General features: G+C 37.7%; 1 protein-coding gene across 1 annotated transcript; it reads left to right on the top strand.

Moving 5' to 3' along the window:
- Positions 1-69,659: 69,659 nt before the first annotated feature.
- SLC39A8 (solute carrier family 39 member 8) lies at positions 69,660-131,216 on the top strand. Its single transcript, XM_074228155.1, has 8 exons — positions 69,660-69,890; positions 91,989-92,151; positions 97,479-97,648; positions 101,496-101,618; positions 102,049-102,219; positions 124,620-124,827; positions 125,023-125,207; positions 129,447-131,216. Exons 1-8 carry the CDS (start codon positions 69,672-69,674, stop codon positions 129,594-129,596), a joined length of 1,389 nt encoding a protein of 462 aa, XP_074084256.1. The 5' UTR covers positions 69,660-69,671; the 3' UTR covers positions 129,597-131,216.
- Positions 131,217-144,179: the final 12,963 nt, after the last annotated feature.

Raw genomic sequence — 144,179 nt, 5'->3', positions numbered from 1 at the left:
ATAGAGGTACAAAATAGAATTAGGTAGAAGAGCTAGCTCTCAAATGATGTCATCATTTGATGAATGTCAGACAAGTTTGTTTCCTCCCAAGGAATATTGCTTATGTCTAATATTTCACCATTATAGATGACTTCTTTTGGTTAAACTTTTCTCTTTGCTGAAATGGGCACTTGAGTTTATCAGATTTGTTTCTGTAACAGATTTTGATAATGGAAAATATTGAATACTCAGTTATCTTGGATATGAAATACTGGATACTTGAAAAGGAGTAGAGTAATGCTTAAGAAAGGGGAGGGGAAGATACCAGTCAACTGGAAAATCTTGTTCTAGGCCAGCCCCACACAATGTAGCATATTTTTTTTCTACTTAGGAAGAGGAGCCAAATATTTGTTCCCTGAATCATGAGGGAAAGACCTAGGATGGGGTAAAACCAGAACTGACAAATGAAAACAAAAATCCTTCATTGCTTAATTCTTCTGGGAAGGCAAGGGTATTGCTAGAAGAAGGTGTGCCAGGAATAGGAACAAATGGAACCTCTTGGAAAATACAGAATGGAGGTATATGGCAGAACATTCAACCCCATTCATATCCCCTAAGAGGAGTACAAATTAACCTAAATTTCAGAATTCATCTGCCTTCCCAAAAGCCTGTTAGACAAATTGGCATAAGGTCAGACCCATTCAGAGGAGCTTCCAGGAGGACAAAGACAATTCTATTTTTTTCATTTCTCAGCAAACTACAAATAACTAATTTTCTTTTGGTCAAGTTCAGCCATAATAATTCTTTTCCTTAATTGAGTTTTATTAAGATATTTCTAAAAAGGATTACAAAAAAGAACAAAGCCAAGACTATATATAAAAGTATAAAATTATTATATAATTTTAAAAAGATGTTTTATTAATGGTTTGTTTTTATAGCACAAACATTTATAAATTTCTTGAGAAGTATCACACTTTTCGTAATTCTTGAGAAGTCTCATACAAAGAAAATAAGCTTAAGTAAAATTAACAATACAGCAACAGCATCTGATAATGCATACAACATTTTACATCCTCTATCCAGAAATCTTTTGGCAAATGTTTAACAATTGTTCAAAAAAATGTACTCAGAACACACTTTTAAAGTTTAATTTGCATTATTACTATTTTCTTCATCTCTTTCTTTAGTCTACACAATGAACAACAAAGAAAATAATTCCTGATGTTTGCCAATTTGTGAATTATAAATGCTCACAGTGAAATTTTAGCAATTGATGCTCCCTATTTCAAGTTTGCTTTAGCACATCCCTATCCCCACCTTCTATTTAAAAAACTACAAAAATCTCCCTTCTTCTCACTGCTTAACCCATTAAAAATGTAGGATACAACAGGATAGCTAGGTGGCATAGTAGATAGAACACTGACCCTGGAGTCATGAGGACCTGAGTTCAAATGTGACTTCAGATACTTAATAATAGACACCTAGTTGTGTGACCTTGGGCAAATCACTTAACCCCATTGCCTTGTAAAAAATATTTGTTTGTTTGTGTGTGTGTGTGTGTGTGTGAGAGAGAGAGAGAGAGAGAGAGTGTGTGTGTGTGTGTGTGTGTGTGTCTGTCTGTCTGTCTAGATGGGGCTCATAGACAGGAATATATAACTTTAGAGATTCTTTTCTTTACCCTTCTCCAGGGAAATTTTGCTTCCTTTGTATTATTGTTTGATCATGTCTGTGTGATTTGGGGTTTCCTTGGCAAAGATAATGGTGTAGTTTGTCATTTCCTTCTCCAGTTTATTTTATAGATGAGGAAATTGAGGCAAATAGGGTCACATAGCTAATATACATATTTGAACTCAGGTCTTCCTCACTCCAAGTCCATTGTACTATCCATTGCACCACCTAGCTGCCCCAAGAAAAGCAGGAGGGTCGATCAGAATAGCAGAGGCTATTTGGCTTTCCTCAGAGAGAAATTGTACAGAACCAGAATTATTTCTATCAGTTCCCTGAAATGTTTTTAGTCTGGGGAAGTAATTTCCGTTCAAACTGTGTTCCTGATCACTATCCCTTGAGGTATCTAAGACACGACTCTCGTCCCATTAGATGCTGGTCCCATAATGAAGAAAGATAGCGAATAGCATATAAATCAATGATGTGTGGAAGAAGTGTATAATCCTATCTACTCTAAATTTGGACGGAGAGAAATAACTGCACTCCTAAAAAGTGGCCTCTCAGACCAAGGAAAGAGTACTACTGGTTGTGTTAAATAGAGATAGACTCTCAGGTTGTATTCTTCTCCCCTTGCTGGCAACAATGAGATAAGCCTGATCAATCACTTATATCTTGAAAGAGGCCTTCCTTCTTTATCTAGAAATTCCTTGCCCAAACAGAATATTCTGATATGATGAACTACAGAGAAAATATCCTACTGGAACAAACCTTATTTTTGGTGCCTCCTGAGACCCCGAGGTTAACATATGTTCTCCCAAATTTAATTGCTATCCTGTCCTTATGTCTCAATCTCCAAAGTAAGAAAAATGTTTAAACAGCCTCACCTGATAGGCTAATTGAATTTCCTGTAGTGTGATTTTTGTCTTAAAATCCTCAAAAACCCTATTTAGGGTTGTCTCCTTTTCTTCAAACCTTAGCTATCCTCCTGGCAATTGTCCATCAGCTGTCATAAATTAAAATTCTAATCATAATTCTGCATTTATTGACCTCTAGTCAAATGGATCAGATCTGGAGGAATTACTCTTTGGAAGGATTTTAGGAATTCTGGGTTGAGGACTTTTCTTCAACAGTAGCAAAAGAGTAAACAGAAAAAAGTATACATACATATGAAAATATATACTAGATCATACAGAGTTGAATAAGACTTCTCAAAGTCTGAAAAGATCTGAAGAGAGATGGACACAATGGCTCACCTTAGAAGCCAGAAGACTAACATCTCTATTTTCTCCAGCTCTACCTTCAAACAAGTGCCAAACATTGAGTAATCAATCTTCACCATTGAGGAAAGTCTTGTGTAAATGGTACTTTAAGCCAAGGATTTTTTTTTAAATGGTAACAAATATGTATGGTCAAAGAAAACAGATTCCCTCACTGACTATATACAAAGAACACACACACACACACAGTCATACACACACACACACACACACACACACACACACACACACACACACACAAACAGCTCTTTCTGTACCCTCTGAAATAGCCTATTTCAACATCAGTTCTTTGGAATCATAAATGATCTTTGTATTGATCCTAGTTTTTATAGCAACTTTCAAAATTGTTTGTTTTTACAGTGCTATTACTTAAATTATTATCATGAGAACATTTAATTCATCATTGAAGTCCTCACAATTGTTTATTTTTATAATACTCAAGTTAAAAACATCTTAAAGGTGACCATGGTAGCAATATAAAATGTAAATGTAAATACATAAAAACATTTTTAACATGTTTTTTAAAATTTTGAGTTTCAAGCTTTCCCTCTTACCTCTTCCCCCTTCTTGAGAAGGCAAGTAATTTGTTTTAAGTTACACAGGTGCAATTATGTTAAGCATACTTTCATATTAGTCATATTGTGAAAGAAAGCACAGACCCAAAGACTCCAAGAAAAAATAAAATAAAACAGTGCATGCTTTGATCTGCATTTAGATGCCATAAGTTCTTTTTCTGGGGCGGGGGGTTCATTTTAAATCCTTCATCACTGTATTGCTAAGTCATTCATAGCTGATAACCGTATATTGCAAGTAATCTTGGTTCTGTTCATTTTACTTTGCATCAAATTCATGTAAATCTTACCAGATTTTTCTGAAAACACTCTGTTGATTATTTTTATAGCACAACAGTGCTATAAAACACACCTATTTATTCAGTCATTCCCTAATTGATGGGCATTCCTTAGTTTCCCATTTGTTTCTACCCCCAAAAGAAGTGCTATAAATATTTTTGTATACGGAAGTCCTTTTCTTTTTTTAAAACATATTTTTAGGATACAGACCTAGTAGTGGTTTTGCTGGGTCAAAGGGTACGCATGATTTTATATATTTTTTATTTAATATTTGATTTTATAGTTTACATTTGAACAATGTTCCAAATTGCTCTCCAGAATAGTTGGATCAGTTCACAGCTCCAACATGAGTGCATTAATATCTTAAATTTCCCAAATCCCCTCCAACATTTGTTATTTAAAATTGCCTGGTTTTGTTTCTATTTTGGAACTTTTTAACTATCATTTTCCTACTTATTTTCAATGTTTTATTGATGCTCTTTTTAAAAATTGTTTTTGGGGCGGCTAGGTGATGCAGTGGATAGAGCACTGGCCCTGGAGTCAGGAGTAACTGAGTTCAAATGTGGCCTTAGACACTTGATAATTACCTAGCTGTGTGGCCTTGGGCAAGTCACTTAACCCCATTTGCCTTGCAAAAAAAACTAAAAAAAATTTTTTTCTAAACAAGTAATTCATGACTAAAGTAACTCAGGCAATAAACATGTAGTAGTAATAAGTTAATATATTATTAATATTAATGTTTATTAATATACCAGACATCAGTAAGAGTTAGGAACACCAAGAAAGGGAAAAAAAACCATGATACTTGCTCTCAATAACTTCACATTCTAATGGATTAGCAGATAAGATTCAAACAGCTATATATGCTAGGTATGTATGGGGTACATTGGAAGTAATTTCAGAGAGAATTGGGATTGGGAAAGACTTTTTGCAGAAGGTGGGAGAAAATTCCAGCCACAGGACACAGTTGATATAAAGTCAGAGTTGGAAGGTGAAATATTGTTTTTGAGGAATAACAGGAAGGAAGTCCAATATCTCTGGATTCTATCATGCATGGAGGGGAGTGAAGTGTAAGAAAAAGTATGACAGGGTCAGAATTGTGAAGGGATTTAAAAGTCAAATATTTGAATCTAGAGATAATAGGTTGCCTCTAAAGTTTACTGAGTAGGGGGTTGTGTGTGTGTGTGTGTGTGTGTGTGTGTGTGTGTGTGTGTGTGTGTGTGTTGATTAGAGTTGTGCTATAAGGAAGATCACTGTGCCAGTCAAGGAAAGATAGAAGTGGGGAGAAACTTAAAGCAAGGAGACCAATTGGAGTTCCGAGACTTCACCCATTGTTCCTCAAAGCAAAGGCAATTTCGGAATAGAGAAGGGAGCCTCTCATCATCATCTCATGTGTCTGGATGACTGGGAGAATGGTGATCCCTTTGATAGTAATAGGAAATGCAGAAAGTAGGGGCGGGGGAAAATTTCTGAGGAAATGTCACCCACAAACTCTTTCTCTATCCCAATTCTCATCTAATAAGGAAAGATGATAATTCTAGTTTTACTTCTCAAATTCTTCCTTCTTGATTCAGAGAATATAGATCTAACTCTTCCTAGAGAAGAAATGAAAATCACTGTTAGACTGAGGGAAATTGATCCAGAGCAAAATAGATTTGCCTTTTCTGTGCTTTTCTCTCTCTTAGGTATGACTCCTACTCCTTTACAAGTATACAGGGTCTTCATATTATTTCTACTCTCCCTATGATGGAATCCATCAATTCTTAACTAAAAATCTTACTTTTTGCAAGAAGACTCTTCTGGTCCCCCATGATGCTACTCCCTTTCCTCCGAGATTATCTCTAATTAGACTGCATATACACAGATCTATCTGTATCTGTCTATCTATCTATCTATCTATCTATCTATCTATCTATCTATCTATCTATCTATTTATCTATCTCGTTTTGTACATACTTGTTTTCCCCATTAGAATGTGAGTTCCTTGAGAGTAACCTTGATTTGAGTGAAAATGTCTCCCTTTGAAACAAATATAGTCAAGTCAAGCAAACCTATCATTGCCATGGTTGCTCAGTTTGCATCTCACGTAGTAGGAAACCCTACTTATATCTGCAAACATTTTAATTCAGAAAAGAGCAAGCAATGAAGAGGAATGGTTGGGTATCCCCTAAGAACTACTGTTCCAATGATCTGACCACTTTTCCATGTCTCCCAGTTCTCATTCCCACTGAAAACATCATACCTGAAATAAAGTCAGTGATATTTGTTTGTCCTTCATTTTCTTTTTTATGTATGTATTTATTTATTCTTATTTTGTACAAATAATGTTTTTTATACATTAATAAAACATTCTTGTTTAAGAGTAAACATAATACCCCTCCCCCCAAAATATAGACCTGCATGCATGATAAAGTAAAGGGGAGAGAAAAATTAAAATTAAAACTAAAAAAAAAATAATAGTAATAATATTAGGTTTGGCCAGGTGGCACCGGTGAATGGAGCACCAGCCCTGGAGCCAGGAGCACTCGAGCCCAAATATGGCTTCATATACCCAACAATCACCCAACTGTGTGACCCCATGCAAGCCACCCCATTGCCCTGCAAAAACCAACCCCCCCCAAAATAAAATAGCAATAATAATAATAATAATAATAATAGTAGGGGTGGCCGGGTGGCTGAGAGAGCACTGGCTCTTGAGCCAGGAGCACCTGGGTCCAAATCTGTCTTCAGACACCCAACAATCACCCTGCTATATGACCTCAGGCAGGCCACCCAGCCCCATTTGTCCTGCACCCCCCAAATAATAATAATAATAATAATAATAATAGTAATAATAATAAATGTGCTTCAGTCTGGGTTCCAACACCACCAGCTCTGTCGTGGGTGGATCACATTCTTTAGGATAAATCCATCACAAAAGTTACTTCCATATTTTTCCACCATTGCCATTGCTGATTGCAATGCCCTCCTTTTGTATTTCTCCACTACTGTGTACTATATTTTCTCTCTCCTTTCATTCTGTCTCTGCTGTAGGGTAGCTGAGTGGCACAGCAGATGGATCCCCGGCCCTGTGGCCAAGAGGCTCCGAGCCCACATACCACCCCTTAGGCCCAGCATCCACCCGGCCCTGTGGTCCCAGACAGGCCATCCAATCCCAGCTCCTTACAAGAAGTAAAAAAGAAAATGTGTTATATCTGACCACTCTCCCCCCATGGACCATCCTTTTCTCCATCACTCACATCCTCCCCTTCCCCCTGTCCCCCCCCCCTCCTTCTTACTCCAGATGTCTATACCCCGTTGAGTATATTTGCTGTTTCCTCTCCTAGCCATCTCTGATGAGAGCAAAGGTTCCCTCATTCCCCCTTGCCTCCCCCTTCCATATCATTGCAATAGCTCATTGCAACAAAGAAAAATCTTATTATATGAAATATCTTAGCCTAGTCCTCCTCTCCTTTTTCTTTCTCCCATTATATTTCCCTTTTATCTAGTGACTCCATTTTTACACCACAATATAGCTTCAAATTCAGCTTTCTCCTGTGCTTCATCTATAAAAGCTCCTCCTACCTGCTCTATTAAATGAGAAGGTGCATATGAGTTTTATCAGTGTTACTTTTCTATACAGGAATACATGCAGTTCATCATCATTAAGTCCATCCTATTTTCCCCCTCTCCTCCATTCTCTATGCTTCACCTGAGTCCTGTATTTGAAGATCACACCTTCTATTCAGTTCTGGCCATTCCAACAGGAACATTTGAAATTCCCCTGGTTCATTGAAAGTCAATCTTTTTCCCTGGAAGAGGACATTCAGTTTTGCTAGGTAGTTGATTCTCGGTTGCATTCTAGGCTCTTTTGCCTTCCAGAATATTATATTCCAAGCCCTATGAGCTTTTTTTTAGTATTTTAAATTTATGTTTATTAAAGATATTATTTGAATTTTACATTTTCCCCCCTTCTTGTTTCCCTCCCCACCCCCCCCAGAAAGCACTCTGTCAGTCTTTACTTTGTTTCCATCTTGTGCCTTGATCCAAATTGGGTGTGATGAGAGAGAAATCATATCCTTAAAGAAGAGAAGTCTAAGAGGTAACAAAATCAGACAATAAGATATCTGTTTTTTCTAAATTAAAGGGAATAGTCCTTGCACTTTATTCAAACTCCACAGCTCCTTATCTGGATACAGATGGTACTCTCCTTTGCAGACAGCCCAAAATTGTTCCCGATTGTTGCACTGATGGAATGAGCAAGTCCTTCAAGGTTGAACATCACTCACATGTTGCTGTTAGGGTGTACAGTGTTTTTCTGGTTCTGCTCATCTCACTCAGCATCAATTCATGCAAATCCCTCCAGGCTTCCCTGAAATCCCATCCCTCCTGGTTTCTAATAGAACAATAGTGTTCCATGACATACATATACCACAGTTTGCTAAGCCATTCCCCAATGGAAGGACATTTACTGGATTTCCAATTCTTTGCCACCACAAACAGGGCTGCTATAAATATTTTTGTACAAGTAATGTTTTTACCCTTTTTCCTCATCTCTTCAGGGTATAGACCCAGTAGTGGTATTGCTGGGTCAAAGGGTATGCACATTTTTGTTGCCCTTTGGGCATAGTTCCAAATAGCTCTCCAGAAAGGTTCGATGAGTTCACAGCTCCACCAACAATGTAGTAGTGTCCCAGATTTCCCACAACCCTTCCAACAATGATCATTATCCTTCCTGGTCATATTGGCCAATCTGAGAGGTGTGAGGTGGTACCTCAGAGAAGTTTATTTTGCATTTCTCTAATAATTAATGATTTAGAGCATTTTTTCATATGGCTATGGATTACTTGATCTCCTCATCTGTAAATTGCCTTTGCATATCCTTTGACAATTTTTCAATTGGGGAATGGCTTTTTGTTTTAAAAATATGACTCAGTTCTCTGCATATTTTAGAAATGAGTCCTTTGTCATAATCATTAGTTGTAAAGATTGTTTCCCAATTTACTACATTTCTTTTGATCTTAGTTACATTGGTTTTATCTGTGCAAAAGCTTTTTAATTTAATGTAATAGAAATCATCTAATTGGTTTTTGCCCTATGAGCTTTTAATGTAGTTGCTGCTACGTCCTGTGTGATCCTGACTGCAGCTCCACCATATTTGAATTGTGTCCTCCTGGCTGCTTGTAATATTTTCTCTTTAACTTGGGAGTTCTGGAACTGGGCTATAATATTCCTGGGGGTTGGTTTTTTTTTTTTGGATCTCTTTCTTGGGGAGATCAGTGGATTCTCTCCATTTCTATTTTGCCCTCTGCTTCTAAGATATCAGGGCAATTTTCCTATAGTAATTCTTTAAAAATGATGTCAAGGCTCTTTTCCTGATCATGACTTTCAGGTATTCCAATAATTTTTAAATTATCTTTCCTAAATCTTTTTTCCATATCAGTTGTTTTTTTAATGAGGTATTTCACATTTTCTTCTAATTTTTCATTCTTTTGGTTTTGTGTTCTGATTTCTCATAAAATCAGCAATCTCCCTCAGTTGTATTCTTTGTCTGAAGGATTTGTTTTCCTCAGAGAACTTTTTTTTAAAAGATTTTTTTCAAAGGCAATGGGGTTAAGTGGCTTGCCCAAGGCCACACAGCTTGGTAATTATTAAGTGTCTGAGGCTGGATTTGAACCTAGGTACTCCTGACTCGAAGGCCAGTGCTCTATTCACTGCACCACCTAGCCGTCCCTTCAGAGAGCTTTCTTATCTCCTTTTTCAAACCGGCCAGTTCTGCTTTTTAAAGCATTCTTCTCCTCAAATAACTTTTTTTTTAGTTTAGTTTAGTTTTGTTTTTTTTTTTTTGCAAGGCAATGGGGTTAAGTGGCTTGCCCAAGGCCATACAGCTAGGTAATTATTGTCTGAGGCCGCATATGAACTCAGGTACTCCTGACTCCAGGGTGGGTGCTCTATCCACTGCGCCACCTAGCCGCCCCCTCCATAACTTTTTGAACTGCTTTATCCATTTGACTTATACTGGTTTTTTAGCATGTTATTTTCTTCAGCATTTTTTTGAATCTCCTTGACTAAGCTGCTGACTTCATTTTCATGATTTTCCTGCATATCTCTCATTTTTTCCCCAATTTTTCTTCTATTTCCCTCACTTGATTTTCAAAGTCTTTTTTTGAGCTCTGTCATTGCCTGAGCCCAGTTTTTGTTTTTCTTGGAGTCTTTAGATGCGGAAGCTTGTACTTCCTCATCTTCAGACTGAGTGTTTTGATTCTTCTTGGGATCACAGGCAAAGTATTTCTCAATGGTATTCACCTTTTTTTCTCTGCTTACTCATTTCCCCAGCCTGTGCCTGGTTTTGGGGTGCTTCCTGAGATTTTCAGTGTGTGAGGCTCTGTCTTCCCTCCTGGTCTTGAATGATCACAGGCTCACCCCTCTGCCATGGGGCTGAGGTGGCGGGGCCCTGCTGTTCTATGGGGGGCCTAGTCTGTGACCAGAATCTGAATGTGGTCAGAGCCCAGAGTCCTATTCCAGGGGCAGAGGACAGATCTCTGCAGTCTCTCTCCACTCCCCTCCCTAGGCTCAGCATACTCATGCCCTGGGGGCTCCTGCTTACTGGCTTCTGCTTCCCGTTCCTGGATCTGGGCTGCCACAGCCACACTGTTTGCTGAGTGCCCTGAGGGCTGGGCTTCACATGCTCATTCTGGCAAAGGTACCCCCCCTTCCCCCAAGTTGTGCTTGGTGCTCCCTGGGGTGTAAGTCAGGAAATTCCCCAGATGATGTGAGCTGTGGCTCCCAGTGCCCTGGGGCTGCCTCCAGGAGGCTGAAGTTCCTTGGCTCTGGTGGGCCACCCCTCTGGTGGGCCACCCCTCTGATCCTGTGGAGCCGAGCCTTTCTACTGTTTTCCAGGTTCCCTTGGTTTGAAGAACTGCCTCACTGGGTCCCTCTGTGAATTTTGTCTCTTGAAAATGTAGTTAGAGTCCTTAGCTTACAAGTTTTAAGAGAGAGTGCCTAAGCGATGAACTTCTCTTGTCGCCATCTTGGCTCTGCCCCCCTTGTCCTTCATTTTCAAAGAAGACCATGATATCGGGGAGGTGATGCTATGACACATGAATTGGATTTGAGTAAGGGGGTGCTGTGCTCAGTCACCAGTCTCACTTTCTCCTCTGGAGTCATCTGGGTCCAGTGGCCAAATATGGAGAAGGATGAATAGAGATGGTCTTGGATGTGAGGAAATCAGGGTTAAGTAACTTGTCCAAAGTCACATAGCTAGCAAGGGTCAAATGTCTGAGGCTGGATTTGAACTCAATGGGATTAATAAGAAGGAACTTGAGAAACTAGGTTCAGAGGCCATAGATTTTGCTGCCTGAGATGTGTTACCCCATGAGGCTGCTCTTTGGTATAACTTTAAAGTTAAGACAAATTTTCTGTATTCTCTTTGTGTGATTCAGGGATACTTAGGAATACCTTATAGTGAGGAGAATATTATTTAGGAAGATGCTTTTTTCCCTAGACATCTCTCAATTGGCTTGATTTTTTCCCCAGCATTTGATATGAGGTTGTGTGTGAATGTGTAAGTGGAATAATCCACCTGAAATCACTGGCTTGTTGTTTCATTTTCTATGTACCTCACCTAGCCAGTCTGGACTTTGGGAGTCAGGGTTTGACTTACTTCCTTAACGTAGGGCAGCAGGTGAACCTTAATTGTCTTCTGACTGCACCCTTGCTAGCTTCTATGTAGGTACCATTGGTTTCGAGATCTCGGAAATGTAAATATCTCAAGTGATGTCACAAGAGATTAAATAACATTTCTTTCCCGAACTTTTAGTATTTCTCAGAATTGCAGTCATCAGTCATTCTAAATGTCCAAGGTCACAAAATCAGTCAACCAGCTGACTGTTCCCAGGGCCCTAAGATCTGCTGATCTGAAGACAAATGCAGGTGACCTTCATGTGTCTGTGAGCTGTTTGATGCTCTCTGGGGTGTAGGTCAGGTTCTTCTAAGTACAATATGGGAGCACCTTGGTGGCACGGTGGATTAAGGATTGGTTCTGAAGTCAGGGAGACCTGAGTTCAAATCCAACCTCCAATACTTAATAGCTTTGTGATCCTGGGCAAGTCACTTAACCTTTGTCTGCCTCAGTTTCCTTTCCTGTAAAATGGGGATAATGATAAAATAGTATCTGGTGTTGTTAGTATCATATGAGATCATAGTGGTAAAGTGCTTAGCATTGTGTCAGACAAATTGAGTATTTAATAAATCTTATTCCATCCGTCCATTCAATATTTGACAACTTTTTCTATAGTAGAGTCAAAATAATGACAGTATGCTGGCATGGAAGGAGTAAGTCAGTCAGCAAATAAACCTTTATTAAGTGTTTACTATTCACCAGACACAATGCTAAATTCTGGAAGATTACAACAAGAGAAAATCCTTTCCCTCACAATCTAGTGGGGGGAGACAACTATCAAATATATACAAGGATCTACAGCATATGTGGAGGAAAAATATGAAATGATTAAGAGAAGATAAGTCACTAGAATTAAGAAGGGTTAGGAAAGATTTCTTAGAAGATGAGATTTTGGTTGGGACTTAGAGGAAGTCAGGGATGGCAACAGGGAGGAAGAAGGAGAGCATTTCAAGCATGGGGGACAGCCAGAGGAGTCTCGACTGAGAGATGGAGTCCGGGGAGTCTTGGCCATCAAGAACTTGGTCTACTGCCAGCCTGGGCATGGTCTCTCCACCTCTGGTGCCTTGAGTTTCCTTAATCGTATAACTTCTTATGTGTTATATGTGAGACTTACCAGTCAGTAAGAGGACACATTTATCCACTTAATTCGTTGGCATATTAAGTAAAATGTCAAAAAAGGATTTCTCCTCTCTTTTTCTTCCCCAAGTCTCTGCATAATGTAGTTACCATATCATGACAAATGAGGTAGGGTAAATATGTAAGGCGTGATCATGGCTTCAGTCCTCTTTATAACCTGCACTCTTCCTATTTTTTCAGCCTTCTTTTACTTTACTTTATTTTTAATTTATGGAATAAAACAAGAATTTCCATGGTATAGTCCAATAAAAAAGAATTTTATATGAAACTGCAACTTTTATATTCATTTTAAATATATATTTATAAACTACATAATACAATTATTATATGGATTTCTTTCTTTCCCTTTTTTCTCTTCCCCCTTTGCTCTAGAGACGGCTATCATTAGACACACACACAGACACACATATGAAATCATTCAATATATCTATTCATTCTTTCTCTGGAGATGTCTTCCTCTATGTACTTTGCAGTTAATTTGGGTATTGTTAGGATCAAAATGACTTAGTTGCTTTAGGCTGTTTTAAAAACAATAGTGCTGTTACTATCTACAATATTTTCTTAGCTCTGTTCATTTTACTCTTTCTTATTTCTTGAAAACCTATCTTTGCTTTTCTACGATCATGAAGCTTATTATTTCTTACACTTTACTCTTTTCCTCACACTCTACACACCAGTGACACTAGCATTCTTCTTGTTCCCATTGGCTATTTGCCCTGGTTGCCTCTCCCCATCCTTGGAATGCTCTTCTTCCTCACGTCCACCTCCTGGTTTCCCAGACTTCCTTCAGGTCAAATCCTTCGGTAAGAAATCTTTCCCAATTCCCCTAATATTGTCTCTTTCCTCTGACTGTTAGTACTCTATGTTTTGTTGAATTCCTGGCATGTTGTTTCCCCTATTAGATTGTGAACTCCTTGAGGGCAGTAAATATTTGTTTGTTGGTTTGTTTGCTTTTATGCTAATATTCTTAAATTTTTTTCATTTTCTCTTTTCTCTTTAATCTGTGGAATGAAACAAACACTTCCACAACATAGTATAATAATAATTTTTTAAAAAATGATTACACACGAAACTTAAAATCTATTATGGACAAATTTGCTGTTCCTAAGGACATGTGCAGGGGCTCCTTTTGCCTTTCCTTCATTTAACAGAGTGTTTGGCAGGCAGTCAACACTAAATAAATGATTATTGCTTTATTGATGCAGAGGAAATATGAGCAGCCAGGAAACATGCATGAAGGGGACACCCCAAGGACATGCACGATCAAGGAGATGCATCTCTGCTATTTTCCAGGCTGCTGGCATCACTGCTAATACCACTGAACTGCTCTTAACAGTTTGTTACTGAGCCTTGAGTTGTCTTTTCTGTCTGTGTCTGCTAGTCTCAGTTCTCTTTCTCATTTTCTGGTCTTCAGCAGTTTGAAACTATCTTTTGGGCAAATTATTAGGATGAAGCAACCAGAAAATCTGTCCCTTACTACAGTAGGCTGAGTTCTTTTGAACTACTGTCTAGGCTATAAAGTAATAACATAAATAAATAAAGTAACCACACATTACAAAGATAAACAAACCTGTCAGAGCATCCTCAGATTAGTTATGTTAATTTGACTTTCTATATCTGGGGTTAATTCGAAGTCCATATTCTAAGACAATCACTTGACTTAGGGTTAGAAAATTTCATACAACACCCTTTCAATTTCTTTTTTTTAGTTTTTTGCAAGGCAATAGGGTTAAGTGGCTTGCCCAAGGCCACACAGCTAGGTAATTATTAAGTGTTTGAGACTGGATTTGAACCCAGGTACTCCTGACTCCAGGGCCTGTGCTTTATCCACTGTGCCACCTAGGCGCCCTCCCTTTCAATTTCTGATGAGGATTATGTGGCACCCCTCATCTCCTCCCCTCCCCAAAATCCCAAAGAACCTTACAGAACCTCTGCCTAAAAGACCCCCCTAGAGAATTTGGTTGACCTATTAATCCCAACCAGCTCACAAGAACCTCTGATTACTAAGCAAATGAGACTGAGCTGGAACCTCAGCTGAAGGAAGAAGGCAAGGCCATAGTCCTCATTACCTTGTTCCACATTCATGCTTCTCATATCTATTTTCCAGAAATAAATAATCACACCCCCCCATTTTGGTTTTCTTCTTTTTTTTTTCAACACTCCCTTTTATTTATAACAACTGATGGTTTTATCTCAGTACATCCTTGTACTTATTTTTGGAAAGTATTGAAGATTTTGTTTATTAGTGTCAGAAAAGCAAACATTTTACTTTATATTTTTTTCTATATTCAGTAGGATTTCAATAGGCGCAATCAGGGTTTTTTTAAGTATGATTTTTTTTGGCTTTTTTGAAAGACTATGGGGTTAAGTGACTTGCCTAAGGTCACACAGCTAGGTAATTATTAAGTGTCTAAGGTCATATTTGAACTCAGGTCCTCCTGATTCCAGGACTGGTGCTCTATCCACTGTGCCACCTAGCTTCCCTTAAAGTATAATTTTTAAAGGAGAGTTTCAGCTGAACATGATTAGCCTGAGATTTGTTACTGTTAGATTATATATACTTCAGTTTTTTCACTTTCTTCTTGGTGAAGATGAAACTTCTAAAAATACTATTAATAGAATATTCAATTTGAAGTTTTTTAAAATTAAATTTCCATAGCATAATAGTGAGATATTTACACTGATCCATCCTTATATAATTTCCATCATTCTTCTGTCATTTATATTTAGGTGTGTGACTCAGAACTCCAACTGTGAGCTCACTTTTACCAGGCTCACTTATATGGTCATAGTATTACAGGTTTGGAGCCAGGAGAGACCTCAGAGGCCATTAATCCAATCCCCCCCAGTCTTGAAGATGAAAAGAAACTGAAACCTGAGAGGTTAAAGGTACCAATTTGGGCGCCTCTCCCTAATAAGAGTTTCTATAAACTTTCTTCATCCCCACTCAAGACTCAGGCCCTGGGGATATTCCGAATTTAGCATATTTGTCTTTCACCATTCAGAGTTTTCAGTTTTACTGTGTGAGGCAGACAAATAATAAATGCAAGTAGATGAGGCTTCCTTGCTTTGGAGGGGGGCAGAGAGAGAAAAAGAAAGAAAGAGAGAGAGAGAGAGAGCGAGAGACAGAGACAGACAGAGACAGACGGACAGAGAGACAGATAGAGATAGAGACAGAGACAGACAGAGAAACAGAGAGACAGAGAGAGAGAGAGAGAGAGAGACAGAGACAGAGACAGAGACAGAGACAGAGAGAGACAGAGGGAGAGATGGGGGGTGGCGGTCAGAAAATACATGGAGAGTGAATAACTTCACCTTCACCAGGTCCCAAAGAAGCTCAGGGCAAGTATATCTAGGAAAACAGTAAATTCTGTGTAGCAGAACACTTCTTCAGCATGTTCAGTGGGCCAGAGAAGGCTCTAGCTACTCGCATTATATTCATTCAGAGTAAGGACCTTGACTTCCTATTTACTGGATCCCGGGATCTTGGAAGTACTCTCTCCACCATCAGTAATAATAACTGACATCTAGAGTGTTTACCACATGAGCTAACCACTTTTTCATTATTATCTCATTTGATCCTCAACACCACTCTGGGAGGTAGGCAGCTTTATTATCTCCATTTTATAGATAAGGAAACTCAGAAATGGAGATCAAGGGACTTGCCCAGGGTTACATCAGTAGTGACAGTCTGAAGCTAGATTTAAACTCAAATTTTCCTGTCTCCAAGTCTAGCTAGAATGACTGAAAAATGACTGAAACCACACACACTCACAGAAGCAGACACAAACAGACACACACAAAGAGCTGCCTGTCCTCTTCCCAGGAGGCAAGTCCGTGACCCTGACCCCATTCATGCTAGTGGCACATAAAGGAATGGAGAAAAACATGTCTACTTCGCCCTGGCTCTTAGCAAATAGATGATGAAGCTCCTTTCAAGGGACACAGACCTTCAGAACATCTAGAACGTCTGCCCAGTTGGATAGTAGAAGAGACTTGGGAAGCCCATGGCCCTATTTCCATGGGTCCATCGCTACATGTCTTGGCCCCATCTGAACCAAACCTATAGGGGAACTCAGAGCAGGCTTCCTTTTCTTGTGGAAGTTTGCTTCTATGATAATGAAAGCAATCTCTACCTAGGCCCCTGCAGTCAGTGAAACCTTGCCTTGCTTCCCTAGATTGTCAGCAGGTGGTTATCTGGAGCTGCTTCAGGGACCCAGGGTCTTCCACTGATAAGAGGGGAGCCCCTTAAGAGGACCCAACTCTATTTTCCTATCTGAGCTACTGAACTGTCTTTAAATAGAACTGCATCAGCTTTGAGAATAAAAGTGAATCAAAAATGCTCATCAGTGGTCTCCTATGTCCCTCTCTTGTCTCTTAGTACTCTCCCCCGTGGGTGACCCCCAACCTCCTCCCTTTCCTGGCCCACTGAAGTCCTGTCCTACCATCTCAGGCATGTAGAATACATTTCAGTATAGTACACTCAGAAATTTTATTTTCAAATTATTTTCAAAGGTGACTATAAATTGCTTGTTCAATCTCTCCCAGTGAGGTGTTTAAAAAATAAAGTACTGGGTTTGGAGTCAGGAAGGGCCAGATTCAAATCATTCCATAGACTCCATGAAACAAACCCATTAACCTCACTCAGCATCAGTTTTTCTTATCTGTATATGGGGATAAAATTTGTAACTTTTCACCTTCAAATCTTTCCTCAAACCTTTCCTCCTTCAAATCTTTTACTTACTAGCAGTGTGACCCTGGGCAAATCCCCTCATTTCTCTCAACCTCAGTTTCCTCATTTTATAATGGGGATTATAATACTACCTGCCATCATAGGTAGGATGTTGCAAGGATTAAATGAGCTAACATATGAAAAGTACTTGGAAAACCTTAGAACGCCATAGCAACATATTATTATTATAAAGGATAGTATTTTTATTTATTAAAAAAACTAAATAAAATAAAAACAACTAAATGTTGAGATTCAACAAGTAAACTTTACTATGAAACAGACTTAGTAAAGGACTCCTTTTATTTTTTTGAGAAAAAAGTTTACAATAAATACATTAAGGTAGAAACAAGAAAGATCGAGGGCATCTTTTCCTTTAACTGCTCCCTTTACTCTTTTTTTTTTTTTTACAACTTTTCAGTTTTATTTTCTTGACTAAAATCTTATCTTTTCAGCAGGGTTTTTTTTCCTAAACCCACCTCCTTGACGGAAGACCTTTAAGGTCTGGTGAGATGCCTCCTCTTATGACTGACATTTTAACTTTTTTTGTCTCTATCTGCTAGAATCCATGGGGATCTGGGGACTGAGACATAGAAACCCAAGTGACCCTGGAAGTCAACCATGAATATAATATTGGTTAGTTTTTAACGTGATCATTGGCAGCATCTTGGAATCCTAGGCTGGAGGGTGGAAGAAAGGAACAGGAGGGCGAATAGGTCAAACAATTAGAAGTGTGATGGGAGCAGCTTCAGCAGCATCACCATCTGGGAGAGTGATGGGACCACTCACTTCAGGGTAACTGAGTCACTAGACTTTTTCCTCCTCTCTTTTGCATCAGAACTTTCCCAGAGATAGAAGTATGGGACATCTCCAATAACTTGGGGTTTCTGAAACTGAGAAAGTCATTCCAGTTCCCCAGCAGGCTCTTAATACTAAGGGAGAAGACTTCTTGCTCATAAGTGTGTGTCTGGATACCCCTAAATAGACTTAATACCTTTGCCTCCCTATGCCATCTCCTTCCTCAAGCCTTTCCTGTTTCCCCTAGGTGAAAGTGAACATTTCCCTCTCGAATTTTCTCATAATACTTTGGCTCTCTTGATTGTCACAGTCACATTCTGCATTGTTTTGATCCTACATGAGATTTTAAACTCCTTGAGAGCAGGGACTACATTATTTTTCATTTTTGAATGCTCCGAGGAAACTTTGTTTGTCCAGTCTGGCTTAGTGTCTTTTTTAAAAATAATATTTTATTTTTTCCTTCAATTGTATATAAAAACAATTAGCATGGTATCTTGAATAAATCTTAGATTGTAAATAAATTCTTCATCTCTATTTTGTGACTTGAGAGAATGGGCTGTCTATTCTCAAGTGTGTCTCCTACCAGCCTACCAATTCCTCCCCTTCCCCCCCTTAAAATTATTCCTTCAGATTCTACGGTGAAAGTTAGATCATTTTTCCCTTTCAAAAGAAGGCAATTAAAATTTTCTAAAATTTTATTTATTTATAGATTTGTTTATTATAAATTACTTATTTATAAAATTATTTAATGAACAAAGATGACTTCATCTGATAAATTGATCATTCAATTCATGTGTTCTTTTCAAATAAGTAAATTAAAATTAAGGATAGCTCTTCTAAGTCTAGCCACCTCAACAGGAGCGTGTGCTATGGAAAGGGCCCCTTGATTCCTGGATGTTAGTGGGGCAGAAAATGGGACATCTGAAGAGAGTGTACAAAGGAGGGTGATCACTGAAAGGATGGGTCTTGAAATCAAGAATTTTGGGTCAAAGGCCTCCTTATTCTGACACATAATGACCACTGCAAGTCATTTAATCTACCTCTGACTCAAACAATTTCCTTATTCTGTAAATTGCAGGAGAGATGCAAGTTTGCTTGGTGGAAGGAGTTCCTACACCCCAAATCTATGAAGTAACAGTTGTAGATTTTTTAAAAAGTATAATTAATTTAAAAACTCAATGACCTTGTGCCCTTGGTTACAATTTTAACACTAACAAAAATTTATGAATCCAATACTATGATCATGAACTTTTTTATAATAAAGAGGATTTCTAGTTATTAATATTTCTTGTTGAAAATACACTTATGAGTTATAATTTCTTGGCAAATAATTTACAAACATTTATGATTTATTAAATTCTTTTGCTAAACTAATTATTAACTTGTTAAAAGAACTTGTAAGTATATATGTGGAAAGAAATCTATCTTAATCCTATCTGTGTTATACTTTATCATCTAAAATTATTACATGTAAAAAGATTAGTGGAATAAATATTTTGACTGTCAGCAAGAAGGATAAAGTTCATTAAAATTTAATCAAGATACATTGAAATGGGTGATTTTAAAAAATGTTGCTTTTATAACATTCCAGAATCAAGAGAAAGTAAAGGTAAAATATATAGCATTGAACCTTGCAAACACATACACACATTCACACACACACACACACACACACACACACACATACATGCTCACGAACACAAACCCACAAACTTCACAAACACATACAAACACCATTCAAATACACACCCTTCATTCCTATTCTTCTAGTGAGTCCAAAACTCTGCTAAAGAACTGAACAATTCATCCCTGATATCTCAGTTACAAAATTTTGTAAGATACAATGTGCTATCTCTGACTCTGTTGTCTTCTTTTGCTGTTGAGCTTCTGGTAAGTATTGATAAAGAAGGGGAGTGAACAGGGCCCCAAAATGATTTTGAGGGAATAGAAAAAGCTGTGGTTATAAACTGTTTTGCCTTGTAGGGATGTGGTAGTATCAGGTTTAGATTAAATACTATTGTTTACAGCTGAAATTGATTTTGCTTTTTTACTTTATTTTCCCACTAACATTAATCTGAATAAACTTGTGTTCTTTAGAGCATGAAACTAGGAGTCAGAAATCTCAATTGTTTCATTTAGTTGGTTAATCTCTGTTTCTTGGATCTGTCAAATACAAATTCTCATCATATTGAGAGACATAGCTCAATAGCTCACCTACAATAAGTTAGAGAATGGATTTAATAGTCTGTGAAACTACAAGATTAAGATTTGTTGGAAAATAGCAATGATTGAGATAGCAGGAGGATCATTTGAGACTGGAGATTAAGTTTTCAACAGAATGATCATGAGGATACCAATTGCCTGCCCGGTGCCTCAGTTTTCAGTCTTGTGGGGTGTGAACCAAAATAAAACAAAACAAAACACCAAATTGTAAAACTCAAAATAAATAAAACCCTTTCTAAAATTAAAAAAAAAAACCCACCAAACCAAACATGCAGTATTTTCCCTACCTTAGAGGAATAATCTTAACACCTTAATAATTTAAGACTATACTAAAACTTTTGGTATATCCTGTATAATACAAAAATAACATAATCATAGATTATAGATTTAAAGGTGGATCATAGGATAATCTTACCAAGAAAACCCCAAATAAGGTCATGAAGAGTTGGGTAAGACTGTATTGGCTGAGCAACAGCAACAACAGCAGCAACAACAACATAGGATGAGCATGAGCCAGCCAGGTGCTGCAGCGGAGAGAGCACCAAGAGTCAAGATCAAAGTTCAAATCCAGTCTCAGATAGTATTTGCGTGACTTTGGGCAAGTCACTTAATTCCTGTATGCTTCAGTTCCTCATCTGTAAAAATGAGGACTCATTGGAAAAGAATATGGTAAAGAGAAACCACTCCAGTGTCTTTGCCAAGAAAACCCCATGCTCAAGTTCATAGTGTCACAAAGAATTGGACATGACTAAACAATAATAGCTTAAAATAAAGGATTTAGATAAAGAAAGAATCAGAGAGGTCATCATAATCTAATCCCTTCATTTTAGAGATTAGGAACCTGAGGGTTAAGTGATTTGCTGAGAGTTACAAGAGTAGTCTTTGAGAGACTTGAGATTTGAAACTAAGGTCTCTGATGGCAAATCTAAGCCCCATACAAAATGTGCATATTGTGTTCTGCTGTAAGTACTTATAATAACTTGTACTTAAAATACCTATCTATGTAAAATTATTTATATTAGAACAATCAAAACTTTTTTCCTTTATAGTCCTCTTCTGAGGAAGTATCTTAACAGGAGGGTAATAGTGGGTTCATAAAATTTATGCTTGAGAATTACAAGCTTTGACAGATACTATGAAACTTTGAGCTTAGATCCAGTATATAGGTTGCTCAAGGGTCCAAGTAACTATGTCTATAATCAATTATTCAGAAGACTGACTGTGAGGACCTATTCATTTTTTAAAAAATTAGTTAACTTTAAAATCACCATAAATATCTTTCCCTTCCACTGGCTCTTCATAAGAGAATAATTTTTTTTTAGGTTTTTTTTCTTAGGGTTTTTTTTTTTTTTTGCAAGGCCATGGGGTTAAGTGGTTTGCCCAAGGCCACACAGCTAGGTAATTATTATGTGTCTAAGTCTGGCTTTGAACTCAGGTACTCCTGACTCCAGGGCCGGTGCTCTATCCACTGCACCACCTAGCCGCCCCCCCCATAACAGAATAATTTAAAAATAAAAAACCCTTCACAATTAATATACATAGTTCAGCAAAGCAAATTTCTACATTAGCTATATCCAAATGTTTATATATCATTCTGCATTTTAAGGCTACTTACCTCTTGGGCAAGAGATACCATGTTTCTCCAGTGCTCTGGACTCATGGTTTGTTACTGCATTGATTAGAGTATAAAAGTCTTTCAGAGTTATTTTTCTCTAGAATATTATTATCATTGAAAAAATTGTTCTAGTTCTGCTCAGTTTACTCTGCGTTAGTTCATAGAGGTCTTTCCAGTTTCCCCTCAGTTTATGATGACTATTTCATTGCATTTATATTTAGCCATCCCCTTAATAAGCAGATACTCACTTAGTTTTCAATTTGGGGCAGCTATGAAAAGAATTATGTGGTCAATAATTAAGAATAATTGAGAAAATCATCCAAACTATTCCATTTCTTAGCAAAACAGGCACAATAAATTGGTCACTGGACTCCTCAAATGCCCAAAGACTCTGAGAGCAGAAAGAAAGATTTTTATTATTTAAAAATTAAAAGACATTATTTAAAAACAACCAAATAAGGCCAATTAATTAAAAGCAAATAATCAGGATACAAAAATTAGCTAATTTGATTTCTAATTGGAGGAAAGAGTAGGGAGACAGTGAACAGGTGCAATTACCTGAAATCAGAAAAAGAGGTATCCTGACCACCTGCCCCTCCCCCCACCAATGTCTTCAAACAAGCCAAGGAACATTTAGACAGTATCTGATTGATCAGTTTGGATCAGTTTTCAAATAAGACTATAGTTTGAGATGTAAGATTGTGAGAAAGTTCCTTGCATCAATCTTCATATCTGACTGGGGTTCTGGTCACCATAACCTAGGTCCTTAGTCGAAGGTCTCTCAGCAGGAGGTAAAGGTGATCCAGTTCATCAGGCATGCAGTTTTTGTACATATAGGTCCTTTTCCTCTGTCTTTGATTTCTTTGGTATAGATCATAGTTCCAAAATCATTTTCAGACTAGCCAGGCCATCAACAATGCCTCTTTCCCTTAGTTCTTCCAACAATCATCACTTTCTTCTTTTGTCATCTTTGCCATTATTTTTGCGATCTAAAGAATGAGAGTTGAAATCTCAGAGATGTTTTAATTTGTATTTCTCTAATTAATAATGATTTAGAGCATTTTTCATATCGTTTTTGAAAGCTAGAATTTCTTCTTTTGAAAATGTCCTGTTCATACACTTAGACATTTATCTACTGAAGAATGGCTCAGTCTTAAAAATTTCAATCAGTTCCTTTTACATCTTGGATATGAAACTTTTATCAGAGACATTTGCTGGTGTTCCTAGATACTTGTTTCCCTTTCATTGTTAACTATGTAGAATTTGTGCAAAACTTTTAAATTTGATATAAGCAATATAGTTACTTTTATCTTCTGTGATCCTCTCCGTCACTTGTTTAATTGGAAAGTTTAGTCATATTTATAGTTTTAAAAGTGAATTTCTTCCTTATGTTTCTAATTTGCTAATGACATGACCTTTTGTATCTAAGTCAGCTTTCCAGGGTTGTTCAACCCTTTGGTATCCACCTACAATTCAACTTTCACCTGTGTCTACAAGAAACTTTAGCATGCATGGTGGCCACCCCTTGATAAAACCATCTCGACAAATGGATAACCCACGTGCTGCAAACACCTTGGCGAGTTAGGGTGATATCTACCCCATACAGGTGAAAACTTCCCTTTGATGCGATGCTTGGATGACAACAATTTGTTCCAAGGGTCATGATAGCAGCAAATCTGCCTTAATTAAATACAATTTGCCCAGGAAACAAGGTGACATTGGTCCTCTTCAAAAACAAAAGATAAACAATGCCATTCCGATATAGGGTTTGAGATGCTGATAAATGATTTATTTCTGGTAAACTGCTTTCTGATTTTCCAGGCAATTTTTTTTTTGTCAAATATTGAGTCCTTATATTAGTAACTAAGGTCTTTGGATTTCTCGAATGCTATGTTATTATTTTCATTTGTTACTTTATGTGGTATAATTAATTTGTTCCAATGGCTAACCTCTATTTTTAGGTTTTTGCAAGGCAAATGGGGTTAAGCGGCTTGCCCGAGGCCACACAGCTAGGTAATTATTAAGTGTCTGAGACCGGATTTGAACCCAGGTACTCCTGACTCCAGGGCCGGTGCTTTATCCACTGTGCCACCTAGCCGCCCCTAACCTCTATTTTTAAACCAAAAAGTGTTTGAATGATTACTGTTTTAAGTAAATGTGGTTTAAGATTTGAAATTGATAGACAACCTACCCTCCCATTCTTTTTCATTATTAAGATTCTCAAATTTTGTTTATAGGAATTTTTTTATTTTTTTCCTAGCTCTATAGTAATTTGATTGGTATAGCAATGAATACGTAAATTAATTTATGAAGTGTATATTGTAGATTTTATATTGAATGAGAATTATATTTAATGATTTACTTAGGTCTTTATTTCTGTAAAGATTATTTTACATTTGGATTTATATAGTTTCTGGGTTTTATACCTTCTGATCACAACCATTTTTGAAAAAATCTATTAGGGATTAAAAATATTTGTGCAATAGGAAGAGGTATGTACATACTAATGAAAAGGAGGCATTAAAAATACTGAGAATTGATCGAGACTTTGTAAATTTGGAAAATAATATTTATTCATAATTGGAGTGGGGAATCCATACTAATTTTATGTGAATGAACAAATTACAAATATCATTAACTTCCCAATATATGTCAGTCATTATACTGGGTCTTAAATGGTACAAACTCAAAAGTGAAGGAGACTTGGTTTCAAGGAGTTTCTAGTCTAATAGAGGAATATGAAATATCTTGATCTATATGTAAATATATACACACACACACCTTCATATATGCACACACCAATCTGTGTTTATATATGTATAATATATATTTCCATAAATATTTGTGTATGTGAGAAAGAAAATGAGGGAACAAAGGTGAGATGTGTGTTTATGAACACACACACGTGTATATATATATATATATATATATATATATATGTATGTATATGGTGGAGTCAAAGTATGGTGTGTTTAACTTTGCTTGTATGTAACTTTATCTAGTATGAGTTTGGAAGGTTCCACCACAAGTTGGCCACAATAGAATCTTTGGAATGGAGCTGTCTTTCTATTTGCATAGCTCATGCTTCCTTTGTTCTGTGATTCTGCTTTGCTCTTCTTTGACGAAGGTGTCCCATGCTAGAGGTCCCATGCCAACTTTCCCCATGCCTTACTGACATTCTTCAGAGAGACTTTGAAAGTGTCATTGTACCACTTCTTCTGGCCACCAGGTGAGTGCCTGCCTAGTGTAAATTCTCTGTAAAATAGTCTCTTGGACTATTTAAAAATATGCATTTGGCATTTGGACTACACGGTCAGCCTATCAAAGTTTTGTTCATTCTTTGCTTGGCAGAGTTTGAACGCTTAGCAGTTCAGTTTGAGAAAGGACCTCAATGTCCTTTACCTTATCTTGTCAGTTGATCTGCAGAATCTTCTTATGACAATTCAAGTGGAAGCAATTCAATTTTCTGGCATGGCATTGCTAGCCTGTTCGGGTTACAGTCATTTAGCAATGAGGTCAGCACAATAACTCTGTAGATATTCATTTGGTAGACAACCTAACCAACCAGTTTCCCACAAGTTTCCCACACTTTCTTTCATATCTATCTGACTATCTATCTATCTATCTATCTATCTATCTATCTATCTATCTATCTATTCATCTACCTACCTACCTACCTATCTAGCTATCTTCTTATCCATCTATCTACCTATCTACCTACTTATTAGACTATCTATCTATCTATCTATCTATCCATATGTACAATTATGATGTATTGTATGTATGCATGGATGTTGTTGTCTAGGTCTGTGGATAGGAAATCTCTAGTAGAGATAGGAGACTATTACCAAAGCCCAGGTAAATGATGTTTAAGGCATGGACTAGAGTGGTAGCAGAGAGAATGGAAAGGCAGAGACAATTAGAGACATCAATAAACATCAGCATGTCTTGCTTTCCAGCTGGATGGGTGGGGGGAGAGTCAATGTTGATTCCAAGTTATAATTTGAAAATTAGGAAAATCTAGAGGGGGAATTGATTTTGGGAAATGTGATGACTTCAGAAGGAAAGAAAAAAATTGATCAATAATAAATGTCTAAAAATCCCAATATCTAAAGCATTAATTATTTGGTTTTAAAATAATAATTTCATTGGCTAACTTATATTGCAGCCACATTATTTGGTTTCAAAATGATAATTCCACTGACTAACATAGATGACTTATATTGCAGCCACATGCCCAATACCAAAGCCAACTACAACAGAACTGTGTTAGGAAAGGTGGATATATGGTGGCTTAATGACAATTGAAACAGTTGCTGCTGGGGGCTTGATGTTACCAATATGTCTCAAAATAAAATCCATAAATTACAAGAATAAAGTGAAATGTAAAAGAGAACAAAAGAAAAGAAAACAACAAAATAACTGAACAATTTGTAGAGGAAAAATAGAATCCAGACAAGCACATTCAGGGTCAGTGTAGCAAAGCTCTCACGCTAAATAAGTAGAATCAGCCTCTCCAACCTTTGTACTTTAACCTGGGCCTTCTGGAGATTAGCCCAATGAGTAGAAAAAACAACCTTTTCCCTTCACCCCATTTCCTGTGAATGGTTTCTGACATGTCCTTGCTCATCTCAGGGTTATATTAATGAAACCCTTCTGCTTAGTTACTTTTCAATTTTGGCTATCTTGGCAAGAGCCAACCTTGAGAATCACTCCTGTTTCCTTCAGTATTTCCTTTCTTAACCATTAGCATAATATTGATTTTTCTAACTCTGGATCAGGCAGAAGGCCAAACAGAACCATGTGAGACAGAATTAACTGAGATCCCTCTAAAGTATCCTTAGGAGCTGTATTTAAATGGATTGATTACAGGAAGATCATTATCATAACAGATTTACCCCAGACCCATCTATCCATCAGGGACCAGTCAATTCTGCTGATACCAGGCCAATGGCAGTGGTTGCAGATTTGTTTCCAGAGCCGTTTTTCTAAGTCCTGGAAGTTTCCAAGGACATAATTTAATATTTTTTGTTTCTGTTCAGTTGTGTCCTACTCTTCATGTCTACATGGGCCATACTGTCCATGGGGTTTCCTTGACAAAGCTATTGGAATAGCTTTCCATTTCCTTCTCTAATAGAGTAAACAAATGGAGGTTGAGACTTGAAGCATCATATAGCTAGTAAGTATCTGAAGTCACATTTGAACTCAGGTCTTGACTCCAGGTCTAGCACTCTATTCATTGAAACACGTAGCTGCCTTAGTTTAAAATATTTTAAGATAGAGGGGAAGTTTTTTTTAATATATAGGATCTTAGTTCTAGATTTGATAAAGATCTCTGAGGCCATCTAATCTAATGATTTTATAGTTGAGGAAACTGAGACAAGAAAGAATTTTTAGATGTGTCAGAGTACCTGGAACCTAGATCTTGCTAAATCAGAGTCAGAACCCTTTCTTTTTTTTTTTTCCCCCTTAGTTTTTTTCTTTCCCAAGGCAGTGGGGTTAAGTTGCCCAGGGTCACACAGCTAGGCAAATATTATGTGTCTGAGATCATATTTGAACTCAGGTCCTCCTGACTCCAGGGCTGGTGCTCTATCCACTGCACCCCTAGCTGCCCTTTCTATAGTATCATACTCTTCTAAGTTTATGCTTATTGGATGGAATTCTAGATAGCAATTTTATTTGTGCTAGGGGGAAAAAAGGTTTGATTTTATATATGGAAGAGTTAAATAATTTTCATTGATTACATCTTTTTTTTTTTTAGGTTTTTGCAAGGCAAACGGGGTTAAGTGGCTTGCCCAAGGCTACACAGCTAAGTAATTATTGTGTCTGAGACTGGATTTGAACCCAGGTACTCCTGACTCCAGGGCTGGTGCTTTATCCACTTTGCCACTTAGCCACCCCTGATTACATCTTTTAATAGAGTTTGAGTATGAACCATAGGAAAGCATCTAGGTGGTTCAGTTAATAGAGAGATGACACTGTATTCAAGAACTGACATAGTTTAATATCAAATCCAGCCTCAGATACTTACTACCTGTGTGACCCTGGGCAAATCACTTAACCCTGTTTTGCCCAGTTTCTTCATCTGTAAAATGAGAAGGAAATGGCAAGCCACTCCAGTATCTCTGCCAAGAAAACCCTAAACAGGGTTACGAAGAGTCAAATATGACTAATTGACTACACAACAAACACTAATCACATGAGCAGATATACACTGGCAGCTCAAATCAGTAAATTGGCCCATAAGGTTGAAAGTATAATATATAATAGATTACTATGCAAATATACCATGTATTCCCATTCTTGCTATCTTATGATTCCTTTTCTAAAGCACCCCAAATGACTGAGGACTCTCCAGGTTTTTTGTCAAGATAAAAGGACCCTGAAGTTTATCATTTCTAGCTTTCTGTACCGACCTCTTTGATATACCTTGAGATAAAATGCATTTCCGTTCTAAGGCTAGTTCTTGGTAAATGTGAATCGAATGAAAGCATTGGGAGACTTTCTTTCAAAACATTAGACATTCAAAATGTAAGCCAGAGAATGGACTGACAGAAATGGTTGTGACTTCTAGCAGTTGTGAAATTTAATAAATAAATTCATGGTTAAAAAAAATGTTTCTTTTTTCCCCTTTCTATCCTCTGGGCCAGTGAACTAAGGTAAAAGAACAATCTAATGAACATAATTACTGTTAATTCTTTATTTTCCTTTTTTTAGAGATTCCTCAAGAATTTTAAAACAGACAAGCACTTTCCTAAAGAGAACCAAAAATAGGGAACTACACAAGAAGCCTCAAATCCACAGAGTATTCCTTGCTTTTCACTTTACTCATAATAAATTTAACATTAGTTCCAAAGTTTCCTGTTTGCATTTTTTTTTTTAGTTTTAGCAAGGCAATGGGGTTAAGTGGCTTGCCCAAGGCCACACAGCTAGGTAATTATTAAGTATCTGAGGCTGTATTTGAACTCAGGTGCTCCTGACTCCAGGGCCAGTGCTCTATCCACTGCGCAACCTAGCCTCCCCTTGTCTGCATTTCTTACTGATCTGTTTTCTTCTCTGTATTTTTCTTTTTTTATGATTTTCTTTTTTAAAATTTTTATTTATTTTGATTAATGTAATAAAATAAGCATTTCTATAAGACAGTATAATAAAAAGATGATAGTACCTCAAAATTAAACATATCTATCATTTCTATAACTTGTTATTACTTTTAAATATATATTAAAGCTATCATTATTATTTATAATTATATATTATTCTTTTTCTTTTTAATTTTGGTACACTTTTGGCAGAATAGTTAAAATTTTATTCGATGAATCATGGCACCCACCTTTTGACAGAGAGAAGTGATGGACTCAGGGTGCAGAACAAGATATATATATATATATATATATATATATATATAGAGAGAGAGAGAGAGAGAGAGAGAGAGAGAGAGAGAGAGAGAGAGACATGTTTTGCTTGACTATGTGTATTTGTTACAAGGGTTTTGTGCTTTTTTCTTTTCTTATTCTAGTCTATCGTCCATTAAGTTTCTAAAAAGCTCGTCACCCACCCTGTTCAATAAATTCCTATTAATTCCAGAAACAAGCCAAATGAACAATTATTTATTTAGTTAGTTACTGTATCCTATGGACTCTCTTAGGAATTAAGTATAGAAAAAAGGCAAAACAAAATGAAATCCCTTTTCTCTTGAAGCTAACAGTACAATGGGGGAAATAATTATATATGAACAAGATAGATGAAGAATAAATTTGAAATAATCTTAGAGAGAAAGTGCTAGCACTTACAGGGATCAGGGATTGGAAAAAGACTTTTAACAGGAGGTGGGAGCTTAGCTGAGACTTTAATAAATAAATGAAGTTAGGATATGGAAATGAAGAGATAGAAATTATGAGTTTGGGAGGAAACTACTGAAAATTAAGTGGCTTTTGTGAGGAGCAGTGAAGGGACCAATGTCACTGAATTGCAGGGTATGGGGTAAGATTTGAAAAGATTTGAAAAAAAAAGATTTGAAAAGTAGAAGGGGTCAGGGTCTGAAGAAAGACTTTAAAAGTCAAATAGAGTCTTGTAATCCTGGAGATAATTGGGAGCTTGTTGTTCTTGGCTCTCAAAGAGTACTATGCCATTAGGAAGGTGATACCATGACTTACAAGTGAATTGGATTTAGTGGTGGTAGTGGTGGGGTTATCAGCCTCGCTTTTCCCCCTAGAGCTGTTTGGGTCCAGTGGTCAGATATGGACCAGGATAATTTGAGATGGCCCCAGATGAGGAGCCGCTAGAGTTTATTGAATGAAGGGTTAGTGGGGCTGACGTGATCAGACTTGTGCTTAGAAAGATAACTTTGGTAACTAGACTGGTGGAGTAGAGACTTGAGGCAGAAAGACTAACTAGACAATTGTTTCAATAGTCCAGGTAAGAGGTGATGAGAACCCGCTCAAAGGAAGAGGTCAAATTAGAGGAGATAAAGGGCAGAAGGAAAGTACTATGAATTTAGAATTGACAAGATTGGGCAATCTAGATTAGATCTAGATATGGGGAGTGAGACAGACCAAGGAGTGGAAGATGCCATCTTCATTTCACATCTAGGGACTTGGGAGAACAGAAGTGCTCTCCACAATAATAGAGTAGTCAGGGAGAATGGATGGTTTTGTTTTGTTTTTTTGTGGGGAGAGGGGATAATGAGTTCAATTTTTGATATGTTGAGTTTAAGATGTCCAATAGACATTGGCAGATGTAAGACCAGAGAGGTTAGGGCTGCATAGAGGGATCTAAGAATCATTTGTATAGAGGTGGTCACTGAATAAATGAGAGCTGATGAGACTACCAAACAAATTGGCATGGAGAGAGAGAGAAGAGGGTCCAGGATAAAGCTTTGGGTGACAATTATTTTTAGTAGGCATTAATTCTATTAAGATCCAACAAGGGGGCAGCTAGGTGGCATAGTGGATAAAGCACCGGCCTTGGAATCAGGAGTACCTGGGTTCAAATCCGGTCTCAGACACTTACTAATTACCTAGCTGTGTGGCCTTGGGCAAGCCACTTAACCCCAGTTGCCTTGCAAAAACCTAAAAAAAAAAGATCCAACAAGGAAGTCTGAGAAAGGTTGGAGGAGAAACAGAACACAAGAAGAATTATTAAGGAGAAGGGCAGGGGGTAAAATGTTGGGGTGGGGAGAAGGAAGGGAGGGAAGGAAATAAGTATTTCTAAGGAACTTCCTATGTGCTGTGCTATGTACTTTATAATTATCTTATTTGATCCTCACAATAACCCTGCAAGAAAAGTGTATTTTATAGTTGAGGATACTGAGGCAGACAGAGGTGAAATGACTTCCCCAAGATCACACAGCAAATTAAGTATCTAAAACTTGTGTTGAATTCAGTCTTCTTGACTCAGACCTAGCAGCACTCTATCCACTCTAACACTGGACTACCTCAAGATCACCTAGATGCTGAAAAAACAAGAAGACTGAGAACTAAGAAATGGCTATTAGATCTAGCAATTAATTTTGATCATATATAAAATGCTGTCTGACTTTTAAAGACCTTAACATCTGGATTTCTGCCTACCTTTCCAGTTATCTTACACTTTATTCCATCGCCATAGTAAAGCATATTTCCATATTAGTCCTGTTGTGAAAGAAAACAGACAAAAAAAAAAGCCAAAAATAAAGTGAAAAATTGTATGCTTTGATCTGCTTTCAGACTCCATTGATTCTTTCTCTGGAGGTGGATAGCATTTTTCATCATGAGGACTTTGGAATTGTCTTTGTTTTGTTTTGTTTTGTTTTGTTTTTTGCAAGGCAATGGTAATTAGAAAGTGTCTGAGGTCAGACTTGAACTCAGATACTCCTGACTCTAGGGCCGGTGCTCTATCTACCGTACTACCTAGCTGCCCCTGGAATTGTCTTAGATCATTGTATTACTGAGAATGGCTAAGTCATTCACAGTTGATCATCATACAATTTATTGTTCCTGGATATGATGTTTTCCTAGGTCCACTCACTTCACTTTGCTTCAGTCCATGTTTTTCTGAAGCAATCCTGTTTGTCATTTCTTATAGTTCAATGTTATTCCATCACAATAATATGCCAGAACTTGCTCAGTTATTTACCAACTGATGAGAATCCCCTCAAATTTGAATTCTTTGCCACCACATAAAGAGCCAGTAGAAATATATTGGCACAAACAGATCCTTCCCCTGCCCTTTTTTTTATCTTTTGTAATGTAGACCTAGTAGTGGTATTATTAGGTCAAGGGGTGTGCACAAGTTTTATAGTCCTTTGGATATAGTTCAAATCGTTTTCCAAATTTATTGGGTCACAACTTCACCAACAATGTAGTAGTGTCCCAATATTTTCACCTTCCCCCCAACATTTTTTTTGTCATCTAGGACAGTCTAGGTGTCATCTAGGTGAGGGGGGAGCTCAGAGTTGTTTTAATTTGCATTTATTTAATAGTCATCTTAAAGCATTTTTCATATGACTAATATTAGCTTTAATTTCTTCTGAAAACTGTTCATATCTTTTGACCATTTATCAATTGGAGAATGACTATTATTCTTATAAATTTGATACAGTTCTCCATATATTTGAGAAATGAGGCCTTTATCAGAGACATCTGCTATAAATTTCCCCCCCCAAATTTGTTTTTTTCTTCTAATCTTGGTTGCACTGGTTTTATTTGTATAAAAACTTAAATTTAATATAATCAAAATTATATATCATAATCTTTATCTCTAATTTGGTCATTCTTCCCTAATCCTTTGATCTGATAGGTAAACTGTTAAATGCTCCTCTAATTCGTTTATAGTGCCAACTCTTTATGTCTAAGCCCTGTACCCATTTTGACCTTATCTTGGCATATGGTGAATATTTTCCTTCTTAAAACACTCAGGCTGGAGAAATAATATCTAGGTAAACATTCACACTGGTCAGGCTCAAAATGGATGCAAATGTCTCAGAGGTTTTCCTCTATCTAGTTCTGGTTTTTCTGACTTAGACTGAATATGTCAAACCATCAATTTGAATGTGAAACTGATTTTTCAGACAGTTGCTGTAATCTTTGGTTTGTTCTAATCACTACCTCTGTTTTAAAATTTTAGAGTTCTACTTTTTGGACTTCCTCATACAATCCATTGGGACTCAGATGTTAGAATTCAAATATGATGGCTCTGTTGCCATTGATATGGAAATGTATTTGTATGAGAACATTCATAGATATGCTCATTTTCATCTGATTGTTGTCTTCCTTTCAGGTTAATTATTAAATGTTCTTTGGATGATTGGATTTAATTGGATCTCATGCCAACATGTCTATAAACCTATTCTCCCCTGATGATTCTTTTCTAAAATATTCAAGTCAAATCACCCCGAATTTAATAAGCACTTATTATATTCTAGGCACTATGTTGAGTTTTGGGAATATAATTACCAGCTCTAAAAATACAAGAAGCTTACATTCTAATGAAGACAAACACATAAAAGGGAAGAGGATATGGAAGGAGATAAGCCCACAAAGGCATAATAAAGTCTGAGGAATTAAAATTGTGTTGGAAGAGAAATAACATTGTGGGATTGGACTCTTTCCTCAAAATGGAGGAACTAGTCAATTAGAGAAAGGGACCATAGGGACTTTTCAAGTGAAAAGTCCATGGGTGAAGTGAATTTCCAAGGAAAGGAGGTCACTCTGTTATGATAGAGAAAGACTGGAAAATCAGGAGTAGAGTCCAGTGAAAAATGATTCTGAAAATTGGCTTAGTTGCCCTTGGTTTCTTGGGAAAGGGGTCATATGTTCTACATCATTTCCTGGCTATATCTTTACCATGCTGCCTCCACTCTTACCCCATGTCTCACAGTTTCAGAATCAACAACAGGGTCATTAGATCTTGGTTTCAGGCATGGCCCTCAGCTTCTCATTCTCCTTTTCTATCATCAGAAAGTATGATTATAGTTCATCCCCAAATAGTAAGCTCTAGGATGTTTGATGCCTTGTTTTCAATATACCCAATTCTGGCTTCCTATTGCAGCAGAGACTTCTTTTCACCACCCATTATACATAATGAACAGATTGCAGAATATTTGTTCATGTTCCATATATCTTTCTAATGCATGATCACTTTTCAGATTCAGGCTCTCTTGCCTTCTCCATAGAGGAATTACAGAATCACATATATTCTCTCTCTTTCTCTCTCTCTCTCACCAATTATTTCTGTTTCTATCCTTCCATCCCCCATCCCTATATTCCTCCCTCCTTTCCTCCATCTAGCCATCCACCTATCTAGGTTATGATTTATATTACATATCTGGAGGAAAGGACAGAAGGAGTGGATGTCTACTCCTTTATCCATTTACCATTTTATGATGATAAACAATGTCAATAGCCTTTTATGAACCCATATTAACTCATAGAAGCCATATTTGCATAATATAAACAAAAATTCTAAACCTGTTATATTAGCAAAAGTAAACTTCCTTTCTTGGTAATGGATATCATTTAGATATACTGAGTAATTATGGAAGTTTTCTAATAAAAAGGTTTTTCAGTGGTGTCTACATAATGGGCTGACATTGTTGCAGATTTATCTTTGTAACATAATCTTTGGATAACAGACTTGGTTTTTGGCCCATTGCATTGTGGGCTAATGGGATGGGAGAAGTGAGAACAAAAATGAGAACATGCTGGTATTGCAAGAAAAAAATAAACTAATTTTATTAATTACATATATATATATATATAATATATGTGTATATGATTTTGATCGAGTAAATGTTTAGGGAATGGAGTATTCCAGTTGTTTCTTGTTAACTGAGGGTCAACCCAAACCTTTTTTGTTTTGAACTATTTTCAGTATTCATAATATACAGTATAATAGTGAAATATCAATCACCTCAGTCTCCAGCCATTTAATATAAGTTTGACAATAGAAGAACCATTCTTTGTTGATTCAATGTGCTGCTATTGTGGAAACTTTATGCTGAATGGCAGTGATCATGATGAAGATTTGTAAATTATATTTAATAATTGAGCTGAATGCACTCTGACCCTAGGGAAATGCCCCAAGGTGATGTAAAAAAGCAAACAGACTTACTTTCTAGTATTTGCCCTTTGGCAAGAGGAAGATGATTATTTGCTTTTTTCTTCTAAAAATTGAATACCAAGAAAAAATTTCTTGAAAACTAAGAGTTCTGTTTTGTGGTTTAGTGCATTGAGATGGTAAGGTTTATCTTGATGAGTTCAAACATGGTTTCAGACACTCACTAGTTGTGTGATCTTGAGCAATTCTCTTATCCCTTTTTGCTTCAGTTTTTTATATATAATGTGACCTGGAGAAGGAAATGGAAAACCACTCCAGTATCTGACAAAAAGGAATCCAAATGGAATCACACAGAGTCAGACTGAAACAACTGACCAGCAAACTTGGACTTAATTAAGCCTGAGATTCCTCATCTGTAAAAAGAAAGTGAAAAGTACACACAATCTTGATAGTCTCTTTAAGTTCTAAGTTTCACTGATTCTGTGATTCTTTAGAGATCTTAACTACCATGAAGCCACACTCAAATATTTAAATTGGTCTTTTTTATTGCTGTGTATTATTGTGTCTGCAAAAGCAGGAACAATAAGCAATTGTAAACTGTAGCAACTCTGGGATGGGAGTGCCATTTGACATTCCAAAATGGTATTCATGCTCTTAGGAGAAGAGATCTAGAAATGTAAAGTCCTCCAGAGAAGAGAGGAATGTTGTGGAACTTCCAGTAGTGGAAAAACTAAGAGTTCATCTGTGCTCTATCCTGGCCAGACTACAATGAGGAGTGTTGTGTTCTGTTCTGGATGCCAGTGTAGGAAAGACAATGAGGTGCTGGTAATGTCCAGAGGAAGGTAGCCAGGATGGGGAAGGACCTTGAGGTCATTCCAGATCAAGATCATTTGGCAACACCTGGCTTATCCAGGAGAAGAAAAGACTAAGAGGGAATGTGATAGTGTTTCAAAGGTTGTCATGTGAAAACTGCTCCAGACTTGCTCTGTTTGTTCCCAGTGGTCAGAAGGAAGAGCAAAGGGTAGAAGTTATAAAGGAGAAAATTTAGACTAGATGTTAAAAAAAAGTTTCCTAAAACTTAGAATGAGTCCCTAAACTGGAATGAGCTTCTCCTTGTTTACTGTCCTTGGAAGTCTTCAAGCACACCCACTTGTTGGGTGTCCTATCTCCCTGAGCTGTTGTGGGAATCAACTGAGATAATCTTTATAAAATGCTTAACCCGGTACAGGGCAACATAGAAGACACTCAATAAGTACTTATTTCCCTCCCTCCCTCTTTCCTCCCTCTATCCTCCCTCCTCTCTCCCTTCCCTCCTCCTCTCTCCCTCCCTTCCCTTCCTCCCTCCCTCCTCTGCCACTCTCCCTCCCCCTTCCCTCCATCCCTCTCCCCCTCCCTCCTCCTCATTTTTCTACCACTCTCCCTTCCCTCCCCCTTCCCCATGGCATCACATAGTCTGGCAAAGTTGTACATGTATTTGCGTTTAACATATTCACATATTAGTCATTTTGTGTAAGAGAAATTAAAACTAAGAAAAAGAAAGAAAACCATGAGATAGAAAGGGAAAACATTTAAGAGAAGTTTTAAAAAGTGAACATAGTATGTTATTCAGATTCTATGCTTTTTTTCTCTCAATGTGGATGGCATTGTCCAGAGCAGGTCTCTCGGCCTTATCCTTCCTCTCTGAACTGCTGAGAGGAGCTGCCTCCTTCATAATTGATCAACTAACAATATTGTTAATGTGTGCCACATTCTCTTGGTTCTGTTTTCTTCACTCAGTTTCAGTTCATATTATTCTTTCCATACTTCTCTAAAGTCCTGATTTCTTTCACGTCTCAGATAAAATACAACTTTCTATAGGAAGTCTTTTCCAATTTCTCTCAATCCCAGAGCATTCCTTTTATTGATTTCTCTCAAATTTATCCTGTATTATATAGTTTGTTTGAAGAACAGCTAGTGATGCAGTGAATAGTGTGAAATGGATAAAAGCTCAGGACCTGGAGTCAGAAGGACTTGACTTCAAATGTGATCTCAAGTACTTACTAGTTGAGTTACTTTGCTTGCCTCAGTTTCCTCATCTATAAAACGAGCTTGGAAAAGGAAATGGCAAACCACTCTAGTATCTTAGCCAAGAAAACTTTAATGGATCATGAAGAGTAGGATTCTCCTGAACAAGAAGTTTGTTTTAACATAGTTGATTTTATCAGATTATGAGATCCTCAAGGGCAGGAACTGTCTTTTGCCTTTCTCTGCATCTCTAGGACTTAAGTAGAGTGCTTGGCAAATAGCAGATGGCTAATAAATGTTTATTGATTGACTGATAGCCTTTGACTACTTATCTATCCGGGAATAGTTTTTGCTTTTACATATTTGTTTTAGTTATTTTTTTTTTTTTAGGGTTTTGCAAGGCAAATGGGGTTAAGTGGCTTGCCCAAGGCCACACAGCTAGATAATTATTAAGTGTCTGAGACCAGATTTGAACCCAGGTACTCCTGACTCCAGGGCCGGTGCTTTATCCACTGCGCCACCTAGCTGCCCCCTAGTTACATTGATAGGTTGAAAACCGAACCTTTATCTGATGAGTTTGGTAAAGATTCTCCTTCCTTCCCCCCTCCTTCTTTATTACTTCCTTTATTTTCATAAATGCATTCATTTTGTTCCTAAAGAAACTTTTCAGTTTCAAGTCCCCAAATTGAAATTTGCTTCTTCTGTCTCTTGTTTGGCTAACAAGACTTCTCCTACTCATATGATCTCCTTATCTTCTAATTTTTTATGATATAATCTTTATATTCAGGTCTCATATACAATTGGAATTTACATATGGTATAAGATGCTGATCTAGTCATAATTTCTACCTATTTTTTTCAGTTGTGAATGATATAGTTCTAAAGAGTTGGCATTTTAGCCAACTGCCTTAATTGCTGTATGTGGTATCAAGTTCTGAAAAAAATCTACACTTCATTCCACAGTTTTAATTAAAAAATAGGTCTTGTTAGAACTGGAAGTGATCATAAAGATCAACACACTAAGGTAACTCAGGTAATACAGAACCAGTCTGGAATTTTCAGCCAAGTCTTCTGATAATACAAAGATATGTGTTGGCATCAGGAAGGGTTTATTCAATTGCTAGATCCTGTGGCTTTGGAAAAATCATTCCATCCCTTGGGGGCTCAGTTTCTAAATCTAGGATCCTGTGAACTTACTTTCCCTCTACCTCATTCATAGACAGCTTTTATGAATGGTTAAAGGGGGGAAAATACAAAACATGATGGTCAACTTTTATTGATTAATTCTTCTCCATGACTGGTCCTTGAACATAAGTTATCAATTTGTCACCCAAAGTTTTCATTGCTTGGTAGAATTTATGAGAGCTTATACCTGATTGATCTCAGACAACCTCAGTAGGGAGATTAACATGAAATGAGTTCTGATAAAAATGATTTTTTAAAAATTTATATTAGTACTTGCCCCACAGAAGGTCTGCATAATTATATTGCTTATTCTTATTAAAGTTTAGAAGGAAAAAGAATAGCAATTTATCATTTTTGTCTTAACGGAAATCACACAAAGTTAAATAAATTGATCAAATTTGTGTCAGTGTTGGAATATTTAATTCTATGATCTTCAATGACTCACATTTGCTATGAGCGTCTTTGGTCCAGAAGGGAAGTGAAACTCAGAATTGCTACAATCTTCTAGAGAAATTAGTTTAATGATATTTGATACTAAAGGCATTATAGGAGAAAAGTGAAGGGAAATGGAAATGAATAAGCATTCATATATGGTAATTTATGTGCTGAACATTGTACAAATATTTCATTTGAGTGACCCTTTATAAATCATGAGATCAAAAAAAATTAATCCATCACTTTCTTTTTCTTCTACTCATCATCTCTCTCCCCTTCCACTACTGCAAAAGAAAAACAAAATCCTTGTAACAAATGTGGATGGGGGCGGCTAGGTGGCATAGTGGATAAAGCACGGGCCTTGGAGTCAGGAGGACCTGGGTTCAAATCTGGTCTCAGACACTTAATAATTACCTAGCTGTGTGGCCTTGGGCAAGCCACTTAACCCCATTTGCCTTGCAAAACCCTAAAAAAACCCCCAAATGTGGCTAGCCAAGCAAAAGAAATTCTCACATTTGTTACGTCCAAAATTATCAGCTAAGAGATTAAAAACAATACAGTAAAAAAAGAAAGAAACCAAGCAAATATGTGTTAGGTGCCAGCCTTTGAGTGAGATAAAAAAAATCATTAAAATTTGTTCCTTGCTTTCAAGGGGTATCAAAGCTCCCCAATTTTATATGATAATGGGCACTGGAGAATTACTAAAGTGCTACCAAAGGCGATCAAGAAAGATTTCTTGAAGGAAGGGGACTTTTTTTTTTACCTTTATAGAAATAGGTTAAGAGAAGAAGGGAAAGCATTGTAGACCTAAGAAACAGAGTGAACAAAGGGCCAAAGGGAATGACAGAATTCTTGAAGCTCTTGAATGTTAGCCATAGATTTTCAAACTTTGACTTGCAATAGAAAACTGCTGAAGATTTTGAAGCATAGTATGGATTACTAATATTATATATATTTTTTTACTGAATCAAAGCAAGCTATAAACAAAACAAACCACACATAAACAGTTAGGTGACTTTAGGATAGAGTGCCCAACCTGGTGTCAGAAAGCCTTATGTTCCTGAGTGCAAATTCAGCCTCGGATACTCATTAGCTGTGTGACCCCAGGACAAGTCACTTTTTGCCTGTTGCCTATAAAACAAGTTGGAGAAGGAAATGGAAAACCACTCCAGTATCTTTGCCAACAAAAATTTCTAGTGGGGAGTGGTTGAAATGACTGATTAATAACATGGTATCTATATCTATATCTATTATCTATGTATATATATATATATGCATATTAGGAAATAATGAAAAGAGGGAAAGAATTAAAGAAGGCTTAAAGAAGGTGGGATTTTTATCTGGGACTTAACAGAAAGCTGCTACATGTCAGACCATGTACTAAGCATTTTATAAATATTATTTCATTTGATCTTCAAAAAGCATGTCGATACAGAGAGAGGATGAAACCAAAAGATCAGAAGACAAGGAAAATAAAATAAGGAATTATTCATGAAACTGGATGAGAGAAAGAGACACATAAGTTGAAGGAGTTTGCTTTGGCAATGACTCAGAGTTACCTCTCCTTCTGGAATTGGAAGCAAGGAAGAAAAGAGAAGAGATAAAAGAGAAGTTTTGCGATATGGAGAAGAGGTCTGGACCTCCAAGAGGAGCAGATTTATGATTCTCGGAGGTCATGGCTAGTAATGGACTTGAGGTCTTAAGGATAAAAGAATATTTGGGACAGCCAATCAAGAGTAAATGAAAATAATTCTGTTGAAATAATCAGAGACAAACTGAATTTAGATAACAAGACCTCATAGTGACCCTAATTATGGCAATCTTATAACTTCCTTTAGCTGTGCCTCAGTAGTTGGAACAGAGATTTGTGGTAGTGATGCGGAGGAGGAAGGATAGAAGTGGTAGAAAAACAAAGGGGCAAGGAGTTAAAGGTCAAATTCTTCTTGTAGCTGTAAAATGCTTAAGCAAATTCAATTTAAAGGGGAAGATTCACTTTTTGAAAGGAAGAAGGCAATTTTGGGAGGATAATTTTTTTCAGGGCTAGCCAGTACAATACTTTTTGAACCCTCATGCAGTGGGTTTAACTGCAATCCACTCTTTTAAAGTTATTCCTAAAGATTAAAGGTGAGCATTTGGGGGGATGATATTACACATAAAGAAAGATAACTGGAGATTTGCAAACCTGCTTATTTTTTCCCCTAAAGATTATAAGGGATTATGTCTGTTGAAATTTTCCATTGCCACCCAGTGACACTGGTCCACAGTTTGGAGGAATTTAGGATATATTATTTTTGGCCTGTGGTCTTTTGAGGTGTTCTGTGCATAGCTTTCATTACAATATCTCATTTTTACCTCCATCTTTTTTTCCCTGAAAATGACACCAGATTCTAAGTATGATTTATCTACATAGAGCTTTTCCTTCAACAATGCTCTATTTATATCACAGGATGAAACCAAAGCTATGCAATCCTACTTCCCCATCTGGATAAACTTGGCAAATATCTTTCTTTCCTATGTATACCTGCCCCCAGAGTACCAGACGTAAAAAATAAAATTGGAACAAGTATTATTGACTTCCCTTCTCCTCTTCCCCAACCTTGGTCCATTACTTTGTATTTATTTGCATATTTTTTTGTTCATAATATTCCCTTCAGTAGAATAGAAGCTCTCTGAGGCCAGGGATTATCTCACTGATTTGTCTTTTTATTTCTAGTATTTAACACAGTGGTCTGACAGAGAAGTGACTTGTTAGAAACTGATTCAATTAACTTGAATAGAATAGACGCATTTCATAATAACAACTCAAAGTACATAACACTTTAAAGTTGACAAAACACCTTTCTCACTGTAACCCTATAAGAATGATAGGGGAAGTTTTCTCATTTTTAATTTTTTTTTAGGTGGCACAATGGATAGAGCACCTGTCCTGGAGTCAGGAGGACCTCAGTTCAAATCTGACCTCAGTCTTAACAATTACCTAACTGTGTGGCCTTGGGCAAGCCATTTAACCCCATTTGCAAAACAAAACAAAACAAAACAACAACAACAAAAAAACCCCCCTAAAAACAACCCTAAGAAGGAGGAAACAGAGTCAAGTGAGATGAAATGACTTACCCAAGGTCACGTAGATGGCAAGTATTAAAGATAAGATTTGCATCTAGGTCTTTTGACTCCAAACTCTAGCACATTTTCCACTTTATTATGTATTAACTCTATTAAAACTTTAACTGAGTCTAGCACTATATAGATGAATGTAGAAGAGTATTTGTACAGATTTTATTTATGATCTGCATCACATAGCTTTTCTTAGGTAAGGAGCCTTGAAAATACCAGAGATGACAGTAATAATATGAAAGAAAACAACTTCGAAAGATCTCAGAACTCTGATCAAAGTAGGGAACAACAGTGACTTGAAAAGATGGATGATCCACTGTACCGCCTACCTCTTGGCAGATAGGTGATGCAGAATGAGACATGCAAACAGAGAAGTGGACAATGTGTTGATTTGTTTTGACGAACTATATGTGTTTTGCTGATCCTACATATTGAGAAGTTGGTTAAATGAAACAGAGAAGAACATCAATAAAACATTTTAAAATGCAGAAAAAAGAACAAATAAACAAAGAACTATAAAATAGTAGAGCAGTTTTGTTATCACCTGTTAACAACAAATATAGAAGTTCCTAATTTCCTATATGATTCTCTCTTTGGTTCTTCATATATTAAAATAAGTATGTGTTTATTGATTAATTTCAAAATAAAAATAAAGTGAAAAACCAATGTGGTAGAAAAAAAAAATCAGTGTGGCAGAACAGATCAAGAAGACCTGCATGTCCTGTCTCTGGCCCTTAAGGGTACTTTGACTCTGGGTCATTAAATTAACCTCTCAGCACCCCAGGACACTTGGTCCTGAGGAGTCTCTGTTCCTTGGGAGTCCTCTTTACAATGAAATCACAGGTTTGGGAGATAAAAATGTCAACAGCACAAATAGCAACTTCAAAGAGTCCTAGTTTCCTTGCCTCAGGGGTCTAGATCTGGTTTGGAGAGAGCATAGATACTATAATTTTTTATTAAAGAGACCTAAGAAATTTCATTTGAGGCCAGTGTAGGCCAAGGAAAAATTTTCTTCTCCACTAGCAGCCAAACTATTTTTCTTTCTAATCATATCCTATCTCTAAATTTCTCTATTTCCTTGGAGCTATACACTAGCTAGCTCCTATTGTAGCTTCCATGAGAGAGTCCATGGAGAGATTGGACCATTTTAAGGCTGTAGTTTTCAGGGAAATCAGAGGAAAGAAACATTTCCCACAGAAAAATAGATCCATTAAAAAGCTATAAAACACACTTGGTTGTGAAATACAGAAAATGCCAAACTGAACTTTTATTCAGTCCTCATACTGGTTCTGATAGAAGCAATGAAATTCTTGACCAAATTTATAAAGATGGAATAAACTTTCTGCAATGTTGTCCCACAAACATCTTCCCTTCTTAACTTAGGTAGTCAACCCTTCGCTCTCCTTGCATCCCTACTCATGACTTTTACTCTATGCTTTTGACAAAGTTTACCCATGCACCAAGGGAGAATAGAGTGAAGTCATCGAAATGTCTTAGGTACTCAATTTATGTAAGATTCCAACAGTTGTCGAAATGTGCAATCGACTTTTTTTTATTATACTATCTTTTGAAAATGCTTATTTTATTTCCTAAATTAAAAAAATAAAGATTTGAAGAAGGAAATGGTGAACCATTCAGATATCTTTGCCAAGAAAACCCCCAAAAGGGGTCACAAAGAGTCACTGAACAATACAAATAGCCTATATTATTGTCCAGTAGCAACTAGGGTCCAGTAAGAAGCAAATGATTGTGCCTAATATCAGCTTCTCTTGAACCCTTTTGGTGTTTGCCAGAAGATCTACTCAGTCTGATCTTATAGACAAAAATCTCCAGAAACATGGGCCTTGAAGCATCATAGAAAACTAAGGGAAAGACTCCCAGACAACCTACTTTGTATTTTCCAAGGCTATAGACTTTCTGGAACTCCCCCCACCCTTGAAAGATGAAGACTTATGGGTGACTTGGTAAATGGGAACCATTAGGATATCCAGTTGAGCAATATGGATTCTCCAAAATTTAGAGACCGATAAATCTTAGGGACTCTTTCTTAGATAGTGATGAAGTATTTTATTCAGGAATGTACCTGGAATCTTCTGGATTTTCCCATCTCCATGTATCCCCACCCCCCCCCCCAAAAAAAAACTTGACTAAGTTTGCTGGACCTTAGATTTCCTTAGGACTGATATTTCACCTGAGTGTGGAAATCCCTCATGTGAATTGCCATCTGTTCTAGGACCTCTGCCACTGTGGCTTCATCTAGCCTAGTCATGTATACAAGAGTTATCAAACTTGCTGCCTTCAGGAGGCAGGCAAAACTCCCCAGTGTAGTCTGAATCAGATTAATATGGAACTGAGAAATAGTTAGTAAATATAAATAAGAATACAATACAATATTGCTAATGTTGATTCTTGGTTTCCTAAGTCAACATTTAGACTTTGGGGATCTGCTTTTATTTGAGCTTGATACCACTGGTATATACCAATACCAACAAGGAGGCCTCATTCAGATCTCTAACCCACTATAATGTATGGAGGAGAGTTAAGATAGCTCTGGAGAAAGAGAACTCCTTCCAAGATAAAAGTGTTCAGGAAAGTTTGACTTTAAGTTTGGGAAAAAATTTCTCTTAGGGGAAAAAAGAAACCTTAGTGATCAAAGAAATAGGACTATTGAATTGGTACTCCTAGAATTCAGGATTTGCTTTGAGAGCCACTGTACACTCCATACAATCCTCAACTCGGCTTCCTAGAATTCAGGGTTTGCTTTAAGACTGAGCTCTATAAAAACCCCACTCCTTAGGCACTTCGCTGACCTTCCCAGTTACTTCTCTCTGAGATTACCTTTCCTTTACATTGTACCTATTTTGTCAGAGCCTCAACAAAGACAAAGAATGGCATCAACGTCAGTTATACTGATGGTAATAAATTATGTCACTTGAAAAGACTATACACCAAGAGGAGGGAGAATTGGTGATTGATTTTTTTTTTCATAGATGATTGTACACTCCATAAAGTCTCTGAGGTTTTGATACAATAGACTCTGAATTGATGTTCTGTTGCTGATGACAATTAAAACCAAGAAAGCACAGGTTCTTCACCAGCCAGCATCAGACCATCCATACTTTGATCCGTAAGTTATAAGAAATGGAGAAATATTGAATGTTGAGGTTAAGTACACTTTATCAGTATACTTTCTAGGAGTGTCCACATAGATGATGAAATTGATGTGGCATTGCCGGTTAGCTCAGGAGATGTTATAGTATGGTAGAAAAGAGGTATTAGGCTGCCTACCATACTGAAGGTCTGTGAAGCCATCATGCTGGCCTCATTGTTTTGAATCAATGAAATCTGGACAATATGCCAGTGCCATGTCAGTCAACTGAATCACTTTCAACTGAATTATCTTTGGAAGGTTCTGAAAATAATCTGGCAAGATAAGGTACCAGACACAGAGATCCTTTCTTGAGTTAAGCTGTCAAGTTTTTGAATTTTACTGCAGAGAATGTAACTGATGGGTTGGAACACCAAATATGATTAAAAGACTATTTTATGGAGAGCTCACACAAGGCAAATACTCACAGAGAGGTCAGAAGAACAAGTACAAGGATACTCAAAGTCTCTCTAAAGAACTTTGGTAATAGTAGCGATGCACTGGAGACCCTGGTACAGGACGACTCAGTATGGCATGCCTACATCAAAGAAAGGAGCTGAGTTTGATGAACAAAGCAGAATTGCAATAATTTAACAATAAAAGTGAAATGTTCATTTTTAGGGACTTTTTCACGCCAGATGTTCAAATAAACTATTTCTGGCAAACTTGTGGTCGAGCTCTCCGAGCTTGTAATAGGTCTCATCATCCATAGTCAATTAAACTGTACCTTGACCCCAACATTGTGATTTCATTGTGATCCTCCTTGAGTCAGAAGGCTCAGCAACAACTGTATGGTGTTAACTACATGGGATAGTTCAGATAACTAAGGGCTCCAACGTACAGTAACCTCCCCAGAAGCTGCTAAAATACTGAGTGATCCCATAGTATCCCTTCTCTCTATGGACTGCCCTCTGTAGCCTCTCCTAAATGTTACAAATTAGGCAGATTTTTGAGGATACATCAAGCCTGGGTGAATTGAAAGGATCCCTTAACTTAACAGGTTGTAGTCATATGGTTAGATGGTGGGTGGAGGAGACAGGGGGGGAGATGGATAGGCAAAGTTTGAAGACAGGACTTGGTAGGCCTCCACCCAGAAGGCAAGATCTAAATGCCCCCCAAGGCTGACAGGACACAGGGTATGGAAGGACTTAGTGGGGAGGACAGCATCAATTCAATCTATCGAACTCATTTACTTTAGGAACTTCACCTCCTTCCTTGTAGATCCTATCTGTGTGTTGGTTGCAAAGAAGAATTCATCTTTATAAGATCAAGTGCAAAGCCAAGTGAAAAAGGACAAAAATCTAATAAATTCAGTTGACTCTGCAAAAGTAGAACCTCCGAGAGTTGCTCTAAGCTATAAAAGTCTATGGTAGAGAGCATCTAAATAACAACTCCATTATACCATACTCTCAGGAACCTTTGTTCCGGAAATTTCTCAGGTTTCTAGTTGAACTCCTGAAACCATCTCCACTATTTGGTGGAGGTAGTTTGTTCCCTCAGGCAGGGAGTCACTGTCTTCCTTTTGGGATAAGCCAGGGGTTCTTTAAGTATTAGTGTGAATTCTTTAGACGCTGCCTAAACCTGCTGTCTACCAGTCTTATGTAGGAAGATTTAGAATCTCTGGATTAGATTTTTATCCCAGCCCAAATAAAGAGATCTCTTTATTTGCCCCATCATTGAGTTCACTAGCTGCTTCTCAGCTTTCCCTACTTGTTCTCTGAAAACTGAGCTCTGACTCTAATTACTAGATGTGCTGGTCCAGTTGACTTTCAGTCTGACTGTTCCAACAATCCCACTTTCAGTTAACAACAACCAGGGAGAGTTGGCTTCTTTACTTTCCCGGGCAATCTCCTCCAGGATCTACTGAACTAGTTCCTCTTCCTTTAGGGGAACCTAATGCTGCTTGCACAGGGAGGAGTCTCCATATGGGAGAGTTCTAGTAGTTGCCCTTCGGTATCTAAGAAGACCATAATATCGGAAAAATAACATCATTACTTGCACATAATTTAAGTGAGGGGGCATTATGTAAAGGTATTATTCTCACTATTGTATGTGAGTCCAGTGGACTGATATAGTAAGATTAGGTTGGTTGGTGATCAATGAGAGACCTTGACCTTGTCAGGCCTTTCCCATATTACCAAGGCTCTTCACTGTATCATCTCTCCATGGTCTAATTTTATAATTGGTAAGATAGTACTCACCATCCAATCAGACCACCCTCTTCCCCAATATTGGTAATTCTCTTTTCTCAACTCAACCATGAAATCAATTTCCTCTAGTCCCAACCTGCCAAGATTATGCCAACTATTGGAGGTTTGACTCTATAGCCACCATCTTCTCATTATAGGCTTGATATTGGGACGAAATCTGGTATTAAGACACTCAACATTTAACAAAGAGGTTTGGGATTGTTCTTTAGTGGTTTTTCAGCCGTGTCCGACTTTTTGTGACACCATTCTTGGCAAAGGTAATACAGTGGTTTGCTATTTTTTTCTCTAGTTCATTTTTTACAGATGAAGAACTGAGGCAATCAAGGTTAAGTGACTTGCCCAGAGTTGCACAGTTAGTAAGTGTCAGAGGCCAGAATTGACCCTTGTTGACCACAAAGAGGTTTACTTTGCCTCAATACATCAAGGACATAAAACAAGGACACAGCTTCTCTGCATGAGACTCCCCTCATCTTCAGCTGGTGAGTAAGTCATTAGGTAATACCCACAACAAAACTGATCGTCTCAGCTGTGTCTGAGTCTGTGACTGGGGTTTTCTTGGCAAAGACACTGGAGAGTCTGCCATTTTCTTCTCAATAATAATAATAATAATTAATAATAATAATAGCCAACATTTAGTAGAGCCGATTATATATTAGGCACTGTGCCAGGCATGGCCACCTGGTTGATCTTAGGTACCTATCAAGTCTGAGCGGCCCGGGGTCACTATGGTTGGGATATTTTATGCTACCTGATTAGCAGTAGGAAAGCTGGGACAAAGAAAATTGTATGATGAAAAAACATTAGCTCTGTCACATCTTGTTTTAACCATTCTAACGGTATTGACTCCTCCAGCTAATCAACTCTAGTGAGCTTTGACCCACATTTATATCCAAAAGCATTCTGGAACTTAACCTGACCTTGGCCTTACCTGGCTACCAGTGCCTCCATATATCAATTCTTAGCTTGCCTAGCCAAGCATTTCATTTTCTCTGCCAACTAAGGACACCTGTACTGATACCACCCTGATGATACTCATTACTAACCCCTAATGCTTTGAACTTTGCTATGGAAGGAAAGCTCCCGGGACTTGCCAGGCCAATTCTGGATGAACCCAGTTTATCCTAAACACTGCCTAACAGAGGTTGAATAGGTGACAAGTTCAACAGAAGGGTCTTTCATGTCCAGCCCACCAATTTGATAACCTTTCAAATTTCCTTATCTGTTAAATAAAAGATTTTTTTAAACATACATCAGATAGAAAGCTTGTTGACTTTGCCTTGGCATTCTGAGAGACACCAAACAAAGCTTTTTAAAAATTGCTTTAGAAAATATAATTCAAGTCTTTGTCCTCTCTGCCCCCTCAGAGTCTTAGAGGGATTTTGATAATCTTTGGAGATGAAGGGACTTGCCCAGAGTTAGATAGATAGACCATATGTGTCAGAGGTGGGATTAGAACCCATTCCTTAATGGTAAGACCATCTCACTATTCACCACTCCATGCCTGAGGTTGGGAAAAAGTGAGTCATTCACCAAGGCACTCAACAGTTAACAAAGAGATTTACTTTGCTCCAATGATTCAAGGATATAAAACAAAGATACACCCCCCCCCATTTTCATCTAGAAACTCATCCGTCCAGTACATCATCGGGAAAATAAAATAAGAATTACAACTAGTGATAATAATAACAATAACTAATATTTATATAATGCTTACTATATATCAGGGACTGTGGCAGGGTATAAAAACCCGTATGGTCTTAGGCACTCAACAAGTCCCCAATATCCTGTGGCTAGAACATTTTGCAACAAGGAAGTTGGGGGAGTTGAATCAGGAAGAATATACATACATGAAAAATAGAAATGATTATGTTGGCTGTTTCTCAGTAAGTCTAAAAATCTGAAATACTTGACTTGGAACATGCAAAGGGAACATATAAAATTATTATGAGGAAAATTTAGATGCCCATAAAATGGAAATTTCTAATAACAAGAGGAACAATTTTCCCTTTGAAGTCATTCAGTTTCATATGATGGCATCATAGCATTAGCAATTTGAGTTATATTTAGGGCAGGCTGGGTTATATATTCAATTCAGATAATTTAATAAAATGAGAGGTTGCTGTTAGATATGTAAAGCAATTGATTGAAAAGTCTTAATACTTTTTTTTTTTTATCATTTTCAACAGATTGTTTTGGAATCATGAAAATACAACCTATCATTTCTCCTTTTAGATGGAAAAGACCTCTAAATCAGTTTTGTAAGTTGGGTTAAACCTAACCCTGACCCCAATGGTACTGATGAGGGGTTATTCTTAGTGTACCATTAGAGGTGAAATTCTTGAACTGGGTAAGATGAACCAGAGCAAAAGCATTTGTCAAGAATGCTTTTTTATTAATCACAAATGTTATTAATCAAGAATTCAAATATGATCCAAATACTACATGGTTCTGACTACAATGATCCTGACTAGTAACCCAGCAGTGTTATTCCCTTGATCTGCCAGGAATTTCCAGGAAACCAGTCTTTGGGCTCTAGGGGCAGCATGGCTGAGGGTGGAAGGTCTGAGAGGAAAGGCTGTATTGACAATTAGTCCATTGATTAGTCCATTGAGAGACAGGTTTGGATATACTAGGTTGTTGCATTTTATCCCTAGAAATCACATGCTGAAGTTCAAGGACTATTCCCTTTAATTTAGGGAAAAAACCAGATATCTTATTGCCTGATCTTGTGATCTCTTAGACTTCTTGTCTCTTCCTTAAGGATATGATTTCTCTTTCATCACATTCAATTTGGATCAATGCACAACATGGAAACAAAGTAAAGACTGACAGATTGCTTTCCATGGGGGAGTGGGGGGAGGGAAGTAAGATTGGGGAGGAAAATTATAAAACTCAAATAATATCTTTAATTAAAAAAAGTAATCATATGCTGGTGCTTGCCAGGTGTTGGTGGTGCACTAATACTGCAGGAACAGAAATCAATTCAAAGGCAAAAAGACTTCTGCAGTATCTATTACCAACAGTCTGTTTCCTAGCAAATCAGGTCAGTGGGTAAAATAGTTCTGGAAAAGGCAACCGAGAAGCATGCCTTGCACATCAAACCCCTCACTATAATAAATGTACAAGTCACACCACCATTAATTAGGTCAATGTTGTCATCTTCAAACTCAACGGACAACTTTATTATTATTATTTATAAGTTGGACTGAATAGCTAAAGATTTCTATAGGCCATTGCTTTAAAAAGTAAATTCGCAGCTTGTTGGACTCAAAGAGCTTTTGACACCTACCAGACTAACTGCTATAATAAAAGCAATTAAAGATATTGAAAGATGTTAGATGACCACTATACTTCAAATAAAATTATAAAACATTTTGACTTTCCTTTAAGTCAACAGGTACCTTATTAAGCTCCTTCTATTTGATATGATGCTAAATACTGGGAATATAGCAAAAGGCAAAAAAAATCACAATCCAATAGATGAAACAACATGAAAAGAATTACAGAATAATTTGGAGGTAATTTCAAAGGGAAGGCACAAAGATTAAGGAGAACTAGGAAAGTTTTCCTATTGAAGGTGAGACTTGAAGGAAACCAGAAACCAGAAATAAGGAAGGAGAAAAGTCCATGCTTGGGGATCAGTCAGTGAAAATACCCAGAAGTGGGAGATAGAGTAAGGTGTTCAGGGTCATTATATATTAGAATAAATGGAGGGGAATAAAGTGTGAGGAAACTGGAAAGGTAAGTGACAAAGGGCTTTGAAAGCCAAACAAGGGACTTTCTATTTGATTCTGAAAGTAAGAGGGAGTCATTGAGGTTTGTGATTTAGGAAGATCACTTTTATGGTTGAGAATGAATTGGCAGGTTGATCAAGCAGAAAGCCATTGGCAACAGTCCAAGTGAGGCGAAAAAGACCTGCACCAGAGTGGTGGCATGATTTGAACACAGAAGTGGGTATGTAAATATGGTAGGAAAGTAGACTTGGAAACTGTTCAGATATGGGAGGGTGCGAGAATGAGGAATCAAGGATGACACATTGGTTGCTTTGCCTGGATGACTAGAGATTGATGGTATCCATTTTTTCCCCTTTTCTTTCTTTTCCTTAAGAAATCTTTATCAACAAATTTAATCTTAAATATACAATAAGAAAAGAAAAAAAGTCATATGCCCAGTGGAATATAAGTAAGGATTGAAAATATAAAGCAATAAATTTACATTTCAAGAAAGCCTATATAATACTACACATTGTGTTCAAAATTCTCCATCTTTGCTTCCTTTTCTTTTGTTCCTTACTGTGCACTATTTATTTTATCTAGTGCTCAGGGCAGAAGGGGGCTACAATTAAGTGACTATACATGCAAATATATATCCATACATATGCACATTTATAATGTACATTTATATACACATGTGTATATGTTGAGTCCCTATTCCAGACTCTTATGTTGAGTCCTACTTCTGGACTCCCCCGGTCTTCCTCAGGCAAGCATTGGAGAGGCAGGAGACAAGGATGACAAGGGAGACAAATGCTCCATTTATTTTACAAAGCACCAGTGCTTAATATCCTTCCCAGACTCTAATCCACTTCCATTTCAGTGGCACTTAGTAAGATGAGACTCTGATGTTCAAGGACACCAGGTGAAGATAAATTACAATACTCCTATACACAACGGTTCCTAGCATGTGTATGTATATATATATATATATATATATATATATATATATATATATATATATATTAATCATACAATACATAGGAAATATATAGACAAGTAATTTAGGAAAGTTAGGAAGAGATCAAGGTTTGGGGGCTTTATCCCCTAAAACTTATTTACACGTTTTTAAAAAATTTCAACTTCTTAAATTTTTTTCCAAAAGTAAGACTTATTAAAACCTTTTGTTTTTACATTATAGTTATTTCTAGATGTACAATTCAACTCTGAACACTAGTTTTAAACCCTTTCTTGTAATCTGGAAAAATAGTAAACAACTGACATCAGGACCAAATCTGACAAGATGTGCAACCTTCTGCCTCTCTAGTCATAATGTTTTAGAATTTAATTTGAAATATAGAGGATATTTAACATCATTCGATATCTTTAATTGTTTATATTATAGTAATTACAAGATGAGGGAAATATATTTTATTATTCATTCTCTTAGGCCAAGTTTGGTTATTAGAATTAGTATTTCCCTCTGGTCTAGTGTTCATTTATGTAATTATAATCAATTTGAATATTGTTCTTTTGGTTCTTCTTCCTTCACTTTATAAAGATGTTCCCATGTTTTCTTGAATTTATTATATTTAATTACTCAATCAACAAGGATTTATTATTTTAAAAAATAATATTTATCTTAATTTTCCTACACCACCATAATTTTCCTCATCATCTAATCCATGTCATATAACTAACAATATTTTTTTAAAGAAAAAGAAGAGAAAAAAGTTCATAAAACTGATCAATACAGTACATTGGAAAGGTTTGAAAATTTTTGAACTGTATTATACCTATAGATCCCTTCCCACTCTGCAAAGGATTGGAATCGAATGGGTGTGTTTTCTTATTTCTTTGTTGTGGCAGTGTTGTACTTTGTATGAAACATTCACTTAAATTTTTTTTCTGTGGGCGTTCTTTGCATTTTTATTATTGTAGTCATTGTGCATTTCTTTTCTTGGCTCTGCTTACTTCCTTTTGCATCAGATCAAGTGAATCTTTCAATGTCTCTCTGTGTTTATCATGTTAGTCATTTTGTATAGCATTCCATTATATTCATGTGCCACAATTTGTTTAGCTATTCCCTCTTCGATGGACATCTACTTTATTTTCAAATTTGTGACACCAGAAAGAGTGGTGGTATAAATATTTTGCCATATATGAGGCCTTTTATCAATTCTTCTGGGGGTATAAAACTAATAATGGTATCACTGAGTTAAAGGACATCATAGTTTTGTCCATTTATTTACATAATTCCAAGTTGTTGCCAAAAGGATCGCCTTCCATTAACAATGAACTTGTGTGCCTATCTTTACCACAACCTCTCCAACATTGATTATAAATAGTCAATAACCTTTGACACTAGCAATCAATCTCCTCTTTATTCTCTCTTCCCTCTAGGTTTCATTACATTTCTCTCTTATTACTCCTCAATGACTCAGGGCTCTTCTTTCCATTGATCAATCTCTGAGGAATGAAAGTACTAATTATGTCCCTTAGAGATGGATTTATAAGTAAAAATGTCAACCTATTGATGTACAATGGAGGTAGCTGCCTGTTATGGAGACCAGAGTATGGGTTAGGTCATCATCTCCTTTGCAATACAAAGATATTCAGGAAATATAGTTAGTAGGATCCTTTGACACATATTTCTTCTTCCTTCTCAAAGAAGATCACGATTCCATGACAAGCATATGAACTGGATTTGAGCGATGTGCAAGTCAGTAGCATCACTTTCTCTTCCAAAGTCATCTAGCTCCAATGGCCAGAGAGGAATCAGAACTGGAGAGGCAATCAGGGTTAAGTGACTTACCCAAGGTCACATAGTAAATGTCAAGTGCCTGAAGTTAAATTTGAACTCAGGTCCTCCTGATTCCAAAGCTGATGCTCTACCCACTGTGCTAAGTTTTAAACTCAAATTTACTTAGCTTGTGCCTAAACTAGATTATTTGGTGAGCATCTGAATATTTGTACAGAATATTTTTATCAGGGCTTGCTGGATTTATGGTTCATCTTTTAATAAAGGAAATTCCAAAAGTCTTAGGATATCCCTGCCCCACAGTTTAGAATAGTTAAATATACTCATCTTTAACTTTTTTTTTTTTTTTTTGCTGGACAATACAGGATCTGTAGCATGGAATTCTTATTCTATTTTTCGTCTTTCTATCACTCTCCAATGACCCCAATTCCTCAGTCTTCCATAGAATCCTACCTTGTAACAAAAAGTATCATTAAGAAAAAAAAAAGCAAACCAAATCCCCCAAATCCAAACACATGGGTCATTTTTTGTTTCATTGTTCATCTGTAGCTCCCAACATCTCTGCTAAGAAATAGAAATATGGCTAATCCTCAGTCCTCTGAAGTTACCTAGTAAGCCAAGTTGATAAATGCCGGTTGATTGGTTGAAGTTAGAATGAAGTTGCATTGAAGCGAGTCTTTGTTGTATCCCTTTATATGATTTCTATCTACTGTGCAAATCATTTTCCTGCTACTTCTTTCTTCACTCTTCTTCACTTCATATAAGCTCTCTAACGATTTTATGAAATCTTTAATTAAGTTTGTGAAAAAACAATTTATGAGATCTTTTAAAATTATTTCTTAATGGCAAGTTATTCTTTCATTACACAAATGTAATACAGTTTCTTTAGTTATTCCCCATCAATAGGCACCTAGTTTGTTTCCAGTCTTTGCTGCTACCAAAAAATACAAAAATTCACAACTTCTTTATGTTGGCTGTCCCTTGAACATTTTTTCCATTCTTCTTTTTTTTGTAATCTGCAAGATCAGATTGTTTTAAGCTGCAGTTGCAGTGGTACACAGGGGGCACAATAGCTAGAATACTGGACCATTATTCCTGTAAGAAAAACCTGAGTTCAAATCCAACTTTAGATACTTATTAACTTTATGAATTGGGGCAAGTTACTTAACTTCTAATCCTCAGAATACAATGATGTAATACATGTAAAGTGTTCTTTATGCAATATACAATAACATCATTATCATTATTTTATTGTCTGTAATTTGGAGCATGCCTTATACGATAACCAATATTTGCATAGAATTTCTGCATTTCTTCTTTTTCTTTTTTTAGATTTTTTTTGCAAGGCAAATGGGGTTAAGTGGCTTGCCCAAGGCCACACGGCTAGGTGATTATTAAGTGTCTGAGGCCAGATTTGAACTCAGGTACTCCTGACTCGAGGGCCAGTGCTCTATCCATTGCACCACCTAGCCGCCCCTGCATTTCTCATTTTGAAAACTTCCTGTTCATATTTTTGACCACTTATCTACTAGGAAAGGGCTCTTGTTTTTATATGTTGGTATCAATTCACTATATATCTTGGAGATAGCATGGTATAATGGATAGACTAATGGTTTTGCATCCAGGAAAATGATTTTGGATTCCATCTTGGATACACCCTATCCTTACTGTTTTTGTTCAGTGTTTTAGTCAAGCCTAACTCTTTGTGACCCCATTTGGTGTTTTCTTGGTAAAGATAGTGAAGTGATTTGTGGTTTGTCATTTTCTTCTCCAACTCATTTTGTAGATGATAAATGGAGGCAAATAGGGGTAAGTGACTTGCACAGGATCACATGACCAGTAAATGTCTAAGGCTGAATTTGAACTCAGGAGGATTATTCTTCTGAATTCAGTGCACATCTGCCACATAGATGCCCATAGACATACACTAGCTTTATGTATCAGTCTCTTCTTCTGTAAATTGGCTATAATAATAGCAACCTATCTCAGAGGGTTACTAATTGGATCAAAGGAAATAACATGGAAAGTTCTTTGCAAATCTTAACTTGTAAGTGTTATAAAAATTGAAGCAGTTAGATGACATAGTGGACCTGAAGTTATGAAGACCTGAGTTCAGATTCAACCTCGGACATTTTCTAATTGTATGTGACCCCGATAAGTCATTTAACCTTGATTTGTCTCGGTTTTCTCATCTGTAAAATGGAGATTATAATAAAAGCACCTGCTTCCTAGGGTTGTTTGGAGGATCAAATTAGATAATTATTATAAAATGCTTGGCAGAATTCCTGGAAAACCGTAAGCTCTATCTTTAGTTATTACTACTCATCATGATTGTTAATCAGAAATATTTATTGTTAAGACTGCTCTACCAATCATCAACTTTTCCCCCTTAGCCTAGTTGAATTGCTCTTTATTTGTATAAAACTTAAAAGTTTGCTATAAAAGTTGATGGTTTTTTAATCTTTTATACTTCATTTACTATTTCTCCTCATAGATATAATAGTGATAGGTACTTCCTTCTACCAGACTCTATTTTATGATTTTCTCACCTGGTTGTACTACTTGGGTACTCCTCTGAATGACTTCCCCCCCGCCCAGGAAACCCATTTTGGGGATGATTTCATCACCCTGTAAGATCTCATCTGCTTTCATTATTATTGATAAGTCGTTTCCAGTTTTGTTCTACTCTTCTCAAATTCCATTTGGGTTTTTTCTTGATACGGAAGATTGTTTTGCCCTTTCTTTCTTCAGTAGATGAGGAAACTGAGACAAACAGGATTAAATGACTTGCCCAGGGTCATACAGCTAGTACGTATCTAAGGTTGGTTTTGAACTAGGAAGATGAATCTTCCTGCAGCACCTAGTTGTCCTGATCAGTCTTAATAGTGATGATCTACCTCATCACTACCTTCTCCTTTCTTATTGTGGATAGGGCCATGAACCCCAAACTTCCTCCTTAAAAATGTACCCCAACTACAGAGGGGTATCCTTGATCTTTAGCCTCATTATGTTTTATTTATTAGGTTCTTGTGCTTATTCATTTTTTGACTAACTAACTAGTTAGGTAGAACATGCATCTGAAATGTATCGTAGTATGTCAGACATTCCAAAACCGGTTTCTTCCAATTGATTTTTAATTTTCCCAGGAGTTCTGATCAAACTTCCCTAGCAGTTTGTGTTTTGGGGTTTATTGTACACTATTAGCTTTTTTTTCCCATTTCTTTTGTAACAGTTCTCAAATTTACATGTAAGGGTAGGGATTTCTTTACATTATAAACCCAGAAGACCTAGAATTCTTGATTGAATCAATTGTGAGACAGGTTTGAACAAGCCCTTAATTAATTTGAAAAAGGTGGAAATACGTGAGTTATTGGATGAAAGGAGATGATGCCACAAAGGAAATATTTTTTGATTGACTGAAACAATTAGATATGTCTCTGTGCCTATGTATAATATAGCCAGTCATATTGGAAACATCATTTTCATCACAGAAGCAGTCAACCTCTGAGAGCTCCCAGACTTGGAAGTACCTTGAGAAGGCAGACCCTTAAGTGGATTCTAGAGGGAGTATTCGCCTCTGTCTCCTAGGTTGCCTATGTCATCAGAGATTGGACCTAGAGCAGACAATGCATCCAGCTGTAAGATAAGAGAGCCTGAAAGAAGGAAAGGCAGCTTGAGGATTCCACCAGGGAACAAACCCTTAGAGCTCAGACTATAGCTAAACCTAAAGAAAACTTCGCAAGAATGATAAGAAGGGAGAAAAGGATTCCTTGTAACTAGGAGTCAAGTTACTCTTTTGCCAAATGCATATCCTAAACTTGTCTTCACATCACAATTAAGTTTGGGCCCACTCTTCCCATGGATATGTATGTATATTTGCGGGAACACAACCCCCAGAAAACTAAAAATAATTCTGGAAGAATTTAAGGTTAGAGCAATATCTTATACCACATATCAAAAAAAGCACAAAAAGCTTTTAGCTCTCAAAAGCCTAAGGAAAAAAAGTATTTTTCTTCACCATGGAAAGCAAAAATGGAGAGGCTGACAGGCTACAAAAGTAGGACTTTCATTACCTTGATTAAAAAAAGAAAATTCACTATTGATGAGTTCTCTGCAGGGTATGTTTTTGTACCAATTTTCTCACTATATCACATTAATAAACACCCTTTCTAACAACTATTTGAAGCTTGCTATATTCATTTGGGAGTATACCAAATGGGGGCTCCTAAGAAATAACACTAAGAACCTCCCCCCTCTAGGGGAGGAGTAGTCATTGCTCTTTTGGAATGCTAGGTCATTGCAAGATGGGAGAGTGACCCCAGAGGTGCTGCATATAGATTGTTTTTTTCTTTGATTATATTTTGAATGGCTGTTTTTAAGGATATAAAGATAAGGTATTTTTTTTTTAGGTTTTTGCAAGGCAAATGGGGCTAAGTGGCTTGCCCAAGGCCACACAGCTAGGTAATTATTAAGTATCTGAGACTGGATTTGAACCCAGGTACTCCTGACTCCAGGGCCGGTGCTTTATCCACTGCACCACCTAGCCACCTCATGATAAGGTATTTTAACCTCACATGTAAGATTACCCCACAGCATGGATTAATACTGGGAAAGTTTCCTGAAAATAATGAGTAATAAAATAAGACATTTGAAGTATAGTTCCCTCAAACACAATTCTTTCAGTCTGCTTCCCGTTACAATTTATCTTGAGTCACTTTTATTGAGACTCTAGAATAACATGAAGAGATGGGAGATTTTTATTTTAAGACATGCTCATGGATTCACTGCTTTTTGGCTTCATTTTTCGAATCCCTTTAAATCCATATTGTTGGCCTCTTCAATAAAGCATACTCGTATCTTTTCAAATATATTACTATAGTATGAGAGGGTCAGGGTAAAATGTTTTATAGTTATTAAGCTATTGAATACATAATATCACATTGCCAGCTTGCTTTGCATAGGTTTTGTGTAAAAAATAGATTTTTCCCCTGTCATTTACTCTTTTTTTTTAATTAATTCATCTTACTTTTATCCTCAGGTCCAGGTTGAATTCTATTCAGTTTTCTACTGAATTCTGCTCACTTACTTTTCTCTCTCTTCTCTCTCTTCTGGGGAAATATCATCATTTCTCCAGGCAACCAGGATTCACAAGAAAGTCACATGCTAGAAGAAATTCTAATCCAGTCCTTATTTCTGCTTCTGGAATGTCTGAACAATGTTCTTTTTTCTGTCAGTCATGTCTTAGATTCGTATCTAAAATTAAGTTGTTCTTAGGTCTTAAGAACTTCCAAGACTTCTTAGGTCCAGTTAGACTTGACATGCTTTCAAATCCACAATGACTTAGGAAGAGGGTTGCTCATTATGTGAAAGCATTCATAATGAATCAACCCCATTTTTACCACAGGAGGTAGAAAAGGTGATACTTATCGACTTAAAGTCTTATCTTTTATATATTTGGGTGTCTGATTATAAGTATTGTGGTCCTCTGGAGATCAATCAAGTCTAAGACTTAATAATTGCAACATAGTCTTTTAAAGAAAGTATAGGAAAAGATTGAATTTGTACTTACGTTATTTCATTAAGGAATTCAGAACCTGATCATTAAACATACATGATATAGATCACCTCTCATGTTATGCATTTATTATCCTCTGTGAGACAACTCCAAGGCTTGAGAGAAAGACTGGATCAGAAGTATTGGCTCTGCCACTTACTAGTTGTGTGTCTATGGACAAGTTTCCGAGCCTTAGTTCCTTCAACTATCCCTTATAGCTAGTGATGTCTGTACTACCTCCATGATAATGCAAGTGATAAAATGCTTGTTGACTAACTGTTGGGATTGCTTTGAGTTAGTGCTTTCTAAAATTAGTAAAATCCTAAGTTGAATTAAAATACACAAGCTTTTCCTTAAGGAAAGCAATAGGGAACTGACTCCAATATTTCCTGCCATAGAAATATTGGAGCAGAAAGCCTTTTCTCCACTAGTTATCCAGTTTATAATTCTTATTTCTTTAAAAACTATTGGAGACCCTATTATTTCAATAAAAGACAATCCATCTCATGTACAGGTGGCTTAGGGATCAATATCCTTTCTGAGGTATGCACACCAATAACATCACATATCCTTGATGTATTTAATGAAGGAAGAAAGATGAGCTAAAATATGTCTATTTTGAAGTCTTTAGGTACTTCAAGGAGAATGTTAGTTGATTTTTCTCACTTGAAACAATGAGAAAATAATTTTTAAAAATTCCAATTAAAACAATGAAAGTCAGTGAATGTTTCCATTCAAGTTACCTAGTAACTTATTGAGTAACAGTATTATAAATGAGAGAAATTACTTTTTAGCTCAAGAAGACAGTAGCCTAGGAATTGTTCTGTAACAAAATGCCCAATGACAATTAAAGAATGGATGTGAACTATACACCCATGCAGCGATATAAATATATTAGATAGAGGTGTGTGTAGCACATAGTGAGAAAGGTTATGTGATTTAACAGATGGAACACTCGTTTTGAAGTCAGGAAGATCTGAGTTTAAGCATACTAGCTATGTAATTATGGGTCCATTTCTGATTTTTATCCCTGGAATGGTAATACTACTTGACAGAAATGTAAGGGTCCTGTAGCTCTCCTTTTACTTTTTTTTTTCAGTCACCCAGAAAGAGATTGAACTGCACCCAGACCCAGGTACTGATGTCCAGGTTAACCTTGAGAGTGCTTTCTACTCAGTACCCAACCCTTTCCATCAGCCCACTCTGGTGAAGGGAAAGATATAGGCTTAGCCTAGATTCCTCTATATCACCCCTTAGAGACTGTGAGTTTCATCATGTGTTGCCATCCACGATGGCTTCAACATTTTTTTGTTTCTTTCTGAAATACTATGTCCACCAATCAAGCAGCCATTTAGAAGAAAACCATCTTGAACCTCTTTCTCCCATTCTCTCATCTCCAACATTGTCAGTTGGCCTCACATCAGTGCTGCCCATCCTACTTTCTTCTGTGCCCCCCAAATTCTTGCTCCATAGGGATCAAGCTCCTCTTTATTCTGGACCCCTCAGTCTCACGCTTCTTTGCTCTCGCTTCATTGAATCTTGGCTTTCCTTTGATGATGGTGCATCCATCCCTTGTACTGGACGTAGTCTTCTAATATATCTGACACACTATTCATGCACACTCTCTCCTTCTGTCTTTTTCACTAAACAAATTTTCCTAATATGAAATCCATTCAATCAGTATTCCCCACCAATCCAGGTTATAGTGATTGTAATATTCTGTCCCCCATATCATTCTCCCTTCTCCTTCGAGAAATTTAATACCTGGCTCATCGTCTCTAATGCCTTCTCTTTTATCAGGGGGACTTTATGAGATCCCATATGAGATCCCTCTGAATCCCTAAACTCCCAATTTCTCAGCCTCCTTAAATTTCATAATCTATCTCTCTTTCTTCCAATTTGGCCACATATAAGGATGATTATACACTAGATCTCACTATTTATCCACAAAAGTTTCTAATGAGAAACTGACTACCTCCTATGAGACCATAACCTCTTATAGTTCCACTTCATTCTATTTCTCACCATTCTAAACTTACCTTTTCTTTTTTTTCAAGGCAATGGGGTTAAGTGGCTTGCCCAAGGCCACAGGGCTAGGTAATTATTAAGTGTCTGAGGTTGGACTTGAACCCAAGTACTCCTGACTCCAAGGCCAGTGCTCTATTCACTGTGCCACCTAGCCGCCCCCTTACCTTTTATTTTCATGAAGAGCTCTTGGGTCATTACTCTGCTTTTATTCTCTGATGTCACTTTCCACCTTTTCCAATCTAAACCTGATAGCTAGCCATTTTAATTTTATACTATCCTCTGTTCTAGAATTTCTTGTCCCATTGTCATACCCATTTGCCTCATGTCCACTTGCCAAACCTGAGCCCTTGGTAACTTCTACCATTCACATTTTCTTCTATCTTTGTTTGTTTTGTTTTGTTTGGCTTTTTTTTGTTGTTTTTGCAAGGGAATGGCTTGCCCAAGGCCACATAGCTAGGTAATTATTAAGTGTCTGAGGCTGGATTTGAACTCAGGTACTTCTGACTTCAGGGCCGGTGCTCTATCCACTGTGCCACCTAGCCGCCCCTCTTCTATTATCTTTGAACTGTGAAACACAGTTAAAAGAAGTCTTCCAACTATGTTGAAAAGATAAATTACTAATTCATGTTATCCAGCCTCAATTAGCCTCTTACTGTAGCAAAAGTCTTTTTTTATTACTTGTGAAATGAGTCCCGATTTCATTACTCCAAAAGTTATTCAAATATTTTTCTTTTTTTTAAAATTTTTATTAAAGATATTATGTGAGTTTTACAATTTTCCCCAATCTTGCTTCCCTCCCCCACCCCCACCCCACAGATAGCACTCCATCAGTCTTTACTTTGTTTCCATGTTGTACCTCGATCCAAATAGGGTGTGATGAGAGAGAAATCATATCTTTAAAGAGAACAGAATTCTCAGAGGTAACCATATCAAACCATAAGACATCTGGGTTTTTTTTTCTGAATTAAAGGGAATAGTCCTTGTACTTTGTTCAAACTCCACAGCTCCTTATCTGGATACAGATGGTACTCTCCTTTGCAGACAGCCAAAAATTGTTCCCGATTGTTGCACTGATGGAATGAGCAAGTCCTTCAAGGTTGAACATCACTCCCATGTTGCTGTTAGGGCGTACAGTGTTTTTCTGGTTCTGCTCATCTCACTCAGCATCAGTTCATGTAAATCCCTCCAGGTTTCCCTGAAATCCCGTCCCTCCTGGTTTCTAATAGAACAATAGTGTTCCATGACATACAAATACCACAGTTTGCTAAGCCATTCCCCAATTGAAGGACATTTACTGGATTTCCAATTCTTTGCCACCACAAACAGGCCTGCTATAAATATTTTTGTACAAGTAATGTTTTTACCCTTTTTCCTCATCTCTTCAGGGTATAGACCCAGTAGTGGTATTGCTGGGTCAAAAGGTATGCACATTTTTGTTGCCCTTTGGGCATAGTTCCAAATAGCTCTCCAGAAGGGTTGGATGAGTTCACAGCTCCACCAACAGTGTAACAGTGTCCCGGATTTCCCACATCCCTTCCAACAATGATCATTATCCTTCCTGGTCATAGTGGCCAGTCTGAGAGGTGTGAGGTGGTACCTCAGAGAAGCTTTAATTTGCATTTCTCTAATAATTAATGATTTAGAGCATTTTTTCATATGGCTATGGATTACTTTGATCTCCTCATCTGTAAATTGCCTTTGCATATCCTTTGACCATTTGTCAATTGGGGAATGGCTTTTTGTTTTAAAAATATGACTCAGTTCTCTGTATATTTTAGAAATGAGTCCTTTGTCAGAATCATTAGTTGTAAAGATTGTTTCCCAATTTACTACTTTTCTTTTGATCTTGATTACATTGGTTTTATCTGTGCAAAAACTTTTTAATTTAATGTAATCGAAATCATCTAATTGGTTTTTAGTGATGTTCTCCAACTCTTCCTTAGTCATAAACTGTTCCCCCTTCCATAGATCTGACAGGTAGACTAGTCCTTGATCTTCTAATTTGCTTATAGTATTGTTTTTTATGTCTATGTCCTGTAACCATTTGGATCTTATCTTGCTAAAGGGTGTGAGGTGTTGGTCTAATCTAAGTTTCTTCCATACTAACTTCCAATTATCCCAGCAGTTTTTATCAAAGAGGGAGTTTTTATCCCAGTGGCCTGACTCTTTGGGTTTATCAAACAGCAGATTACTATAATCCTCTCCTGCTTTTACACCTAGGCTATTCCACTGGTCCACCACTCTATTTCTTAGCCAATACCAAACAGTTTTGCAAATATTTTTCTTCTTTAACCTTTCACACTTCTTCCCCTCTTAGATGAAGATCTAGCATTTTAAGAGATTGAGAAATTTGAGGCCTTCTATATGCACTCCCTCTTTTTCCATTTCTTCATTTCAAAAACCTCATTGCATCATCCTCTCTTTTCTCCTCTTTTTCTCTCAACTCTGACAAAAGGCAGAGAGTGAATGGATATAGATAGTGTCATGAAAACAGTGAACTTTGAGAGATAAGGTAAGATAGGAGGGACTAGAGTATTATGGTCCAAGTGATCACAAAAAGCCAGACATGACTGAGCAACTTACCAACAACTACTACACATTTCTTGCTTTTGTATTGGCTGTTCCCTATGGCTTGAAACACACTCTTTTTTATTTTTTTGCTGCTATGAATTGATAGTGGCTTTGCTCATCAACCACATTATACATATAATGACTTTGTACATATTTGAATTCATTTTCTTTATATTTATTATGTTGTACATATGTGTATATGAAAATATAAAATGCATACATGCATTTATGAATATATTCACATGTTTATGCATATGTGTAGGTAGACAAATATATATATATATCTTTATACACACATATATGATGTGTAACACACATATTAACATTCTACTTACAAAAGTAGAGTTGAGATAACATACCTCTTAATCCCATGAAAGCACAATTAAAGGATTAAAGAGGAAAGGACACCTGGAGCCCACTATTAAACTCCTCCCTCTACTTACTGAACCATGAGTAAGCCTTGGCAATGAGCAGTCAAAGGTCTACCAGTGATCAAATCTGAAGGCATTAGACACTTAGAGCTCTAGTCTGCTCTGGGTCCTAAGTCTATGTCTCTGACTTGTGAGAAGTCAAGATCCAAGTCCAGAGTGCCTGAGATGTCCTCTAAAGTCTGTACTACCTGAAAGTATGTGTCAAATATTATTTGGATACTCTTTTATTTCTTAAATTCCTTTGCCCACCCTCAGAAATAGTAGCTGTGGGGAATATTGGGTCTTCTATTGAAAATCTGGGGTTAGGGGGAAGCTAGGTGATGCAGTGGATAGGGGCAGGAGGACCTGAGTTCGAATTTGACCTCAGACATGGTAATTGCCTAGCTGTGTGACCTTGGGCAAGTCACTTAACTCCATTGCCTTAAATAAATACCAAAAAAAATAATGAAAAAATGAAAATCTGGGGCTAAAGTGGGTCTCTGAACTTTCTGGGGGGGGGGGGTCTGCCTAGGTCTAGAAGCTACAAATACAAAGTCATATGGAAGATATTTATTATGTTTTATTTTTATTGCCTTTCTTGTCACCATGCAGAAAGTAAAATATTGTATATTTCCTTCTCCTGACTGTGCTTATGACTCTCTAGACTTCCATATTATGATTCAGCAGCTACCTTAGAATACCCTTCTGCCAGGCTGGCCCATCGATGAGTTCTCCCCTGATTGTTCCTTTTTGGGGGTATGGACCCAGACCAATCATGTTTCACTGTTCTCCTGTCTGTCCTCTTACGGAAAGAGATTGTCTTTCTTTTGACCCGAGGAAATTTTGCTGGGATTTGTATCCCCAACACCTAACATGGTGCCTGGCAAATAATAAACACTTACTAAACTCATAGTTTACAAGCATGTTAGTTCATTCCTGAAAGGAGTTGATTCTATTAAAGCAAGGGCACACAGCCAGGGCTTAATGGAACAGTGCAGGTTCAAAGTGGAGGAAGGGTAGAGACTGAGAGTTGATTTTAATTGGACAAATTTATGTTATCCACATCTTTGACTGATGAAATGGGTGGTCACTCCAAGAGATACATAGCTGGAGGAGAGAAGGGGATCCATCCACACTCTGAGAACCAGAGACTCTGACACTTCCCCAGGCCTCTGACTCAGTAAGGTGATAGATATAGATGCCAGAGTGAGAACTAGCTCCTTCACTTCTTCTCCTTCCTACTGAATCAGATCATATTAGTGACAGAATGTATTTGAAACACCTTAAAAATTTTAAGTACCATATAAATGCCAATTATTATTATTATGCTCTCCAATAGTTATATTTGAAGAAAAACATTTTCTCCAACTAGTATTATAGACAAGTAGAAAATGCTGCATTTTCAACTACTAATATATTCTCATTGATTGATAATATTTTTCTTTCTTTATGATGTTATTTATTTGGTTTTCAGTCCTGTTTGCCTCTTCGTAACTCCATTTGAAGAACTCCACACTGGAGTAGTTTGCCATTTTCTTTTTCAGCTCATTTTACAGGTGAGAAAATAGGCAAAAAAGATAAGTGACTTGCCCAGGGTCACACAACTAGTAAGTATGAGACTAGATAAGAAACTCAGGAAGATGAATCTTTCTGACCCCAGACCCAGCACTTTACTTTCCCACCTAGGTGTCTTTCTTTAGGCAACTTTCTTTATGAATAACCGATTATTCACATTTATGTAGCAAGAGCAATGATAGTTCTTAGACAGTCTTTGAGGGTTGTCATGGCTAAAATATATTAATTATCCAATGGCTAATCTTCTGGTGATTTTTAGGCCTTTCTGAACTTAGCTTGACTCATTCTCAAGCTTCAGATATACAGCTCCTCTTTTTCATGGACTTTAAAATGAGTAAACCAAAAAGGGGGGGGGCTTTTACTGAACATTTAAAATTGACATCTAGAATGTTTTTGCTTCCTTAGATTATAAACCCAGAATTATATATCCTGTATTTAGTTTGGAAGGTTACTTATGATAAAGGGGTATGTGATTACAAGTGATGTGAAATATTTCCATTTCTTCTTACTTAGATTTGTAAAGCTTTCCTATCAATCCGGTAGCCAAAATGAATTATAAAGGCATTTCTTATAACCCTCTCAGAAACATCAATTCCATCAGCTGTCATTTTAGTAAGTAAACCTATGATTAACTTAGTCAAAGGGTATTATTTCTGAGACACTGACTTTAATCTTTCTTTTGAAGCAATCTTTTCAGTAACATTCTAAATTTTATTATTCAAGTGATAGCATCTTTGAATTGCCTTTCCCTTTTGCTTTGGGTGTTCAGTAGGCTTATGCCATGGGCCTCCTGGTGAAGTCACACTAATTATATGTTATATTTGAATATTCTTTCCTTTTCAGTTTACCAAGCACTTGCGCACCCATCCTTTCATTTGCTCAACACATGGCCCTGTAGGGTAAATGAGGCAAGTTAATATTCTTATCTGACATAAGAGAAAAAGAGATCTACCTTACCAGAGAGGTAACACTCATAACCTGTAGATTTCATCTTCATAGTCTTTTCTATTCTTGTGTATAGAAAGGAGTCCTTGATGAATATTATTTAATACTTATGAAATTAAAATGGAAAAACTGCATCTGGGATCAACATCCAGACCTTTTGACTTCAGGGCAAATACTTTATAGATGGGAAACCCTCTGCAAAACCTGTGTTCGGTCAAAGCATTACTCTTCTTATCTGTAAATGGAAATAATATACTTCTACTAACTACTTAATGGGGTGGTTGGAAGAAAAGTTATCTATAGATCTTAAATTGCTTATTACATGTATGTTCCTATGATTATTGTCCTTTGATATTCTGCCATTTTCTTTACCACTTGCCTAGGTTAGCAATAACTTTATTTGGGTAGTTCCCCAAGTATCCTGACTTTATCTTACTGCTTTTGAAGGCAACCCATAACAACTTTCTAATATGCATGCACATGAATAATTTATAACTTATCCACAGCAATTCACAATTTAGATTTTTATTATTTTGAGGTGGTCTCCAGTTAGCCTTAGAGTTAGGAAGACCAGAGTTCAAATTCAGTCTCTGATCCAGACTTGCTATGTGACTCTGGGCAAATCACTGGGTCTCTCAGTGCCTTCTGGGCAACTGTTAAAAGTAAAAGTTGCAGAGCAGGTGCAGCAGTGGTAAAGGGAAATGACTCCCCAGGGAATTCCCCATATCTATGAAATCACTCATAGGGCCCACTCATAATGGTCATGCAATTGATTTTTATAAATGCTAGTGACAGTAAGATGCATAATATGGAGCTTGGAAAGAAACTTGGTGAGCATTGATGGTCTGGTGTTCCCAGATTTCCAAGAAATGTCTTGAGACAAAGTTAACTTTCATATATTTCCATAGGTAAAAGAAGAAAGTGATATAAAAAGACAGAAAACTTAATACAACAATGGATGAAGTCCTAGACATCCTCCTTCTTTTTAATTTTCAGTTTTGTTCCAGATTTATATTCTTTGCCCATTGTCCTCTATATGAATCTCTTTCTCTCGGTACAGTGGATAAAACTGGGACTCTGGAGGTGGGGGCTCCCAGTCCCCCTTCATTGTGTGCCTAGGCAATTCACTTAACGCCTGAGTCTCAGTCTCCTCATGTATTAAATGCAAGATGGGACTAGATAGTTTCTTAGATCTTTTCCAGTTCTACATTCGAACCCCTGTGAAATGAGGCTTATTTTGAACGTCACAAGAATTTTAGAATGGAAGGGGATCTTTGAGGGCATCAAAGTCCAGGTTCGGTCGGTAGGTGCTTGAACGTTTTCTGGGAGAAGGAACTTACAAGACAATGAATCCCATTATCAAAGAGCTGGGAATGCCATGAGTTCCAGAGTTTTTCCATAGACAATTCCATTCCTCTCCCATAGAATTGCATCCCAAACGGTGGTTTCAACTCCCTGAAGTCGCTATTCCTCCCTGTGAAATCGTCTCTTCAGGCCTGGCATTTTGTGAGGTCCTTTCCCGAGCCAGCCCCCACCGCACTGGGGACTCTCTTCCTGGGGATGATTCAACCTGATCAGTAATTCTCTTCAGATGTAGCTAGTTTAGACTAATGATCCCGTGTTTTGTTGGCCACTCTGCCCTGAGCTCCGCGGATGAAAGGCGGCCCGGGCGCCCGAGTTGTTTATTGCCTTTCATTATGATCATCCCTAGGAGGGCAACGATACAGAATGGTTTCGTTTTATTCCGGGCCCACGAAGCAGTCTGATCCAACTCGTTTCCCATCACCCATGCCCACATGTTTTTGTGACCTCACACCCAAGTCAGCTTTTCGTGACTCCCCAGCCTGAAAAGTAAACATCTATTCTGTCCACGGATAACCCCCGCGGTGCCAGGAAGGGCCGGCCTGGAGAATGCTGGCTCAGCTAGCCTGACCCCAGGCTGCTGCTTTAGTTTCCTCTTTCTCCTTGGATTTTAAAAATAAGAATGATGAAGATGATGATGACGGTTTCAAAAAAATACCCCCCCCCCCCCAAGTCAGTTCCTGCCAAGTTTTCCAACAATGCCGGCTAGCCCAGGTCCGATTTCTGGCCCTGCTTCGGCTGCAGGCGCGAGGGCGTGGAGAACAGCAGAAGAGGGAGGGTCAGGTGCCCTGACACTGATGGGACTCCTTGGGGGCAAATGAAGCCCTGGGCCTGGGGGCGGAGACCAGGATAAGACCGGGAGGAGCCCGGGGAGAGAGGCGAGTGAAGCTGGCCGCTGGCCGCAGCTGGATCGCGGAGGCTCTGCGCCCCCGCGCGGGTCCCTGCACCCTCCTCCGGGCCGGCCTGGCCGCCAGCCACCCCGGGGCCCCTCCTTCCGCTTCTCTTTATCTGGTAAAGGGCGAAGCATCTGGAGAAGGGCGGACTGCATGGAGAGAGAGGCAGGGGGAGAGGCAGAGAGCCGGGCGCAGAGAGCCGGGCCCAGAGAGCCAGGGCAAGAGGCCCAGGGAGGCGTGGAGAGGGGGGCGCACGTGGCAGGCGGAGGAGAGGGGGAGAGAGGTCGCCAGGGACGGACGCTTCCTGACCTGGACTCGCTGCCCGAGCCAGGAGCCGCTCCGGGGCGCGCCTGGGGGCTCCGCAGGGGCGCAGCGGGGGGCTCCCCAGGGGCGCACCGGGGGCGCACCTAGCGCCTAGTCTCGGGAAGTTGAAAAGAAAGAAGGGGAGTGTGTGCGGCGGGAGGGCAGGCCAAGCTGGCTCCCCCGGGGGGCCAGGCCGAGTCGGCCGGCCGCCTCCAGCGCCCCTTGACCGTGTGGTCCTCCTTCTCGCAGGCGCTGCCCGAGGAGCGGGGCCCCGACCCGCCGCCTAGCGCGCCCTCCCCGCCGGCCGCCCGTGTCCATGCCGGCCAGCCCCGGGACGGCCCAGGAGGAGGGGACTCGCGCCTCGACCCGAGCCCGGGGGCGCCGCTGCTGACCCCGGCGAGCCCAGGCGGCCGCCGCCCGCTCCGAGCCGGCCCGCGGCCCCGGAGCCCGGCAGCCAGGCAGCCGGCGGCGGGGGCGGCGGGGCGCCCGGCCATGGGGGGCTCGGCCCGAGCCGCGGCGGGGCTCCTGCTGCTGGCCGCGCTGGCCGCCTTCGGCGGGGCCGCGGGCTCCGGGCTGGCCTTCACCGAGGACCTGCTGACCTTGTTCGGGGAGAACCGCAGCCTGGCCGCGCCGCAAGTGGCTCGGCTGCTGGACGAGCTGGGCGCCGGGGCCGGCCAGCAGCTGCACCGCTTGGATGTGCACTATAACCAGGTACGCGGGGAGGGTGCCGGGGGCGCGCTGCCTCCTCGCCCCCCACCTTCCTCCTCCTCCCTCCCGCTCCTTCTCCCCGGCCTCACTCCTCCACCCTCCCAGCCGCTCCGGGGGGTGGCAGCAGCGGCTTGCCCACCCTTGGGGCTTTCCCACTTCCTGCCAGGTGCAGAAAATAGAGTAAAAATGGGCTCCAGGAGAGGAAACCCACAGGGGCTGCTGACCTTGGACTCACAGTTTCACCCCCCCCTAAAATGTTTATGCCCATTTTTTAACCCAGTTTACCTTAAGCAGACCCCAGGCAGGCCCGGAGTAGGTGGCAGCTTTTTGTCCCTGCTGCATGGCGGGGGGGGGGGTACTGTCAGAAAAGAGGGTAAGGCACTTTCCCCAGCGATAACAACTGGGGTCATCCTATAGAAAGGGCTCATCCCAATCCTTTCTAAAAGATTGCAACTTCCTCATTTATTAGAAATCTGACTAAAACCACCTCTAATTCCCTCAAGATGGTCATTTCAGTGATGCTGGGAACTCTGTGATGAGGGGATTCCTTTTGCCCAGCACAACACCTGCCTGGTACACCATAAGAGTTTAATAAACCCATATTGATTTGATTTTTGTTTCTCATTTTATCCCAGAAACTGTCAGTATCTCTGCAAATTATAATCTTAATTGCTTGGGCGGGGGGGACATCAGAAAGATAAAAGACTTGGCCAGAATCAAACAGCCTGGATTTGAAGCTAGGACTTCCTGGCTAATAAATTCTTAACGATTTGCTTTTTCTTATCCACTTCATGCCAGAAAAGGTCAATATCTCCACAAATTGTTACCTAAATTGCTTGTGGGTAGGGGTTTAGCCCTGAAAAGTTAAAAGACTTGCCTGGGATCAAACAGCCTAGATTTGAAGCTAGGTCTTCCTGGATTCAATCAGCTGAAATAAAGATTCTGACCTTAAAAGGAAGACTGCCAGTGACTTCATAAACAGTTTCCATTCATGATTTCTTTTAATCCTTTTGACAACTTGGGCGAGGTAAGTACCAGAAAGGGTTATCTTTTATTTACAAATGAGGAAAGAGAGTCTTAGTTAAGTAGTTTGTTCAGATCAACCTAGTGATGAGGATTAGAAAGAGAATTTGAACTCTGTTCTTGAAAGTTCTCCCCAACTATGTCTTTCCTCTCCCTGGAATGAAATAAATCAGTCTTCCTCTAAATTCTGAAGGAAGAAGTTTGCTCTGAGCTTACTTTTTTCTCTACTTTTTTTGTTCTTTAATTTTTTCCATTCCAATTTCCTGGCTTACCTAGCAGTCTTCCCATAAAGTTCCTTGGCTATCCAGGGGTCATTACCCTCTCTGAGTACCCTTTGTAGATTGGGGTCTATGCTTTCCTACTCAAACACAACTCAATCCCTAGATTTCTTTTCCTATGACATAGGTGGCCATGGAGTTCATCAGATAAACTGATTCATAGAATGTGTTGCTTAGCCTAGCACTATACTCATTTAGAATGGATTAGATCCTACTTGAGGCCCCTCATGGGGAGGAGAGGAGAGATTTTGTTTCTTTGTTTTGGGCACACTTGTTTTACTCTGTCACTGAAGAGCTAGAAGCAAGGTGAGTTCTGATAATGTAGATGTTGATGATTTTACCTTTTTTTTGTTCCTGAGATACCAACATTAAGGTCTGATCACATCATCTCCCTTTCCCACCCAGTAAATTGCAGTGGCTCCTTATCATCTTCAGAACCAAGATAAAGTCCTCTCTGGTGTTCAAAGACCTACACTACCTTCTTAATCCAGCAAAACTGCCCTCCTTGCTGTTTCTCACATAAGACACATTATCTCCCAATTTAGGATATTTTCACTGATTGGCCCCCATCCTCATCTTTGTTGCCTGGCTTCCTCTGTTATGTTCCCCATTCTGCCTCCCTAATTCAGGTTTTCTTGGTAAAGATATTGGAGTGGTTTAGTGTTGCTTTCTCCAGCTCATTTGAAAAATGAGGAAACTGAGGCAAACAAGGTTAAGTGACTTATTCAGGTTCATATAGCTAGGGAACTGTCTGTGGTCAAATTTGAACTATGCCAGATGAGCCTTTCTGACTCTAAGCCGCACACTATCCACTGTACCATGTAGTCCTAGCTAAAATGTCACCTTCTACAGGAAAGACTTGCCTAATCCTTTTTAATTCCTTTCTTCTGATTATTTATAATTTATTTCTTTATGTACTTTGTACATCTGTCTTTGCTTCCTTGGGAACCTGGACTGTTGTCTTTCTTTGTATCCCCAGAACTTAGCACAAAAACCCTACCTCTGTCTCTTCATTCTACTTATAGCAAAATCCAGTATTGTTTCATTTATAGTCCACATGCTACCACCAAGCACTTTAGACTACCTAGAAACCGATCCTTTTCTTTCCCTCTGTCTCAAAAGGGGAGAAATCTTTGGAATGCTTGCTATAAGTAACCAATTCAAATTTATTAATGTCTCCCCGTTCTCAGAGTAAGGATGATATAAATGGGTAGGTTGTATTTTGAGTTTATACCTGGCCTATTTTAATAATTTAAACATCTAAATGACTTTTGTGGTTTTTTTTTTCTGGGTGGCTGAAAGTTGTGGGAAAAGGAAAAAAAAAAGCCCTTGAAAAGAGATGGTGGCGAAGGGGATATAACCTTTCACATTTCCAGATTTAACAAGCCTTGATAGAGAAAGCATCAGTTAAATGAACAGACCACTTATTTGAGAAGTGTGTACTTAGCAGCAATCTATGATTTGGGGATTACTGATTTTTGTAGAAAGGCGTGGTAAGGGTTAGAAGGCTGGTCTGGGATCTAGGAAGGTTAGGGTTTAAGTATGCCATGAGCAAGTCATCATTTAAAGTCTCAGGTCCATAGTCAACTCGGAGAATCTCAGGTGTTGAAAAAGTGTAGACCTGCACTGGGGGAGAAAGCTCCCTTCCTTGGAAGTTCCCTAGACCACGGATGTTACAGGTTCAGTCCCAATTTGAACATGGAGAAGCCTTTCCAGTTTTGGGGGGAGCATTGAAGACAATTTCACTATGTTAATAGACTTGAACCAGCACTAATTTTAGTCTGCTGCCCTTGAACTATGAAGAATAAACTAGGAATGAGTCAAGAATTCATTCAAATAGATGAGAGAACTTTGCTTTGAAGACTTGGGAAAAGCTGAAGTAGAGACCAGAATTTTCCCAAAGGCAGGCTTGGTTATTCTGTTACTCCCGGATCTCTACAAATGGTCAGGGTTTCTGATTGTGGATTGTAATCTAAATAATGAGGTTAGTGTACATCAGATGGTAGACTATTCTCTTCTGGGGAAAGTGGCCAACTTGGGAAATCTATATCCATGTATTTGAAATACAGTCACAGTAATTGGGTAATGTTTAACAAGATGCCATTTCCATAAGGCTCCTTCATAGAGTCTGTTAAAACTGGAGACAAACCAACTGGTGCTTTTGTATTTTAAGTTTTTCTTATAGTTAATGAAGGGGGAGGGATATAGCACACCTAACAGAAGTGGGGAGGGATATAAAAATAAGATTCTCTTAGGCTGAAGCTCTTGGCAACTTCAGAGAGAAAGCACTTGATTTGCTTCTTGTCTAGTATCTCCCTGACGGCGAGGTAGCCCTTGTGGACCTTCTTCTTGCTCCTTCCAGGTCTTAAGATGAGTTTGAAGTTGAGATTTACTCCATGAAAATTTACGCCCAAAATACATCACATCTTTTAGAAATATTAAGTATATTATATTTTATATAAAGTATATATAATATTTTAAGTATATTAAAGTACACATAAGTATATTAAGTATATTTTTATGAGTTGTGAATAGTTGGTTTTCTAATATTCTAAAGGAAATAAATTTCATAATTTGTAAAATATCCTTGTCTCAATCACTGAAATCATATGAAGACCACAAATTTTATCACAAGAAATTCTGGAAATGTAAAAAAACTAAAAGTCATATACCAAAATCCAAAGATTCAGCCATCTCCAACTTGATATTTGTGGGTATAAGAATCAATGATTAATATAATAAGAATGAATTTACTTCATTAAATGTGTCCCAATTACTTGTAAAAAAATTTAACATTCATTTTAAACAATTGAATTCCAAATCTTCTCCCTCCTTCTCCCATCCCCTGAGAAGGCACAAGCTACATGAAGGTTTATTAGGGAAACATTCAGGTTCCCCAGCAGCTACTGTTCATAGTTTTGGGTTAGCAGTCTTGACTTTTCCAAGGTCTCCTCCTTCTTTATAAAGTCAGCCTGTTGCTTCCTCTTCTGAAGTGTTTCTAATATCAACAGACAATTGCAAACACTTATTTAGATACCTTCTACTTGATGGGGCATTGAAGAAGATACCAAATTTAGATAACATTTGGGGTCTTGCCCCAGTGCAGTTCAGAGCCAGGACAATAAAGGTAATAGTAAATAAACATTTATTATTAGTATGATGTATTTTCAGCTCTTTTTAACCTTGTTTTGGGGAAAAAAAAGATTTTTAGAAACCTCTACAAAAATAAAAAAAAATTCATGTATGCCTTGTGGGAGACTTTTGTTCTCACATTTATTATAAAAAATACAAAAAATTTAACCCCCCCCAAAATCATAAAGCTATTTTTATAAATATATTTTATGCATTCAAAAACATTCTGGGTTCACCAGACTGTCCCCAATAATCTACTAGATTAAAAAAAAAAAGTTAAGAACTGCTGTAGTGCACTGTAGGTAGAGGGTTGTTGTATGAGATAAGATAACTATATGCATGAGTTACTAGCCTTTGTATATTATCTTTTCTCTACTGGTCCCTCACTGCTACACAACAATTTCTTTATCCCTTTCTTTTTTTTTCCTCTCTCAAAAAGAGATTTACTAGAACCTTATTTAGAAGTAGGCTTTCAGGTGCCACATCCAACCAGGAACTAGCTATATATTTCCTGTACAGGATGTCCTGACTGGACCTCAATTATCTTCTGTCATTTTGGGATGTTGGCGAATATGTTGAATTGGTCTTCCAATCTCTCAATTACTTATTAAATACTGACACCCATTCTGATTTTCCTTTTTTCACTTCTTTGAGAGGACATTGAAGCTATCATAGGATGGTTGAGGGTGAGAATAACTTGTGCTTTACCTGTCCAATGACTAACAAAGATCTCAGACAAAACTTATCACCTGCGATAACCTCTTCCCCGTCCCCATTCTCTTGTCATTATCCATTTTTGTGTTACTCCTCTCTGATCCCTAACCTGCTCTGGGGAACTCCATTGCACAGAGGGTAGAATGCTAGTCCTGATGTCAGGAGCACTGGAGTTCAAGTCTGGCCTCAGACACTTACTAGCTGTGTGACCTCGAGTCACTTAAATCTGATTGTCTCACATCCAGGGCTTTCTCCAATCATCCTGAATTATGTCTGATCACTGGAGGAGATGACTCCGGAGGACAAAGTGAGGTTGGTGACTTAGCACAGCGCCCTGTCATTCAAATCCTGTTCGTGTCATGTCATGTCACCTCCCTGATGACAAGGTCTTCAAAAACAAAGGACCATCATCATCATCGCCATCATCATCAGTCATATAAACTTACTCCTCCCAGAAAGTACCAGCCATAATGTACTGTAACTTTGGTTTTTTATTTTGGGGATAACTTGCGCCTAAAATTCAACATCCTGAAACACTTGGAGTTGGTTGAAAACTGTTTTGGTTTGAGTCTTCTATTTCCAAAGTAGGTGGTATGATTTTCAGCCTCATGTCCTCCAGCCTTCAAGCTAGGCCATAATTTTAGATTTAGACTAGCTTTCTCAGACTATTAGATTTTACAATATTAGCAAGTTTTGGATCCAACAAAGCAGTGCCCTAGAGAATTATGGGAGTCCCAAATGCAGTGAAAGCATGTTAATATGATGCTAAATGAAGCATGATATATACAGGACTCTGCGTGAGACTCAATTTAAGTGATTTTTCAGGTATGCAATTGAGCACATGAAGTTGGAATCACTTAGCTTTTCAATAGAAATTCCTTCTGTGTGTTTGATGACACTGACTTGCCTTCAGGAAGTCTTACATCCATTTTGAAACCTTGCTAGGATTTCCAAGATATTTAGATTTTTTTTTATAACTATCGTAAAGCCCCTTGCTTTGAGTAATGTAATTTGTTACATTAAAAATTTTGTAACTTTGAAAACCACCACCTGATTTTGTTTTCCTGCAGAGTTAACTTATATCTTTCGACCTCTCCTAAAGGCCTGTGCATGCGTTCTCTTACTGGTGTATATATCCTCCCTCATCCACCTGGCCCTAGGACCAGGAAACAGAGCAGTTTGATTTTTTCCAGTTGGTATAGTCACCATTACTTAGGATCTTCTTCTCTATCGATGCTCACTTAACTCATCTTAACCAAGTCCTGGATCCAATCACCTCTTGAGGCCTAGGTCATTTTCTCTCCTTTCTCCAGGAATTTAGTACCTGATCTCCAGTTATACCCCAACTTTTAGATTTTATACATGCTGATGGTCATCAACCTTTGCTACATGCTGGTACTATCATATCCTTACTTACCAGTCATAATTATTTGAATTATGGATTTCAAAATTTATGAAATTTTTCTTTGACCACAACCTCCTGGCCTTCTATTGCTCCCTATAGCTCACATCCTAAATGGATTCATTCTTCATTCATTTGGTGACCTTCCCAGTCGCCCAGCCCAGTACCCCGGCTCTAGCCAGATTCACTTTCTCCTTAGTTTTGACTCAATAGTAAACTAGTTCAACCGTGACTATCCTCCTTTGCCTTCTTTTCTTACCCCAGCCCTGGATAACTGATCATTTGATTTTTCAATTGCTGAAAGCTGCCAGAAGAGATAGGACATGCATAGCGTTGGATCTGAAGTTAGGAAGACCTGAGTTGGTATTCTGCCTTAATCATTTATTTGCTGTGTGACCTTGGGCTAGTAAGTGAACTTCTCTCAGCCTGAGGTTTCTCGTTATTTAATGGAAGGATAATTATGGTATCTAAGTATCAAATGAAGTGGTACACAAAGTTATTTGCCTTGAATCTGGAATAAGGAAGAATAGAAGCAAATTCTGCCCCAGATGTTTGCTGTATGTGGCCCTGGGAAATTCACTTAATCTTTCTTAACCTCAGTTTCTTATCTGGAAAATGAGAGGGTTAGACTTGATTGCCACTAAAGTTTCTTCTATGTAAAATCTATGATTTTATGTATTAGGTCCTTATTGCCACATGATAATCCTTTTTATGTTCTTATCAATTCTATTGAATCCTCTCTTTTCTATCTTCCTTCCTTATACTGGGGTGGTTTACCATTTCCTTCTCTGGCTTATTTTACAGATGAGGAACTGAGACAAACAGGGTCAAACATAAGTTTCTGAGGCTGAATTTGAACTCAGTAAGAAATTTTCCGGATTCTAAGCCCAGTGCTCTTTTCATTGAGTTACCCAGCTGCCCCCTCTCTCTTCTTTTCTGAAGCTTCCTATAGCACTCCTTGCCCCTTTCCTTTATTTTATTGTGAATGTAGATTATATCTATCTCTCATTCTGTGTCCTTAGGTTAAAATCCTAATTCCTAATCTTCAACTTGATCTGGTGTCTGAAAAAGAAGTATTTTTTTTTTTTTTTGCTCCAGCACCAAATCCATTCTTTGTACCCTTGATTCCATCTCTCTTGGGAGCTTAATTTCTGATTCTCCCAATTTCTCTGTATCTCCAGACTTCTTTCCTATTGTTTATAAAGCTTCTTAGGTCTACCCTATCATTTAAAAAAATAAAATAAAAAAATTGAATCTGTTATTTCTTCAAGTTATCCAGTATTTTTCCCATAATACTCACCATCCTTTCTGGCCTTTGACTCACTTCTACAACCTTTGCCACTAGGTTTCTGATCCCACCATTTAACTGAATCTCCTTTCTTAAATCTTCTCTCAGTCTTCATTATTGGTGACTCTGAAGCTTTGTGGCCCTGTCAATCAGGACTTCTTCTGAATTAGTCTCTGTCTTGCTTTTTCTTGTAGCAACACTTCCACCTTGTCCTTTAACCTTTGTTGTATCTACTTGTATCCAATGTTATAATTGTGGGGTCCCCCAGACTCTGTGCTGAAGCCTCCTTTTTTCTCTCCTTTCTCTTAGGGATTTCATTAACTCTCTTAGGTCCAATTACTTTCTCTGTGATGATGACTCAAATTTGTAATGTCTTTCCTACTACTTAAGATTCCAAAAGAGAGATCTGGATCAGGTTAGAACTGAAGGATTTCTAGAACAGTAGCAATCCTGCTATAAAAAATCACATTCAGCCTTATCTACTTACATATGAGTGTTCCTTATCTTTTTTTCCTTTGCCCAGTCTAGAGATGGGAACTGTGGCTTTAGACTTCAACTATGAACGAAGGGTATTGGGAATGCTTGGTGCTAATCTTGGAAATGCTCCTTCTAACACCTTTCTTCTATCTTCTCCTTGTCCTTTTCCCCCAAGTGAGACTTTCCTAAATGTAGGATTCTCCTAGGCTCTGTCCTGAACCCTCTTGTCTCTACCTTTTCCTTTAGTAATTTTATCAGCTCCATGGGTTCGGTGATCATTTCCATAATAATGTTTACAAAATCTGTATGTCCATCCCTATTTGTTTTGCTTCACTTTTTTTTTTTTTTTTGTTAGATGTTACTTATGCTCTGACTAGTTCAAAAGCTCCTGTTGGATGGAGAAGGGGAGATTGCCAAGAGTGATGAGATGGAGAGGGGGAGATTGATTTTCTTCTTCGTCTATCACTCTTCTGTCATTACCATTACTAATTATAACAAGACACAATCTTATGATGTGATAATAAAAGATAAGGCCTGATCCTAGACAGAGAAGTGCTGTCAACATTCACACATTGACCATAGCTGACAGTGTTAGACATCTAGAGAAAACCATTGACAGTTAAATGTTTCACTGTCAGTCCTTAAAAGTTGAGATTTGCTACCTTTATTTTCATAGGTTATAAATATTTAATTTTTGTATTTTAGCGCTTGTTTTGTCTTTGAATTAATAAAGGCTTCCTATTTGTGTATAGTATATTTCTAAAATTAACTTTTAAATCCTAGAGAAGGGGAATTTAGAACCTCCTTTTTGCTTTTCCTTTTATCCAGTTAAACAAAAAGCCGCTTTGGTCAATTTGTACTTTCTCTTCAGTATTCCTCAATAAGGGGAGTGGTGCGGCCTAGGTGACTGGAAAAAACTGACCTTGATGCCAAAAAGATCAGAGTTCAAGTTCACTGATACCTGTTGAGTTTGAGTTCCTCTTAGCAAGTCCTTTCACATCTTGATGGTCTTCTAGGGTGAAGCCATCATTAAAATAATAAGATGAAGAGAAAATATTGATTTGGATTGATTAAAGGAGTTTTCTCACCTGGAACTTCTCTATACAAGTGAAAACAAAGCTCTAGTGCTTATTGCTAGTCTTCAGGAATGGTAGAAATGGCATTTTCTTCTTCTGTCTAAACTTTGAGACTTCTACCCTAGGTTAGTATCTAATTAATGTCTTTTAGCCCGTTTCTCACTTTTAGTCTGGAAGAGAAATTTTAATGTACTTTGTCTTGTTCAGACAGACATGGGAGAATTGAGAGAATAATAATATTTATTATATATATATACACATATACAATATATATATATATATAAAATATGTATATAATTATATGTATATAATGGCATTTATATAGAGCTTTGAGGTTTACAACACACCTAACAACTATCTCATTTGAACCTTTCAACAACACTGAAAGGTAAGTGCTCTTTTCCTCATTTTTACTGATAAGGAAACTGAGACCAAATGATGACCTGGAGATATGCAGCTAGTAAGTAAATGTGGTGGGATTTGAACACACACTTCTTTCTGACTCCAGGTTTAGTACTCTATCCATTACCATGCCTTATTTCCTCCTCTGCTTCCATCTTGTCAGTGCAATATCTGTTTTTATGCATAGACAGAATATGTCAGGAAAGGATGGCAAGGGAGGCAGTACTCCCCCACCTTCATGAGTCATTAGGGAATAACTGCAGTTAAGATGGCAGATCTTTTCCTTATCTCAGACTGTATCTGAATATAAGTTGTTACTGTGCTTTCTGTAGTTGCATTGGAGCAATATCCCCTTTAGAAGGTGTTGTGATTGGTGGATGGGTGTTTCTGGAGAGGTGGAGAGTGAAGGTTGGAAAGAATTTAATATAAATTGTTTCCTATTTCATTAAGAACCCTGAATAAAATCCTTTATGGAGAAGGTGTTGTGGGGTTTTGGAAATATCACTGGACTAGGTTCCAGAACCCAGGACTTTAAGTGCTGATTATAAATTATTGTTTCCTTGGGCAGCTCATTTCACATGTTGAGGTCTCAGACCAACTGATCGTTAAGATCTCATCCACCACACTCTGATAAATTAGATTTCTTTACTAAATATGATTTCTGTTATATGGTTTGATTTATTAAAAATATAAAACAGGTATGTTTTGGAACTTTGCATGTCAGCAAGAACCATTTTGTCTTTGAAAGGAAGAAAACTCGAAGCTAGAGCTGTGGTGGAGAAGGCATGTATCTCCCTGGGGAAAGGTAAAGCAAACAGAATGAGAAGAGTTTAAAGTATTAGAAGAATAAGAATTTGCAACTTTGATGCCAACCAGGATGAGCTCTGTTCAAGAGACTGTACATTTATCCTCGGGGTCATTTACAACCCCATTGGGTTAAAATCAAGAGCAAATGAATGTTATATAGGCCCGAGCAATATGAGAAAGTGCCTTAAGTTGTCTTCAGATAGTTTTACTATTTCAAATTACAGATAATTGTAGGTCCACATTCATACACCTGGGAGTGGTTAGCCTGTTCCCAAATGATCCCCAAATGACTATTTCAGGAGCCAAGTGAATTTAAGACTTGAGTCTTAAAAGTTTTTTTTTTTTTTCTCTTAAAGAAGAAAAGAAATGAACTACCTCTTTGTGGGATAGTTTGGTTATGTTGAGGCACAAGAGGAGTTTGTGAAAGGGAACTTTGCTTAACAGCAACGGTAGCAGCAATAATAGTGATAATAGTCAACATTTTTATAGACATTTAAGGTTTGCAGAGTGCTTTACTAGTATTATCACACCTCATCTTCACAACTGATTTCTCTTTCCTCCATCAAGTTCCAATTGTGGGTTTTACTCGACTAGAATTCAAATCAAAGGTTTGGTAATGAAAGTTTGCTAAGCAACCCAGTTCTGTAGTGTCATTATAAAAAGACATCTTATATTTGAGAATGAGAGTAGGGAGATTATAATCACATGGTCCTTACTGAGGGGCTGAGGCTGGTGGATCAATTGAGTTCAGGAGCTTTGAGCTATATTAGAGCTAAAGTTAATGGGGCATCCACACCATTTTGGTGAATCTGTGAGAACAGGGAGCAGAGGACTCCAAGCTGCTTAAGGAGGGGATAAACTTATGGCTACTGTCCTTCTCCTTGGATAGGAGAGAGAGATCTAGTCTCAAAATAACACAAAACAAAAATCCTACCCCCTTCCCTGCCCCTCAAACAAAACAAGAGAACGAGGAGAGCAGAAATAAATTAAACATTGTCAAGATGGTATGGTTTGGGGATTTTTGATTCTGGTTTGACTTTAATTATGAAAGGTGGGAAGGTGAGTTTATTTGGTCAGTGGGTGTTTCTCTTTTTTTCCAAGCATGACTTAGCTATTTGGCATGGTCAGACCTATGCAATAGGAAGATTATTTTGGCATCTATGTGAAGGATGAATTGGAGAAGGGATCAAATAGAGGCAGTGAGATCAGTTAGGCTATTAGAGTAAGCCAGATGAATGGTTATGAACTAGCATAGTAGTGATTCTGAGAAAATGGGAAGATAATGTTGCTCTAATTAGAGTTGGAAGCTAAGAGGAGGAACATCTCTCTCTCTCTCTCTCTCTCTGTCTCTCTCTCTCTCTCTCTCTGTGTGTGTGATTTTGAGATGCCTATGGGACATCCAGGTGGAGATTAGGATAGGAATTAGACCAATGATATTGATATGGGGAATTTCTGGGATAGGAAATTTCTTCTATTAACGCCAGCTAGTATCTTTTCTGCATATGAAGGTCTACCCCTGACACAAAATAGGGCAGAGGAAGGACTTGATCCCAAGTCTATCCAGCTCCAAAACCTACTCTTCATCCAATAATCAATAATGCCTCTTAATCCTGATGGAGATATTCAGATAGGTAAGGTGTTTGGGACTGGAGCTTGGGGAAGAACTTAGAGTCAAATAGATGAATTTGGAGCTCATTTTAACAGAGGTAGAGATTGAATCTATGAGAGTAGGAAACAATCCCCAGTGCAGACAGTGTGTAGAGCAAGGACAGTCTAGGATCAAGCCTTGAAGGCAACATTCAATCTCAGGGAACAGGAAGAGACTAGGAAGGAGTGATTTGACAGTAGGAGGAGTAGAACTACAAGAAAATGGTGTCATGAAAGCAAAGGAAGAGATTGGATACAGAAGGAGATGTTTACCAACTGTGCTTAATTCTATATAGAAAGGTCGAGGTTTGTTCTCTATTGATTCAGACTTGGACTTTCCCCTTGGTGTCTAACATTTCACATTAGAACCATTTTGATAATTACTTCAAGTACTCATATTTTCTTTTTACTAGTGTGGGTCCTCCTTTTGATTTCATAAATTGTTTTAAAGAATAATGGTAAAAATCATCATCCACCATCACCAAGTAACAGATTTTCTGGTGATGAGCCTTTCCAGACATGAGCAGTCTGGCCTTCAGATGAAAAGCATGTAGCTGGTCAGACTGCTAGACTTTTAGGTGAAAAGGTCACCAAACTTTTTTTTGAGATATTTTATTGTTTCAGATGTCAAGGATTAACAGTCATTACCTTCAGCTGAATAGATTCCAGTGGAAGCAAAATTGAATATCCTCCTAGTTTCTCTCTTGACAGCCTGGGGACAGCACTCTGGTGGTGATTCCAGGAAGGGATCCTAGGCTAAGGAATGATAAAAGCAGTTTGACTCTGAGAATGCCAAGGAACGGAACTTGTTTTACAGCTCTGATAAATGATTTGAATATTATTAGCATCAGAATTCCCAGAACTGATTACAAATGTCCTTCTTTAAACAATTTCTAATAAAATAAGTCAACATGATTAGTTTGGAGTAGCCTAAGTTTCTGCCATTTCATCTCAGTATTCACCTCTTTTTATCTTAGTTAAGATGTCTATTTAGGCTTCCTTCTTATAAATTACCACTGTGCTTCCATTATTGGAGTCTGAGAAGGTGAATTCAAATTCTGACTCTGCTATTTAATTCTAAGTGATCCTGGCCAATCATTCTTTTTTAAGGTTTAAGACTCTGTTTTAATAAGATACAAAAATGAAAAATGATACAATCCTTGCCCCTAAGGTATTAGGGACTTACCCTTACATGTATCAGGGGAGATATTGCATACAGAAAAATGAGGATAGTGCAAGGTAATAGATACAGGATGGGACTAAAGAAAGGTCTGGAGAAAGTCCTCTAGGCAGTTTTTTTAGTAGTGAAACTTATGCTTAAGGGGAATTGTATTTTATTTTATTTTCAATTCACAGAACAAAACAAATAACACAGTAACATGAAAAAGGATGGTTGTGCACATAACTTGTGTATAATCTGTTTCCTCAACTTTATGGCAAAATTAACATGTAAATTTCTTTTTTTTTCCCCTTTTTTCTTTCCTCTTCTCCCTCTTCCCCTCAGATTCTTTTCTGTCTCTACATTACTCTGCATTTCAGCCCTCACTGGTCCATCCCTGTTCTTCAAAAAGGAGTGTAAGTTACAAGAACCAATATTCTAATGAACTCCTCACTGAGAACCATTTTGGTAATTAGACTGGATAATGTGGTGCTTTTAAACTTAAAATAGTGATACCCTTGGAAAGTGCAAGTGTAAAAGTTTTCAGAGAGTCAAATTTAGAGAAATCAGGGAAGAGAGACTCACTCCAGCCTTACTCTGAGCAACCCTCAGGGGGACTAGGAAAGCAGGCATGTTGAGTCAGGAGAGGTCAAGTTTAAATACTGATTAGGAAGTAGGAACCCAACTAGGAAGCAGATTGTTGAAGTTAAAATTCAAGGAGTGGGGACCCAACAATGGTATGAGTGGGACCCAGATCACAAAGCACAGACTCATTGCCAGATTTGTTGCGAGTTGGTGGTTGGGCAGGATGCAGAACCATCCCTGCTCATTTGTGTTTCTCAAAGGTCCCTTTGCTAGTAAACTTCATGCTCCTCTGATCTGCTTTGCGGCTTATTGTTTTTATGGTTCACTTAACACTTAGCACTCCTTTTTAATTGTTAGTTGGTCTGTTCACATAGGTAAGCTTCATGAAGATAGATGGGTGGGTCTTACATTTCCTTTTAACTTCCTCTACGCTCACACTTGTCATTCAATAAATATTTTAAGAAGTGTTTACTATTTGCTTAGTGCTAAATATTGGGGATACAAAATCAGGAAAATGACAGTCCCTCTCCTTAAGGAATTTACAGTCTAATGAAGACAACAAGCAAGGGACTGTTCAAATAAGTTATATACAGGATGAATAATTAAGAGGAGGGTGCTAGGATCAAGAATGATTGAGAAAGATGTCCCATAGAAAATAGCATTTTAGTTGAGACTTAAAGAAATCCAGGGAATGCAGAAGGTGGATGAAGAGGGAGAGCATTCCAGGCAAGGTGGACACCCGGAGCTGCAAGGAGGCAAGTCCCAGTGTAGTAGGCTTTTAATTAATGTTTGCTAAATCAAACTTAGTTTCTACTGAATCTCCCATCATATTGGAACAGAAATCCAGAAACTAGTGTATGTTAATCTTTGAATGGGGATGACCTTTAATATCTTGGTGAGTTTGAAGGAATGAAAAGAATGCTGAAAACTTGAAGTTCAAATATATCCTCTTTTACTTACTACACATGTGGCCAGGAGCAAGTCACTTCCTAGGTCTTTCTCAATGGCTATCATTGATTTATGAATACCAGTACCATGGCTTTTTGTCCTCAATTCTTTTTCTTCTTCATCTTTCTTAGCATTTGACAATATTGACTAACTTCTCTTCTATGTATCTTTGAAATACAGTCTTGATCTTAATTCTCTCCTCTGTCTGGCCACTTCTTTTTCTTTGCATGAATGTCATTCTTTGCTCACCTTTATAAGTGAGTGTAATCTACACCATTTTCTTTTCTCCCTTCTCCCTGGGTGATTGCATCAGTTCTCAACTATCATGGTTATGTAGATGACATGTCTATGTAGTTATGTGTATAGATCAACATTTAAATCTGTTGATAATAATTTATCAATATATGTACCATATGCATATTGATATTATGTGTGTGTGTGTGTGTGTGTAGTTTTAATTTTTCTCCTTCAGCTTACTGGATATCTCATCATACATCCCCAGCAACGGGGTTAAGTGGCTTGCCCAAGGCCTCACAGCTAGGTAATTATTAAGTGTTTGAGATCGGATTTGAACTCAGGTACTTCTGACTCCAGGGCTGGTGCTTTATACATTGCGCCACCTAGCTGCCCCAACCCCAATGTTTTAAACCAAAATCTTATACTTAAAAATATCAGTGGCAGCTAGGTGGCATGGATAGAGCATCAGCCCTGGAGTCAGGACTACTTGAGTTCAAATCTGGCCTCAGACACTTATTAGATGTGTGTTCCTGAGCAAGTCACTTGATCCTGATTGTCTAACCCTAACCCCCCTCCAAATCCATCCAATAGCTGAGTCCTGTTGATTCTTCCTCCTCAGCAGCTTTCATATATCTTTTCTTTTCTCCACTCACATAGCCACCACCTTAGTTCTCTCCTCTACTTTTAGATTAAACTCCAGTTTGGTTACTCTGTTTATGTCTTTTCTCTTCAATTCAATCTCTACACAACTGCCACATTGATTTTCCTAAATCATAGATCTGAACTCTTAAGCAGCTCCAATGGTTTTCTCTTTCTTCTGGGACAGGAGAGCTTAGTCTTCCTTTTGTCATGGATGTCCTTGGTAGTCTGGTGAAACCTGGGGTCTCCTCAAAATAATGTTTAAATGCATAAAATAAAATACATAAGATCACAAACCAATTATATTGAAATAATTATTAAAATGCTAAAAAATCAAAATAAAAGAGGAAGTTCACAGATCCCAGATTAAGAACTTCCTAGGATAAAACACCAATTCTGCCTCTTGCAGACCATCACAATTTAGCTTGTCTCTCTTTTTAGGACATGACAGTCTAGCTCTTGTCTCTATGCCTTTGAATGGTTTGTTCCTTATTCCTGAAAAACTTTATTCTCAACCCAACCTTTTGGAATTCTTAACTTTCTTTAGAAACCTCCAATCAAAAGACTATCTCCTTCCCTGCCCAGTATGGTGTCCCCCAAGAAATTACTCTCTCTGCATTTTGCACTTAGTTTTCTTTTTGTTGTTAAGTCATTTTTGATCAAGTTTGATTCTTCATGACTCCATTTGGAATTTTCTCAGCAAAGATACTAGAATGGTTTGCCATTTTGTTTTCCAGTTCATTTGACTGATCAGGAACCTGAGGCAAATATGGTTAAGTGATTTGCCCAGGGTCACACAGGTAAGAAATGTCTGGGATCACATTTGATTCCAGGTCTGTCACTTTATCCACAGTGTCACTTAGTTGCTCCAGTTTCATTTTCTACTTACATTGAATTTCTGCCCCAAGACAGTCTGAGCTCTTTGAAGGCAGGGATTGTTTTGTTTTTGTCTTTATAGTATTAGAACTGTGTTGTTATTAAGATAAATACTAGAATTGAATTTTTAAAAGAAAATAAAGGTGATCCATTGGTTCATCACTCATCCCTCACCCTCCTACCCTTCCACTTCCTCCTCCTACTGCCATGAGTGGGACTTTGGAGGTAAAGGTGACTGAGATGGCGAAATCCTGAGGTGTTGTATTTGGACAGAGTTGCAGTCCTCATAAGGGATCCTTGGGTGCTTTTTCCATTAAAAAAATCTCCCTGTTTGTGAGTCTGTGAATGACTGTTGTCATAAGAAAATTCACTGTAGCTATGATTGTTTGGTTTTTATTGTCATTGACCCTATAAGTCCAGTCATGGTGGGCACTCCCCTGTTGACCACATATTTTATTCGATATTTGCTTTGTTAGATAGTTGCTGCCATCCTTTCTCAGAGAATTTCTTACTGATGTTTGTTGCTCAAGTTTTGTTTAAATCAAAGCAGGAGGTGAAGGTAGATTGAAATCACCAGTGCTGATCACTGGTGAATGATATTTTCAGAATAAATACCAGAAATAGACCAGGATGAGAAACTGTGTTATCCTGAACAGTAATTTGTTCCTGAACTGTGCTGCTGCCATCTTATGGATTGGAGTGGGTACTGTTGACCTCACATTCTCTCATTGGCCCTTTTTTTAAAACTGCGGTCTCTCTTCTTATTCTCCTTTGCTGACAAAAGAGTTGTCAGTGATATTTTATAGCCTGTGATTTTCCTTCCCAGTGAAAGTAGCTACCCAAATGCTGTGCAACTAATGAGACTGAAAATGAATATTTTATTTTTTTCTGAATGTTATTTTTTCTGATTAAATACAAAGATAGTTTTCAATGTTCATCTTTTTTGTCAGCTTTTGAGTTCCACATTTTTCTACTACCTTCTCTTCTCTCCCCCCTCCCCGTGGCGGCCAACAATCTGATATGGGCAGTCATATTTAACATATTCCTAGGACTGTCTTCAAATCTGGCCACTGAACTCAGATGGCTCTGGAGGAAAAAGTGAGGCTGGTGATTTAGCATAGCATCCCCTCATTCAAATCCAATTCCCCTGCTTGTCATGGCATCACTTCTTTGATGTCATGGTTCTCTTAGAAAACAAAAGACAAAACACATGATCAACATATGTTCATATTATTCATGCTGGGAAAGAAGAATTAGAACTTAAAAAAAAACCATGAGAAATTAAGAGAAAAACATAAAAATAAGTTTTAAAAAGTGAACATAGTATGCTTTGCTCTGCATTCAGACTCCATATTTTTTTCTTTGTATGTGGATGACATTTTCCATCACAAGTCTTTTAGAATTGTCTTTGACCACTCATTGCTGTGGAGATTTGAGTCTATTATAGTTGATCATTTTATGATGTTACTGTTAATATATACAATGTTCTCCTTGTTCTGTTCACTTCACTCAGTGACAATTCATGTCTTTCCAGGCTTCTCTAAAGTCCAGCTGCTTATGATTTCTTTTTTTTTTTAATTGATTTAAGGCAATGGGGTTAAGTGACTTGCCCAAAGTCACACAGCTAGGCAAATTAGTAAGTGTCTGAGGCCAGTGCCTTATAGATTGTTTGAATATGTTTGCGTGTTTTCTTCCCCATTAGACTGGAATCTCCTTGAAGGCAAGAACTGTTTTTCCTTTTTTTTGTATTCCCAGCAATTAGCAAAGTACCTGTTACCATAGTAGGAACTTAACAAATAATACTAATTGGCATTTGGTGCCTTAAAAGAATTGTACATATTATCCTGTTTATTCACAACCCTTTGAGGAAGATGCTGTTCTTATCCCTACTTTGCAGATGAGAAAACTTAAGACTCAGAGAGGTTGTGACTTCCTCAGGATCCCTCAGTCAATAAATGTCAGAGACAGGACTTGAACTCAGGTTTTTCCTGACTCCACACTAGCACTTTTCCCCTCTGAGCCACCCAATTGTCTGGTTCCTTGCTCACACATCTTTTAACCACCACCACCACCACCACCACCACCATCATCATCATCATTGCTAAGATTTATAATACTTCTATAGGCATTTTACAAGTATTGTCTCATTTGGTCTAGAGGATCTCAGAACTCTTTATCAAAAGACGTTAATTAAGTTCCATTTCTCCGCACTGTGATGAGTGTTGGTGATACAAAGGTGAAAATGAAACACTACCTGTCTTCAGGGAGTTTGCACTACCTAGGAAACAACCTAGAGATAAGTGCATTCAAAATATGTGTGTGATGACAATCACTTCTTATAGACTCATTGCTGATACTGCAACCTGAGATTTCCAAGAAATAATTAAATTAAGAGATTCTTTGGTGAGGGGAGTTCCAATTTCCTAAGATAAAACATTAGCATCAACCCAATCAGTTTAGCCAAGTGAAGATTTTTTGGTGTTGCTTCATGAAATGCTTGAGTACTTCTAAATACCATGTCTGGGCAGTTTTTCCCTATTCTTTTCTAAGGCATTTATGTTAAAGCATTTCATTGGTTTTTCTCTGGGCCAGGAAATCTAGATGAGATATACCCATCAGACAGATTGTAGGATTATTGAATTAATAGGAATATGGAAAAGACAACTTGCTCAAATGCTACCTTGACCATATTTGTATTGTCTGTTATTATTTGTAATGTCCATTATTTTTTGAAAGATTTTATTTATTTTGAATTTTACAATTTTTCCCCCTAATCTTGCTTCCCCCCCCTCCCCCCCCCACAGAAGGCAGTCTGTTAATCTTTACATTGTTTCCATGGTATACATTGATCTCATTTGAATGTGATGAGAGAAAAATAATATCCTTAAGGAAGAAAAAGAGATATAGAAGAATTACATAAGATAACATTTTTTAAAAATTAAAGGTCTTTGGTCTTTGTTCAAACTTCACAATTCTTTCTCAGGATCCAGATGGCATTGTTGCCCTGTTGATATGAGCAAGTCAATTAAGATGAACATTGCCCCCATGTTGCTGTTAGAGCATACAGTGTGTTTCTGGTTCTACTCAGCTTGCTCAGTGACAGTTCATGCAAATTCTTCCAGGCTTCCCTGAATTCTCATCCCTCCATTATTTTTAAGAGTATTTAATTTCTGTTGCATAAAACACTATACTGTAGGGATCTAGAAAGAGAGTTAGAAAGGAACTTGGAGGTCATTGAGTTCAACTTGCTCTTTTTAATAGATGAGGTGAAATGACTTGTCCCTCTGTTCCTGTCCCCTCATGGTACCTCTGACTTCATACACCCCCCCACACACATATGACCCTCCCATCCCCTAAGTGCCTCAGAAACTACAAGCTTCCTTAGTACCCCCCCCCCCAAAAGAGGCTTTCTCCTAGAGCTATGATAGACTGGTCTGACTTAGATCCTTCTCCTGAGCTTGTAGGTTTGATAGTGGTCATTCAACAAAAGGAGATTTATTTAGCCATTGCAAGACTATGGATGAAGGGGCTCTATCACTTAGGGGGGCATTTTTATGCCCTTAAGTGGCCCACAAAATGCATTACTATGACTTGAGACAGCTAGTAAGCCTAGTCAAAAGAAACTTGAATCTGCCTCCCCAGGCTAATCAAGTTTTGGGGAAGGCTTCCTTCTGATTTAGAGAAAAAATTGACCTAAATCAAATGAAAAAGAGGGGCAGGCTGGTAGATATTGATCCTGTCCCAGAGAGAGGCATATAAATATATCTGAAATTCAGTTGGAGTAGATTAAAGGTACCCTGGGGAGGGGAACAGCACTAGCAACCCGGGGAAATGAATGAAGGGGTATATTCCAGGTTTGGTATAACCTGGACAAAGGCACAGCAGCCACTGTGCAAATGGGAAATGCCAGTATGGTTCCACTGGAGAGAACCCAGAGGTGACTAATCTTTAAAGAAGCTAGAAAGGTAGGGTGGCATTAGATTTTAAAGAGCTTTCAATGACCCAAAGAGGAGGTCATATTTGCTTGTAGAGGTAATGGGAATCACTTGTGTTTCTTAAGGGATATGACACAATCAGACCCGGTCACATTACTTTTGGAATGTTGAGGGCGGATTGGAGTGGGAAGACTAGAGGTTGGGAGATCAGTGAAGAGGTTATTATAATAAGAGGTGCTAGGGGCCTGAACCAAGGTGATCAAGTCATAGAGAGACTATGAAGAGTCTTGACAGATCTTTGAGGAACTGGACCTAGCCAAGGCGAACGAACAGAGATCACAAAGGGAGGAAGAGAACTAACAAAGCAGAGTCTCCAAAGTCTCCAGAGGGGAAAGTATCTGGGAGGAGGTTGTTGATTTTGGTCAAGGTCAAGACAAGGAGAACAAGACACCAGGCCTTTAGTGTCTTGCTAATTAAGAGCACTTTGAAGAAACTCAAATGCCAAAGAGAAAGAGAGAAGTGGAGATTAAATTAATTAATTAAAGGAAAAATTAAAAGAAAAAAAAAGGGAAGACCCAGTTTTTTTCCCCTCAAGGAGCTTGTAGTCTAGTTATAGAAAGGAAACTTTTTATCTTATAGAGCATTCATAGATTTGCTACAAAAACATTTTCATTTAAAAATAGCAAATAATGATAGCTTGTATTTATCCAATTCTTTAAGGTTTTCAAAGCACTTTACAAATTAGATTTTATACCTACAACAACACTGGGAGCTAAGTGTTATTAATATTTTGCCCATTTCATAGTTGAAGAAACTAAGGTGTAGAGGGATTAGCTGACTAGACAGGGTCTGAACTGGATATCCAGATCTTCGGACTCCAGTGCTCTAACCATGAAGCACCAGGCTGAGAAGAGACTGAGTATCTGGAATTTCACTGGGCCATTATTCGACATCTTTATAGCAAGGGTTTTTTAAACCTGGTATGGGTTAGCTTGTTTTTGAAATATTTAGACAGCTATTTCAATGTAGCTGGTTTCTTTTGTAATTTTATGTATTTTACTTTATTCATTTAAAAACATTCTTCTCAGAAGGGGTCCAGAAACTCGCCCAGATCTGCCAAAAGGGCACGATACAAAAATGATTTAACTCTCGCTCTCTATCTACTCTGATTTCTCACTTCCCTCACCTGAGTTTTTATGAATGCAGATTAACTCATTTTTCTGAATGTCACATTATGCATTTGATGATTTTGCTATTTTCTTGTTAATTTTGAGAATCCTTGTGGACTCACTAGCTTTAGAGTAGAATCTTAGGCTTAAAAAGAGGAACTCTACAGAGAGCTTTTGGAGTATCTTTGGATCAATTATTTCCTTTCTTCTCATGATAGTGTATTCTTTTTTGGTGTTTTGTATAATTGATGTGATTTTTTTACTTTGTTTCTTTTCTTTTTTTTCCTTCCTTCCTTTTTTTGGGTAGTGTTTGTCTGCTGAAGAAATCTTTTCCATTCATGGGTTCTCCAATGATACAAAGGTCACCAGTTCTAATTTCTCTGTGATATGTCCTGCGGTCTTGCAGCAACTGACTTTTCACCCTTGTAGTCACCGGTCAAAGCACAAATCCAAGCCAACGCCTTCAGAAAGTAAGTAACTCGTTCCTTTGCGAAATAAGATTATCAGAAAGATTCTGGTTAGTGTTTGTTTCCAGCTTTGTCTCCTAATTAATCTATTAAATTGCTACCAAAAACCACTCATAAATGTGAATGACCAGGGCTCAGTTAATGGCATATTTAGCTATGTGCCAGGTGACTATTAACTTATTAAAGATCCAAGCCACATTTGGCAGCACTGCAGAAACTGAGTAAAACAGCCTAGAACTCAGAGAGATGCTAAATATATAATTCATAATTTACCCCATGACTGATTAACTTTTCCTATCAGAATTTCAATTTTAGGATCAGACTCTCCATGACCCCATTTGGGGTCATCTTGGGCAAGACACTGGAGTGATTTGCCATTTTCTTCTCCATCTTACTTTACAGATGAAAAAATTGAATCCAGCAAGGTTAAGTGACTTGGGTAGGGTTATACAGCAGCCAGTAAGTGTCTGAGGCCAGATTTGAACCCTGGGTAGTCTTGCTGGCTCCAGGTCCAGTGCTCTCTATCCACTAATAGCTATGATCAAAGTCTTATTTTATTAGCTTTGAAAGTATTCATAAGGCAGGTCATGGGTGTGATCTTTTGTGCTTGGATATCAGCAAAATTGGATTTTTCATTGTAGTGGCTTTGCTTTTTTTTTTTTTTTTTTTTTCAGTTTTGTAGGTTGTCTGATCACAGGGACTGCCCTGGTCCACAAACAGGTTCCAGAAGGCATGAATAGTTCTATCGGAGGTGTCCTCAGATCCTCCTCTTATACTGCATACAGGGTCCTGCCCTGCCTCCTTTAAAATTGACACCTGTAACTAAGCAGTGTCCCAATTAGAGAAGCTACCAATAGGACCATGCCTTCATTATTTCAAGACAATGAGTCTTTTAATTTAACTCCACATCATTAGCTTTTTTAACTTCTGTGTCACACTTAGTTCATATGAAACTTGAGGTTCACTAAAACCTCTGGGTCTTTTTCATACAAGCTATCTTGCTAGCCTTTTTTCTAGCCCTGTAGTTATGCTTTTGTTTTTTAACTTAAGGGAAGGAATCTCCATCCAATTTATATAGAGGCAGATGGCATAGGGGATGGAGCATTGATCTTAGATTCCAGAAGATTTGAGTTTAGATCCAGCCTCACACATTCCTTACATGTGTGACCCTGGGCAAGTCACTTAATTTCTACCTGAATAACAGAGAAGACTAAATCTGGTTCTAGAAGGTCCAGTTCTGGACTTGATGATTGGTCATGGACTCCTCTCTTAAGATCCTGTACCCCAGAAATGTGAGGTCTAGGTCCTTTCTTGGGCCTTTTACAACCCCCTCGGGTCTAGGTCTCTTGTGCTCAAATAATTTTTATGACAGGGATAACTTAACCACTTTTCTTATTTAAACACTTTTCTTGACCCTTCTTCCAAATTGCCCCTTCTTCTGATCTCTGGTTGCTGAGAAATGAATTTACTTCCTCCTAGATTTCATATTTCAAAATAAAAATGAACCTACAACTAAAGTATCAATCATCTAAGTACTAAATTGCCAACCCTCTATATTTCTCTCAAAAATATTGGGAATTGGATAAAGCACTGGCCCTGGAGTCAGGAGTACCTGGGTTCAAATCTGGTCTCAGACACTTGATAATTACCTAGCTGTGTGGCCTTGGGCAAGCCACTTAACCCCATTTGCCTTGAAAAAACCTAAAAAAAAATATTGGGAATTGTTGCTATTCCTATCCCATGCACGTACTGTTGTTTGTCTTTATAACTTAGTCCCTCCCCTCCAGGACATCTTTACTTCATTTTGAGAAAGACAATGGCCTTGGGTCAGGAAGACCTGGGTTCAAGTTCTCTCTCTGATATGTACTGATTGTCTGCCTCCTAAGCAAGTGTTGGTGGTCTAGGCAACTTTCTTAGCCTCTGAATTACAGAATGAATGGAGGGCTCCATCACCTGGAAATTTCCTATATCAGTGAAATTCTAGGAGTATTCTGGCTCTAATGACTTGCCCAAAGCAATGATACACAATTCCTCTAATGTTTCCTTACAATAGCCTGTGGAGTAGGCAATGAGATGATTATTATCATTCTTATTATTGCAATTAAAGAGACTGAACCTTAGAGAGACTGATAATAATAGATGCCATTTATATAGTGCCTTGCTACTTATTAATTGTTCATTTCTGTGGTAGGTGGTACAGACATTATTACCCCAATTGATAGATGAACAAACTGAGGCTGATAGAGTTTTAGTTACTTGCCCATAGTTGGAAAATCAAAGTCTCAGAATTGGAGTAGTATTTTGCAGATTTAAGTTGACTTTTAAGTGAATGAGAAACTAAAGATAGAATGGTGAATGACTTCTTCTCAGCGATGGAATCAAAATTTACCCTTTTCCCTTCTCTCCATTCTCACAGGGCAGGATGCTTTGGTGGTGGTCTGGATGGATGGGGAGATGTGCCTTCTATTTTTAGGTCTGGAGAGGGCTTTGAGACAAAGGGCCTCCTGTGGCAGCTGTTGTATCACAAGTTGGGTGATAGCATCAGGAACATGGAGGAGTAGCAAAAGTGGTAGGGGTAGGCCAGAGGGCCCTAGTTAGGACGAGGAAGGTAGCATAACTATGCTATATCAGCAAGTTTTGAGGAATTTCAGCAGTCAGTTCTAACTAGAACTGGGTATAATTTAAATCTTAATTGTTACAGAATTGGGTAACATGGAAGATAGTATTAGAATAGGGCCATAGATGGTACTGGCTATTCAGGTTATAAGAGACTTCAGTGGCTGTCTGGTAACCTGAAAAAGAATCCCCACTAAAATATTCCCGCTAGGTCATCATCCAGACTTTGCTTGAAGAAACTCATTGTGGGAGAATGAACTCTTCCCTGGGCAGCTCTAATCCTAGGAGAGGTTTTATATAGTCTTTATTTGTCTATCTATTTGTCTCCTTGAAGCTTCTCCCCACTGTCCCTAGATCTCTTTAGGATCTAGTAGGATGTTTATTTCTGCTTCTCTTATGGCAACCCTTCAGATCTTTGAAAATAACCACCAAGTTCACTATGAGGTGTGCCTCCTCCAGACATATGACCAGGCTTGGATTTGAATAAGGAAACATTGATTTCAAGTCATGCACTCTTTCCACTAGCATAGAAAATGACTATTTTTAGTGGCGGCGGCATTGTTATTGTATTTCTGATGTTGTCAGGAATATTTCCCTTATTGGATCTCCTTATGTGTCATAGCATAAGTGAATAATTTGAAACTAATCAATTATTTCCGAAAGCATCATGATACGATCAGGGAATTTTTCTCCCTTATTAACTTGAGATAAGATGACAAGTTCAATGAATCTGTTTGTAACAGTGATCAGACTTTATTGGGTTCAATATGTCAGTAGGCATATATTTATGATAATACTCTGATTTAAGTGGAAAGGAAAACTTTTTGTATTCCTGCTCTAGACTGTGGCTTATTTACGGTTATTTTACTCTAAGATCTGCAAATATTTGGAAGTTAATTCTTGATGAATGCTGAGTGACGTAAATCAGTCTTCCAGTTTTGGAGAATGACATATTTGAATGATATCCTAAATAAAGTGTCAATTATTCTCAGGGTTTTGAACTGTGTCTAACAAACTTTTTCTCCTGGATAAAGAGGAATTTGAATGTTTTCCCTGGGGTCTTCATGAAAAGGCATATATCTGTATAAAAGTGTTGTCTATTAGTTTGCTACTAACTTGCTCATACTTCATGTCCTTCAGTTCAAAAATCGGATAATTATGAAGAAATTTAATCCTTTCTATTTGTTACTGTTTTCCTTGAGCCACCTTTCTGTCTTTTTGTCCCTTTTTTGCTATCTCTATAGTAATTTATTTTTTCCTTTTATTCTTTAAAGTAAAAGTAAACTAAAATATTTTACATGACCAATTATTTAAAAAATTGAGACCAGATTTAGTCAAACCAAGATAAAAGATTAAATGTAAATTCACCATTTTATTTTTAAATGGCAGCCTGACTCTCTTTCCCCTGTGTCTAAGCAGTGAGGGCCCTGGGTAGTAGGCTAATTGCTCTTGCTTATTCATGTGCCAATGAGTAGATGTACTCTAGCAGCAGGCATAATTATTAGCATATTAAAAGATTTCACTGACAAGGATCACATTAGTGATGAATAGCTCTTTGCACAGAGCTTTTCTTGCTCAGTCACTTTCCAGTCCTGTCTGTCTCTTCTTGACCCCATTTGGGGTTTTCTTGGCAAAGGTGCTGGAGTGGTTTGCCATTTCCTTCTCCAGCTCACTTTACAGATGAGGAAATTGAGGCAAATAGGGTTAAGTGACTGTACCAAAGTCATACAGCTAGGAAGTGTCTGAGACCAGATTTGAACTCAAGAAAAGATTTCCTGACTCCAGACTCAACTCTCCATCCACTACACACCTAGCTGCTTCATCTGTAAGTTTACAATATAAGAAATTTGTAAAATGCTTAGCAAAACTTATTAGAAAACACCCTTATTATGATTATGATTATGATTATGATTATTATTATATGCTTGTGGCATTCTATAGGTCTGGAGTCAGAAAGACCTGAATTCAAATTGAAATTCAACCTCATATATTTATTAGTTATGTGCCCACAGGTAAATCAGTTGAACTCTACCTACTTGTTTTCTCTTTTGTAAAATGAGGATAATCGCAGCACTATTGTGCTGTTGTGAACATCAAATGAGATAACATATAAAGCAATTTGTAAACATTAAAATTCTATACAAGTGCTATTCCCACTTACTATCATTACTGCTATTGCTGCTGCTTCTGTTATCACCCACCACACCACTACTCTGCCCTACCTGCTTTAGTTCCTTATATTGTAACACCTAAGGCATCTCTTGCCATCCATTCATTCACCAGGCTAGAATTCAGAACCTCAGAAGTGATCCAATCCAAACTTCTTATTTTACAAATGAAGAAACTGAGACCCAACACTTAAGTGTTTTGCTAAGGTCGTAAGCCATTCTGTCCGAAGAATATAAATTAAGGAGAAGGCCCTCTCTTGCAGTGATAGAAGAATTTTCTTACCTGGGATTTCCTTTTGGGTATGATCTCACAGGACTAGACCTTATCCTTATTTATGTTAACACTGAAACTTGACTCTTACATATTGATGTCATTTTGATCCTCTTTGAGAATGGATAGTGACCATCATATTATGTTAACAAAAATTATAATAGTTTTGCTGCTTTAAAGAACAAATGTATTCTAAATTTAGTTAAGTCTGATTTTTGCATTAGAATTTGAAGCATATTCTTTATCATTCTCTCTTTGTTGGTTCTCATTCACAGTCTGGGGATATGGATTTCTTTCGGTGACTATCATTAACTTGGCATCTCTCTTGGGACTGGTTTTGACTCCACTGCTAAAGAAACCATATTTTCCCAAGATTTTGACTTATTTTGTGGGACTAGCCATTGGGACTCTCTTTTCAAATGCAATTTTCCAGCTTATTCCAGAGGTAAGGTGTTTGGTTATTTTTTAATACCCTTATTAATAATAACATAGTTCCCCAGTTTTCTTCTTTAAAATATTCTAGTCCCCTCATTTACAATCATCTTTAAGGCACTTTTTGAATTTACGTGGATTGTGTTCTTTTTGAGGGATAACTGCATCTTAGCAAAGTTAAAGACTCATCCTTAACTACAGAGGATATCTGTGTTGGAGACAAAATTACCATTCTGGATGTTCTGGCCACCAACAGTTCATGCTCAAACAACTTCTGTACACCTTTGAGGAACTCAAAGATTTTTGCTGTTTTGCATTTTGGCAAGTCCAGTTTTTTTAATACAGTATTACCATTTTCTTTTAAGAGGAGACAGTGTCATATTTACTCATTAAAGACAAGGAAATGCCCAACCTATATTTATTTTACCTGAAGAAGCCTGGAGGATAACAGAACAGCATTTATGAAGATTTCTTTCAATCAAGGGCTACTGAAGCATAGGAAAAAATTCTCTTGAAGGACACACAAATAAAGCTCCTGTTAACTTTTTTCTTAGAGGAAAAAATATTCCATTTAGCTGCTTTTAAAATTAAAAAACAGTAAACAAAATTATTCAAGAAGTAAAATAAATATAAAATTGAGCATTTCAATATTCTAGCCAGTGAAAGGAGAAAAGCAGAGATACGAAAAGGGAGAGGGAGATGAACTTGAAAAATCACTGAAAGGAACAGAGAAAGACAGAGGAATAGAAACAATTTTCATCATGTAAACACAAAGAAATCTACAACCAGATAAAGAGACTGATTCACAGAGTAGAGAATAAAAAAGGCTTTCATGAAAGTCAACTTGTTATGTTTTAGGAAATCCTAAGTAAATCTTTACAGCCATGTTAAATTTTTACAACCATAAGCCCAAATGGGAATATCATTTTTTGGAATAATAAAATTCTACAAAGTATTTGAAGAATTTGGTCCAGTCTCTTATTCTACAGACAAGGTCCTTGAGTCCTAGAAAGGTAAAATGTCTTCTGACCAATGTCACACAGCTAGTAAGTAAATTAGCCAAATTTGGAATTCAATTTTCTTACTCTTTTGTGTATGTTATTTAGCTTTCTGAGTCAGAGAAAAATGAAGTCAAGAACCAGAAGTTTCCTGAAGCCTGGAGAAGTTCAGTCCCTTAATTAGAAATCAATTTTATTGTCATATTGACACTTTCAAATGAACAGTATATAAAGACTACAAAAAACTGGATTCTTTTGTTTGCATAATAAAACCATATATACATGTCATCCTGAAAATCAAACATTTCTGAAAGAGGAAAGGATAATTAGCAAATTTATTGATTAGGTCCTGTTTATTGGGAGTAGTTTTTTTGAAAGTAGAATATTTTATTTTAATGGCTATCATCATAGCCTTATAAGCAAATACTGACACTTAATTTCTGATTCTCTTTGACAATTTAGACCTAGGCAACTTCGGTCATTTCCTATCTTGACACATAAAATCAAGAAATGGAATGTTTATTTGGCCTAATCAGTAAGAGTTTGAATAGAATAATGTGAATATTTATTTTAATTATATAATTTATAGCAGTGGCATGTATAATAAGATAAATATGATAAAATGGTGGTGATACATATCTATATATGAAAGGCAGTGTTGTATAGGAGTTAGAGAGCTGGTCTTGGAGGAAGACCTGGGTTTGATTCTTATCTCTGATACATTCCTGATGTATGATCTTGGGTATGTCACTTAATCCATCCATGTCCTTCAAGAAGTCTAAACTGGAGAAAGGGTATTGATGTGCTTTGATTGCAGAAATTTCCTTTATCATTAGAATCAAGAGGTTCAGTTCTTATCCCTATAATACAGATGAATAAAATGCAGTAGAGCCCTATGCCATGAATTTATTCTTCCTGGCTTTCACTGAAGTATGTATACCTGTTATATAGCTAAAATGTTCTATGCCTCTGTATAAAATCTTCCTTCAGGGCTTCATTGAATCATGGAAGTCACCTTCCATGGGCTAATATAATGCAGTGCTCTTTGGGTATAACTTTTGGATGCATTCCCCTTGTTGGAAAGACATCCCATCCATGGTGATCTGAGACCTCTCTTCCACAAAGTGAAGAGAGTTTCTTCACCAGGAAATTGAACATTACCATTGGTTTCAGTGTTTCTAAAGCATGGATTTTTCATCTGGTGTGTGTGTGTGTGTGTGTGTCCGTCCTGCATCCCTTGAGTTTAAGAATGGTGAAGTCCCTGGGCCCCTTCATGTATCTGAATGCATAAACTAAAGAACGTACATAGGGGGGTAAAGGAAACCATTCATACTTATCAGCATATTAAAAAAATAGATTAATGGACCCCAGCTCTTTTCTAAAAAAAAGGAAGAACTCAGATTTGTATTAATTCATGCAATATAGAGATCAGTGAAATCACAGATCTTTTGAAGCATTGTAGAAGTCCATGTGTCTATGGACATGATGCATAAAGATACATATGGCACTTTTAAATATATATCATGGGGCAGCTAGGTGATGCAGTGGATCGAGCCCTGGTCCTGGAGTCAGGAGTGCCTGTGTTCAAATCTGGTCTCGGACACTTAATAATTACCTATCTGTGTGACCTTGGGCAAGTCACTTAACCCCATTGCCTTGCAAAAACCTAAAAAAAAAAATAAACCAAAATAAGAATAGCTAGCATTAACATAGCAACTTAAGGTAAAAACTAATATACACATATATATGAAACTAACACATACATACACTGGAAGACCTTCTGTTATCAAGTTGAAGTTCTAAAAAGCCCCTTAGCATTAGGGAAAATTCTTTGTTCACCATTGGAAATACTCAAAGGATGAGCTTAGTGAACACTGGAAGTCTGAAGTGGGTAGTGTGGCCTTGGGCAAGCCGCTTAACTCCATTTGCCTTGCAAAAAAAATGTCACATTGGATTAGTAGGTCAATGTGAGTTGCAGCTCCATTTGAATGTGTGAGAGGTCTGGCTCCTAACCCAATGCTTTTCACATTAGGCAGCTATTCACATGTGAGTTATACAGCTTTGGGAGCCTCAAATGGTAGTTTCTGTGTTTTTTTATGTTGATTTTTCTTTTCTGAATCTTCTGGGGGGAGAAAGTGAGATGAGTGTTTCTGTTTATCATGGGGGGCGCTCCTATAGTTTTTGGTCCTAACTCTAAGTTTTTCTTCTTGAAATAAACACAATTATCAACTCTTTATTTTTTCTTAGGACATTTTCTCTTTTTGTTAGCCTCCCTTTATCCACTTAAATCTCTCTTTTCCTTATCTTTCTCCCCAAGCCCCGAGTCTTCTTATTCCCTCCTCCTTCCCTCTACGTTTTTGACCAAAAGTCCCTTATAAAGATTTCAAAGTATGGATTTGCTAATGATACTTATAATACATTGATTCCTTTTTAAGAACAGATATCCAGAGACAGGTTTTAAGGAACATAAGGGAATTGATTTGCCATTTCCATAGTACCTCCAAAACCTATATGATATTTTAAACATGAAGGAAGATTGCTTGTCTAGACAGAGCCAGGGGGTCTTCCATCCTCTGCCTTTCATTGCGATGTGTTTCCTTTCATTATTCACAGTCTTCTGGTTGCATGAGTTACTTTTGACTTCCTCCAAAAATGTACCACAGTGATTATCAATATTTTTGCTCATGTTTACATGTGTTTTTGGAAGATAGATCCACAGAAGTTATGTAGATAGGGAAAATGGACTTTGCGATCTTGACGCTATTGATGTCATAATAATGATGATATTTGTTTTCCTGTAACTAATAGAGTTCATTACAATTATTATTTGGGTACATTTACATTTATTATTCATTCTCTTAGGCATTTGGATTTGATCCCAAGGTTGATAACTACATTGAAAAAGCAGCTGCAGTGTTTGGTGGATTCTATATCCTTTTCTTTGTTGAACGTGTCCTTAAGATGCTACTGAAGACATATGGGCAGGTAAAAGTGCTGTCCTGAAGCAGTCTCTTCCTCTTTTGATGTTTTGCTAGGCACCAGTGATTTGATATAAGCAAAAGAAGAGATAGTTTTGGTTAATAGAATTAAAATAATGCTATGAAGCAACACATTGATTCACATGATATGTTACCATTTGCTTAGTGCAAAGATAAACTAAACATTGAATAACATAGTTTGTATCCATTCTGTTTCAATGTATTTCTAGATAAAGAAAAAGAATTCAATGACGGTATTTTAAAGTGAGGAAAAAATGTAATTTTTTATAATTTTGTATTCAGCATGCAATATAAAATAATATGTGATTTTTTTCTACTTGTGAATAGAAAGTAGACTCCTTTCCTTCTGTTTGCCTGTCTTGATCAACTTGTGTATTGATCTCTTAGATGTGTATTTTTACATTTTTCCACTACAGAATGATCATGCTCACTTTAGAAATGAGGATTTCTTCCCTTCCCAAGAAAAAGCGAATGCTCCAACCCCTAAACTACCTGCCATTAATAGAGTCAAATGTTATGCAAACCCAGCAGTAACGCAGCCTAATGGACATCTCCATTTTGATAATGTCAGTGTGGTTTCTCTTCAGGTATGATGAGTTTTTTCATTTTCTTGTTTAATTTATTGCTTTCTTTGTGTCATCTAAGGATATCCAGAAACCTAGTTAGTTTACTCTATTTTTGAAGATCAGTTTTATTCCTTCTGAAAATATATCAATGAATTTAATATTTTACCTGAAAGCTTTCCTTCCCTCTCTGAAGACATGCCTATTCTGAATTCTCCAAGAGGAAGAAGAAAATTCAGCATTTATAGAGACTTGAGTCTTTACTCTCTGACAACATTCATTATCTTTCAGATTCTCCCCTCTTTACTGAGGAGTGACATTGCTAAGAAATGCAAATTGCACAGTAATAGGTGGCAAGGTTAATTAACATATTTTTCTAGCACTTCTCTAACAGTTATTCAGTGCTAGAGACCACTTTGCAAGAGTGAAATGATTTAAAAATTGAAAGAAGGAATTTGTTTATATCTTAAGTATCCTTTTGCTATAGGGTTTGAAGCACCTTTGGTCCAGGGAAAGAGCATCTACAGTCCCAGACTACTGTTCCTTTGTTTCAGCAGAGTTGGACACACATTTGAGTAGTGAGGAGCAGAGAGACTAATGATATCTCTAGAACCTCTGAATGGGCCAGAAAAGGGTTTAGAACAGGACTCCTGGACCCCTTTGGGAGTCTGGGGAAGCCTATGAACCCCTTTCTCAGCATAATATTTGTAAAAGCATGAAATAAAACATATAGGATTACAAAGGAAATCAATCATATTGAAATACAATTATCAAAATATTAAAAAAAGGGACCATGGACTTGAGGTTAAAAATTTCTGATTTAGATAATGAGGAAGGTTAACAAAATGCAGCTAAGAGAAAATAAAAAAGTGCTGACTAACTTTCCTGTCTTCCTAGTAAGCTAGCAGCAACAGTTTACTTCCTTTAACTTAATTATGTACTTCCTTTACAAAAAAATAAATGTTTTGTTTAGAGGTCCCCCTTATTGGGTAGCTGGTGAAGTAGTTAGGTAGACGCTATTTCAAAAAGAGTGGGGCAGGAAAAATAGATATTCTCAATTCTAACTTCAATATGTTTGTATGTGAGGGGAAAACTATGCCATACAAAGGATCAGGAAGTAATATGTCTGAATTTGCCTATTAGCCATGATGGATCCAGTTCTTGCGTTCCTTACTGTATTGGTGTTTGGGAATGAAGGGAAAGAAAAGAAAACCTTAGCCTACCAGCATCAGAGAATAAACCACCATCTCCTGAAACAGTTTATTTTTCTTCTTGATGTCAGAATACATGGAATAGAATCTAACTTTTTTTTTTTTTTATTGTATTTAAGCTCCCTCTGGAGGAGAAAAAGAGATATGATCCAGAATAAATGTGAACCAGCTTTGGCTTCATTCTTGGTGACCCTAAGAGGTTACATTAGCTGACACCTCTTTGTCCTATTACTTATCCTTTCTCTTTGGTGATTTCATCATTTGGGTGGGTGGAGAGATGGGGAATCACTTATCACAGTGTCCTGATCATTCCCTTCTCCCACAGTAATTTTAGTGATCAGCACTTACTTTAAGAAAGGAATTTATTTTACAATTTGCTAATAATCCATAAGCATTTATTAAGTCCCCTTCTAGGGGCCAGATACTGTGTTAAGTAGAGGGATAGGCAAATAAAAATGAAATAATATCTACCCTCAGTGAGCTTATATTCTATTTGAGGAAACAATAAAGACAAAATAAATAACATTCCAGCCTATTTGAGAGATTGTATTGTTATACTTTTTTTTTATTGAAAGGTGAGGCTCTACAGCTACCAAAGACTTCATAACTTAGCTGTCTGCAGAGTTTGGTGATTTGTCTCTTTATTTGGCAGTGAACTGATTTTTTAGCATCTGTCATATTTGGAAAGTCACTTAAATTTCTCAATCATATCTTGGATACATACCCTAGAAAAGCAACCAAGCCTCTGTCATTCATCTCTGGTCAGTAGACACCTCAGCTGATCTTGGAAGGCCATTTAGCAAATCATACAGGTTAGGTTTTTCCTCTCCAACTTTTAGGTTCCTTTTTTTTTTTTTTTGAAATGAAAATTTTCCATTCTTTAAGCAAACTTTGTATTCTTCTTAATAATCTGGAAAGTAGCCAAAAAGTTCCTCAACCTTTTATCCTGGTATTTTAAACTCTGCAGGATCTGCCATTCTAGACTTCTCCAAGTACTTACATGACCCTTATGTCTCAGCTCAATCTTATCATCTCAAATATTCTTTCTACTTTTCCAACTTCATAATTTTCTCTTTCTATAATACCCTTTTCTAATAGATATCTGTTTTGAGTTCTGCCCATCTTTCATGTTGCCTGCCCTGATCAGTCCTAATGAGAAATAGTCTACATATCCATAGAATTCAGCTTGCATCACTCATATGGTAATTATGATATACTGTATTACATTGTAGTTAAATGTTAACTCCCTCCCTAGGACACAAACTTGAGGGCAAGGGAACTTTTTTTTTTTTGCACAGCTTTGTATTCCTCACGCCACTTATTCAAATATTTGTTGAATTAATGGTTCTTCATTGTGTTTTTTAAACATTAAGATTTTCCTTTCTTGCCACAGAGAGTTTCTGCCACTATTACTAGTTATTGATGAGGGCTTAGAAGTGAAATGAAAACTCAAAGGCAATTTGAGGTTGTTTCATATCTATTTTAGACTTAGTGTCTTCTGGCTTCTCTAATTATTTCACTTCCTTGGTATCATCTTACTTCGCTTTCATGATCTTTTTGTGTCCCTAATTACCTAAATGGGGCAGCTAGGTGGCATAATGGATAGCTAGAGTCAGGAAGAATCATCCTCTTGATTTCAAATCTTTTTTTTTTTTTTTTTTTTTTTTTAGATTTTTCAAGGCAATGGGGTTAAGTGGCTTGTCCAAGGCCACACAGCTAGGCAGTGATTAAGTGTCTGAGGTCGGATTTGAACTCAGGTACTCCTGACTCCAAGGCCGGTGCTCTATCCACTGCACCACCTAGCCGCCCCTTGATTTCAAATCTTGCATAAGACACTAACTATATGACCCTGGAAAAATCATTTCACCTTCTTGTCTCAGTTTCCTCATCAGTAAAATTAACTGGAGTAGGAGAAGGCAAATCACTCTATTCTCTTTGCTAGACGAACTCCAAATGAGGTCAGCTAGAGTCAAATGTACTGAAATGACCGGACAACAGCTACAACAATTAGTTAAATACTAACCAAGTAGGTCAGTTTTTAAAGCCCTAAGCACTCACACAAATTCCTCAACTGAGAACTGCCCGAGATTCCCTTGGATAGCGAACTAAATTCAATTAGAAGAATGATTTGCTTCTTATAACATCCAGGAGATATTCCCTCTTAAACCAGAGTGTGCTTTATGCTACTTTTCTGGGAATTTAGCATAGACCTGAATGTCAGGCAGAGAAGCTCAGATTTAGTAACTTCTAGAACATTCTTATTTTGCATTAATCGTATTTTCACAAAAAGGAGTAAAACATGGAACTCCAGTGAGACAATTGCATCACTGTGGGTAGTTGCTCCTCCAATGTCAAATAAAACCTGTCATGTATCCTCATTTTTTATGATTATTTTCCATGTATCTCCCCAATAGATCTGTAGTTATATGGTACAGGGAATAGAGCACTAGACTTGTATTCAAGATTGGAGATCCAATCCTACCCCAGATACTAACTAGCTGTGTAATCTCAAATAAGTTGCTTAACCTGAGGCTGTTTTGTCAAATAGATATTGGACAAGACGGGCCTCAGAGTTCCCTTCTACCTCTAAATCTATGTACTGTATCAACCCAATACATTGTAAGCCTTTCCTTAGTTCTTTTACTTTTTCAGGACCTAGGCTTGGTCCTTTTCAAACTTACTGTTGTCACTTGGCTGACTCATTTCCTTCCCTGATTAACCATTCATATAGTTCAATACATCATTTCTTAAATAGAAATCATTGTTGGCAGTATACTGAGGACCCAAACCCATCATGTGTCTCTTTCAGTATGGTAATGCAGAAAATACAGAGATTGTCCATTTCCTTCCTTCTCTGCTTCTTATTTCCCATTATCACCCTTTTGCTCCATCACAGAGAATCTAAAGTTTTATTAAAAAAAGTTCTGACTTCTTCCAAATGTGAAAATAACCTTCAGATGATAAAAGAGGGCAGTACCAATCTTTTCTTTCAGAGTGAATCAGAAATTTGAAACATTTGCTGTCTTTGAATGGAATATAACTTTAGAGAGTCCAATTTAATTTGCCATTTGCATGATAACATTGCCAATCTTTGCATTGCTGATCTTCTATGAGAATCTTTGAGATATGTCACGCTCTCTCTGTGAGGCTAGCAGTATCTGTCAAGTCTGACACATTCAGTTCATTTGAAAGAGCATTGAAAATGAGTGTGAAGCCTTAAGCATGCAGAAAGAATATTTGATTGTAGTACTATTGAAATAATTGGGATGCAAGCTACCATGTTTTAAAAATTAAGGGCCACAGTTATTAGTTACTGAAAATTTTAGAGCCAGAATTCAGATTTAATAATCATGTATTGAGAACCTATTCCATACAAAGATAAAACAGTAACAAAACAACAACAAAGCCAAACCCAAAAGAAAAAAAACCTAGTCATCCTCTCAAGGAAGCTGCAATCTAAATAGCTGAATGATAGACTTCACTTGTCCTTCTGTATTTGCTACCATGGAAGTGCAGCCTTTGTGTTAGATAGGTTTTGAGTTATTGGTAATTTTCATCGAATCTGTGTCTACAGCTACTCTGTTGCTCTTTTCTTGTACTCTCCAATATCTACTTGGAATAAATCCGAGAATCCTAGGAAATAATTGGAGATGACACTTAAGGTGTCCGTTTTGGGGAATCGACTTTTCAGCTCTACCTCAAAAATGACTCCTTCCGAAATCACATAGGAAAATCCATATCATTTACTGCTTAGTTTTTTCCAAAGACACTTTAGAACTTATGTTAGTTGACTGTTGTTCATTTTGATCATTGTCATTCAGATCTCAAAAATTCTTTGTTTCCAGCTTGACATGTACTCTCTTGTGTCCTTTCCTGTATGTGCTGTGCATCATTCCCCGCTCACTTTCCTTCCTGTCTCATTTCTACTTCTTGTTCAAAGGTTGATATTCAAATCTTGCTGTTATTGAAAGTATGCTCACTGGGTGACCTGTGACTTCATGCAGAATCTTAGTTATTGGCTCCCAAAGTCATAACCCCTTTCTTGGCTCCCACCTAACATCCATGTCAATCTTGCCTCTCCAGAATTCTGATTCCACTCTACCCCATTTTTCCATTGTGCTTTCTGGAACCCTTGTTCTATGTTGTAGATGTTTTACTTTTGAATATAAGTTGATTAAATTTATATCTATATAAGGTTCAACATGCTTTTCTGCATCTTCTTTGATACATCCTTTTACGCTGTATATTTTTGAAAAATATGTCATTGATTTTTTTCATTTTTTCTTTTTCTGTGTGTTACTGTCCCAATGTTCTCTCACAATATTCCCATAGCTCCTTCTCTCCAAATAAAAGCCTTTCTTTGCAGAAAATAAGTATATTCAAAATATATTTATATTTTATTGATTTTTATCTAAAAACAGGTCTCATTCTGTTTTTCTATCCTTTACCAAGTGATAGGAAGTATGCTTCATTATCATTCTTCTGGAATTATAATCATTTTCTGCATTTGTCAGTTATGAAGTCTTTCAGAATAATTTTCTCTACAATCTTGTCATTTCTAAATAGTTCTACTGGCTTCACCCAGCATCAGTTCATACAAGGTTTCCAGGTATCTTTGAAGTCATTCTCTTTATTATTGCTTATGGTGCAATGATATTCCATTTCAATCCTGGACCATAATTTGTCCTGTCATTTCCCAATTGATTGACATCTATTTTGTCTCCAGTTATATGCTATAACAACAAGTGTTGCCATAAATATTTTTTATGTGTGGATCTTTCCCCCTGTATCTTTAATGTCTCATTAGACTAGAGTGTATACACTTAGTAGTGGTTCAAAGGATATATAGAGGGTAGAGACTCTTTGGGTATAGTTTCAAATCGTTTTCCAGAATTGTCAAACCACTTCACGCTTCAGCAACAGTGCATCATTGTGCCGTTTTTGTGCAACCTCTTTAGAAATTCTCATTGTCCTCTTTTTTTTTTAGTGATGGATGTGAGGTGGAATGTTAGAGTGTTATTTTAATTTGCATTTCTGTTATTGGTGATCTGGAATACTTATCTATCTTTGAAAATTGCCTGTTCATAGTCTTTGATTTGTATGTTTGGAAAAGATTTTGATATATATTACGTGTAATATATCTTCAATATTCGATTTTTGTCAGAGAAATTTATGGCAAATATTTTTCCAGTTAGCTATTTCTAATTTAATTTGGGGTTTATAAAAAATCCTAAGACTTTAAATCGACTTCTCCTCCAGGGTTTTATCCTTTCACAGTTCTCAGTCTCAAAGATTTAAAGAAGCTGGCTTTAAGTGATAATCTGGATTTTAATACATTGTCACATATACTGGGAAAACACTTAAAATATAACTATTTATGAAAAAAAATCACTTTAAAAACAGTCACAGTCTGCTGCTTCTTGTAGGAAGAGACTTGGGAGTAGCACGACTGACTTCCTTTTCCATCTATCTGTTAGTTAGACAATAGAAGATGCAAGGAAGGAACTGGCATATATAATGAGTGAGAGGAGACCTAAAGCTCAACAGTGACAAGCACCTCTCTCATTAACAACCTTGTTCCTACATCTCAGATGGTCTTTGGCCAGGTCTTGGATTTGGCCACTGGTGAGTAGTTAGACCTCAAGTTTCCAGTATTTAGATTCTATATGAGAAGATGCCTTTACTCCAAACTCCTTCATTTTTTCCACATTGGACATGTCCCAGTCCTTGTTTCCTCATGCTTGATTCTTTGTATTGGTTGCTTGTTAGGCTTTTTTTTTTTTAACCCAAAGATCCCCTTCAAGGTAAAGGGTCAAAAGTAGTCTGGGAATAAAGTGCTCAAAGAGCTTACCCATAGGCAACTCTCTCCCCTTCTCTTTTACCCGTCCCAATTTCTCATTGCTCTAACTCCAAATTGCTTTGGAAAAGTTCCAAAAGGTGGGTTTTGTGTGGTTGTGGAGTGGACCACACTCTTGCTCTGGAAACTTAGGCCAGTGAAAGAAGAAACTTTGTAGGTTATCTGATGCTGGAAAAGACTTTGATTAGTCTTTTTGACGATACATATGCTTTCTAAGCACTGGACTGGCTAAGTCCCATTCCTTCATAAAAGACTGGCCTGTAGATAGATAATGAATTCTTTGGTCATGGTAACCCATGAGACAGTTATTTTGACTATTTAGTCATGTCCAATCCCTCAGTTGGGGTTTTGCCTTGGTGAAGATACTAGATTGGTTTGCCATTTCCTTCTCCAGGGCTTTTTACATATAAGAAAACTGAGGCAAGCAAGGTTAACAAAATTGCCTAGGATTATACAGATAGTAAATGTCTGAGACCAGATTTGAGCTCAAGTATATGAATATTCCTCCTGTGTCTCCTAGCCTCTCTATTAAAGGAAGTACTAAGGACCCAAACTGGGAATCTCTCACACATATTTTCTACTTGGTGTGGCATAGGAACTCAAGAAAAATATTTAAATGATTTAGACCTACTTTGTATAAAATTTTAATTTTAATGGAAATTTGGCTTAATATGTCCAAATCTAGAATACTCTCCCAAATCCAGGATACTAGCCAGTTAGGATGCTGTGAGACATGATCAGTTTATGGATTTAATTACTATATGGATCAGTTTAACTCAGCAACTGGTTCCAAACACTGTTGGGTACTAGAAATGCAAAGAAGGAGCTCACATTCTAGTGAAGTAGATAGTATGTAAACAAAATATAACTTGGGGTGGGAGAAAATACCAACAGCTAAAGGGGATCAGGGAGTAGACCCTGAAATGATCTGTAAAGCAAGCTGTAAAGGAAGAAAATGCACAGCACATCAGTAAGCTGAACTATAGATTATATGAAGTAAGTTTGGAAATGTAGACTGGAGACAAGCCGCACCGATCTGAATTGTATTTCATCCTAGCTCCTAGGATGTCTTTTACCCTAGTGGTAGTTGAGAACCACTGAAGCTTCTTGGGGAGAGCAGTGTTATGGTCAAGCATGAGTTTTAGAATGATTATTTTGGCCACTTTATAAATACTAGATTAGAAAGAAAGAGACTAAAAGTGGAGAATTGAATTTTGAGACCTTTTTGGTAGTCAAGGAAAAAGATGTGATGAGACCCTGAACTTGCATGATGACTCTGTTAGTGGACAGATGGGGATTGATATTAAATACATTTAATAAAATATAGAAAATAAAAAAATATTTTAGAGGTAGAACTGACAAGATTTGGCAACTAACTGGAAAGAAGGGATGAAGGAGAGGGAAGATTTTAAGGTGGAATCTTAGTATGACCCTGTGTGACTCTGAGCATAAGTAAGGAAATTTGATGTCTCTCTCTCTCTCTCTCTCTCTCTCTCTCTCTCTCTCTCAGAGAAGGGGGGGAAATAATGAACTCTTTTGGACATGGTTAATTTGAGATGCCCATGGGATATTCAGGTGAAGCTGCTAGTAACCAGTTATTAATGACAGATTGAAGTTCAGCAAAGCAATTAGGATTGGACATGGATTTTTTTTTTAGTCATCTGTATAAAGATGATAATTGGACCCATGGGAACAGGAAGGAAGGGAGAGGATTGTCTAGCCCAGAGCCTCAGGGAACAATAACAGTGATGGAACAGGATATAGGTGATGGAAGATAGCTAGAGAGAGAGAGAGAGCGCAGCATTTTAAAATTGAAATTTAAAATTTAAAAGGAGATGGGGTATACAGAAGGAGAGGATGTCCAATAGTGTTCAAAGTTTTAGAGAGGTGAATAAGGATTCAGAAAAGACCATCTGTCAGGGTGGGGATTTGTTTTGCTGGAGGCTGCATATTTGTCACAAGCATTTTGCTTTCTTCCCCCCCCCCCACCTTGGGTGAGAGGCTAGGAATAAGCTCTGGGATAAAAAAAAATTAAGGGCAAAAATGAAAGAAAAGACAATTTGGTATAGCAATTGAGAGATGGTTGGTTAACCTCATGTAGGGAGAACCTTGGCTTTAACATTATACCCCTAATATTAGCTGGCAAATGTTGGTCATGAGGGAATCTAGGTCAAACTTAGTCGAAGGTTTAGCATAAACAAAGCATATTAAAAGAAATCAACACTATCCTTACTGATACTGAATCATCAGTACCATTATCAGAGAGGGGATTTTGCTTCTTTCTCTTTTAATTCAGCACCATAGTGAGAAATAGGAGATTGTCCAAAATATGTCTCTTTGCCCCACTATTTGCCTATTCTTTTATATTAATCCAGTGTTATATTCCTTACATGCTACACCTTGCAGTTTTGAGATACTGGATCAAGACCCTGGTGAGTGATTTTAACTTAATGGCTTGCATGAGACAGAAAATTAGTCTTGTCTAGGTTGTTTTACTGTTTTAATAAACAATAAAGAATATGACACAGGTGAAGTGGCTGGGCACCGGGGTGTATACAATCTTTCATTCTCTATAGTCTAAGGTTACTTTGGAAAAGAAAGTAAATAAAAAGATATCCACAATTACAAATTAGGTGTGGAATAGTCTAAATTCCATTTGCATCTGGGGATGTATAATATTCTTATTGAATTCTTATTGCATATATAATGTTATTACACTATTATTACATATATAAAATTTTGGTTGTTGGTTGGTTCTTGGCCTTCATTACTGAAGAACAGCAAAATGACATTACTATGTTTGAGACAAATTACAGTGTGTTCAATTGTGACTGATCAGACCGATATGAGCTTGGAATTCTCTACCACAGGTCAGGCATAAATTGTCCTTGTAAACACCTGGGGTAGGTACTTCAAGCTTACCTATGACATGTTTCCTCTGAGCTGCTTCCATTCTGCCTTCTTCATAGAGTGCAGCCCCCTCTCTGATGAGGGCATGCCATGCTGGGGCAGTCTTATGCCAGTGTCTCCCAAGCTGTACAGTCAATTCTAAAGATTTTCAGTGTGACCTTCAGGGTGTCTCAGTATCACTTCTTCTGACTCCCTTGTAGGCACTTGCCCTGGGTGAGTTTTCCATAAAATAATCTTTTTGGCAAGCATGTATCTGGCATTCTAATAACATGTCCAACCCATCATAGTTGCCCTCTCTGTAGTACTGTTGAAATGCTAGGCAGTTTAGCTCAGGAAAGGACCTGTGTCTGGAATCTTCTCCTGCCAGGTGATCTTTAGAATCTTCCTAAGACAATTTAAATGAAAGTGATTCAGTTTCATGACATGGCACTAGTAGACTGTCCAGGTTTCATAGGCATAAAGCAATGAGGTCGGCACAATGGCTCTGTAGACCTTCAGTTTGGTAGTCAGTCTGATACCTCTTCTCTCCCACACTTTTGGAGTCTCCCAAATGTTGAGTATGAGTAAAGGAAATAATATTTGTCCTTCATTCTGGAAGAAGACCATGAAATCAGAGAGGTGAGGCCATGACAAGCACACGAACTGGATTTGAGTCGGGGGGTATGCTAAGTCCCCAGTCTCACTTTCTCCCCAGAGCCATCTGGGTCCAGTGGCTAGATAGGAATCAGGATGACAGAAGATGGCCCTGGGTGCAAGACAATCAGGATTAAGTGACTTGTTAAGGTCACACAACTAGTAAGGCAGCTAGGAGGTGCAGTGGATAGCCTTGGAATCAAGAGGGCAGGAGTTTGAATCCAGCCTCTGGATTCACACTATGTGACCTTGGGCAAGTCACTTAATCCTGACTGCCTTGTACCCAGGACCATCTCCAGTCATCCTGATCCCTATCTGGCCGTTGGACCCAGATGGCTCTGGGGGGAGAAAGTGAGGCTGGTGACTTAGCACAGCACCCCCTCACTCATATCCAGTTCGTGTGCTTGTCATGGCATCACCTCCCTGATATGGTGGTCTTCTTTGAAAATAAGGACAAGCGTTGTACGTAGCAAGTGTCTGAGGCTGGATTCAAACTCCTGTTCTCCTGGCTCCAAGGCCAGTGCTCTATCTACTGCACCATTTACCTACCATAGTTTTATGTCTAAGGATCAAGGTCCTGACTTTATATACCCTTTTCATAGCTGGAGTGCTTTGGTTGGTTATGTTAGTGACTAAACTAAAGATATGGAATATTTTTAGACTGAATTAACTGCTGTCTCTTAATAAATCTATCTTATAGATTAGCACCAAGATCATTGATTGGCTGATGAAATTTATATTAGCCTTCACCACAGTGAACTTTTAGAAAGATTCTTCTGCAGGAGTCTCTATCCAATTATCTGAAGGAATACCAAATGTTTTAATTAAGTGGAAAAGTATGTGTGTCTTTAAAGCTAGCTGTTCTCCATGCTTAGTCAGTCTCCTGGATCTAAGGGAAAGAATTTTGTCTAAAGGTTCTTTTCCCTGAGTCTTTAGTCCTGCCTGCTTATTGTTGTTATGAGGTCATCAATATATTAAATATCCTAAAAGAATACAGTTTCTTTGTTTAAAGTTTTTTACTTGCTCCTTTTCCCTTGTCCTTTGTCAGTCAACCTCCCCCTCACCTGCCTATTCAAAATCTAACTCTCCCTTTGTAACAAAATGAAAGCAGTACATTGGACATATCTGAAAATATGTGCTCTGAGATATCTCTGTGTCTGCATATATACATATATATATATATTTACATTTATATATTACTGTGTATCTTTGGGCATAAATTCAAAGCATTTTATATATTTATATATTACTGTGTATCTTTCTTTGGGCACAAATTCAAAGCATTTTATTAATGTGACTTCATAAAACCTAGGGAGCAACTTCATTAATGACTTATGTTTTACCTTGGAAAGCTTAGAAGATTTTGTTTTTCCAAGATCCCTGGATGATTGAAGTCTCCAACCTGGCTTACCAGTGTTTTGAGGTCTTTTGATGTTATGAAATAGTTATATTCTTTGGGTCCTAGTATTTTGTGGCACTAGGCCAAGTCCCTAGAAATAAAACGAAAGCTCCAAGACAGCCCCTGTGGGTTGGATGATATGCAAACATCTGTGTATACATGAGATAAAGACAGGATGCATTTGAGATGGGCACTAGGATTTTGGAGGCTCAGGAAAGGCTTCCTGGAGAAGGTGGAACTTTTATTGGGATTTGAGAGAAGACAGGAAGAAGAGATAGTGAAGCAGTAAAGAAGAAGCTCTGGAAATAATAATAATTGTCATAGAACATCCAAAAAGAAAATAGATGTGATACAGAAGAAACTGATTTGGAGCCAGGGTGTTTCTCCAAGTGAGCCTGAATGCTTCAGATCATGGCAGCCTTGCAGTATTGGAATCCTCACACCCAGCATTTTTTGGTGATTTAGGAAGCAGAACTTAGCTTCATGCACTCTTGGAGGATGTGATTGTTGATATTTGAGAAGCTTTCCCCCTACCTCTTCTTCTTCTTCTTAGCTTACAGTACATTGACTTAGTCACTTCAACTTACTTGTCTCCTTTGAAAGGATGGATAGCATGGTGGATAGGGAGCTGACACTGTTCAGGTCCTATTTTTGACATATTATGACCCGTGACCAGGTAAATCACTGAATCTCTCAGCCAGAGAGGTGGCAGTATGCCAGTCTGTGTGGATAGACGATGAATTTCCACATCTATCCAGAGATAACACAGGTTGAATTTAAAAACAAAAAACAAACCCTCAAAATATTCCAGCAGATGACAATTACTTCTCCTTTTGGATTGGGAATTCATTTCATGAATGTTATGGTACAGGGACTTTAGGATGGACAGGAATTCCTACTGTGTCCTCTAATCTCTCTCTCCAAAACAATCTCTTCTCCCTATCCTCCTCAAACTGCCCTATTACTGTCAATAAACATCACCAGTATTCTTTTACCTATTAGTGCTATTTTCTTCTCTCTCTTCTCGATCCCATTGTTAGGTCCCAGTATTTCTTCCCTCACAACTTTGAGCCAGTAATTAACCATCTGTCACTTGTTTTCTCTTCTGCTCCCTCTACAATTCTCCATATAGCTCTCTGTGGATATGTTTAATGTATGTCTGTGTGTATATTTATCATCTTACATGCATAAGATTGATATATTCATTTACAGCTATAATGACAAGTGTATACACAAACATTACATTACCGACTCACAATGAGATGGTCATGCTTGGAGATAATTGAATAGCCGTGGTGATGGTTTTATTTCTATGTGTATTGTCCTGGGGTTGTTCCCAAAGTGGTCTCTTCCTATTCTAGGATCCTTCACACCAACTATTCCTTCTATTTAGATTTCTTTCCTGTTTGCTCTCTCTACCATTGCCACATCCACATCCAATTTAGCCTAAGATTTGCTTGCTTCAGGAGACTTTCCCTTATCAATATATTTATCAGGATCACTCTCATCATTCTGACTCCACCTTGCTGGCATATGTATGGTGGGATTGGTTGGGACTGAGTACAGTCCAGTTATAAAAACCCAAACAGCTGAGAGAATCTTTGTAAATCCTAGGATCAGCCAGCTGATGTAGAGGACAAAGCCCTATGTCTAGAAGTCAAGACCTGAGTTCAAATTCAGTCTCAGAATTGTACTAGCAATTTGACCTTAGACAGATCTTTTGACCTCTGTTTGCCTTCGTTTCCTCAAATGTATATGGGAATAGTATTGCACCTACGTCTTGGGTTGCTGAAAAGTAGCAAATGAGATATTTTGTAAATGCTTGTTTTGTGCACTTCCTTCCTTCTCCTCTAGGACCTCTCTGGTATCAAAAAGAAGAGATTTACCCAGGAAGATAATAGAGATAAAGTGTGAAATTATCAGACTGAATCAATTAATGAAGAAATGAACATTTATTCAGCATTCCTTTGTAGAACTGTGCTAAGCACTTGGCCTAGAAAGGCAAAGATAAAGCCATCCTTGCTCCTCTTGAACCTCCAAACTTTGGAGGTCAGAGGGAAGCTTAGTAGACTTATTCAGGCAGGCTATACATGCCGTTTAACCTTCTTCCACATTGTTGTCATCTTCTTGGGGGGGGGCATAGATTATAACTCCCCATAGCACATGGTTTTCAGGGAGTCTGATAGGCCTGAAATTCTCTCTCTTTGATCTGTTTTCTAGATTAGTTTTTTTTTTAGATTTTTTTAGATTTTTAGATTTTTGCAAGGGTTAAGGGACTTACCCAAGGCTGCACAGCTAGGTAATTAAGTGTCTGAGGCCGGATTTGAACTCAGGTACTCCTGACTCCAGGGCCAGCTCTCTATCCACTATGCCACCTTGCCACCCCAGATTAGTTGTTTCTGATCACAATAATACTTACATTACATAATACTTTAAAGTTGGCAAAGACCTTTAAGAATATTATCTCATCCTCACAATGACCTTGGATGTGAATACTATTTTGATCCCCCATTTTACAGTAGAGAAACCGGCGGGATCATATAGCTAATAAGTATCAGAGCCAGGATTTGAACTCAGATCTTTATGACACTAGTTCTAGCACTTTAGCCATTGTAGTACCTATCTTCTTTTGACTGTGGTGCCTCACATGTTCCTCTGATTTTTCAGTTGAAAAAAAAACCAAATCCCCCCCAAATTTTGTTTTGATATTTCTTCTTGTCATCTTGAATTATTAAATTCTTTTTGTTCCATTCTGTTTTTCAGGTAATCCACTCCTTGCCTCATTTTCTTCTTTTATTTTTAATATTCTTCTATTTTTTTTTCTCAAGAGTTCTAATTTTATTTTTTTTAATACATTGCTTCATTTCTTTGATGCACTCTTGGAGACCTTGTGCCCAAACTTTCTCTATTTAATGAGGCAATACTTTTATTTTTTAATTTTTTTTAGGTTTTTGCAAGGCAAATCGGGTTAAGTGGCTTGCCCAAGGCCACACAGCTAGGTCATTATTAAGTGTCTGAGACCAGATTTGAACCCAGGTACTTCTGACTCCAGGGCCGGTGCTTTATCCACTACACCACCTAGCCGTCCCTCTCCTTTTATTTCTCATGGAGTTCCTTTCATCTTCCGACTTCAGAGTTTTCTTCTGTTTACTTCTGTCTCTTGCCTCAGTTCCAAGCTCTGTCATCTCCTATTTTTTAAGGCGAATTCTTAGTCCTGTTCCTGGTGTAGCCGTGATATTTCTGCTGCTACCTTGCATCAGTTCTAAATGGGGTATTGGTTCCTGGTTCTCTTTCCTCCCTCACAGCTCTGCTCTGGCTAAGGAGAAAGAATTGCCTCCATATGCTCTATTTGCTGCATTGCTCAGTGCCTATATTGGTAAATCAACTTAGATGATGGCCTTGGATTTGTCTCTGTCTCCTCTTTAGTCACCAACTGGGAATCCCCTTTTGCTTTTCCTGAATAACAAGAGATCACTGTGACTTCAGTCTTCTAGGAAGGCCCCAGCGACACCTTGTCCTTACTTAGTACCCCTGATATTGAGGGAAGAGCTTACTTGTATTACTTTGGGTTGATTTCTTCTTCTGCCTCTTCTTTTAATTTTGCCTGGAGAATCTCAGAGGAGTTGGATGTCACTGTGACCTCTCCAATGTTCTCCCTGGCACAGCTGGAAGTATTCTGTGGACTCTCAAAACTTAATTAGTTAAGTCTGGACAGGGTTTTAGAAGGTGCATGTAGCACTTGTTTTGAGTTTTATTGAAGCCAATTTATATTATGAAACATACTTAATACTATCTTCATAAGTTCTTGGAGGTCTGACCTCCCAGTGACAATGGAAGTTGTATGAGAAGGGGAATTTGGAAATAGGTTTTTGTAAGAAGTAATATTGTTTCCTGTATGTACCAGAGTACTTTCATGATTTTCATCCACAGAGAGTACAGGCTTCCTTTCAGAAGTAGTTCAAGTAGATGGTCCATTAAGATAACTGTAAATATTTAATTTGTTTTGTACTTTTAAATTCCACCAACAGTGTTAATTTAAACTGTGAGGACTCCTTAGGTTTCCCAAAAGTTCATTTGTATCAGGGCAGCAAAATTGTATGGTTCCCAAGTGAAAATGAGGCAGACTTGTTTTAGATCCTAAATTCTCGAGACAGTGCCTCTCACATTCCAGGAAGGAAACCATTTGCCAGCCTACTCTTAATGATTGCTTTCTTGTTAATAATTATGTTCATTAGCAAGAGTATTGGAAATGAGTGTGGGCTCCTGTTGGAACCAAATGAGTGGAAACTAAGCACAGTTAACTTAAATGAGATTACATAAATTCAGAGGAAATTTCCCTTTTTGTTTTTTCTGTTTGAAATTTCCTTTTGATCACATTTTTCTTTACTGATTATCTAGGTGATCTGGGCAAATCCCTTAATCTTCTTGGTTCTCAGTTTCCTCATTTCTCCATTGAGGTCATTGGAATAGATGATCTGTCTTTCAGCTTAGATCTATCCGTTTGTCCTCCATGCCCATGGGGAATTTTTGTTTTAGGATGGGAAGGACAAATAACAGCAGTAAAGTACTAGTCACTGACAAATCTACACTTAGAAATTATGTACAAGTATAAATCAAGGAATATATGTGACATGGAGTGGTATATTACCAGACTTAAATCTGAATCAGACTTGCCTCATGTATGGGGGCATCACTTCGATTCATCTTGCGGGAAACATGAAAAATGTTGATTTAGTATCATTATGCTGGCTCAGGAAGTAAGACAACATTATTATAATACCATATACCTGCAGTTCTCAAACTTTTTGTTTCAGGACCTAACAGTGATACTCCTAAAAATCATTGAGGATTCATCCATAAAGCTTATGTTTGTATGGCTCATTTCTAGAGGCAAGCAGCTAGATGGCATAGTAGATAGATCATTGACTCTCAAGTCAGGAGGACTTGAGTTCAAATTTGGCTTCAGATCACTTATTAGCTGTGTGACCTTGGGCAAGGTCCATAGGATTTCCATAAGAAATCCTGTTCTACAAGCAACATCAACAGCACACATTGCTTGAATGGTTTCAATCTGTTTTAAAATAATTAAGTTCATAGCCTTGCTCTTCCTCCATACTTGTGTTTCCTTTTCTATTTCCCATTGGCCTCTTTTATCTCAGGTGAATGTTTAGTATTATCATCTATTTGCATCTTTAGAACCATCTTTACTTCCTCCCCCCCCACCTTCCATTCCTGTAACTTTTCCGTTTTTGTTGAATCTTGTTCCAGTGTCATAGCATCATAGAACTAGGGTTGGGCCTTAGAGTTTATAGTTGTCCCTTTTTTATCTTACAGTTGAAGAAACAAAGCCTCAGAAAACCTAAGTGACTTGCCCAAGTTTACATATGCCACAAATCCTAGCCCTTGCCTACTGACTCTTAAATCTAACCTTCTTTCCACTGCACTAAAAAGTTAGGAGATAGGAATAAGAGCAAGTTTTATTGACTTGTAAAAGCTAGTCACTGATAAATAATAATAGTTCAAGGCCTTTGGAATGATTCTTTTCAGCATCAATCCTGTAACTACTCCAACAATCCCACACAGGATCTTGTTGCATTATCTGGGAGAGGGATGTGAACACAGAATTCTAAAATAAGGAATTATTGGATAGAATTTTACTAGTTAGGGTCTATTTGCTCAATAACAGCAACAGAGTTGATGGTGAGTTATAAAACTTCTCTTTGTGAAAGTTTTCTTGTGGTAGATTGTTCCAAACCTGTTGAAAATTTATAGCTGCTAACGTGTAAAATGTCCATTAGGATGCTGCACTCTCGGGGTTAGTGAGAGAGATGATAAATTGACTCAATGATATCTGTATCATTAAAAGAACTCCTACCTGAAATTAATTTAATTTATTTTTCAGAATTAAAGGCATTCCGATATAGTCTCTATAGAAGCCATTAAGCAATTGGAGTTTAGTTTTGGCATCTTTTTCTGGATCACCCATGGGCTTACGTTTATGTGAATCATTTGAAAAAAAAACCAGTCACTACTCTGATGTCAAATGGTTTAGTTAAATGTGTTTTTGTTTTGACAATAAATTCTTTCAAGGTTGGTTTCAAGTCCCATATCTTCCGTGCCTCTGTTCCTGACCTTGCTGACCCATATTTCAGTAGATCCAAATTCTTGTTCTCTATACCAGTGTTCATATTGTGTATTTATATTGTATCTATATTATCTGTAGTCTATCAGATGTAAAGGAAGGCAAACCAAAGATCTCCAGCCTATTGGAGAGCTTTTTTTTTTATTAAAGATTTTATTTATTGTGAGTTTTACAGTTTTTCCCCCTAATCTTGCTTCCCTCCCCCTACCCCCAACAGAAGGCAATCTGTCAGTCTTTACATTGTTTCCATGGTATACATTGATCCAATCTGAGTGTGATGAGCCAGAAATCATACCTTTAAGGAAGAAACGTGAAGTATATGAGATAGCGAGATCAGACAATAAGATACCAGTTTTTTTTTTCTAATTTAAGGTAACAGTCCTTGGTCTTTGTTCAAACTCTACAGTTGTTTCTCTGGATACAGATGATATTCTTCACTGCAAAGAGCCCCAAATTGTCCCTGATTTGTTGGCACAGATGGAACGAGCGAGTCCATCAAGCTTTATGTTGCTGTTAGGGTGTACAGTGTACAGTGTACAGTGTTTTTCCTAATTCTGCTCATCTCACTCAGCATCAGTTCATGCAAATCCCTCCAGGCGTCCCTGAATTCCTGTCCCTCCTGGTTTCTAACAGAACAATAGTGTTCCGTGACTTACATATACCATAGTTCTCAAAGCCATTCTCCAATTGAAGGACACTTACTTGATTTCCAATTCTTTGCCACCACAAACAGGGCTGCTATGAATATTTTTTGTACAGGTGATGCTTTTACCCTTTTGCATCATCTCTTCAGTGTATAGACCCAGTAATGGTATTGCTGGATCAAAGGGTATGCACATTTTTTGTTGCCCTTTGGGCGTAGTTCTAAATTTCTGGATAGCTTTTTTAAAAGGCTATTTCTGTGTCCCCTCCTTGTGTGAAAGGAACCCATACATGTAAGTATTTTCTGTGGACTGCCATGCATGCAATACTTTTTGCTAGCATCTGATGACCTTTGATGAGGGAGAAAATGTCTAGGGACTTTGAGCAGGAACAAATTTAAAGAAGCCATTGTCAAATAGGGGAGTGTGAGAATTTGAGTGAGAATATCCTGGTTTGCTGTGTGTGTGTGTGTGTGTGTGTGTGTGTGTGACCAAGTCATTGAGCATCTCAAGGTTTCAGTATCCTTATCTGCAACATAGGAATGATGAGACAGTTCTGGGGTCTTTATAAGGCTCAAATGAAATAAGAAACTTTAGAGGCAACCTCCTCATGAGTCAGGTGCATTGTTTCTTGTAGATGTCCTTATCAGACCCCCCCCCCATATCTCATCTTCTTCCTGGATTTATTGACTTTTTAAATTCTCATCTTATAATCTAAGGAAGTCAAGGAGCATGTTGGATATGACTCATAAAATAATAGCAATGCACAATCTCTTCTATTAATTGCAATATTCAAGTTCCTTGTTTATAAAGGAAATGGAGACATGTCTATTCCCATAAGTTTCTCTTCTCTTTCTGAAACCCCTTAGAGGCTAGAGTAAAGGACAATGTTAATTGATTGTACTTTTAATCTTATTGTAGCAAATAATTGAGATTTTAATCAAATCAGCAAAATATCATAGTGAGAAGGATCACAGGCAGTCACCTCTAACCATTAGGCACAACTATTAACTTCTTTGTACATATAGTCCTACCATTCAACTCTTTCTGGGTGTTAAAAGTCTCTCAAGGATTCTCTTTAAGATACATTTTCTACACCATAAGAGTTAAACTTGATTCTCTCAGGAAATCTCTCTTTAGTTCTTGTCAAAGATGACACTTTAACTCTCTCAGTCCTTCAAGGAAAGAAATCCCTTAAGAGTTTTCTCTTATTATAATCTCTCTCTAATCATATCAAGTCAATCTTAAGAAGCCAGTTAAGCTGCCCTTTCACCTCCCCCCCAACAGATTTTATTCCCTTTTGAAGATAACCTAATAGCATTCATGTTTTCTGTGGTAAGGGCTGTTGAAACTGATGCTATATGATCTAACTATAAAGCACCTGATAAATATTGTCAAAGATAGCCTCTGCTTAGAAAATTATTATTGAGAATGAACCATTTGAAAAATTTAATGTCATACTTACAAGTATTTGTAATTAAAATGTACTTTTAAAAGCAAGGAAGAATTATTGGAGATGAGATTACTTACAAGGGAGACATTTAGAACTTCTCTCATTTCTAATTCCTCTTTTCTCTCCCCCCCTTCCCCTTGTTTGCTTCTTTCCCATCTCCTTCTTTCTCCTCCAAGTAAGAGTTTTTAGACATGATTTGCATTTTTGAAAAATGTAATGCCCCGAGGTCAAATTAGACATGTTTTGAGTGTAGGCAATGTTAAACAATTTAAAGGAAATGTTTTATTTTTAGTGTATGCATTCAGAGACTGTAGTGGATTGCCTTTTAAAAACCTTAGGCAGTCTTTGAAAGTGGTTTTTTTTTTTTTATCAATAACTTCATTGCAGTGGCACATAACCATCTGTACTAAGCCTCTGATTTCTTTGAAATTAGGAGCTCAGTCACAATGAACTTATAAAATGACATGAAACACGGAGGCCTGGGATTTCTGAGAAGATGAACTGAAATAAAAAAGAGAAGTTGCTGGGATGGGTTTTCATTGCCAGACATCTTAAATGGGAAACTGAAGTCCTGCACATTTTGATCTCATCTGGGCACCACTAATTTACTATGATTTGATATTTCCTTGATTCCCTTAGGTAAAGGGACAAGTGCCTAAATTCTATGATAAGTGATATATACTAAAACATATGTGAATTGAGGACAAAGACCGCCTTGTATTCTTTGTATGTATGTCTAGTGCTTAGTGAAATACTTTACACATGATTCTTATAAATTTGTGAATTGAATACTACAAATGTATATGACAAATCAGGATGAATCCCATAAATGCCATCCTCCACTGTATCATGGCACCAGATCAAGAAAGGATTCCTTCTTGTCAATCCCATTAGAATGTGAGACACTTGAGGGCAAAGACTCTTTTTGCCTTTCTTTATGTTGCCAGAAATCAGTGAGCACTGTGTGTGGGCCATGGAAATCTCTTAAATAATTGCCGATTGACTGACCCAGTCATATTATCACATTTTTCTGCAAGCTTGAACCATTAATCATCAGCATTTAGAATTTGATGCATGTTCAAAGATGATAAACATGTTAATTCTTCAGTGTTCAACAATTTTCAAAAATAATATTTCTTTGTGAGCTTTCTTTAGTGAGCTTAGTGAGCTTTCTTCATTTAATACCCTTGTCTGATGTCTGTCATTGGCCACATCCTGTTGATTTTTCCTTTCCATCTTACTCAAAAATCTGAATTGGAAGGGGCCTCGGAGACTTTGCTGTGTAAACTGTCCTGGAAGGAGAACCCCTATATGACAATTGGGTATTCTTCTGCTGCTTTGAAAATCCACTACTTTCTAAGACACTGTTCTACTTTTCCATAGCTCTAGAAAGTGTGGGAGGTTTTTTCCTCAACATGGAGCCTTCTGCTCTTTTCCCTTAAGTTGAACATGACAATCCATTCTTCCCCATATTCTCTAGGCTGAGATCCCTGTTACTTTTCCTTATGCGTATGTAGTAAGACCTACTTGGAGACTCTTCTTCATTTTCATATCTTTCCCCTGAACACTCTTGACTACCTTTACTTGCCTCAGTGTTCTCTCTCTCTCTCTTTGAAATGCCTTTCCATATCCTTTCTATTTATCTCAATCTTGCCATCAATGCTTATCTCATATTTCCTTACCTACAAAACATTCCCAAATGACTGGTCCTCAATAGTGATCTCCCCCTTCTTGGCAGTCATAGAATTGATCTGTTAGTAAATCATAGCCTTAATTTTTTTTGTGGAATCCATGGTTTTTTGTTTGTAAAGAACTTCTGTTGAGGAACTTTCCCAGTGCAGATCAGACATTCTCCATAATTAAAAGACTTAGAGGCTTCTGGGAGCAGAGAAAGGGGCACACAGCCAGTCTGTGGCAGAGGCAAGTCCTCTTAGGCCTTCCTGCCTCTCAGTTCTATATGTAATAATGATACCTCTCAAACTGCATATGTGTGTTCTATAATATTCTTTTATTCTCCTATATGGCAATTTTCCTTTTTGTATTATTAACTTGTCATGTAGTCTTTGCTTTTCCAACTCAGCTGTAAAGCTCCTCATGTCAATGTACATCCTCAAATGCCTAAAATCTTGCCTTGTATGTAGTGCCTATTATAATTAACTATATCTTTTTTCTCCATAGGATGGGAAAAAGGAACCAAGTTCATGTACTTGTTTAAAGGGGCCCAAGCTGGCAGAAATAGGCACCATTGCTTGGATGATAACCCTCAGCGATGCCCTCCACAACTTTATTGATGGTCTGGCCATTGGTGCTTCCTGCACCCTCTCTCTTCTTCAAGGACTTAGCACTTCCATAGCAATCCTGTGTGAGGAGTTTCCTCATGAGTTAGGTAAGAGACTTCTGGTCAGGGCAAGGATCTGTTTGTTTTGGTGTGATTTTAATTGAACAAGTTTCAGCCAAGGACAAAAATCCTGTCGGCTGTATTCAGATGAAAGAAAAGCTGGGAACCCTGGTGATCTTTTCTGCTTGAAGCAACATATTTATAGTGTAATTAATCTTGCATTTTCTCTTTCTCTTTTACCAGGGGACTTTGTGATTCTACTCAATGCAGGAATGAGTACTCGGCAAGCTTTATTTTTCAACTTTCTTTCAGCGTGCTCCTGCTATGTTGGGCTAGCCTTTGGCATTTTGGTGGGCAACAACTTTGCCCCCAATATTATTTTTGCACTAGCTGGTGGCATGTTCCTCTATATTTCTCTGGCAGACATGGTAAGAAGTTGTTTTACTCTCATTTTAATTTTATACTAAACCTTGGAATGGCAAGGAGTGGGAGCTCACCATTTCTTTATTTCTAATTGTTATGTTTACCTTGGAGGGGAAGGCACATTCTTCAGGGGAAACTCATGGTGGAAGTTTAAAAATAAGAGCAGGAGCAAAAAACCCAAACCTTAAGGAAGGCCATCTTCCAGTTGTATAAAACTCTTCTAGCTGAGAGAGAAATTGCTTTCAGACATGTTCTTGGAATGGTCTAGGAGCTAGCAGGCAGCAAACATGTAGAGACATTGTGCTATGATGGGTAGATGACTGGATCTAAAACTTGTCTGGGTAATCATCCAATCATCGATACTCCAGGCAAGTGGTGTCAAATTCAAATTTGTGTATTGACTCAGAAAATCACAAATGAAAATTATCTATGTTGTGTTGTATTTTTATTTATTTTTTTTCAGACATTTCCTGATTTAACAACTTTTGGGAGTTTTGTTGTCTTTGTGGATTGATTCTGCTGCACAAGAGAATATCAGACCTTTTTCATGGCCTTATTTTTTTGTTTGAATTTTGGAGAGTCTCATGCAAGCCCTTTTTGTCCATTTTGTGTTGAGACAGTTGTAGCCAAAGAGTTTGTGTTTTGCTTTTGTGGTGATGCACAGTTATGAATGCTCTGAATGATTTATTCCTTTATCTGTGCAGTTAAAAATCTTAGGCAGCCCCATACTTGGACTAAATATAGAAAGTTGAGAAAAATGGAATACCATACTAGATATTTCAAGAAAAGTTCAGGTTGTGTCTGTTTGAGTGTGTGTATGATTACAGAGAGGCAACTAGATGGTTCAGTGGATAGAGTGCTTGGTTTGGAGCCAGGAAGACCCAAGTTCAAATTTGTGACCCTGAGCAAGTCACTTAACCCCTATTTACCTTAATCTACTGGAAAAGGAAATAGCAAGCAACTCCAGCATCTTTGCCTGGAAAACAGCATGGACAGTATTACAGGGTCATGAAGAGCCAGACGTAACTGAGCAACTGAAAAGCAAGCATAACTGCAGCAATTAGAGCTGGAAGGAATCTTCTGGATCACAAGTAAACTGAGGACCAGAGGGGTTAACTGAATGTTGTTCAAGATCACAGAAGTTCTCCAAGTCCAGTGCTAGTCCTACTCTGATGTCTCATTCATGGCATAAAGTCATCTCTGGGTCCTCGAGTGCCTTAATAGCAGCATAAAATTTGGCAACTGAGTCTTGAAAAGAGTTTGGACCCAGCTGTGGTTTGTTCATAGGAAGACCTAGGTAAAGTCAGCAGGAGGCTCAAGTCCCAGGGAGGGTAGCTACCGGGTTGATGTTGTTATTACTACTACTACCACCATAATAGTTGAAGACCATTTTCTGAGGTGGTGTGATCGGTGTTGGAAGAGACTGAACAAAATCGCAGAGACTGGAAATGGGCACCAGGGGACAAATTAAAACCAACTGCAGTCGCAGAAATCTATCTCCTCATCATAGTTTAGAGAATCTGTGCAACAGTATCTCCAAGTGACTACAGATTGTTAGTATCACATCTGCACACTCACAAATGGACATACTCACTTCAGTATCCTATATTTTCTTTGGAGTATGATGAACCTGAGTTTTCAGAAGAATTCTTGGTTGGAAGTATTGTAAGACTAATAAGACTTTGAATGTGGGGTGCTGACACCATTAGACTGTATCATGAGAGGAGGGACTATATTTTGGGGGGGGTGGTTCTTAGAGTGCTTGGCACAGATTAAGTGCTTATTAAATAGCTCATTGAATGATGAGTTTTTATCTCTTGTATGAGGGACAATTCAGCTAAGTCTAGAAAAGCTTGTTTGGCTCCACCAACTTTTGTGGTTGTGACTCTCATTGGTAGTGGTAGGAGGTCTCATGGTCAGTGAGATCATAGGTCTTTGAAGTTTTGTGTGTGTGTGTGTGTGTGTGTGTGTGTGTGTGTGTGTGTGTGTGTATGTGTGTATGGCTCTGAAGCTGCTCTATTGGAAGAGTGGTTGGCCAGAAAAATCATTAAAAGAACCTTGGGCAGATTTCTAGAGAATGAAACTGCTCAGTGTGTTATAGGGATTCTTTATTTTTAGAGGTGCTCGACTCAGAATGATTTCACTTCAGAACCATTAAGTAGAAAATTTAATGATTTCATCTATACCTTCTTGCCTCTAAATTGAGCCCATGTTCATCAATGTTGAACATTTAGATTTCTCTTAAACATGCCCTAGCAGCCAAAAGGAGATTTTTATACCACATACCACAAAATTCTTTGATCTTTCCTGTGGGACCATCCAGATCCTTTATAAACACACATCCCTATAACATCATAGCATAGTGGATAAAAACTTGACTTTGAAGACAGGAAGACCTGGATTGTATTCTGTCCTCTACTGTATACTGTGGGTTAGTGACAATCCTGTATAAATCACTTAACCCAGAGGTATCAAACGCAGCCTGTGGTATCATAGTCTATAACCCTTCAGAATAAAGTATATTAAAAAATAAACAAAAAGATGACATAACGAATGACATTAATGTGGTTTTTCTAAGTCAATAGGCATCCCATAAGCATGCAGTTTGGTGATCCTTGTTTCTTTTTCCTTTTGACTCCACTCTCTTCCCCTCTCCATTCCCTTAGTTGCATAGAGTGGCTGCCTGCATTAGTAGAGGGCTTTCATCAACTGGAAATTCTTTATATCAATGAAATAAATCACAGTTCTAGTTCCTATCCTTCTTCTTGTTCAATTTTGATAGTTTTATTAATAATTTAATTAAATATTTATAATTAATACAAAATTCACTAATTAAATTTAAATAGAAATAAGTAGGAATTAATAGGAATATGCATTAAATAACATAATTGCCATTACTAAATCAATAACCTATAATATAATAATAGCAACAATGATTAAAAATAATATTATTTTACTGGACTTAGGCTTCATTTTATTGAACTCCTAAGGAGATAAGTACTTTCTCTTTACCTTATAGTTTGGGGATTCTCTTGATACAGATCAACCCTCTTAGCTGAAGCCCTCCTCCAGTGGTTCCTGAATGTGTGAAGTGATCTTAGCTTCTAGAAACCATGCCAGCAGAGCATAAACTTGAGTCATTTCTCCTAAGCTGGGAAGAATTCAGGTTTCAAAGGGGCATGGTTTCCTGTCCCAAGAACCAACTGAGGGTGGGCCAAAGGTAATGAGGTATACCCACAATGACAGTGTCATACCTCCTAAAAGTCTAGAGAACTGGGATTTGGCAAAGTGCAGAATGCCCACTCCTGTCTGCTTGACCTTGGCAGATAAGTGACTTGCTCAGGGTCACAGAGGCAGGATGTGGCAGGGGAAGGGCATGAATGGGAGTCTTCTCAACTTTAAGTCACTTCTCCATTCACTTCAAACTAATCATGCCAAATTATATAATGCCTTTAGCCTTATAGTATGATTTTGCTTTATAAAATTCTTTCTCATTATTTGTGTTTTCTTGCCAAAATCCTATGAGGGCACCTGTCTTTATTGTGAATGCTTGGAGATTCTCTGAAATTTTCTACTGTTGGGTAGGCACAAAGGAATTATGACATTTGACGCCCCATTTTGGGGGACCTGTTCAAATAGGTGACATTTTCAGGTATTGTCACAGCACTCGCGCTGTAACCACTGCACTTAGTTTTAATTGCTTCAACTGAAATGAATTATTATACATTTCTCTCTTGTTTAAGTGGTAAGTTGAATCAAAAGCTGTCTGTTCTAGTGGTATGGGGAAAGGGAAGTAAAGCACGTGAGGAAAGGTAGGAACAAAGACAGAAGATTTGTTTTATCATGATTCTTCTGATGGTTGACTAATCTTATTCCATTAAAGCTAATTTTTTTTTCACTCTTGGTGATAAGGCACATATTTTTTTCGTAATTTCATTTGTTCTAATGCATTCCAGCAGCCGAACTAGACCATTGAATCAATGATTCATCTTTTAATATAATGGGAAAAGCTCTGGATGTGTATTTAGAGGACCTCAGTTCATGACCTAGCTCTCTTCCCTGTGGGACTTTGGTCAAATTCCTCCTACCTGGACCTTTCTTTCCTCGGGTGTAAAATGAGTTATTTGGGCTAGATGACAGCTAGGCCCCTTTTAGCCTGTTTATTCTCAGAATTTCTGACCAAAATATTGTTTCACCACAAGATGGCAACAGCTATCTAAAAATCTGCCTTTGTTTTTCCCTAGTTCCCGGAGATGAATGATATGCTCAGAGAAAAAGTAACTGGAAGAAAAACAGATTTAACCTTCTTCATTATTCAGAATGCTGGTCTGCTAACAGGATTCACAGCTATACTTCTCATTACCCTGTTTGCCGGAGAAATTGAGTTGGAGTAATCTGACTTTGAAGGTGGCATAGTTAATGAAGACAATTAACCAATAAAAAATGAAGAATTAGTCTGTGCAGGGGCTTTTGGTTGATCTACTAAGTTAAAAGATAATCTTGTTTTCTTTTTCAAGTCACAGAAAACCAGTTATTGGTTTCAGGCATGCAAAAAGGCTCATCAACAATATGTTACAAAAATAAATCCAGGAATATTTAGAACTTAAAATCTTGTAAAAATGAATACTAAAAACTGTCTTGACATGTAATTGGGGAATAAATAAAATGCTATTAAAATAAATCCAAAAGTTAGATTTTTTTCTTTTCTCATTAAAAGTGTTAACATGCTATATGTAACAGAGAACCACTAGGCTGCTGAGCCCTTTGCATTCCATATGACTGGCAAAAATGTCATGAAGATAAAGAAAAATTATTACAGGTTTTCCAGGCCTTAATAATGCTGGGATAGGAGGAAAGGCTCAAGTAGTTTGAAGGCAGGTAAATTCTGATTAATCTGTTAGTGATTATGGGCATGCCCATCAGAACATGGAAGAGAATCAAAACAATTTTAGCTCACATAAAAGTGATGCTGAGATCTTAACTTATTAATTAATGCAAACAAGAGACCACTTTCAGCTTTTGATCTGCTCTCTCTTTATGTGTCTCAATGACTTGTAGATTTATTTTGAAAGCCCCTTTTAAAAATAGAAAAAAAAGATTATGAAAAATCTGAATATTCTAGACATTCCAAAAAGTTTAATCATATGTACTCAGAATTTTATGAATATTTTACCCCAAAGGATCCATTTCCCTTAGATTTGGGCTTGTTAGAAGAAGATTTTAATTCTAAAGCTGAAATTATCTTTCTGACATTCACAAATTTTATTGTGACATATTGATAACTGAGTAGCAGATCAACATTCAATGAGGTGAAAATGATCAGTATCAATGTATGATAAATAGAGAGATTGTTTATGGAAAGAAATAGTAAAAATTTTAAGCAATTTTCAAGAATAGTAAATGTTGGTTCAGCAAGGTTTTTATAATCCTATATAACAGCTGGACTTTTGTTATAAGTAAAGGGTTAATGGAGGGATTATGGTTGCAACTTCCTTATGGGAAACTACCTGATTTTTGGAAAATTGCTTGTTTTGTTATCAATTGATCTTTGTCTTTTACAGTTTAAGTACCTCACTACAAAATAACTCAGGTTATTTTTCTACGTTGTGATAAGGATACAGCAGAGACCAATCTATCCATTAAGTTAGGAGTTTTTAGTGAATTGGCCTGAATGGTTTTTAATTCTGTATTTTGTATTTGTATGTAGAATAATTCACACTTGCATATCACCTTAAAATAAAGATTATTTCAAAATGTGAAAATGGATTAAATTCTTGAAATCAGTGGTTATCTTTCCTTTCCAATTTTGTATCATGTTTTTATGTAGCAGTGGTTAACCAATTTGACAAACATGTTTTTTTTTATGTTATATGACATAGATGACAATGCTTCAAAGTTTCCAGTCAACCAAATAGTAAATGTATTTGAAACTATGAATTGATGGTATCTGTAGCTTCCTTTCAGAAAAAAATAAACTTTGATATATTATGTACTGAAATTCTTGTGAGAACAATCCTGACTGCACATTTATGCTTACACTACAAATTTATATTTCATAATTTCAGATGGGTCCTCACTACATTCCTGTATCTTCCCCACATCTGCTTCATATTTAACTGAAAAAAGTTGAGGTTGTTTGCTGAAATTTCTCTCTTCTCTCTCATAGCATCACTCAGATGCCTTCACCGCTGTCTCCTTCACCTAATTCTTGCATGAAATACCGGTCCTTCTTCCCAGGGCAAACTTCTCTAAATGTATGCTTGTTCCTTTTCTATCCTTTTAAAAAAATAACATATTGTTCCTTTTATCAAATCCACTTTTTCACTAATCTTCAGTCAGTTTATGGGCTGCTTTTCTGCCTTTGCATACATACTCATGTCTTTTCCATCTTTAAAAATACAACATACCCTCTTCTCTTCGGCTCTCTTCCCTTTTATGGGTAAACTACTTGATTAGATCATCTAAAATCAATTCCTCTACTTTTTTCTTCTCACTTTTAACTCCATAGTCTGCCTTTGGATCTTGCCATTCAACTGAAACTCCAAAAGCTACACATGGCATCTTAATTTTTTGCCAAATTTAATGAATTTTTTTGTTTTTAATATTTCTTAACCTTTGTAATCATTCACACCTTTAATCATTTGATACTCACCCTTTCTAATTCTGGGTGACATTGCATTCTCCTGGTCCTTCTTGGGCCCTTTTGTTGGATCTTTACCAGGGCCACATCTGCTATATGTGAGTGTCCTGGAAGACCCTTGTTCCATACGTTCTTTTCTTCTTCCTCTATGCTATTTTATTTGATTTCATCAACTCTTTTTTTTACAAGGCAATGGGGTTAAGTGACTTGCCCAAGTTCACACAGCTAGGTAATTTATTAAGTGTCTGAGGCAGGATTTGAACTTGCATCCTCCTGAGTCCAGGACTGAGCGGTGCAACTAGCTTCCCTGATCTCATCAACTTTGATGAATTCAATTGTCCCAATGCAGATGATTCTCATGTTATTTTTTCAGCCTTAACTTCTCCATGACTACAATCTTATAACTCCAACCGACTATTGGACACTTCAAACTTGATATCCCATAAGGATTATTTAGCATATTCAAAATTGAATTCATTTCTCCCTTTTCCTAACTTCCACATCATTATTGAAGACAACACTATCCTCTCAGTTATCCAAATTAGTTGTCAAGTCATGTCAATTCTATCTTCACAACACCTTTTGTATATATATCCTTCCCTTCTCTGATTCTTAGAGAGGGTGAAGTGAAAGAATCTTCTAGGTTTGGGAGGCAGCTAATTTAGAGGCAGGGAGAGGCAGTGTCAAGTGAGAAAAAAAATAGAGTGCCAATATGATTGCACCATAGAGTGATATGTAAGAAGGTTCAAAGAATAGGATACTATCTTTAAAAGGCAAAGCTCAAATACACAAAAGAGACATTGATGTGATCCTAGAGGTAATAGGGAGACACTAGAATTTAATGAATGTGAGAGTGATGTGTGGTCAGATCTAAGGCTTAGGTGGATCACTTTGATGATTCTATGGAGGACTTTTTGGATGCCTGGAGTGGGAAAAGACTAGTGACTGGGTGATCATTCAATAAATTATTGTAAAAGTCCAGGTGAGAGAATAAGGGCCTGAATTGGGTAGGTGGGAGAGTATGGATGTTAGTAAAGAGGAGGTATGTAAGTGGAAATGCTCTAGAGATGGAAATGACAAGAAATGGCAAATGTCTGTGAATGAGGGTGATAAATTAAGGATGACGCCAAAAATGCAAAATTGAAAAACTAGAAAAATGACTTTGACATTTAAAAGATGGGAATGCTTAGAAAATTTGTTGGGATTTGGGGGCAAGGAAATGAATGCCATTTTGAATGTGTTGAATTGGAGATCTTCACAGGATATGCAATTTAAAACATCCAATAGGCAGTTGGTGATGTCGATCTGGATCTCAGACAAGAGACTTGGGTTGAATTTATCCATCTGGGAGTCATCTGCATAGAGCTGGTAAGAGGCCCCCAAAAGAGTTTGTAGAGAAAGAGAATCCAGCACAAAACCTGGGTATGCACTCGAAGTTAATGTGTGAAATGAATGATAATCCAGAAAAGGAAATGTAAAAAAGAGGCTAGACAGTAGGAGGAGAACCATATGAGAGCATTATAGTGAAAACCCAGAGAGGAAAGAGTCAAGGAGAGGGGTGGTCCAAATGTCAAGAACTGCAGAGAGGTCAAGACATATGATAACTAAGAAAAACCATTGGATTGACAATTGTGGTCACCGGTGACTTTGAAAAGTGCAATTTCATCTGAGCAATAAATCAGAAGTCATTGTAGAAGGTTTGAAATGTGAATAAGAGGAGAGGGAGACCAGTGTAGATTTTTTTTCCCCTAGATATTGGCTAAGAATTGGAGATGAGATACAGGACAAAAGCTCACAGGATTGGTAGGTTATGGTTTTTTCCCCTCTTTTAATAGACTTGAATATTTTGTACTCCTTTAGGGAAGGGACTATGTTAACTAAATTTTGCGTTTCTCTCCAGCACTTAGTTCTCTGCATATATATCATCAACTTAAAATTTCAAATGATCTTTGATCTCAGGAACATAGATCTTGTCTTCAGTGATATACATTTAAATAAATGATCTTCATAAATTCCTACGATACTCCTCTTCCCTTCTTCCCAATTCACCTGGTGGCCAACTTTTTCAGACCTAACTAAATAGGCTCCATGAATTTCTAAGACACTCCTTTCTTCTTCCCAGTTGACTGGGTGGCCAACCTTCTTAGGCCTAAGTAGATCATCTCCATGAATTTCTAAGATGCTTCTTTTCCCTTCTTTCTAATTCACCTGTTAGTTGCATTTTGACAATGAACCTTCCCAAATGTAGCTTGGCTAGCTTCCTGAGTTGATAACTGCACTCAGTTACAAAGCTCTTCCAAGTTGTGAGGACCTGTGAAAGCTTATCTTACCTTTGGGAACCTAGAGTCACCCCTATTCCGATGAATACATGAGTATGACTTCATAAGGCTTTAAGAATCTGTACATAATAGGATCAATTTTTATTGATTTGAATTCTACGCAGTCAGTAATTTCTATTGCCATTTTCTCACAGCCTTTCTTTTTTTATGTGGGTTGTATAATCTCTGGGAACACTATGTCTTCAGCTGGTTGCTATGATAAAGGTTTTGCTGTAATGCATCCAACAGTCAGGTATATTCCTGGGTGGTTTTCTTCAATTCCACAGTTTATACTAGACAGAACATGCTCCTTCCTATATTGCTTCAAACTATCAGTTTTCTTAAAATTTGCTCCTGGGGCAAACGGGGATTAGAAACAATTTGTCTTTCACTGTAGCCATGTCATAGTGAACAGAAGGTCACATTAGAAGTATACCACTTTAGTGCTTTTAAAACAAAGGGGTCTCCCTTCCTGCAGCAAAGGGAGATTGGTGGTCAGAGAGCAAAGTAGGTGTGTAAAGAAGTGAGGGCAGAGCAATGGGCATTTCCATAGAAAGATGACTTTATAGGTAGATAGTGTGACAGATGTGGTTGGTGAGCTTGGGAATTTCAAGGGCTATATAGGAATGGAAATGGAAATTGGGCAATGGAAATGCCAAAGGGAAAAAATTGGTAAAGGGGTGATTCAGAAAGTGTGCATGTAAGTTTTCACTTTTAAGCACTGAGCTTCTCACAGGCTTATAATAAAGATACAGATTTCAAGTTGGATAAAAGAGCTTATATTTTTTGAAATCCTCACTCTACAGTTTTCTTTATGTGAAAGATGTTCTGAAAAGCATATGTCTATAGGCCATTCTCATTCATAATATAGTCTACAAATTATTGTTAGATATACCTGAGTAGAAGGACTAGAGAATTAGACTAGTGCCATATGCAGATTACTGAGAGGATGTATCTGGGTACAGGAAACATACATTTGTGTCGTTATAGTACTTTTTCTTTTAGTATTTTTATTTCTGTCAACATATGCATTGCTGATATAATTAAGAGCTGCTTGTTAATAAGCTGGGAAAGATGAATTTAAATAAATCTTAGTACCCAAAGGAAAAGAAATAAATTTTAATTTTCATAACATGTTTTTTCCTTGGCATAAGCATTATTATAAAATGTAATTCTATTAAGTTTTAATATAAGAAGGTCAACGGGGGATAGAAAGGTACCTGATCTGTGATTTCCTTGAAGCAAGAAACTCTTATACCAAAGCAAATTGTGACCTGATGTGCAACTTATAGTTTTGGAGAGCTGGTTTGGAATCACGGGGATTGGGGGGTGGGGGTGGGGAGAAGAGGGAGGCAAGAAGAAAGAGAAAGAGAGCAAACATTTATTAAATGCCTAAATATTTCAGGCATAGTACCGTGCTGATTTCATTTGATCCTCACTATAGTCCTGGAAGTTAGGTGTTGTTATCATCTCCTTTTACATAGGAGGAAAAAAGGCAAATAGAGATTGAGTAACTTGCCCAGGGTTGCTCATTGGGTGAATGACTGAGACTAGATTTGAACTCAGGTCTTCCCCAATCCGGACCCCACGTTTTATCCACTGTACTTCCTGACTGTCTCTACTTTCCCCTTTAGCTGCCTTTAGACTAGTGGGAAACTATTAAGTAAGGGTAACTTAACTAGTTTCCAGCATCATAGAATCATAGTTTTAGACATGGGATTTGGAAGCTTAGAATTCAGCTCAAAAGAGGAAAACCTATGCCCAAAAGTTACTCTTTGGACAAAGAAACTTGCCCAGAGTCACCACAGGGAAGGAGTAAACACTATGTTGGGTGTAAGACTTGAACTCAGGTATTCACAACTCAGCAGCTGTCCACTAAGCGCCTGTTGCCTCTCCCTTAAATATAAAATGCAGTGTTATATATTTAGCAGTTTATGAAAGACAGCATGTAGAAACAAATCAGCCACAGGGATATAGAACAAATCCTTGGTCTTTGAAAATGTAAAACCTTGGAAACACTTCAGAATAGCAGGAATTAGAGAAAATATCATATAAGGAAAGAATTAGGTTGATTGAAAGTTTTATGCAATGAAAATATGAGCTGAGGAGATATTAATAACTATAAATGAACCTATTATGAGAGCTGCTTAAAGAACTGTTTGTTTCAACTTTAGAATTTCTGGTTCTTGAAATGAGTGGAGCCAGTCCACTATTTATGGTTTTCCCTTCTGTTGACATTTGGAGTCACTTCCCTAATTTCTGCAAAATTCCTCTTGCAAACTCTTCATTGAAGTGGAAGCCCTAGAGCTTGGGGATGAATCAGATGGGCAGGTAGTCTCCAACTTCATCCTTGGGCCGTGCTTTTGGCATATTACTAAATAATAAATAGTTTTGTTTATTTCATTAATTTAGCGTTAACATATCAGAATGTGTGCTTCGGGTCAGTGATGACTATGGACAGTAGATGAGACCTGGATGCCATTCAAATGGTCCAGAGCTAATGAGGGGGTCTCACATGGTAATTCAAATGATCCAGGCTATTTCAATGGGCTGGGCATTGAAATAATGATGTATTTCTAGCCTGAAATGATTTCTAAAAGGGAGAACAGGCAAAAAATAGCTGAGCTAGCAACTTCCAGACTGACACGACAGTTTGTTCTGAACTAGAGTTCTATCCCAGAAAACTCCAGGATAGCTGTGTTATGTAGGATGAGAATCTAGGCCATTGAATTTAGTCCTACTCCATATGCCATGGCTCCATGGAAAAAAGTACAGTTCCTTAGCAACCAGCAGATCCCTGGGATGCCAAGTGATTTCATGATTTTTATAGATATTCAGCTTTTTTTTTTAAGACACCTGTCTCAGAGACACTTACCTCTAGCCACTCAAATCTAGGTTATTGTCTGAATGATTATACCTGATGATATTTTAAAAATAAGTATTAACTATTTACACACTGCTTTGATTTATTGCAGCTCACCAAAAAGATAGGCGAGGCCATACTGAAGAGTGAGTATTGTTTTAAAATTCAGGAAGACCTGAGTTGAAATCTGACCTCAGTCCCAACGGGACTGTGTGACCCTAGGCAAGTAACTTATATTCTCAGTGTTCTGGGAAACTCTAAGATGTGGAGAAACTATAGTGAGAGAAGCAGTTTCTTTTGAGGGAATGCCTTACACTGGTCTGGTAGTTAAACAAGTAAATGAGCAAATGAAAAGACATTTCATTTATGAAAGGCAGCAAGGAACAGACAAGTTTTGACATCAGAGTTGGGAAGACTTGGATCGGAATCCCTATGACTGTCAATAGGGGCGACTAGGGGACCAGTCCTGGCGTTAGGAAGACTAGAGATCAAATTCTGCCTTGGACACTAGTAATTGAGTCAGTTCACTTAATCCCATTTACCTCAAAAAACAAAATCCAAAGATTATTAGTTTACGCCACTTGCTGCAACTTCACTTGTAATGCCCTACATCGGTGAGAGCGTAAGTCCAATTTCCAAACAATCGGTTCCTTCTCCGAAAGAGGAAGAATAATTAATAACAACTAACATTTATACTTTGTTGATATTATTTTATCATTACAAATTTAGGAAGGAGGTATTAATATTATCCTCATTTTATAGATGAGGAGACTGAGGCAGGAGGCGCTTAGGTTACTTATCTAAGGTCAGCCAGCTAAATTCGAACTTGGATCTTCTCAACACCATACCTATTATGTCACCTAGCATTTGTGTTATTGATGGAGACATGAAATAATAGTTTGTATTTATGTAGTGCTTTTCAAATTCCTCACAATACTTGAGAGTACCTAAAGCATCGCTCCCATTTCACAGACGAAGAAGCTGAAGTTTCAGGAGGCTCCAGGATTAGTAAATAGCAAAGGGATCAATTGGACTCAGACTCACAACTTCAAGTCCATAATTTTTTCACTTTTCAATCTGTTTGCCTAAGGATTATTTTCCTAGCTATTCTATCCCCTTGCTGTATTCGAAAATGTTATTTTAAAAATTGCCAGATTCAGGGCGGCTAGGTGGCACAGTGGCAAAAGCACCAGCACTAGAGTCAGGAGGACCTGGGTTCCAATCCGGCTTCAGACACTTCATAATTACCTAGCTGTGTGGCCTTGGGCAAGCCACTTAACCCCATTTGCCTTACAAAAACTGAAAAAAAAATTGCCAGATTCCACATTAGAAGTAATAATTTACACTTATGGAGAGTTTATTGGACACTTTTCTCACTTCACCTTGTGAAGTAAATGATGATGTATTTTTTTAAGCATTCCTGTGTCAAAGAAATTGAGGCCCAGAGAGGTTTAGCAATTGGCCAATGGTCACCCAGCTAATAAAATATTAGAACTGAAATTTGAACCCAGGTCTCTTAGGCACTCAGTTAAAAAAAATAATGTAATTTTCTATTGACTGTCAACTTGAATGAATTATTTACTTCTCTTTACCAAAAATGGATTTCTGTGGCTACCAAGCTTTTCTTTTATCTTTGGAATTTCATTCATAATAAAGACTGAAAAATAGAATTATTTCTTCTAGGCAGATTTCAATGAGGAGGGTAGTATGCTGGGTTCTCTTTTCTCTTTATCCCCAGAAAGAGGCTCTCCAGTTCATATCCTCCACCTCCTTTTTCCCTCCCTCTCTTCCTGTACAAGGTAATATCAGATATTTATTAAAAATAGTAAAATAAGTTTGGCATTTGAGAAGAGGCGGCATGATTCTGCCCAATTAAACTCTTCTTCCATTTTCTTTTTAAAACAATGCCTCTTTCCAGTTGTCCAAATTGGTTCACATTCCTTCCACTTCTAAGACAGTCCTATTAAGCTTAATTAGGCCTAATGATTATATCTTTAAGAACAAAATGATCTCAGCGCAGTCTCTTATAACCCAAATCCTGAAGCAGAAATTGTCCTCCTTTGATAAACAGGTTGAAAGGTAGGCTGTTTTTGCAGGGCTGTGTACAGATATTTTGCATTAATGAGACCTGAGAGACAGTTATGGGGCACATAAAATGTGAATTAATGGAGTTTGGAGGCAAATGAGCTGAACTTTTAGTCAGGGGGGCCTGGCTATCCCCCAAAGGGCACTGCTACCAAGTATCTTGGGGTGGTTACAGTCCTGAAGTTTGGTAGGGTTTGCAAAAATTGAAGGGATTTTTGTACCAAACACGTCACACACACACACACACACACACACACACACACACACACACACACACAGAGGATGTTGTATTTTACTACTTCTCTGCCTAGTAAGTAGGCTTATTACCACTTCAACAAGACCAAATGCAGGAAGAAATTCTAAAGTCAGCAAAAAGACTCTCTTAGCAGTAAGGAAAACAGCCATAGGTAAGCCCACTGAATTGACTTTTTTGGTACAAGGGCAGGTATGGGGGAGGCCTGAATGGAATTGGAGTTGTATAGTTGGCCCCATCAACTGTGGATTAAATAAGGCAGCATGTTAGAGGTGGAGAGGACATTTTTCACTGAAAATGCAAAAAGACTTGACAGTGGAAAGGGGACATGGGAAATCTTAAAGGTGGAGAGGGCTATAAAAGCTCACCAGTCTTTTGGAATCCAGTGTAGGGACAAAAGTTTCAGTCATTGGGACATGCTACCTCTGAGGTTCATAAGGGTGACCCAGAGCCATTCAGAAAAAAATGTTAAATTATTTCTTTTTTTTCAAGAAAGAAATGATGTTTGGAAAGTACTGTGGGAATATCACCATCTCTAATGTGGAAAAAAAAGGAATATTAGAGTTTAAAGAAGTCAATTGGAACATCCACTTTTTGGAAAACATTTAAGGATACAATGATGACCAATAATTGGTTTATTACCAGGTATAGGTCAACACCTATATGAAAATTCTTATCAATCAATCAACACAACGATCATTTATTAAACACCTACCACAGTTATCCCTTCCAAATCATGGGGATCAAGGTATGGTACCCCCACAATCTGGAAAATCAACGTAAAATGTTTTGACCCTTCCTTTGTGTCAAAGAAAAATTCTTATGTGTTATGGTATCAAACCATAAAATATGTTAATAATTTATGATTCCATACACATTTTATGCATTTCTGAGTTTCTAAACTTTTTCTGTGTCTGTGGCTTCTGCAAAAAAAATCCCATTTAATTTCCTAGGATGACCAACAATATAATATGTTAAAATTATGATGAGGAAAGTCCAGTAAGTGGAAGAAATAATTGTAGTTCCAAACACCGGTTTATATTTTGGATATTTGGGGCGGCTAGGTGGTGCAGTGGATAGAGCACCGGCCCTGGAGTCAGGAGTACCTGAGTTCAAATCTGACCTCAGACACTTAATAATGACATAGCTGTGTGGCCTTGGGCAAGCCACTTAACCCCATTGCCTTGCAAAAAACCTAAAAAAAATAAAAATAGATTTCAGATATTCAACAGTGAAAACAGTTCCTGTCCCTCCTAAAGTTTATGGTCTAGCTGAAGGATATATACATATGTATATATATATATATATATATGTATATATATGTATGTATGTATATATATATATATACTTAGCTTATAGACTAGTTAGAGGATACAATGCATATATATATATGTATATATATATATATATATATGTCTGTACAAAAATGAAATTTATAACAGTGGGGAAGGAACTAGAAACTGGGGGAATCAGGAATGTTTTTTTGTTGCAGGAGGCACTTGACCTAGATCTTGAATCAAACTAAACTCTAAGACTTTGAGGATGGCTAGGTCAAGGCATAATGGTGGGGGATTGAACTACATTTATGAGAGGATTTTTTTTAGCTGGCCCACAGAATGTGTAGAGAGTCAGTGATGTGCAATAAATGCGCATCAAATCTGTTTGGTCCTGGGAAGGGAATAATCATTTATTAAATACCTACTGTATGCCAGTAATTTTGTGCAATGGTTTACAAATATTATCTCTCATTCAAAACTCACAACAGCCCTGGGAAATAGAATGACTCCTACATTACAGTTGAAGACACAGACCCGTTGGTCAGTTGGTTTGAGGGTGGATTTGAACTCAAGTCATCTAATTTCAGGTCTAATACTCCACCCCCTACATCACCTAGCCACCTCAGGTGACAAAAAACTTAAGTCAATCAATGGACCAGACTAGATATGAAAGAAATAGTAACAGACTAGAATTAAGAAACTCAGAGTTGAATAAACAAAAAACACAAATTGTTTTTGTTCAACTGTGTCTGACTCTTCAAAAACCCTATTTGGGATTTTCTTGGCAAAGATATTAGAGAGGTTTGCCATTTCCTTCTCCAATTTATTTTACAGATAAGGAAACCAAGGAAAACAAAGTTAAGTGACTTGCCCAGAGCCACACAGTGAGTAATTGAGACCAGATTCAAACTAACTACCAGTCTGGCACCCTATGGTGCTACCTAAGCTACCTTAAAATGCTAGCCATTATTATCACTACTACTATTACTAATGCTACTAATAATGAGAGTTGGTTCAATATCAGAAAAGGATTTGGAAAATCATCAAATGGTACTTGTCTTAGAAATATTGTCATTGTGTTCTGTAGGAGTTATAAAGGAGAGAACTTGTAAGACATAAATTTGTGTGTGTGTATATATATATATATATATATATATATATATATAACGTGTGTGTACACATATAGATCACATATGTGATCTATATATGGATATATAAAGATATGAATGAAACTTTTTTTAAAAAAAGACTTCCTAATGTGCCATTGAAAGCTCTGAGTATTTCATCTGCCTCTAGAGTTCCAGGAGGTGTAACTGTGAGTGGTTTTTCTTCCCTACTATCATTGACTCAAGCCTCTGCCATCCTCTTTATTGTTAGGGACCTGTAACTAGGGAATCAGGAGGACAGGAGTTCAAATCCAGCCTCAGACACTTGACTCAGACTGCTGTGTGACCTTGGGCAAGTCTCTCGTTTTTCAAAGTTTTTTAAATTTATTTTCATCCATACACATGTATATTTTTAAGTTACAAAATTTCCTTCCACCCTCCCTTCTCCCCCCCAGACAAGTCTCTTAAACTCTGATTACCTTGCATCTCCAGTTGTTCTGATTCATATGTGTTCACTGGACCCAGATGGTTCTGGAGGAAAAAGTGAGGTTGATGACTTAGCTCAGCACCCCCTCACTCAAATGCTATTCATGTGTTTTGTTGTGGCATAACTTCCCTGATGTATTCTTCCAGAATAAAGGACAAAAACATCATCAACTTCAATCCATTTAACCACTCAACATTGTTTGAAGTTTATAGGTTCTCTTCTTACGTCCATTAATCAGAAACTTCTCTTTTCCTGATGCTATTCATTTCTTCCACCCGGTTAAAATCCTGGTAGCTATTGTCTGCAGACTTCCAGGTTACTTCCCTTTCTTCCTCATTGAGCTCAGGACATGGCTCACTATTTTTCTCTCATCCCCAAATCCTGGCCTCATAGTATGAGATTTCAGTGTACACATTGACTCTCCCTCAGATGCCCTAACCACCCTATTAACTTCTTTTTTTTAAATTTTTGGCAAGGCAAATGGGGTTTAGGGCTTGCCCAAGGCCGCACAGCTAGGTATTTATGAAGTATCTGAGTCCGGATTTGAACTCAGAAACTCCCGACTCCAGGGTCGGTGCTCTATCCACTGCGCCACCTAGCCGCCCCTGACTATTAACTTCTTATTTCCTTTGAGCTACTCCTTTATCTCACCTTAGTTACACACAAAGATGATCACAGCCTTTATCTTGACATCTCCCACAAATGTACCATCTCCCCTCTTCAAAAATTATAAATTACCCTATCTGATTAAAATCTTTGGGGTTTTCCTCTTTTCCTCTGCCTTCCCTTACTTTATCTATTCTTCATCTATCTTCAGACCCTTGATTTCTCATAACTCTTCTAGCCCATTTTCTCTGCACTTGCCACTCTCTCCTCTTTTCTACATGTTGACCCCTTGGAGGACCAATCAACCCTACTTTGTCATGCTTTCTTGATTCCTTAGCTCCCTTGTTATTTTGCTATTTGTGCTTTTCCAAGCTTCAACCTTGAATCACTCCCGTTTACTACTTTTGCTCCTACATATGTCCTGCTGATGTAGAGAAAAATTATGCAATAGTTCTGATGGGGGCCCTTATAAATTCACTTTATACATCAAAATCACAGTTACTAGTAATCCTACCATATCCCCCTTATCAATTTACCCTTTCACTTTCCATGAAAAAGAAACTTAATCTCTAAGTTTCAGGGATTTTCTCTGATTGTTCCTCAATGCCTGGAATGCTTTCCCTCTTTATCTCTGCTGATTGCCTTCCTTTGAGTCTCATTTTTCCACAGGAAATCTTTCCTTATCCATCTTAATTCCAGTACCTTCCTTTTAAAAATCATTTCTTATCCCTTATGTAGCTTGCTTATACATAATTGTTCACTCTTTTCTTCCATTAGATTGTGAACTCCTTGAGGGCAGGGATTACCTTTTCCTTCTTTTTTGTATCCCAAGTACAAAAAGGTACCTAGCAAAGTGCCTCACACCTAGTAGGTCCTTCAAATATTTACTTACTCTCACAAGATATGATATGACAGATTTCATGAAGATATGACAAGAACAAGCAAATAAAATTTTCTCCAGTACTGCTTAGGCCAGTGTATTCTGATAAATATTTCACTACCAACTCTCAAAAAAAGATGTGAAAACAAAACATTTTAGTTGAAACTGAATTATTAACACTTTCCTTTTCTCTTTCCTTGTATAAATAATCAATATAACAGTAAATCAATCCATGATTGAAAGTATTTGCAGATTTCAGAAGTGTAAATATTCACATTGCTAATTTAGCACTTAGAACTGTATTCAGAATGCCCCCCCGCCCCGCTCAGACATTCTCTCCTTTGTATTTGGTCTCTGGGGACTCAGAATTTAGCTCAGTTCTTAGATAGCATTAGTCCCACCAAGCTCATGTACAGAGGCAACATTAATGCTAAATATAGTTGTCTCAGCTACAGCTGGGAT

Source organism: Macrotis lagotis, chromosome 3 (genome assembly GCF_037893015.1).
Source record: "Macrotis lagotis isolate mMagLag1 chromosome 3, bilby.v1.9.chrom.fasta, whole genome shotgun sequence".
NCBI classification, from domain to species: domain Eukaryota; kingdom Metazoa; phylum Chordata; class Mammalia; order Peramelemorphia; family Peramelidae; genus Macrotis; species Macrotis lagotis.
This window is presented reverse-complemented; position numbering and strand designations above follow the sequence as displayed.

Excerpts from the sequence above, each read along its gene's own strand:
- SLC39A8 (XM_074228155.1), top strand. The coding sequence starts at position 69,672 with ATGGGGGGCTCGGCCCGAGCCGCGGCGGGGCTCCTGCTGCTGGCCGCG. Across the intron at positions 69,891-91,988 it reads TGGATGTGCACTATAACCAG|TGTTTGTCTGCTGAAGAAAT; the intron begins GTACGCGGGGAG and ends TTTTTTGGGTAG. Across the intron at positions 124,828-125,022 it reads GGAGTTTCCTCATGAGTTAG|GGGACTTTGTGATTCTACTC; the intron begins GTAAGAGACTTC and ends CTCTTTTACCAG.